We start from the raw sequence: 144179 nt of genomic DNA, 5'->3' as shown, positions 1-144179 counted from the left end.
GCAGCTAAATCAAAACATGGACTGATTTGGCCCATTTACAATACCAACCGACCTACACTATTAAAAAACATTTGTGCAAAATTTCAAGCGGCTAGCTTTAGTCCTTCGACAGTTAGGGTGCTTTTAACAGACAGACGGACGGACATGGCTAGATCGACTTAAAATGACATGACGATCAAGAATATATATATTGGGTTGCCCAAAAAGTAATTGCGGATTTTTTAAAAGAAAGTAAATGCATTTTTAATAAAACTTAGAATGAACTTTAATCAAATATACTTATTTTACACTTTTTTCTAAAGCAAGCTAAAAATAACAGCTGATAACTGACAGAAGAAAGAATGCAATTACAGAGTCACAAGCTGTGAAAAAATTTGTCAACGCCAACTATATGAAAAATCCGCAATTACTTTTTGGGCAACCCAATACTTTATGGGGTCTCAGACGCATATTTCGAGGTGTTACAAACAGAATGGCGAAATTAGTATGCCCCCATCCTATGGTGGAGGGTATAATAAAATTGCAAACTTGAGCCAACTTTGTAGTGTGTACATTTCTATCAAATCTAATAATTCTGCTCCTCGGCCTGAATCCGAGGATACTTACGCCTTACGTCTCAGTAGTTTTGTGGACTGCTATGGAGAAAAAGTGCAACACAAGGACCATACAATAGGTTCAGTGAATATGAGCTGTCTTGGCATAGGCGGAGCGATGAGGACCACGCCCACTAGGGCACTGGAGACTATTCTAGATATCCGAGCCATTGACATACAGATTAAGTGTGAGGCAGCCACTGCGGCTATGAGACTTAAGGCGATGGGGGAATGGATTGAGGATAGGAGCAGCTCATACTATCGCGGTATAATCGAGGCGACGTTAGGAAACCTGGAAGGAAGGGAAGAGGTTTCCGATCGAATAACTGAGATGAACCTTGAAGTCGAGTGCGAGGCACTGCTGCCATCGGCACATTCTTGGATTGACGGAACCCTAGTATTGCCATCTGGAAGATCATGTTACACGGATGGATCAAAGCTAGAGGACAGAATGGGCCTAGGGGTATACATTGAGAACCCAGGGACTGAGATCTGTTTTAGACTGCCTGACCATAATACGGTCCTGCAGGCTGAGATCCGGTCGATCACGGAATGCGTGAAGTGGTGTGGTGTGTCTTGCAGTGTAAGAAGGAGTTTAATGCCTTCTCTGAGGATGGCAAAATCCGCATCGTTTGGGTGCCAGGCCATAACGGAGCAAGGGGATATGAAAGGGCAGACGATTTAGCGGTGAAGGCCAGAGGACGGCCGTCAATAATCTTGGTTAACCCGAAGCCTTTCGGGTTGACGCAGTCCGAGTTAAGGGAGTGAACGACAAATGCGCATGCAACATTGTGAAAAATCCTATGGGGGGATCCAGATCTTGAGAAGACGAGGATATTACTGAAAGGAAGTAAGGAGGAGGTCAGTATAGCTATTGGTATTGGACGTCGAGTGTAACATCTTTACCGACACTAAAATTGCCATAAGGGCAATAACAACCAGGACGGTAAGGTCACGAACGGTCTTGCAGTGTAAAAAGGAGATTAACGCCTTCTCTGAGGATGTCAAAATCCACATCGTTTGGGTGCCGGGTCATAACGGAGTAAGGGGAAATGAAAGGGCAGACGATTTGGCGGTGAAGGCCAGAGGACTGCCGTCAATAAACTTGGTTGACCCGAAGCCTTTCGGGTCGACGCAGTCCGAGTTAAGGTAGTGGGCGACGAATGCGCATGCAACATTGTGGAGCAGCGAAACGGTCGGTAGGACGGCGAAAATCCTATGGGGGGGATCCAGATCGTGAGAAGACGAGGCTATTACTGAAAGGAGACAAGAAGGAGGTCAGTATAGCTATTGGTATCCTAAGGGGACACATAGGACTACGAGCTCACTTATGTAAAATCGGTGCGGCAAGTGATAGCATGTGTAAGGCATGCGGGGAAGATGATGAGACGTTGGAGCATTTCCTTTGTCATTGCCCGGCTTTCGCGTCCAACAGATACCGGCACTTAGGAGGAGACACAATACCAGACATGAACCAACTTAGGGAAGTGGTATTGAAAACAATTAAGGATTTTGTAAATAGTTTCTAAAGCGCACAACAAACCGATCACTGGCTTAGGTGTATGTCCATAGTGCGGATTAATATCTGCACCCTCTTTTCAACCTAACCTAACCTAGTGAGTGTCTATGATGCTCGATATGACAAGGCGAGTTGTTGATGCCTTTAAATAATCAATGGCCACCCTGTTTCCGCGGCAATCGGTTTTTTAAACCGAAAAGAGCTACTCACCCGCAGGTGCATGACGAGGATCGCCATCTGTGTAGAAGCGTAGCTGGGTCCACCGGCTGCAGACAGTGGAATGCTTCATACGGAGTAGCTGAAACGGCTGCCGCAGACAAACAGTGGTATCGAGCAGAGAGTCTCAGTGAGAAGGCGGCACCGGGTAAAAACTGAGTGCCTATGATGATGAAGGCGAGTTTTTGACGCCTTTAAATAACCAATGGCCACCCTGTTTCCGCGACAATCGGTCTTTTAAACCGAAAGGGGCTTACTCACCTACAGGTGCATGAAGAGGATCACCACCTTCACATATAAATTTGGCTACAACAACAACGCTTAACTTAAAATTATGGATAAGTAAGTAAGCTGAAACGGCTGCCGCAGACAAACAGTGGGATCGAGCAGAGAGTCTCAGTGAGAAGGAGGCACCGGCTCTTGCATAAAAACTGAGTGCCCATAATGCTTAAGGCGAGTTATTGACGCCTTTAAATAACCAAGGGTCACCCTGTTTCCGCGGTAATCGATCCTTTGGACCGGAACGAGCTTACTCACCTACGTTTTGTGTGTTGATTTTCTATGACTTACCATGATCTTATGTACCCATTGCATGTGATAGCGCAATTGTCCAAAACCTCCATAGTGTCTATCACATATTTCACATACCACGATATTTGCTTTGGCTTCCATTTCAGATTTCGTAGTATCGCTAGACGATGGCCCTTCAACAATGTTTGAAAGCACAGGAGCTGCTCGCAACTGGGCACTGATTGCTGGTTGCATGTTTTTGCTTTCGTTATCCTTGTTCTTTTTGTTATACTCCATAGCTATTCCCACCAGGTTAAGTCTGGGTCTAAAACTAGAAATTTTTGCCGGGGCTTCCCAATCATTGGGAGGTGCCAAATTGGTTTCAAGTTTGAAAGATCCAGCACACCGAACTTTGTGGTGCAAAATTTTTCCCCTGTCCCTAGTTTCAAAACAACAATTGGAACATTGGTGTACTTGCAAAGGCTTAATCTCGTTAAGCGAAATTTTCCTATTATGAGCCACAAGCATATGGGAAGTAATTTCTGCATTTTTTCTAGTCCCAAAGGTGCACAAACTACATTTGTACCAGAAACCTTTTACATGGGGTGTATCAAGGTGCTTGGCCATTACAAGACCAGATTCTGTATGGAAATTGCAAACTTGGCAACTCTTGGTGTTCTTGGTGAAAGAATTATTTGTATGCACGATATTGTATTCATTTCGCAAATATTCCTCAACTAGTTCAATTCCCATGTGCGTAAAGAATTTACCCAGGGGACTTTCGAAATACTTAACCTCGTCGTCTTTATCGCTTGTTGCAGAGTTGGAAGGTGCTGCCAATTCCGAAAACCATTTTGAATATGGCAACATTTCGTTTAGACCTTTGTTTGGGCTGGTTTCATCTGCCAAGTTTTCTTGGGATAAAGCAAATTGGGTTTCCAATGCTTTTAGGACATCCTTTATTTGGACTGCTGGAGGTTTCTCATAAATGAATGGGACTGCAAATGAAGGTTCTTCTCTAATGAACATATCGTCTGTTAGGCCACTGAAAATATTTGACTTAACTTCAAAGGCCGAGAAAGACCCATTCAAAACGTTTGTGGAGGCTGAAAGTGGCACATCTGTAGAAGCTATTGGATTTGGCAAGACATCGTACAGACTCGATGTACAAATCTGGCCTATTGTATTGTTATTCGCAACTGTACTCCGAGATGGAGCTGGAGTAGTAGCAAAATATGTAGGAATATTGGTAGATGTCACTCTTTTGGAATGTTTTTGTGTGGCGCCATTTTTTACATCTGCCTTATTGGTTGTTGGCCCTTCAGATAAAGAATTTTTAATGCTCATCTTCGCTCGTGCCGATGTCAGAGTGCTGCGTTTGCGTTTGCCTCCAAATTTCTCCTGCAAAGCAACAGCTGATGTATTTGGAATAACCGTGAAAATATTACCAAATGTTTCACTCTCTACATCATCATCGGAATCAATGTCAATAACATCTTCAGGACCTTGATCGGTGGCAGCCATATTCATTCGGTTTTGCTTTATTTAAGAAATACGGTCCGTAGTTGCCGTCAGTTCTAGGAAAGCTGCAAGAGTGAAAGAGAAGATATCTTATATAGTTGCAAGAACAGTAAGGGATGGGGGGATCTATGGGTTGCCCAAAAAGTAATTGCGGATTTTTCATATAGTCGGCGTTGACAAATTTTTTCAACGGCTTGTGACTCTGTAATTGCTTTCTTTCTTCTGTCAGTTATCAGCTGTTACTTTTAGCTTGCTTTGGAAAAAAAAGTGTAAAAAAAAGTATATTTGATTAAAGTTCATTCTAAGTTTTATTAAAAATGCATTTACTTTCTTTTAAAAAATCCGCAATTACTTTTTGGGCAACCAATATTTGTGAATACCTAAAGTTTTTCAGAAGAATAGGTAATAATGGCAGTGTGACCCGTTTAAGCAATTTTTGTTCACATTAGCGACAGACCATAGCATCTATCAATGCAAGATCCCAAACTGTGCGTTCGCTTCAGAGATTCATGGGCGGTAAGACGTCTGGCCAGGTACTGAATTCGAAATGGATTTCAGATACGTACCCAAATGCCTTTAATTTAATTACCATATTTTCATTTTCGGCCTGCATGTCGGCCATATGCCACTCTCAAATGCCTCTTATTTGAACCCCTTATTGTTACTTTTGATCTTCATGCTGGTTTTGGGCGATGAGGCTCACTCCTAGGCCGCAAAATTGGGTGGCTTTCTTCTGAGCCGCACATTGGATGGTAAATATGTATTTCGTGTATAGGGGGCGTTTTGAGATTGGGGCCGCCCCAAGACACTTGGCGCTGTAAATGGATATCGGATTCCAAACCTAAATTTGTTTGCAAATTCGTATTTTTGGGTCAACAACGGTACAAAAAATTGCTTAAATAGCTTGACGCATCTCCTTGACATGACGTTTTTAAAAACTAGGGCAAGGGTGAGGGACCGCCCCTGCCATTCAAGTGGAAAAAACTGAAGAAACCTTTTTCAAAGTGGGGTCCATTCTACAGTATCTGTTAAAATTGAGTCATAATTGTGAACCATATTGAGTCATAAATGTGGACAAAAAAAGACGTATACCTATATCCAAATCTGGACCGATTTGGGCCAAACTGAAGAAGAATGTAGAAGAGCCCAATACAAATCACTGTCCCAAATTTCGACATTGGGCAATAAATGCGCTTTTTATTCGCCCAAAGCCTTAAATCGAGAGATCGGTCTATATGACAGCTATATTTAAATCTGGACCGATCTGAGCCAAATTGAAGAAGGGCCCAACACAACTCAATGTCCCAAATTTCGGTGACATCGGACAATAAATGGGCTTTTTATTGGCCAAAACCTTAAATCGAGAGATCGGTCTATATGGCAGCTATATCCAAATCTGGACTGATCTGAGCCAAATTGACGAAGGATGTCGAAGGGCTTAACTTAACTCACTATCCCAAATTTGGGCGACATGGGACAATAAATGCGTATTTTATGGGCCCAAAACCTCAAATGGAAAGATCGGTCCATATAGCAGCTATATCCAAATCTGGACCTATCTGAGCCAAATTGAAGAAGAATGTCGAAGAGCCTAACACAACTCACTGTCCCAAATTTCGGCGACATCGGGCAATAAATGCGCCTTTTATTCGCCCAAAACCTAAAATCGACGGATCGGTTTATAAGACAGCTATTTCCAAATCTGGACCGATCTGGGCCAAATAGAAGAAGAATGTCGAAGAGCCTAACACAACTCACTGTCCCAAATTTCAGGAATATCGGATAATAAATGTGGCTTTTATGGGTCTAAGAACCTAAATCGGAGGATCGATCTATATGGCAGCTACATCCAAATCTGGACCGATCTGGCCCAAATTAAAAAAGGATTTGGAAGGGCCTAAACCAACTCACTGTCCCAAATTTCAGTAGAATCGGACAATAAATGCGCTTTTTATGGGCCCAAAACCTTAAATCGAGAGGTCGGTCTATATGGCAGCTATATCCAAATTTCGACCGATCCATGCCATATTGTAGAAGTATGTCAAGGGGCTTAACTTAACTCACTGTCCCAAAATTTCGGCCACATCGGACAATAAATGCGCCTTTTATGCCGCAAGACCAAAATTCAAAAAGTTTTATGTCGGCTGATCATTTTACGCTACCTTCTCATGGCGAAACAATTAAAGGTGGTCTCATTTGTACAACATCCACAAATCTTGTCATCAAGCTGATCAACGTTTTGCCAACACACCCAAAGACATTTGTGTGTGTATGTGTATGTATACGTGTGCGTACATGAGCCTAGAATATCCGAGAAAGAATATAACAAGAAAGAGAATGCAAACAAAAATTTGTCATCTTAATACCGTTAAACCTGGCCGGCTGTTAAAAGCTTTTCGCGTGAGACCTTATTAAATCCGTCTTGCTACCTTCTGTTAAAGCCTCAATAGAATGAAGAGCGAACATTATGAGCGCGTTGAGCTTTGTTTTTTAAGCGTCGCTTTTCAAAAAATAAACTCTGCTTTCTCTTTGTTCTTATCTTCTTTCTCTAATATTCTATGTTCATGTACGCACACTTTTGCACACGAAAGGCAAATTTCTTTGTGTGTGTTGGCAATACGTCGATCAGATAGATGACGAGATGGCGATTTTACCATGTGGTTTTTATGTTGCTATATAAATGAGACAATTTTTAAATAATTTTGCCATGGCGACGTCCCTCAACGCGCCCATTATGTTAAAGCCAAAACAGAAAGAGCGCGTTGAGCTTTGTGTTTGGACGTTGCCTTGAAATATGCAACTCTGCAACCAAGTTCCACAAAAGTAACGCGCAAAATTTAAACAATTTTTAACTTTGACGCCTAAAAACTCTTTACGAATGTCCACATAGAATGACTCTCGATTTTAGTCGTCAAAGTTGAAAATTCTTTAACTTTTGCGTGTTGCTTTTATGGCACTTGTTTGCAGAGTTGCATTTTTCAACGCAATCCTGAAAAGCAAAGTTCAATGCGCTCATTATGTTTTCGCCTTTAAGGCCTAGAGCATGGTGGAATTAAGAAGGTTAAGTCACTTGTCCAACAACAACCATACAATCCTGTCGGGATGGTAGCGCAAATTCCCACTAGGCTGTCCACTTTCTGAACACATTTTTAAACGACTCTCTAGTTTTTATTTCCATTATCATGTGTAGCAGCCTCAACATCAACAGATTTATGTTTATAAACGTGTAAATTATAAATTCAAACAATTAGAATGTGAAAAAGGAACAGAATTTGGAAAAATTCTAAAAACCAAACCAGGATCCTCTATAGAAAGTAAGGTCACTAGCGAAAACATAAAGTGGATAGGACCCATGAACATCATTAAGGATGTCAAATCTGCCGATTGAAAATGTCATCAAATAATAGAACACGTAAACAAGGAATGAATGTAAGAACAGAACAGGTTGACATCCTCAAAGCGAAGTACTAAAAAAAATTAAAAAAAAAAATTGTATGTCGGCTGATCGCTTTGCCTAACCTTTTCCAGTGAATTCTGTGGCAATACCATGGTGAAACAATTAAAGGTGGTCTCATTTGTACAACCACCACAAATCATATGGTGCTATCCACCATCTTGCCATCCAGATGTTATTTCAACCAAAGGAACGAGCACTCGTGTGTATACGTGTACAGGTAAAATGAGAGAAAGAAAATCACAAACAACTAGAACGTGCAAAAAAACGGTGTGGTTTTGCTGCTTACATTCCCACGGAAGTAACATCTTAATACCGCCAAACAGCCCGGCTGTTTTCAGCTGTTCGCGCGAGATCACCTTTATCAATCCACCTTGTGACAATACAAAGACTTTCGGCAACTATTACAATTTGTAGGACAAATATTCATTGCGTGCGAACGACCCATAACAAAGACTAAAGCATCATCAGCTGACTGCGAACAAACACTAGTGGTGAGTTTCTGCCAACTCTGAAGAGTATGTTGAGTTCATAACCAACTGTTTTTGACGTTTTCTCCTACACCAACATCTAGAACTACAGCAAATGCAACTCTGTTGCGAATGAAGACAACGAAAAGTAAATGCCAAACTTTTTCGCAAACTGAAGAAAAATAAACAAGCCCAAAAACGTGTTGTGTGAATTTTTCCGGTATTTTGTTTTTATGGAGTACTTTTGTGGATTCTACCGTGTGTTTGTTCTGTTAAACTATGTCTAAGCGTAATATCGCCTATATTAAGCCACAAGATCCATCCTTTTTAGCAAAATTGAAGCAAGAAATAGGATACAAAGAGGGCCCAAGTGTCGAAACCAAAGTAGGTGGTGGTGATTTATTGTTTGTGTTCGTTTATATAGCTGATGATCATGTTGCAATACATGAGGTGATTTAAAGAGCTTTAAAACTGGTGCTAATAGTTGAACATATTTTTCAATAATAGCGACAAAAAATAGAAGATTTGGATGATAACTTCTCCGACAGTGAAGAGCCGGAACGCGAAGACGAAAAACCCCTGGTGGTGGTGCTAAAATCCGGTGATCTTACCGAAGAGGAAGCCAAGGCCGAAGAAAAACGCTTGGCCAAAGGTAATTGAAAATTGTAAACAAAGAAATCAGCATCCATCCTAGAACTACACTACAAATTGCAATTAGAAGAGATGCGCCCCATCCAAACAAGATACGCCATTAAAGCACACGCCATTCGTATTGCTCCGATGTGCGCGATTTAGACCAAAAGATAAGGTGTACTCTATTCCACCCGTCCGTCCGTTCACAGTGTGTCTGTCCGTCCGTGGCTTTCTTTGTGCTTGTTTTGTGTTGCTATTCGTTTTGTTTTGTGGCGAAGAGTGTGAGTGCGAGTGTGTTCTGTCAGTTAGCTGTCATTTTGGGTTTAGTTGAGTCAGAGTCGAGCGTTGTGTCTGTCGCTAGTTATTTTTTGATTTCGTCGTTTCCACGCTCCTCTTTTTCTACAAAATTTTTCCAACAAAAAATATTTTTTGCAAAACAGCAAAAATTTACTTGTGACCGCATAGTGGCTGAGTGCATGTAAAAACCTAAACGAGAAGCAAAATAGCAAGTGAAAAGTGAAAAAAAACTGTTTTCCCCATTGAAAAACCATACAACATTTCTAAAAATCGTCTAACGACGGTGTGAAAAATTTGTTAAAAATCACACACACGCACACTCACAAATCTCAAAAAGGTATGGAAAAATCACTGGACTAGGGAAAATAAAGCCTTGTGCCTTCTTTTCCATATGAAAACATAAATCTGAACGGTGTTTCTGTGTTTTTTGTGCATAATCTTTGGCTTCTCGAGAATTTTTAGCTCTAAATGCAGTTTTTTTAAGTCCTTAAGAAAAAGAATTTCATAACCTCAAATTTTGTTGCTTGACAAAAAAAAAAATGCCTTCAAAAGCGGATAGACTCCTGGCCATCCATCGGAACTGTGTACTTAGAGTGAGGGACTTTTGCTGGGAGGCACGTTAGTTCTTCCGAATGTGGACATTGACCATTTCCAGAATTGCTAGGAACTTTTTTGCCAGCGGAGCAGCACCCTCAATTAATCTGCATGAACGAGTGAAAAAATGAAGTCGATTCTATGTGACACTCATGCACACTCACACAGTCATTCGGCCAGCCAGCCAGCCAGCCAACCAACCAACCAACTGGGGCTCCGCTAAAGCAAATGCGATGATAAAAGTGAACATTAAAACGGAATGGGCCAACAACAACCAAAACGGCGGCGGAGGCAACAGCAAACAGCAGCAGCTGTCGTCAGACGATGCTAAGACAGCCCGCGCAATAAACCAACCAACCAACCATCCATTCAACGAAACAACCGACAGTAGGTTAGAGACACGGCTACAACAACACCAACAGCCAGAAGAGCTGGGAGCAACAACAACAACAACAATAATTGCAGGCTATCAGCAGGGAGACGCAAGGAAAGAGTACATTCGGACGGACAGACTTGCAGAGTTAACGACAGAAAAAGGGCAAATCTATTCCAAAAAAAAAAACAAGACCCATCCATTGGGTCGTTGGTCTAGCGCCTTTTTGGGGGAATCATTTCTTGTTGCTCCTCTGCTAATTTTTGATGTTGTTGACACCAATATCGATGACGGTTGCTTCTAAAACACAATATTGGAAATGGATAAATTGACGAAAAGTCAGCTCCAACGACGACCATAGATTAGATAGCAGTTGCTTAGCAGGCAATTTGGACACACGGACGGACGTAGGAAAAAGCTGAACAGCAAACAGTATTTGTCCAACGAACAAATGTTGAAAAGCAAATCAAAAATAAAAGAATGCCCAAAGAAGAATAAAGACACAAAAGCAAAGACAAAAAGCAACCATCGACGAATGGGGAAGCAAAGGAAAGGACGACAATGCATGATGTAAAGCGTAAAGCATGATAAATTATCGAATGAAAAACAATAGGTATGAGAACAAAATGGATGGTTGGATGGATGGATGGTCGGTCGGTCGGTCTCACATCCAATAACTGCGTGTTCTGTATTTCGCTTTTACAACAACAACAACAACCACAATAGCAGTTGAGCCAGCTGCTGCTTCTTCCTGTTTCACAGCGACCCCCATCTGACCACGTTCTCGGGGGGCTGGCTAGCGGGGTCTGTCGCTTACAAATAATCATGCGGAGGACATGAACTGTAGCACTTTCATGAGGCGGTGAGATTTTTGTATGTGGGGGCTTTACAGAAAAACGTAACGCATTACACCGCCAACGCCAACGAATCCTCCGCATCTCATCCTCAGCTCATGCATAGGGTCAGCAATTTTGTTGTTGCTGCTCTTTGATGATGATACCATTTTCCCCTTAATCCGGGTATGAGTTGACACAAGTAGGAAACTACTGCCACCTTTCCACAGAACACTCCTCATTTATTTGCACAAAAAAAAACCTTTTTGAAAATATGTTTTATCTATAACAAAAATTTGTATGCCAATTACTTGAAACTTGGAAATAGACCAGCCATCAATGTTGTTCTCTTTACCAGGAATTCGGAATGACACTAATATTTATAGTGTCATGCGATGCATTGTTTTTTTGGAATCTGTAGTTACTTTTGTAGTTTTCGTATAAACTCCCCATATACCACATGTAGTGCAAAATATCATAACTCCTAAGATATGAAGCCTGCTATCACTTTTAATCAATCAATGTGAAAAATTTTAATTTGTCAGAAAATTAAGGAGAAATAATCATCCAATTTGAAATTGAGATTTCCTCATGCAGAAAATCCATCTGCAGATTATGGTATGACTGTACCACATAGGATGCCGCCGCCTATAGCGACAGTGCAAAATCATTTCTAGTAAAGGAATGTATATCCAATCCATAAAAACGTGTCTATTGGATAACCGTTTAGTTTATTTCCGACTTATACGAATATTGAAGGCCACCAGATTTCATGGGATTGCCTGTCTGTCTATGGAGGTTGGAATCCTGGTGAGAACATAAAAGTCAGACAATTCGTTAATTGCATGCATAAGAGTTCTCTTTTTTGAGAAAATCTGACTTACCCTTGACAATAAAAAAAAAAATAAATGTACAAGGTAGCATTTGTTGAAAGTAATCGCACAATTTCTTAAAAAAGGGGCACATTTCATGGTCGCTGACACGAAGCGTCATCAATTCAGACGACAACACAAGATAACGTTGAACTGTGATCTATGTGTTGTTTATCCTTATCACACAGGTTACGGATAGTTCAACGATCTGTAGGAAGTAGCTGCAACTGAAGTCACGGACCATCAGCGGTATCGCGCGGAGAATCTCATTGAGATTGGCCAAAATGCTTGTTGTTGTTGTAGCAGTGTGTTACACACTGAGGCGGCAGCCCTTGCCGATGAAAAACTCCATCGGGTCAATCCGGTACGTATAACCGGCTGCCATGGGATTGTTGTTGTTGTTGTTGTAGCAGTGTGTTGTACACCGAGACGGCAGCCCTTGCCGATGGAGGATTCCATCGGGTCAATCCGGTACGTATAACCGGCTGCCATGGGATTGGGATTGTTGTTGTTGTAGTAGTATGTTATACACCGAGGCGGCAGACTTTGCCGATGAAGAATTTCATCGGGTCAATCCGGTACGTACAACCAGCTGTCATGGGATATGATGACAAGGCGAGTTATTGGCGACTTTATATAAACAAGACGCTCCTGCGGCAATCGATTCTATGGACTGCAAGGTGCTTGCTCACCTCTAGAATCTTGATGAGGATCGCTACCTCCACCTTCACAAGTAAATATGTGGCTAGCAAACAACAACCACATGCAAATTGCAATTTTTGCCCATGAACATTCCACTTCTCACATATCAATGAGTGCAGTCAGATTCAAGTTTAAGCTTAATGATAAGGGGCCTCCCTTTTATAGCCGAGTGCGAACGGCGTGCCGCAGTGCGACACCTCTTTGGAGAGAAGTTTTACATGGCATAGTACCTCACAAATGTTGCCAGCATTAGGAGGGGAAAACCACTTCTGAAATTTTTTTTGTGATGGTCTCGCCAGGATTCAAACTCAGGCGTTCAGCGTCATAGGCGGACATGCTGACCTCTGCGCTACGGTGGCCTCCAAGTAATGGAATGTACACAACAACCACCACCAACCAACCACATCTAAATCTGGGCCGATTTCTATGAAATTCACCAGTAATATTGGGGGTCATAAGAAAATCCTTCCTGCAAAATTTCGACAGAATCAGATAACAAATGATCACTTTTTTTTGCAATTTTTCTCAAAATCGGACGAACAAATATATGAAGGCTATATCCAAATCTGAACCGATTTCGAGCCAACTCCTCAGATACTGTGGCAGGCGTCGAGGAAAGCGTTTTGCAAAATGTCGGCAAGATGGATCAATAAATGCGCTTGCTGTGACTCTAGAATTTAAAATCGGGCGATATATATATGAGAGCTATATCTAAATCTGAAGCGATTTCCATGAAATTCGCCAGTAATATTGAGAGTCAAGAGAAAATCCCTTCTGCCGAATTTCGGGAGCTATATATAAATCTGAACCGATTTTGACCAAACTCGACGTATATTGTGGTAGTCATCAAGGAAACCGTTGTGCAATATTTTGGCAAGATTGGTCAATAAACTGATCAATTAGTCAATAAATGTGCTTGCTACTACAACTACCAATCCCATGGCAGCCGGTTGTATGTACCGGATTGACCCGATGAATTCCTTCATCGGCAAGGGCTGCCGCCTCAGTGTACCACACACTGCTACTAAAGGGTGATTTTTTTGAGGTTAGGATTTTCATGCATTAGTATTTGACAGATCACGTGGGATTTCAGACATGGTGTCAAAGAGAAAGATGCTCAGTATGCTTTGACATTTCATCATGAATAGACTTACTAACGAGCAACGCTTGCAAATCATTGAATTTTATTACCAAAATCAGTGTTCGGTTCGAAATGTGTTCAAATTGGAATGGCTACGTAAATAAGCAAAATTGCCGCATTTGGAGTGAAGAGCAACCAGAAGCCGTTCAAGAACTGCCCATGCATCCCGAAAAATGCACTGTTTGGTGTGGTTTGTACGCTGGTGGAATCATTGGACCGTATTTTTTCAAAGATGCTGTTGGACGCAACGTTACGGTGAATGAACACATTTCGAACCGAACACTGATTTTGGTAATAAAATTCAATGATTTGCAAGCGTTGCTCGTTAGTAAGTCTATTCATGATGAAATGTCAAAGCATACTGAGCATCTTTCTCTTTGACACCATGTCTGAAATCCCACGTGATCTGTCAAATACTAATGCATGAAAATCCTAACCTCAAAAAAATCACCCTTTACAACAACATAAATGTGCTTGCAGTGGCTCTAGGAGTGAAAATCGGGCGATATATACATATGAGAGCTATATCTAAATCTGAACCGACTACCATGAAGTTCACCAGTAATGTCGACAGTCGAAAAAATCCTTCCTGCCAAATTTCGTGAGAATCGGTTAACAAATTACCATTTTATTGCATTATTACTAAAAATCGGACGAACATATATATGGGAGCTATATCTAGATCTGAACCGATTTTTTTCCAATTTCAATAGGCTTCGTCTCATGCCTGTACCAAATTTGAAGACGAAAACTGCGACCTGTACTGCACTTTTTATAACTTTGTAAAAGAATAAAATATTTCGTAGATCAATAAAACGGCAAAAAGAAGTTCCCAAAAAGGTTTCGACATACCCTGAAATGTGGTCACGAACACGTACATTATATACAAACCTAGCTACTGTATTCATCACCCGTTTCAGGTTTGGAAGATTATAGTCAAACGTTCCTGACGTTATCTTCAAGCCATATAAAAGTTGAAGCATTAACAGAGCGTGAGCAAATCTGATTTTCACCCACGAAGGGAAATAAATCCCTGCCGAATACAACCGACGCAAAATACCATAAAAACGAGAATGGAGAGAGTCAATATGACAACCGAAATTAAGGTCTTCATTAATTACTATCCCCAAACATTTAATCCTGTCAACAATGTTTACTCTAAGATTCCCCACAAAAATATCAAATCCAGGCTGGGTCTGGGATCCAAACTGTAATGCCTTAGTTTTTGAAGGGTTGATAGAAAGCGAGTTAAGACTAGACCATAACAAGATTCGTCCTTTAGAAGCATTAATATTCGTCTCCAAAATATTGCTAAAACCACGATCCACACTAAAAAGAAGATATATATCGTCTGCAAAAAGAAAGGTCTTACACAAGTTAGGCCCAAGGTATTCAGAAAAATCATTAATTTAGAGTATAAACAGGAGAGGTCCTAAAACCGATCCCTGCGGCACACCAGAAGGGAGGGGAAAAATGCTAAATCGAGCTCCATTAAAATCAACAAATTGTGATCTACCACATATACGACATAACGAGCCTAGAAAAGTTAATGTTATCCCTTAATTTCTCAAGCATAGTACCAAAGCAAATAGAATTTAATGCCTAGGTCAAGTCAAGAGACAAAAGGACACAATCTTTTCCATTATTCAACCCATTCCGTATTGACTCAGTAAGATGAAGCAGCACGTAGATTTCGTGCTGTGACCTGATCGAAACGCATATTGAAAATCAACAATTTTATGCCCAGCTCCCAACATTATCTATTGAGCCTTTACAAGGCGCAATAAACATTCGATTTGAATGGACGTGGCATTTTTTTATAACTTCCAATAGTGATGACAAATACAGTCTATATCCTATTTATTTCATAAAACCATTCAAATGCGATCCATGGTGGAGGGTATATAAGTTTTGGACTAACCGAGCTCTACTCGCTTTTTCTGGTTATTGTTTCAAATGAAGGAAATGTGCGGAGGCAATCAAAATTTCGGAATCCAGTCATTCTTACTCCAATACTTGCCACGATGCATTGCTTTCTCACACCACTTTGGGGAGAAGTTTTTTCAAAGCTGCCACACCACTACCAACCGTATTGATCCGATGGAATCTTTCATCAGCAAGGGCTGCCGCCTCGGTGTACAACACAATGCTACAACAACAACCAAATGGTACATGACTGCTTCTTCCGGTCTATGCGACCAATAGCCGCGGTTACATTATGGCCATTGGTTATTTAAAGGCGCCAATATTTCACCTTGTCGTATCAAGCATTCAAAACAGTTTCGGAATACAGTGTGTTTTCCAAAGACGGACAGAATGCGAAAAAATGTTATAACTATATTAAATTTTAAGTGACCCGAATTTCATATTCGCTACGCCCTTGCGTAGCGAATGCTTTTGGTTAATATTCCAAAATCGACAATTCTGCTTATTTACGTACCCATTGAGCCAAAAACGAGCTTCGTCCCTCAATGGAAGAAGCGCGCGATGAACTTTCTTAACAGAGCACGCCTTTTGATAGCAATATTCAATAATTTGCAAGTTTTGTTCGTTTGTAAGACGATTCATGGTTAAATTATAGACCAAACTAAAGACGTTTCACAGTGAAACAAATCACGAAACGTGTGTGAGCTTTTAAACCAGTGTTTTCAAAAAGATAATAGCTAAAAGAATCACCCTATTTGCTGCGGCCGTTTGCAGCGGAATGTGTAGTATTCTATTTTGTGACATAACCCCAAAGTGTGCACTAAAGGCCAAAACAGAATGAGCGCGTTGAGGAGCGTCGTATTGAAAAATGCAACTCTGCACACAAATGCGAAAAAATCAGCACGCAAAATTTAAACAGTTTTTAATTTTAACAATTACAACAACGCCATCTACATGTGGCAGCACTGAATGACGCCCACTTTCAAGCGTCAAAGTCGAAAATGTTTTCACTTTACCGCCATGGCGAAACAATTAAAGGTGGTCTCATTTGTACAACAACCACAAATCATATAAAGCTGATCGTGGTTTTGTCACACACAAAGAAATTTTCGTGTGGATTCGTGTGTGTATACATACGTGTGCGTACATGAGCAGAGAATATGGGAGAACGGAGATAACAACAAAGAGAAAGCAAACAAAAATTTAACATTTTAATACTTCAAACTTGGACGGCTGTTTACAGCTGTTCACGTGAGACCACCTTGCATGATTGTTGCATTTCTGTAACGTGACACTCAAAAACAAAGATCAATCCCATGGCAGCCGGTTGTATGTACCGGATTGACCCGATGAATTCCTTCATCGGCAAGGGCTGCCGCCTCAGTGTACCACACACTGCTACTACAACAACAACAACAAAGATCAGCGCTCATTCTGTTCACTGTACTTTTTGGTACCAAATAGTACTTTGTGGTACCAAAAAGTCCAAGTACCTGGGGAGCCGGACCAGCCCCAAAACCCATTAAAATAGATTTATTTGACGATTATGAAAATATGGGACTCACATGAAAGGTATTTGGGAGAAGATTACGAATATGGTCAGGAAGTAGGAATAGGTTTTATAATTTATTGATAACGGACTGGGGCGGACCCTCCACCATTACCCCAAAAACACCACCCAAAATCAAAAGTGGACCGATAAGCACAATATTGGTATCAAATGAAAAGTATGCGGGAGTAGATAACGAATCTGGCATACAAAATCATGTCGAAGTATAGGGAGTCACCCCACCCCCACAAAAAACGCCAAAAATGGGCACATTAGCCAATCACGGATACATGGGACTCGGTTTGTTTGTTCTGTATAGATGGAAAAACGGCAGAACCGATTCTCTCGAATTTTTCGCATATTGTGTAGGTTGGTCTGGAAGGAAACATCGGCTATATAATTTTTCGGTATCGGAAGGGGGACGGACCCTCCGCCTTATGCCAAAAACACAACCTAAAATCAAAAGTGGTCCGATGGGCACAACTGAAAGGTATTGAAGACCAGAAAACGAATATGGTATTAAATTTTGGGTCCAAGTACCCAGCGGGCAAGACAGCAACACTTAATTTTTACTAAAAAAATTTTGCCATCGTAACGCAGAGGTTAGCATGTCCGCCTATGACGCTGAACGCTTGGGTTCGTATCCTGGCGAGAACATAAGAAACAATTTTCAGCAGTGGTTATCCCCTGCCAATGCTGTAAGGTACATTTGTAAGGTACTATGCCATGTAAAAGCTTCTCTCCAAAAGAGGTGTCGTACTGCGGCATGCCGTTCGAACTCGGCAATAAAAAGGAGGCCCCTTATCGTTTAGCTTAAACTTTAGTTGGACAGCACTCAGTGATATGCGAAAAGTTTAACCCTGCTCCTTAATGGAATGTTCATGGGCGAATATTAAATTTTTTTATAATTAATGATTGTTTTGGGAGATTGAACATTGTTTTTAAATCATTTGCTTTTGTCAGGTTGCTAGAAGTTTTCTCAAAATTTAATCTAAGCTTATTCTATTATTATATTTGTGAGTGTTACTATGTTAGTCTCTCAATTTTCATTGCAGAAGCCGCTGAAGCTCCAGCCGATTTAAATCAACCCATCGTTTTTCGTAAACGACACAAACCATCAGAGGCTTCCGAAGCTGCTCTAAAAACTTCATCATCATCATCATCAAACTCGAATAAAGCAGCCAAGTCGAATAAGGAGGATAAACGTAAAAAGGCAGACATCAAAAATACTGCAAAATTATCCTTTAACGCCGACGAAGAAGACGAGGAGGACGAGTAGAAAGAAATAGGAGCCAGAGTTCAGCAAACAGTTGTCACAAAAAATCGATCAATAAATTGGGAAGTTTTCACGTAACAATCATCATATTTGGAATTGGAGTTCGAGTAGGGGATATTTACAGACATACATATTTATAAATGTTGAACAGGTATGTATGTATGTATACCCAGTATATATGTATGTTTGTCCATACGTATAAAATCACTTTTAGGTTTTCACATATATAGAGAGAGAAGATACAAACGTATGTATGTATATGTACTTGCCTAGGTGTATGTATGTATCACATTAGTGTTCTTATATACTAGCATTTGGTGTACATAAGTATGCATGTTTGTATGTGTGTGCGAATGGCTAGGTACGTATGTATGCATTTATATCATGTCATTCTTATACATACTAAATGACTTTTGAGTAGTTCGTGGTCTTATATACTAAATTTTTTTTTTTTTTTTCATTTTAATGCTGAACTAATTTTAATGTTACAGTCAGCATATTATTTTGAAATTTGTTTTTCATTGCATTCAAAAGCACCTACAATTTTAAGTAATTCTACAAATGTGTGTATGGAATGAAATCGATATGGAGAACCGATTAAATTTAGTTGAAGTTGTTCATGTAAATATGTTTATAGTTCACAGAGGCTACCGTAGCTCAAAGGTTAGAGTGTCTACTGACAATGACACTGAAGAGTTGGAATCCTGGCGAGAACACCAGAAAAAATGTCAATGGGGTTTATCCCCTCCTATCTTGTTTAAACCGTTGAGTGGAGCGTACGTTTTGTTGTTTAGCTTCGCAAAAATATTCTAAATGCTAATTTTGCGTATGAACATTCCACTAAGGAACAGGGCAAACTTCTGACATATCAATGAGTGCATTCCGATTCAAGTTTAAGCTCATTGATAAGAGGCCTCCTTTTTATAGCCGAGTCCGAACGGCGTGCCGCAGTGCAACACCTCTTTGGAGAGAAGTTTTACATGGCATAGCATGGCCGGTAGCATGTTGTCTGCTACTGGGACCTCGACTGGTGGAGCGGCTGCGTCAGGCTCCAACTAGACGACAAACCGCTAATATGCAGCGGCTTTTGACGAAGACATCTGACGGGAGTCTTGATCTTCCCATGCCTATAATTTGCCTAGGCCATCGGCCTTCTCTGGCCAACCAATACGTTCTTTGGGATTTTTTAATAATAAAAGGCGAATCGCTCTCAGATTTATCGAGAGGCTTGATGCGAATGATCCTAAAACTCTTACTGATAAGGAGAGAGACTGCCTTAATTGGGCTCAGGGATTCGCTGTGCAGGCTACTCTAATGATTACACGTCTATATTCGGAAACGGCACCGCAGTCAGCTAAAAGGCTGCGGTTACCTGGAGGGCATTCCATATGGGAACCTTTGCTAATGTCGCTGAGGACAGCTTGGTGATGGTAGTTGTCAACAAGAAGAACATGGCTGCATACCTAGGAACAATTGGAATGGGATAGCCAATGGACTGTCATCTGTATACTCCGATATCCTTGCGGAATTGCCTGGGTCTCCTCCATCGGGGCCGATACAAAATAATTGCTTTCGGACATCAACACACTAAAAACAGATTGGCCTTCTCGACCAATGGCACACGCGTGGATGCCAAGGATTCCCTCAAATCCTGAATCCATATTTGGCAGACTTAGGAACAGTAATCCCAATCTCTCAACCACCGACTGGAAAATTGGTAGAATGGATAAGGCTGATAAGGAGGATAAGGATAAGGCATGGAGGGAGCAAAAAGGTATTACGGATTTGTAATTCGACACGGGATAACTATGAGCACCACACAGGCTGGAACTTTGAGCTCCGATCTGTGTGGAGTTCATTGTAGTAATCACGACAATCTTAGCTGCGAGCAACCGGGCGCGTCCACAGGTTGCGGATAGTGCAATGCCTCATACGGAGTAGCTGCAATTGCAGTCACGGAAAACCATCGGTATGAAGCGGAGAGTCTCAGTGAGAGGCCGGGCGACACCGGCTTAGATACTGGGTACCTAAGATGCTCGATATGGCAAGGCGAGTTATTGGCGCATTTAAATAGCCAATGGCCATTATTTTCCCGGGGCGATCGGTCCTTCGGGCCTGAACGAGCTAGACAAGGATCGCCACCTCCACATATAGAAATTTGGCTACAACAACAACGGATTTCTAAAAGCTTTAAATTAAGGCTGGTACTATCTATGTTCACTTGATTACTTTTTTTAGATAATAGATTTTGAAACAAAATCTATTCTTTATCATTCAGAAGGATGAATGTCAGTAGGGCATTCCCCCATAGCTTTTGAGACAATATTAATAAAATTAATGTTATCTTTCAGATTTCTGTAGTATTTCAAAAAAAAATCGCGGAAAACATGTGTTTTCAACTGTAGTACCGTAGCAGCAGCCATTACAGAGAAACTTTCACAAAGGTGGAACCGCAAATACAAATAAATTTGAGCTAAACGATAAAGACCATGCTTTTTATCGACATAATCAAAGGGTATGCTGTATTTTTTACACTTGTTAGTGCGAATACTCACTCTTAGTACTGCCCTACAATAAAAAACACTGATCGTAAGGAAAAAAAGACATTAACGACGAAGAGTCGCTTGCATTTGGAGAGGGATAACAAATTATGCTCATGTTCTCCATAGGATTCGAACCTGGGTGTTCATCAGTACTAGGCTATAAGAAGAAAGGAATTATGCCATTGGAAGCATTTAGCTGGCCAGGATCAGTCCGCCCATGGGTTGGAGTCTTGACAGGAACATCAGAAAAATGTTCGTTATTCTGGCGTTATTTGTGAGGTACTATGCAATGAATCGGACAGCACTCGTTGATATGTAAGAATCATGACCCTTGTTTCTTAATTCAATGTTCGTCGGCATATTTGGAATTTTCCAAGTCAGGGATGCAAGAATCCGAATACAACAATCAACAACATAGAGAGATTTCATTTAAATGAATATGGGTGATAAAAATACGAACGAAAGGGCAGAACCATACACGAGCGAGCTTGTATCCAAATTAGAGATTGATTAAATGGATTCCGATTATATATAAGATAATTTATTATACATACCAGGTATTCAAATTATTTGTTTAAATGAAAGCGAATTTCACGTGGAGCAATGGAAATGGAATAAACTATCCAATATTCGAAAAACACATATATCAATGTGTTTCCAAGTTTCATACAAACTAAGAAAATAAATTTAAAATGCGCCAAAGCAAGTTTGACACAAACCTTCTACAGAATTTTAATTCACAATAAGCCTCATATTGTGAGCTAATATCACATTCTAATCAGTGGCAGCGTAAAAACGTGACGTTGTGACGCAACGATTAGGTGTAAAATTAATCTGATTGAATAACCAGGGACCGAATTATTGCATGCGTGAATGGGAAAAATCCTTCGAAATTTCTCTATTGTGAATTATGTATCTCTTTGTTGAACGGAAATTTTTTGAAATTTAAGAACGCAAATGTCTAAATCGAATATTATTTATAAAAACTTGGACATAAAAATGTATATGCAAGTGGTATACCACCTATTAAATACGAGATGAAATTTCATTCGATACGAAATCGCACTCATCAGGTATGCGGCAATTCGGCCCCAGGTTCAGGAAGATTCATTGTAATGGTACTAAAAACTTCCTTTATGAGTCGAAAGAGTACTTTATAACATTTTGACGACGCTCCTCAACGCCTTTATGAACAAAAATCTAGTTTTGTAATTTCAAACTACTACCGACTTGATGTATCACGTAAAATTCCATACAAATAGTGTTAAACTTCAACTATTGTGAATGGAATAAATTGGAAATCCATTATTCTCAATAATTGGAGTAGACTACACAATTTTCAAGTTTACACCAGGGTACTCTTTTCAGCTCTTAACGCGGAATGCTGTGAAGCTACATATAAAAAAAAAAACATACTTATAGGGTTGTACTCTATTTGGATTTTCACGTGAGCAATTCTGCATCTAAAAAATTTAAATTTAAAATGTGTGAGAAATTAAAATGTTTTTTTTTAGGCTCATGGTACTATGTTCGTTTTTCACCGGTTAAAACACATGTTTTTCACGGCTACTTTTTGAAACACCAAAAAAATCTCAATGATGACATATTGCTTCTGTGAACATTTTTTCATCAGTAATGAGGCAATGTCCTACTGAATGAAATCAACAAGTTATTTTGCTTTAAAGTCTATTATCTAAAAAAATGTAGGATTTTTCGATTTGAATGCGAACAGTTACTGCAAGTTTTTCACCATTTTTATAGTGAATTTTAACATTTTCAATGCGTTGTAAAAGCGTGTATCGTTCCATTTTTAATAAGGGCGTAGTTCCTGCTTCAAGAGAGACGGGTGCCAAAAAGTCGGGTGATTCAAAATATCACCTCTTGTTGGAAAGAACTTTATCTCCACTTTATGAAAATGGAAAGAAATGATAATGCTTTGATGGGCAAAGTTTACGAAAAATTAAAAAATGTTGCAAGTTATTTACGAAAAAGAAATCATTGAAAATGATGTCATTTTTAAACCGACCGAAGGTATTTAACGTAAAAGTTAACAATAATTAAAAGGAATAATACAATTTATGTACAATAGGTACGTAAGATCTTACATCAATTTAAGGCGAGTAGTCTTTACGGTCATAGGGCCCAAAATCCCGTTTGGTGGCTGTAACCGACCAATAATTGGACACTAAGACCTCAAACGGCTACAAATTTGGGTAACTTGAAATTGTAGAACGATTATTCTTAATTTTTTTTGGAAAAATATTTAATATATAAAGAATGCTTATGTTTTTGTTTCAGACTATGCCTGTTACTTATGTAGGTTTTAAACTGGTTTTATAGATTTTTATCACCCACCTACAAATATTGTTCTACGACATTTACCAGCGTTATTGTACATTTCTGTGAAAAAAGCTAACTCTTCCCTCGTAACCCCCGTGGCTCTATATTGATATATACGTACTATGTACATATTTCTTATATTTTTACCCAAATCTGTTTTATAACATTTTCATCGACTGCTGCTGCTTTGTTGTCAATATTTTTTTTTCTTCTTCAACTGTTTTATCCAATTCCCCTTTGGCTTGCTATTCGCGCCGTAGACCGCTGTTTTAGTAAAACATCGGGGCCATTTCAAAAATTGAATTTCAAACATAATGGCAACACTTGTAAAAACCAAAGTTGCGGGGAATTTTCATGCATTGTTTTACAGTTTGCTTTCCCATTTTTAATACATTTTTTTGCGGGAAATTTCCTTAATTTAAAACCATCTTCACGGTTTTTTTTACCCAAAGTGCTAAGTCTTCCATCTTATGCTGTAGTTTTACATGAAGTCGAAAAAGCGGCATTGAATCATTTTGGGTATGTGTGTGTGTGTGTGTGTATTTTTCGTTTTCGTTAAACATTTTATTGGTTTTGTTTTGTTTCACCTATTCGTAGCAATTTTGTGCATGGAATGAATGTGTGGTGTATTAAGCATTGTGTGCGGTGCATGCCATTTGAAAGAGAACTTACATGTTTGACTATAAATTGAGTGAATATGTTGTTAAACAACAGACAAAAATTGTTGAATATTTTCCACTTAAATTTCTAGTGACATTTCATGTTCACTGAGATGTGGCTCTCAAACATTACGTTTTTTGTCGTTTTTAAGAGAGACATGTGTGGCTCTTTTTGCTGGGCAAATTCACTCTCTCTGTGTGTGCCTCTTAATTAAAAAAAAATAATCAACCCTCTGTGGTGAATGTAGTAGAGATTGTTTTCTGGCAGACACCATTGATGCAGTGTTGCTACCACATATGTACAGTTTTGTATCCAAGAGATAAGATTCGGTAAATTCGTATGTACGGCATTAACCCTTCCCTTACAATAATTTAATTCATGCTTAGTAAGTTATTTACTAAAACTGTTACTTAAAACTGTTAAAAAAAAGTATTTAATATACGTATGTACTATACGGATCTAGACTTCTACTATTTTTTATGTTAGAACTTCCGACTTTAAGATACTTTCCGCAGGGTTACCTAGCTTAAGGTTAATGTTCCGTTTTTTGTAATATCCAATTGTTTTACTAATAGGGAGATTTCATTTTCTTTAACAATTTAACGAGATTGTTCCAATTTTAACGGATTTTTATTTGCGTTTTTACATCCAAAAACTAAAAAATTTATTTAAAACTATTTTCCAAGCTATTCAAAAAAAAGGTTCAAGTTTATTGAACGTTTATTGAAGGTAAAAGTCAACCTGCATTCCCCCTATTTCAGTTTCTGAGACAAAATTGTCGACCGCTAAGACATGACAAAATTTTCTATGAGTTTTTCTCTCTTGTTTGTAAATTGGGAGAACCCCGTAGCGTAGAGGTTAGTATGTCCGCCTACTACGCTGAACGTCTGGCTTTGAATCCTCGTAAATGTTCATGAGCATATTTGCAGTTTATAAGTAGTATATTGTGTATATGTTAGTAATGGGTTTCTTATATTAAAATTAAATTTTGACAAAAAGCGGATTCGTTAGCTTATGAACAAATAAAACGCTCTTCCTGCTAAATGTTTATATTTTAACGGTGATCAACAATAGCGCTCGTCTAGAGAAATCAACACAACAAAAAAATAAGCAAATTTATTTATTTATTTGTAAATATTTCTTTATATATCTCGGAGTTGTCATTTGTTATTTTTTATTATTTTATTATCATTTTTTTTATTATCATTCAATAAATATGTTGCATTATTCCTCTTTTAGTATTGTCATTCCGATTGAATGATGACACGTTTTCTATTTTATACGCTCATTAATAAGCAAAATTTTTCTCAATTAAAAATAAGCGTGAAAATCTGCTTAGGGGTTAAACAAAACAACGCTAATTCTAAATTGTGCAAATATCCATCAAATTAAAATTTTCGGCAATAGACGGCAACTCTGTCCGTGGTTAATTTCATGAAATGAAACAACCAGCTATCCAAATACAACACTTGTGGCCACACAAAAGTACTAATAGGAAGATACGCAAGATACTCTCGCTCGCATACTCTCATTCGCTGGCACCAACAGAGATTGGATGGCGTTCGCCGTCGCTCTTTGCTCTTCAATAATTCAATAATTTGGCAACCTTTAGTTGTTTGTTGGTTCTTGAGAGTATTGTGTGTTGTTTTGATATCGCGGAATCTTGTCTCTGTTCAGTGCTGTTGTTGTTGTATGTGTGTGTGTATGTCGGTTACCGTTAGCCGGTCAAAACTTTGTTGTAATTAGTTTGCTGTTACGCCTCCCCCGAAACCATCAAACGCTTCCAACGCATATTGTCATCATAATAATCGTGTTGCCACCACCTTGCTTCAACTTTCGGCGATGATGACTGCCCCACTCCAGGACCAACAGAGCTATTGAGGTGGTTCACATCATTCCTGATTCCAGCCTTAAGACAATTGCAGCAAAAAGCCAATGTTTTTGCTGTTGCTGCAAGTGCTCATGGTATGCACACCATTCATCTCCCTAACACACATTGAGACCACGTTGATTTTTGGTTTGGATTAGTTGTTGTTGTAGGGCTAGCAGCAGAAGCTGAAGCTGCAGAAATTGAAACTCATACTCGATATGATTTCTTCCCCACCGTCATCCATGGCAAAGCCTTCCGTTCTTCTGCTTCTTCTTGTTCTTTTGTACTACTCCAATCTACACTGTTTCGGACTTATTCGCTATAGCGAGACCAACAAACTACTAAATTCGTTTTGTTGTTCAGTGTGTGTGTGTGTGTATGTGTGTGCTTTTTAGCTTCTCCTCAGCGTTAGTCGTGTATTTTTTGTCGTCGCTTGCCTAACAGAGTTCGTCTGTCCGCCAGTCTGTCGGGCCCTGTTGTGAGGTCGGTCCGTCTGGCTGTCACTTCCACCATTGAATCGTCAGAATGTCAGTTCAAGCACGCTTGTTGTTCAAAAAGTCGTCCGGTGTGTGTGTATGTAGATATGTTTATAAAATTTTATATATTCACTTTGCCGCTAACTTACAAACTGACGACTGACTAGTGAGTGTTGTTATATACTCCAATGCCATAAAGCAGACATACATACTTACATATATAAATACATACGCATTTAGTTAATATATATATATATTAATAGAGATAACTTTCACATGTACATAACGGGGATTAAACCATGAAAAGGGATAAAAGTTATTAATCTTCCATACTTTTCTTTGACATCCTTTATTTGGGGCACGCACAAAAATCACCTGCCAATTTCTTGTACTTGTAGTATTTATTTAGTTAGAAATCTCCGCCAAAAATGTCTTGAGTTTACAAATTAAAAAGCTGCTTTCTGGCGACCGGTATTGTAAATCCATATGACCTGTCACCTAATCCATATAAAATTCCATACATATGTTTTGGAAATACAGTGACATGTAATTTACATATGCGAGGTGAAATGCAGAAACTTATGTTGTCGGCCTCGGTAGCGATCTCCGAATACCAGTTCAAGGGACAGTCGTTATTTTAAAATAATTCTGTCTTAACTATCGTTTCCAGGTGTAGAAGTTGCAAAAACTATTACGATTTGAATCATACTTAGCACAGTTCTTGAAAGTCATAACAAAAAACGTCATGCAAAATTTCAGCCAAATCGGATAATAATTGTGCCCTCTAGTGGCTCAAAAAGTCAATACCCCAGATCGGTATATATGGCAGCTATGCCGGGATATAGACAGATTTAAACCATACTTAGCACGTCAGTTGAAAGTCATAACAAAACACCTCATTCTAAATTTCAGCCAATTGGATGAGAATTGCGCCCTCTAGTGGCTCAATAAGTCAAGACCCCAGATAGGTTTATATGACAGCTATATCACAACGTGGACCGATATAGCCCATTTACAATCCCCACCGACCTACACAAATAAGGGGCTTAGACGAATATTTCGAGGAGTTACAAACAGAATGACGAAATTAGTATACGCCCATCCTATGGTGGAGGGTATAAAAGTAAATAATTTGGTTTGTCAAGTATAAATTTTCAAACACATGTAATTTACATATGCGATCAATGAGTTCTGTCCGATTCAAGTTTTAGAATTAATGATAAGCATCCTCCTTTTTTATATAGCCGAGTCCGAACGGCGCACAGTTTTGGCTCTTCATAGATTCGTTGGACAAAAATAGTTAGAGTTAACATAGAGCTCTAAAATTTTTCACAGATATATGTTTGAGTGTAATATAGAAAAAAGTGAAGTATGGACCAAATTGGTCTATATCCTGATATAGCTATCGTATAAACCGATCTCCCGATTTGACTCTTGAGCTCGTGGAGGTCGCAATTTCTATCCGATTTGGCTGAAATTTTGCATGATGATCTCTGTTACGAGGCTCAACAACTACCACATGTATGGCCTAATTGTTCTATAACCTGATAAAACTCCCATATAAACCGATCTAGTAATTTAATTTTTTAGCCTCCAGAGAGAGGGTACAATTATTATCTTATTTGGCTAAAATTTTGCACAATGACTTCTGCTAAGACTCACTTAGACAATTTTGAGTCCATTGTGATATCACTGTAGCGACAGACCAAGGCTTCCGGCGGGAATCGAACTCACGAGCCCTGCACTGGTAATCCAAGCACGCTACCAAATCGGCTACCGGGTCTCCCCAAATGTAACGATACTAACCATATATATGTTCATGTCTGTGACCACCTTTCGCTTCTTTGGGAAGAAGTTTTTACATGACAGCCATACCACTTTCTCAAATGCCACAAATGTCGTCAGCATTAGGGAAAAAAATATTTCTCAGATGTTCTTGCCAAGATTCAAACCCAGGCGTACGGCCTCACTGCCGAATATACTAACCTCTGCGTCACACTTATGGTTTTTAATTCAATTAGGGTCATAAAATACATAGCCCTCATTGAACTTCTTCAGCCTCTTTTTTTGCCCTAAAATACAATTTTAGTAAAATTTTTACTTGTTTTATTTAGGTCTAGGTTTCATTAAACTGATTTGTATAGATGTGAAGTTCAGTTACCTTTGTATTTGTCGTTAAGGATATGAACTTTTGTACTTACATATATATATATAATATTTTAAACAAATTTCCTCTTGATGTCTTTGCAGTTTTACTAAAATTGATCGCTGAACATAGAACAGACTTGTCGTCATATACCCAGGCAAGATAACTTGCAACATAATACAATAATATGACTGAAGTTGATGTTTCCATACCGGAAGGTACAACTTTGTCGGCCAATATACAAAATTCCGAAGCAGCATCATCAGCGGTGGCCGGGCATCAGAATGGAAATTCCAATAGCAACAACAACACATCCAAAATCAGTAACAGCAGTAAAGATGAAAGCATGGAGGTAGATGGTGCTGATACCGAAGAAGACGATTCACAAATAACATCATCCACCGAAACAGGTGGGGGTGGTGGTGGTGGTGGTGGGGAGCCAGGTGCAGGTGGCGACGCCAGAGATCGCGATGAGAACAGCAACAGTAAAACAGACAAACCTCTAAAAACAGCGGGCAATATGCACGAAGATTCCTCAAACGCCTGCGAAAGTATATCACAGAACTGTGATAGTGTAAATAGCTCTGAGGGAAAGCCCCCATCAAATCATACTCGGGATTCGGACAACGATGATACAAACACCAACGACAGTCATGTGGTATCCAAGTCGCATCAAGAGGATAATGAGGAGGGAGCTATTAGTGGGGACGGTTCAACGAATCACGTCGACGAAGCTTCCAATGACAATTCAAACCATACAAATCCTGATCCTTTGGCTGTGCCAAAATCAAAGAATAATCAAAATGGTACTGCCTCGGCGGAGGAAAAACAGTCAGACGGTGTGGTAGATTTGGGCGATGATTCCGACATTGAAATGTCGGAAGCGCCGAATGAAAACGCCGCTCATACCACCACTACGGCTAAAGCTAGTACGCAAGATCGAGACTCTGATGGTGCGGTGGTAATAGGTTCCGATTCTGAGAATGAAAATGAAAGTGTGGGTGCAAAACCTGCTAACGTATCCATGCCGACTCCACCTCCAACCAATCCAGTTTCTGTTCCTTCAAAACCACCCCAAGTTGTAGAGGACGATGACGACGATGATGATTGTGTGGTTATAGAGGATGATAGTCCGGCACCAAATGATCTCTCGAAGCGTAAAATCGATGCAGCAGGCGGTCAGGAAGATTTATCACAGCCCCCAAGCAAGCGTCAACGTAATAGTCTGCCTCCTACACAAGGCCAGTTGAGTATTAAAGATGCCCGAACTTTGATGCCTCCAGTCCCAGATACAACAATTAAAAATGCTATTGTATATCCTGTAAATATAACACCCGCCTCGCCAGTGCCCGGGCCTCCTAAACTAGTGCCCGTAGGTTCGCCAATTACTGCATCTGCTGCTGCGGCTTCGTCCTTAGCTGGTTTGCCGGGCATGAACACCACTACTAACCCAAATTGTTTGCCCGGTCTAACAGACGATATGTTTGTTCTCGAAGCACCTTCATTTATTGTTCCATACATCTATGAAAAACCTCCTTCGGATCAAATTAAGGATGTTGTCAAATCGCTGGAAACCAAATTTGCCTTTACAAAAGAGGATTTGGCAGTGGTGGATAAGACGGATGAATTCGACATGATGACCGAACAAAATAAAGAAGATCGTGAGGAGAAGCCTCCCAAAAAGAAGAAAAGGGGTGCCCCAGAAAATGACGATTCATGGTCCGAGGAGGAGGCCGATTCAGACGACGACGACGATGATTCCGAATCAGGAATGCGTACAAAAGTTCTCATAAAGGAGGCTTCCGACGACATTTCGGCCTTAAAAGGAGCTATTAAACCTGCATCAGCGGTTGCAGCACCTGGCAATGCAGCAGTGACTGCTAAACCTGGCCAAGAGAATTACTTCGAAAGCCCTCTGGGAAAATTTTTCATGGACATAGGCGTTGGTTTAGTCCAGGAATATGTACAAAATGATTTAATACGCCTGCAGAAACGAAAAATGCGGAAAAGTTTGGGACGCAATACGGCTGAGTTTGAGCAAGCCATTGCCGCTCTCACAGCCAATATGGAAGCTTCAAAGAAAAAGAACACACCCTTCAAATTCAATATGAAACGCTGTGAATTTTGCAACTTTAAATCAGAATCTGCTCTTGCCATGGCGAATCACTATGAAACTCCTCATATGAACGGACAATTGTATAAATGCAATTTCTGCATCTTCGAAATACGAAATGCTACCGAAATCGTTTACCATATGGAAGCAGTGCACAACATCAAGGCACGTCTCATCAAGCCTTTGCCTTATCACCAATGCCCCAATTGTGGCTTCGAAGATAATGGCAAGGCCAAATTGGCACGCCATCAACCGGTGTGTGCTAAAAAATTCCGACCTGAAATCAACTTGGCTCCACCCAATGATTGGGAAGCTCCAGCCAAAATTCCCCGCATCAAACCCCGTCATGGCTTGGTAGGAACTGCTACAGCCTATCAGGCTATGGCAGCTCAGGCCGCTGCACAAAAGGCAGCTTTGGCTTCTATCCAACAGCAGCAGCAGGCTAGAAATCTGCAGGCAGCTGCATTGGCCGCACAAAATGCCGCCAACAAAATGAGAACACGGGCACCACCCATTCCTATTGGCAATAAAAATGTGCAACAACAAGTGCCCGGTCCAATGATACGAGCGACGAATCAAGTTAGAAATCCTGCAGCTACAAATGTTGTTCTGCCCAATAATTATCAGTTGGGTGTTGGCGGACAAATTCTACCCGGCAATGCGGCAACCAAAAAGTTAACGACAGGACAACCTAGTATCTCGATAACACCGCTACCTCGGCAAGCAGCAGCGCCCGGTGCTGCAGTTGGACAAGCGCCATCGACCAGTAAAGTACCACCACCTGGTATGAAGCCGGGTCAAAATCCTGCCGGAGGCAAAGCTCAATTTGTCATATGTGAGATTTGTGATGGTTATATCAAGGATTTGGAGCAACTGCGCAACCACATGCAATGGATGCACAAAGTCAAGGTAACTATAAATTGATTTAAAAAAAAATTAATAGGAGTGAGTTACCAACATCAAATCAAATACCCGTGCTCTTCTAACTGGGGTGAAGATTTTGCCCCCCAGCCGGCCTTTCCTACCATGGCCAACCGTTGAAACTAGGGAATTTCATTCAACATCAGAACACGCACATAGTTTCATCGCCATAGGAACAGAAGCAGGAAGCCTTATAGATCCTTAATTTCTAGCAGCCATATCGCTTTTAAAAGCCTTATAATGTTCACAATTCCTAAGTTCACACAAGTAAAATCCCACTGATTGCCCTTGCTGGACATGCAATTTGGGAGAACAGCTCGTATGATTTAGATAGTCGCGCCACGATATAATCTGCTAATATAAGAGGTTAGGAAAGAGGGCAGTCCTTTATAGACTCACTTAGACAATTTTAAGTCCATTGTGATGCCACAGTAGCGACAGACCTAAGCTTCTGGCGGGAATCGAACCCTCGACCCCTGCCCTGGTAATTAATATGTCCAAATCTTCATTTTGAAGAATACTTGAGCTATGTCAGATTTAGGAAAGCTCAGATCGTGCTGGATATTATCAGCTTATATATGGACAGAGGAGTATGTGAGCCGGGGTAAAAATTCAAATTTGCCCATGAACATTCCATTAAGGAACAGGGACAAACATTTGCTATATCAATGAGTGCTGTCCGATTCAAGTTTAAGCTTATTGATAAGGGACCTTTTTTTATAGCCGAGCCCGAACGGCGTGCCGCAATGCGACACCTCTTTGGGGAGAAGTTTTTACATGGCTGCTACAGCATTTTTTCAAATGGTACAGTACCTCACAAATGTCGCCAGCATTAGGGGGGGATAACCACCGCTGAAAATTTATTCTGATGTCGCACCCAGGCGTTCAGCGTCATTGTAGCAATAATAACAAGTAAAAAGGCATTAAGTTCGGCCGGGCCGAACTTTGGATACCCACCACCTCGGGATATGTAAATCCCATTTCGTCAAAATTGTATAACTTAACCACCCAAATTCGGCACGGACATTGAGTGGTCTAATATATATGTTACTATTCAATTTTGTAGAACAAAATATTGGTCTCTTTGGCAGATATATCCAATTATAAACCGATCTGAACCATATTAAGATCGGATATCGTGAGGCTCAGAAAAACTCACTGTCTCAAACTACAGCGAAATCGGTTAAAAAATAAAGCTTTTATGGGCGACAGATAGGTCTATATGACAGCTGTGTCTAAATATAGTCCGATCTGTACCGTATTTTTGTCGGATGTTGGGAGGCTTAAAACTGCGGACTATTCCAAATTTCAGCGAAATCGGATAAAAAATAAAGCTTTTATGGCCTTCAGACCCTCTATCGAGAGATCGGTCTAAATGGTAGCTATATTTAAATATAGTCCGATCTGAACCATATTTGAGTCAGTTGTCGGGAGGCTTAAAATAACCCACTGTTGCAAATTTCAGCGAAATCGGGTAATAAATAAAGCTACAACGGGCTTCAGACCCTTTATCGGCAGATCGGTCTATATGGCAGCTATATCTAAATATAGTCCGATCTGAACCATATTTAGATCAGATGTCGGGAGGCTTAAAATAACCCAGCGAAATCGGGTAATAAATAAAGCCTTTATGGATTTCAGACCCTCTATCGGGAGATCGGTCTATATGGTAGCTTTAACTAAATATAGTCCGATCTGAACCATATTGGGGTCAGTTGTCGGGAATCCTTAAACTGCTCACGGTTTCAAATTTCAGCAAAATCGGATAAAAAATAAAGTTTTATGGGCATTAGACCCTTTATCGGAAAATCGGTCTATATAGCAGCTATATCCAAATATGGACCGATTTGGCTAGTTTAAGAACTTAACCAGCGTGCATTAAAAAGACACATCTTTGCCAAATTTCAGCTCAATATCTCAATTTTTGAAGGCTCTAGAGTGATCAGAACAGACGGACGGACAGACACACGGACATCGTTAAATCGTCTTAGAATTTTACGACGATCCGAAATATATATACTTTGTAGGGTCGGAAATTAATGTTTCGATGTGTTGCAAACTTCTCACATACCAATGAGTGCTGTCTGATTGAAGTTCAAGGGATATGGGGCCTCCTTTTTATAGCCGAGTTCGAACGGCGTGTCGCTATGCGACACCTCTTTGAGGAGAAGTTTTTACATGGCATAGTGTCACACAAATGTTGCCAGCATAAGGAGAGAATAGCCACCGCTAAAATTTTTTTTTATGTTCACGCCAAGAATCGAATTCAGGCGTTCAGATATTCTAACGTCTGCGCTATGGTGGCTTCCATATTTGGATATCCCAAATATTTATACCGATCAACCAATATGCACCCCTAAACGGTGCAATTATCTGATTTGGTTGATATTCTGTTGTCACTTTGAATATACATGCAAAGTTTGGTCAATTTTTTCTATAACCCAATATAACTTTCGTATTAACCGATCTCCGGATTTGACTTCTTGAAACCTAAGAGGGCGCAATTATTATCCGATTTGGCTTAAATTTGGTTGAGTTGATGACTACATACATACATGCCAACTTTGGTTTAAATCTAATAACCTAGTTAAGCAACTGCATTGATTTTCCAACCGTTGGTCGCTGAGGTCCATTATAAAATACATGGCTAATTCATGGCTACACTAACCTTAAGCTTGACCTTTAATTTTTTTGCAAAAATCACCGTTCATATATTGGCAATTACTCCAATTAAATTTAAGGAAAACGAAAATATGATGTTTTGCGATAACGTCACATAAAATAAAATTTAAACGGTTTAAACATTTGTTCTGCTATCCACCGTTGATATGAAAGCATAAGAACCGCACCGTTAATGAAAAAAAATGACACTTGGAGTTTCCAGCTCCATAAAATGGAAGTTGTTTTTACATTATAGTAGGCAACCTCAATACGAAGAAATACTACCATTGCATACTCCTCGAAAATTTGGGTGGGGTATATTTATTTTGTCATTCCATTTGCAACACATCGAAATATCCATTTCCGACCCTATAAAGAGTATTTATTGTTAATCGTCGTAAAAATCTACGACGATTTAGCCATGTTCGTCCGTTTATCCATCTGTGTGTTGAAATCACGGGTCACAAAAAATTTGCCCCTGTTCCTTTGCGGAATGTTCGTGGGCAAAATTTGCAGTGTGTTGAAATCACGCTACAGGCTTTAAAAGTGGACACAGATTTTTGTTCCATAGCCAGGTTCGAAGATGGGTTATATTGGACTATATCTTGATATAGCTGCCAAAAAGACCGATTCTCCGATTTAAGGTTTTAGATCCATTTAAGTCACATTTATTATCCGATTTAGCTGAAATTGGACATAATGTTTTGCGTTAGGCTCCTCGACATTCGTAGTGAGTATGGTCAAGATCGAGCTATATTTGGATATAGCTGCCATGTGGAGTCATCTCCCGATTTAAGGTCTCGGGCCCATTAAAGGCGCATTTATTACCCGATTTCGCTGAAATTTGGCACAAAGATCTATGTTAGGCTTTCCGACATTGGTTCCCTATATGGTTAAGATATGTCTATATTTGGATATAGCTGCCATATATACCGATCTCCCGATTTAAGGTCTTGGGCCTATAAAAGGAGCATTCGTTACTCGATGTCGTTGAAATTTTGCACAGTAGGCTGTTAGACCCTTCAACATCCGTGTTCAATAAGACCCCCATGTAGACCGATCTCCCGATCTAAGGTCTTGAGCCCATAAAAGGTACATTTATAATTCGATTTTGCTGAAATTTGGCATAGTGTCCTATGTTAGGCTTTTCAACATCCGTACTCTTTATGGTTCAGATCGGTCTTTATTTGGATATAGTTGCCATATAGACCGATCTCCCGGTTTAGGGTCTTGGGCCCATAAAAGGCGCATTTTTTACCCGATTTCGCTGAAATTTGGTACAAGCACATATGTGAGGCTTTCTGACATCCGCTCCCTATATAGTACAGATCGGTCTATAGTTGGGTATAGCTACCATAAATACCAATCTCCCGATTTTAGTCCTTGTATTAAGCCCTGCTGTGAGCTGTATTAGGCCCTGCGACGTTCACATTCAATACGGCCACCATCGGTCTATATTTGAATATAGCTGCCATGGGACCTTGGGCCCATAAAAGGCGCTCTCATCCGATTTGACAGAAAATTGGCATAGTGACCTATGTAAAGGTTTTGCTTTGTAAATTCTTTGAGAATTTTGTTCCTTATTAATTTATGTTAATTTATATCTGTTAATACTCAGTCGCTTTAATCTTCACATTTATTTTCTTTACTTAGATACACCCCAAAATGATTTACAATCGACCACCATTGAATTGTCAAAAATGTCAGTTTAGATTCTTTACGGATCAAGGCTTGGAACGTCATTTATTGGGCTCTCATGGTTTGGTGACAAGCTCTATGCAAGAAGCTGCTAACAAAGGCAAAGATGCTGGCAGATGTCCAGTGTGTGGCAGGGTAAGTTATATTCGTTTATTGATATGGCAAACGACAGAACCTTTGTTATATAAACTATAAAATTCCACCTTTCCCCAGATGTATCAATGGAAACTGCTTAACCATGTGTCACGAGATCATCATATGACTTTGAAACCAGCACATTTGTCCTATAAATGCACTGTTTGCACAGCCACCTTTGGTATGTACAAGCAATTCGAGACTCATGTCTACACAGCCCACAGTACAGTGGCCAAAAAGGCTATGGATGGCAAAAAGAATTCTCCAGCATCGAATTCAGCAGCTGGAAGTAGTGGGCGCAATAGTTTATCAGCAGCGAATGACTCACTCTTGAAGCCATTGAAAATAAATGATGAAATCACTATTATACCACAACCTGCATCAAAATCACGCATTTCAAACATGGATACTCATGTTATTGGTAAGACCAATCTCCCTGCCGAAAAATATATCCAAAATCCGATTGATTTAACCCTCTTGTTTACTGTTTTACAGATTAAGTTCTTGTTTAAGAAGATATGGCCGAGAAAATAATGAATAGACCCTCCTTTCGCCAAGTGCAGATGTGCCAGGGTTTCACTTCATGTTAACAGCTTGAGCATTAAGCTTGTTAGCTTAGCATTGGGACGACAGCAAGATATGCTCCAAAAATACAAGAATCACCCTAAAATCTTTTTTTTTTTTTTTTGAATACATTTAATAAAGTTGAAAGTTGATTTTCCATAGTCCATTACTTGGATAAATAGAAGGAAAGGAGACAAACAAAAGAAAAACCGAAAGGCTGCTGTGTAAAATATATATAGAAAAAAAAACAAAAACAAAACATTGAATTTTCCTCGCCAACAATAAGTAAGAATTAACACTTGAGAAAGAAAACAAAACAAAAATCTCATATGCATCCATCCATCCATGAATCCCACTCAAAAAAACATTGTCACCAAAAACTACCCAAATACCTCTCTCCCCGCGTCGTTTAAATTATTTATCGTCCTAGAAAGTCCCATGTATGTATCATTGTTATTGATAAGCTATGGCCAATTCTCCTTGCTCGGAACTTTCGTTTTAGCATAACTTTCCATTTTAATTTAGACCTATTTTAAGCATAAACAAACAACAAACACCGTGAATAATGAATTTCGTTTTCGAAACAAATGCAAAACACAAGTTTTTCTATTTTTGAGGAATACATACACACACACACACACACAAACCCACGTACACGCATACAATATTCAAAACTACGAAAAGAGGAAGCAACTACAACAACATTATTAGAACATAATTACAAAAAACAAAAAAGGAAAAAGCGACAACAAAGTGAAGTTACAAAAACCGCAAGTAGTGTTGTTCGTTGGTATCTGTACATTAGTTAAATACATAATAAGAGTAGCGTACGATAGAGTAACTTAAACAAAAACAGAAAAGCAAATGATGGCAAATAAAGCAACAAAATCATACATACATACATATATTATAGATATTGAAGATAACACAACACAACAAGAAAGATTTGATCAGTGTGCATATGTTAACAAAAAAAAAAGCCTACTACACACACACACAAATAGTAAGAATTCCTCTCTACCTTTGCCTCTCTCCCTACCCGCCCTTCACCACCACTATGACATCTTCTCTGTTGTGCATAATGAAATGATATTCTGTTAATATATGCAGGTGTCCTTTTAAACTTTCAATACCTATTACTAACATTCACTCAAGCCCACATACATACACACACACACACACGTATATATAAATAGTAATTGAATAAGATGCAAAAGCGTATACATATGATCGATAAGGCACTACAATTAAAAATTTAAAATGTGAAGCGAAAATAAACATCTTTAGATTAAAAGATACAAAAATAAAAACAAAACAAAACAAAAGTAAAAGTGAAATAAGAAATTATAAAGTATACATACTAAAGGTAACATTTATAATTATTACATAATTTATATTATTTTTAATTTTCAGTAAAATAAAAATCTTATTATTAATACAACAAATAATATTATTAATAATAATACCTATATAAAATAAATGCAAACAACATTTTAAACATATTCTGTTTGAAATCAAGAGCTTTTATTTCATTAACTTGGGAGAGAGTACACCAATCGCCACTTCAATGAACTGACCGACACCTCCTCGAGAGAGGAAATTCCGAATACTCCAAGTGAGGCCCAATTTCCCGGCGCAGACAGTGTTGTTGTTGTTGTTGTTGTTGTTGATGATGTTGTAGCAGTGTGTTGTTGTAGTAGTTTGTTGTGATCTATCTTTCGTCTGCTTGATACTGTTGAGTGTCAAGAACCAGGAACTTTGCGACTAAGATGGGGTGCGTCCACAGGGATCTGGGTCTAAGTCGAGTGGATCTGGCTGGGCAGTTAAACAAGTGACGTGCATCGTGTGGTCCCTGGTCACAATCGGGACATACATCTTGCATGTCAGTATCAAACCTTGCTCTGTAGGAGTTGAGGCGGCTTTCGCACGGTATCGAGCCAAAAGCCTCAGTAAGAGGCCGCGCTGTACCGGCTCCTGCATAAATACTGAGTGCTCATGATGCTCTATATGACAAGGCGAGTTATTGACGCGTTTAAATTAACAATGGCCACCATGTTCCCGCGGCGATCGGGCAAACTTCTCAGACGTCAACGAGTGCTACCCGATGCAAGTTAAAGCTCAATGATTAGCACATGGGGTGGCAGATCAATATTTCGAGGTGTTATAAACAGAATGGCTGGTTTCAGTATGCCCCAATCCTATGTTGGTGAGTATAGAAAAAAATGTAGTCAATTAAAAAATAAAATTGTTTCAATAATTTTTAATTGAATCTTAAATTATTTTTTATTAAAAATTAAAACAATTTCATTGACAATTTTACATTTTTATAAATGAGTATAACTTTTAATAATTAAAACTAAGGGGTCGAATATGGATTGTCGCGCAAATATAGTTGCGTTGCCAGGAGATTAAACCACGAATTTAAATTTGTACAAACTCAGAAATTTTTCTCGCTACTAAGTACATTGGCAGTTAGCAACTCAACCGAAATTGGGTTGCAATCCATAATCGACCTATAAGAATATAATAACAAGTCATACCTTAAATGTATTCTTTCTACCTTGAAATATTTATCAAAAAATATTTCTATTTTAACAGATCATCGTAAAAATCTAAATCTAATCTAATCTACGATCTAGCCATGTCCGTCTTTCTGTTGAGGATACGCTACAGTCTTTAAAAATAGAGATATTAAGCTGAAACTTTGCACGGATTCTGGTCTATATCGGACTATATCTTAATATAGCCCCCATATAGACGAATCCGCTGATTTAAGGTCTTAGGCCCATAAAAACCACATTTATTATCCGATTTTGCTGAAATTTGGTACAATGAGTTGTGTTCGGCCCTTCGGCATCCTTCTTCAATTTGGACCCAGATCGGTCCAGATTTGGATATAGCTGTCATATGGACCGATCTTCGATGTAAAGTTTTGGGCCTATAAAATGCACATTTATTGTCCGATTTCGCTGAAATTTGAAATAGCGTTTTGAGTTAGACTCCTCGACATTTCTTATCTATCCAGATTTGGATATAGCTGTCATATAAACCGATCTCCCGATTTAAGGTTCAAAGCCCATAAAATTTGAATTTATTAACTAAAACTATATTCAAACGAAATTTAGTTGAAGGGCATAATTTTATTGTACATACCAAACATCTGTCAAACCATCAAAAATTAAAACTTCTAGAAACCAAATGAGGATAATCGAGAGACCGGTTTATATGGGAGCTATATCAGGTTATAGTCTGATTTGGACCGTACTTGCCACAGATGTTGGAAGTCGTAACAAAACAGTGCATGCAAAATGCCAAATCGGACAAAAAGTTGCGGCTTGTATGGCCTCAAGAAGTCAAATCGGGAGATCGGTTTATATGGGTGCTATATCAGGTTATAGACCGATTTGAACCGTACTTGGCACAGTTGTTGGAAGTTATAACAGAACATTATGTGCAAAATTTCAGCTAAATGAGATAAAACGTAGCTGTGCAAAATTTCAAGCGGCTAGCTTTACGTCAACGCGTTCGCGTTACATCTTTTATACCCACCATCATAGGAAGGGGGTATTCTAATCTAGTCATTCCGTTTGTAACATCTCGAAATATTGAGAATATGTATACTTTATGCGACCCCATAAAGTATACATATTCTGGATCGTCTCGACATTCTGAGTCGATCTACCCAAGTCCGTCCATCTGTCGAAATCACGATAGCGGCCGAACGCGTAAAGCTAGCCGCTTGAAATTTTGCTCAGTTACATAGTATTGATATAAGTCGTTGGGGATTGCAAATGCGCCATATCGGCTCAGATATAAATATAGCTCCCATATAAACCGATCTTTAGACTTGATTTCTTAAGCACGTGGAAACCGGAATTTTTGTCCGATTTGGCTGAAATTTTGCCTGTAGGGTTCTGTTATGACTTCCAACTACTGTGCCAAGTACGGTCCAAATCGGTCCATAACCTGATATAGCTCTCATATAAACCGATATCTCAATTTTATTTCTTGAGCTCCTATAGAGCGTTATCCTTTCCGATTTGGCTGAAATTTCGCACAATGACTTCTACTATGGTTTCCAACAACCAAATTAAGTATGCCCCGAATTGGTCCATAACCTGGTATAACTCTAATAGCATACCAATTATTATCCATTATTCTTTGTTTGCTTATAAAGAGATACCGGGCAAAGAACTTGACAAATGCGATCCATGGTGGAGGTTATAAAAGTTTCGGCCCGCCTGAATTTAACACGCTTTTACTTGTTTTTATACCCTTTACCATAGCATGGGGGTATACTAATTTTGTCATTCTGTTTGTAACTCCTCGAAATATTCGTCTAAGATCCCATAAAGTGTATATATTCTTGATCGTCATGTCATTTTAAGTCGAGTCTGTTGAAATCACGCCACAGTCTTTAAAAAGAGAGATATTGAGCTGAAACTTTGCACAGATTCTTTTTTTGTACATAAGCAGGTTAAGTTCGAAGATGGGCTATATATGATATAGCCCCCATATATCAAGATATAGTCCACATATAGCCCCGATCTGGCGATTTAGGGCCTTAGGCCCATAAAAGCCACATTTATTATTCGATTTTGATGAAATTTGGGACAGTGAGTTGTGTTAGGCCCTTCGACATCCGTCGTTAATTTGACCCAGATCGGTCCAGATTTGGTTATAGCTGCCATATAGACCGATTCTTCGTATTAGGGTCTTAGGCCCATAAAAACCACATTTATTATCCGATTTTGATGAAATTTGGGACAGTGAGTTGTGTTAGGCCCTTCGACATCTTTCTTTAATTTGGCCCGATTGGTTCAGAAATTTGAGACAGTGAGTTTAGTTAAGCCCCTCGACATACTTTTGCAATATGGCAAATATCGGTCCAGATTTGGATATAGTTGCCATATAGACCGATCTCCCGATTTAAGGTTTCGGGCCGATAAAAGGCGTATTTATTGTCCGATGTCGCCGAAATTTGGGACTGAGTACAGTTAAGCCCCTTGACATACTTCTGCAATATGGCACAGATTGGTCCATATTTGGATATAGCTGCCATATAAACCGATCTCTCTAACGTTTCGGGCCCATAAAAGGCGCATTTATTGTCCGATCGGTCCAGATTTGAATATAGCTGCCATATAGACCGATCTCTCTATTAGCTTCCATGGGAATACTTGATCTACGATCGCAAGTATTAAGCTGCTAAGGAATCTCGCCAAATCAATGGCTTCTATACAAACGAATGACGGTCTGAAAGCGGAACTTCCAATCTGGTATAGATATTTTTGTCGATTGTTGCTATTGCTTTTTTGGTTCTGCCAACTACTGGCAGTGGAAAAGCAATGTCAAACAGCACAAATACGGAAACATGCCTGTATATAGCCGTTTTTAACGTTCCGCAGAACATAGAATTTGTATGTGGATTCTCTTTAATCTTTTTGTGTTTGTTTTCCTTCGCTTTCTATAAATCTGTAAATTTGCAACGCAAAAAGAAAGTCAGAGGATTACACACACATTTACCCATGGTGCGACGCGTTTCACCAGTACCTGTAATATCAGGCAATATCTGGCCTATCAATTAGATCAAAACACACACATAAATATGAGTCACATATATTTTTTGTTGTTTGTTTTGTTTTTTAGTGTAAAAATTTTAAATAGTGTGCATGATTATTGATCAACAATACTCACACATACACGGCTATAGCTATGGTGTAAAAGTATAATACAAATAAAATATGAATGTATAGCACTGCTAAAACATTCCACGTTTTCGTCTTCTCTGTTATTTTGTTTTTTTTTTTTTTTTTTTAAATTACAATTGTTACCGAATTTGACAGTCTTTTCCTAAACTCTAACTTCTATGTTAATCTAAAATCTTGGAAATTCTTTTAGTTGCCTTCGACCGTATTTATCGAATCTGCTGCCTCATTATGGCCTATGGGAGGCAGGCCCGCCGAAGGAAATAGCGAAGCCACCTTTGACAGATTATTGACTTGATCGGGGTCTATTACTTTGGGCTTTTCATCATCTGTAATATTGGATTTGGTGAGTTGATAGTACGCCGTGTCGCTGTGGGTAATATTGACAATGCTGCCGGTGAGGGGTAGAGATTCCAGCAATTGCGATGGACTGCTAAATGCGCCAATATTGAAGGGGGCAATGCCAGTCAGAACCTGGCCCGAAACGTTGGTCTGAATGGGCAGCGGTATGTTGCCCAAATCGATGAAGCTATTGTTGGTGTGTGCATCGAAGAAGGTTAGGTCGACACGCTCCTGTGACTCAAAACTGGTATCATTTTCTCCCACTTCGGTTAGGATGCCGATTTCATAGACCACAGCCTTAACCACATATCTAAAAAAAACGCAAACGATTAAATGACGAAAACTCTGAAGCTAGAGGGCTAGACAAAGCACTTACAGGTTTTTGGGAGTGTCGTTCAAACTGGCCTTCAATTCTTCTATGGTGTCATTATCAATACCGGAACTGGAGTCCAACACTGGCAATGACCAACAAATAGATCCCAATGTGGCTAAGCAGTACCAAGCTGCAATGGCAATGACGGTCTTCATTATGTCTGGTATAGTCTATCCAACGCCAACGATATTCCTTTGTGTGGGAGAGAGAGACTAACTTCCTTGAGATGAGTCAAGATATCCGTGAATCGTCTCGAAAACCACCAAACCAAGCCAAGAAACGCAATGCTTTAAACTCAATCATATAATGGAACAATCTTTTATAGGATCTGTATTTAACGCCCCATAAAATAACGATATGAGCATATCGCCATGTATGTGTGTGAGTATAGCCCGTCGGCCCGTCCAGCGTGCGGACAATTAACATCACCGCTGTTAATTGCTAATCTTGCTGCGAAATGTGAAAAAGTGCTAGAATTTGATGAAGAGCTGGTTTTTTAGCGGGGGGATTTTTCCACCGAGAGACTAATAACTGAGGGCGGCGACGATGATGGTGCATTAATGATGAGACGCTTGCTGTTTACTTTGCCTAAAGGTGTTAATTAATTGTGCTCGATTGGGAGCGTGTTTCCTGGCGAAAAAGAGATGGCAAACTCTGAGGTGTCGTATGTGTCTCCTTGCCCTTGTGACTCCAAGGTATGTAAAATGTATTACATTTCGATACATTTACTGAGTGCAAAATATAAACAAACACTTTTGACTGTTATTCTCAACAACAATAGTCGGTTTTTTCATATGATCTTTCTGAGAATCGGCAATTATTAGGAATTAATTGATATATTGCTGGATGATCGGAGTCACAAATGTCACAAGACAGGGCACCTTTCATGGTAACACACATTTTTGCTGTGTGCTATTGGGCGTATGAGTTATGTGGTGTTCATAATTACATATACGACATGTGTACAAATTTTGTACTAGGAAAATTAGTATATGAATTTTTAGTTTTATTTTTTCTAAAGTAGAAAAAGAATAAGGAATCTAAATTAATTGAAGGGCATAAAAACACAAGTGAAAGCAATATTTATTGTTGGAATCCAACTCAAGATCCAAAGTTCATTATGTATTATTCATTTAATGTGGGGTTTGGTCTTTCGCTGCTGTCCCACCACAATGTACTAAATTTGCCTGAGTCTGTTAAAGAAAACTACCACTCTAACCTATCGGCTTATTTAAGGCTATTTTTATTGTCGGGGACATTGTCCGTAATAGTTAAAGCTAATATTGTAAATTTATATCCCTATTTAAAATGTAGAGATTCCATTGCAGGATATTGTCCGACTTTAGACCCTTGTCTAATGCTTTCTATTAAAAGAATAGTATAGCAAAAAACATTCAAAAGTCAGAAAAAGAGTGTTTTATTTGCTTTACAATCTACTCCGGTTGGGATGGTTGTAAAGCACCATGATCCAGCGCCGTTCTAATCTCTACACAGAAAAAAAAATACAAATCGATTTCAATCAAGAAATTAATTGATCCAATTAATTTTTTTAATGAAACTGCTTCAATCACGAAAATGTTAATATCAATCACAGTTTTTGAAAAAGGTGAGTGAAACAAGTTTCAATTAAAAATATTGCATATTCAATAAAAAAAAATTATTGAACATTTTTGAAATTTTCGAAATATTCAATTAATTTTTTAATTGGATTGATTCAAAATTTAATTAAAAATATTCAAATGTTATATCAAAATTTGTGCGAAAAAAAGCTCTGTATAGGGCGAACCCTCAATTTCGATGAAACATAGTTCACATATGTAAAACTCCTGAAACACGAATTTGAGAATTATATTTGCGTCCATGATCACTCCTTAGAAACAAAACACATGCCGGGGGTTTTTCCAAAAATGAAACGGAAAATATTGTTTTCCGTATTATAAAGGAAAGAGTAGCGAGGCAGTAACTTCATGAATTACATGCATTCGGGAAGAAAACCCAAAAATGGACAGTCTTAACATTCCATTCCATTAAAAAAACAGTAAGGAAAGGCAAAAGTCGGGCGGAGCCGACTATATAATACCCTACGCCACCGAGTCTACGTAATACTATTAATATAAAGCACTTATGTCAAAATTTAGTCAGATTTTAATTTTGCATGCCTATTGAAATATCGAATAGAACCTTCTATGATTTTCCTACGATGGTACGAAAATTGTGGAAGAATACACAGCCTTTGAAGTCAAAATACATAAAAGATATATATGGGAGTTTTATCTAAATCTGATTAGATTTTGATGAAATTTCGCACACGTATTGGGATGTCAATTAAAACATCCCAAGAAAAATTTTGTAGGGATCGGACCAAAATTTCAGCTACTACAGCCTTTATAGTCGAAATGATTAAAAGATATATATGGGAACTTTACCTAAATCTGGTTCGATTTTGATGACATTTTTTTGCATGTAGTGCGAAGTCAAATAAAACATCTCCTGAAAAATTTTGTAAAGATGGGACCAAAATTGTGGCTACTACAATTTTAAAAGGGCATATCGGATGAAAGATATATATGGGAGCTATATCCATACATACTAGGAACTTAAAAAAAGCACTTCGTGCCAAATATGGTATAGATCGGACCAAAATTGTGCCTTCTACAACCTTAAAAGACCACATTGGATGAAAGATGTAGATGGGAGCTGTATATAAATCGGATCCGATTGTGATGAAATTTTGCACACATAGTGGGACGTCACAAAAATCACTTCGAACCAAATTAAGTAAAGATCGGAACAAAATTATGCCTTCTACTGCTTCAATAGGTCATATCGGATTAAAGTTATATATGGGAGCTATATCAAAATCTGAATCGATTTAGATGAAATTTTGCACACGTATTAAGACGTCACACGAAACATATTATGCCTAATTAAGTAAATATCGGACCAAAATTGTGGCTCCTACAGCTTTAAAAGGGTATATCGGATGAAAGATATATATGGGAGCTATATATAAATTTGGACCAATTTCTATGAAATTTTTCACACATATTGGGACCGCAAAAAAACAATTTGTGACAAATTCTGTAAGGATCGGACCAAAATTGTGGCTTCTACAGCTTTAAAAGGGCGCATCGGATGAAAGATATTTATGGGAGCTATATCTAATTCTGGACGTATTGTTTTCAAAATCTATAGCGTTCGTCCTTGGACCAAAAAAAGAGACTTATGCAAAATTTTGTGAAAATCGAACAACAAATGCGACCTGTATCTTGATCACAAGAATACATAGACAGACACACAGACGGACATGGCTAAATCGAATCAGGAAGTGATTCTAAGCCGATCCCTATACTTATCGATGGGTCTAGCTTTTCTCCTTCTTAGCGTTGCAAACAAATGCACAAATCTATAATACCCTGTACCACAGTGGTGGTGTAGGGTATAATGATTGGAAGAGCTTGGACCACTAACATTTTTTTGCTTTTTGTCACTCGATTCGTTCCCCAATTCAATGAAAACAGCTGTTTTCCCTCTATAAAGTCAGCTGTTTTGGAATTAATTGGCGAACGAATTGAGTGACAACAAGAAAAAAGTTAGTGGTCTAGCCCGTTATTGTTTAAGTGAAAAAGATAAAATTTTCAATCATATTTTATACAGAAAATTTTTTAACAATCAATTGAAAAAATGATTGAATCAATTAAATATTTAATTGAAAATTTCAAAGCCGTTCGTTATTGAAATATAAGATCGGATTCAATTAACAAAATGATAGAATCAATTAATTTTTAATTGAAAATTACAAAAATTTCAATCATGATTGTAATTGCAAAAAGTTCAGATTCAATTAAAAAAATTATTGAATCAATAATTTTTTTTATTAAAAATTGCCAAAATTTCAATAATTATTGTTTTTTAATTGAAAAGACATTTATTTTCAATAAAACTTTCTTTTTTTCTTGATAGTTTTTTTTTTGTCTAGCCACGCCACTTTGTGTCTGTATATGATAAAATCGAGACATATACTTGACTCATTCCCACTTCTTTTCGCATTATCTATGTGCGAAAGGGAAATAAGAATTTAATTCGGACAATTAAAAATATATTCAACACATGCCTTGTTTACCAATCACTTGCCGTGATACAAAAGAAAATCGAATTTCTAAGAAAAAAACTATTCAAGCAATTAACACCTTGTTTGAAAACTTTTTTATAAGTAAATACCAAATATAGATCTATATTTTTTCTATGAAGTGAATGCATCTTTTTATTTTTGAGCCCATAATACAAATATAAAATACATAAGCTGGTTAGGAACCATTTTTCTTCATACAAAATCCGCTTAGGGGGTGAATTAATCAACCCTTTTGTTAACTTATAAAATTTATTTGAACTCTAGTAAAAGGTATACGGCCTAATTCACAAAACTTTATGAACCCTTAAAATAGAACTATTTGACAGTTCTATAAAGGAGATATGTCAAATAAGCCTATTTCATAACCAGGCCTTAAGTTTTGTGTATAAGGCCGATAAACTTTATATAAGCGTTTATCGGTTCCTACTTTTCTCCTTTCGTTGTTGACGTTGTTTTGAGTTCAATTGAAACTTTAAAAAACAAATGCTATAAAAATCACAAGACTTTTGTTATTGCCTTTTTTTTTTTTAAATGGCAACTACGTCAAAGTACCTTATTCAACGCGAAGAAGACCAATATTGGGTTACTCATGACAACTGCTGCTGCTATGCGCCTGTGTGTGTGCGTGTGTGTATGTTTACAATATGACGTATGGGCAATAATTAACGGGTAAATAAAAAATCTGGCAACATGATTGTCTTAATCGAGATGTCAAAAGCTGAAATGTAATTCAATGCGAGCAGATAGAAGAGATTATCATCTCAATTTACAATATTGTCAATTATTTGAGTAATTATTGATGAGAAAATATTGAAAAATCTTATTGACTTAATGATCGATCCTATTGTGACCATTACCCATAGGCATGGTTAAATGTCCGCCGTTGTATTATGGGGTACTTCCAAGAATTTATTTGTTTTTATTGAGCTTCTTTTTAACAATGGAAATTTCCCGAAATGGGATATTAAATTTACACATTTAGCATGTGTGTTTGTTTGCATGTCTGTCAGTGCGTGTGTGTGTGTGTATATCTATGTTTGTACAAATGATCTTGTTTTTATTTGGTTTGATTCACAAAAACTAACTGAAACTGCTTCCTAAACAGTTATTAGTAAACAAAACCAATTCACTCCTTAGATCCAGTTTATACCAAGAAAATGGAGTGCGCCTTGTGTGCTTAGAAACAAATTAGTTTTACGGTCTTATTCACAAAACTTAACGTAGACTTGAACGGTTACCAAATTAACATTTTATTCCATTATTGCAGCAAATCGGACGAACATATATATGGGACCTATATCTAAATCTGAAACGATTTCGAACAAACTTTTCAGATATTGTGGTAGTCGTCGACGAAGGCGTTATACAAAGATTTGGGAAGATTAGTTAATAAATGCGCTTCCTATGGCTCTAGAAGTGAAAATCGGCCGATATATATCTATGAGAGCTATATTTAAATCTGAATTGATTTCTACGAAATTTACCAATAAAGTCAAGAGTCATAAGAAAATCCCTCCTGCCAAATTTCGAGAAAATCGGTTAACAAATGACCATTTTATTGCATTATTACGGCAAATCGGACGAACATATATATGGAAGCTTTATCTAAATCTGAACCGATTTCAAGCAAACTTCTCAGATATTGTGGTAGTCGTCAAGGAAGGCGGTGTACAAATTTTTGGGAATATTGGTCAATAAATGCGCTTGCAATGGCTTTAGGAGTGAAAATCGGACGATATTTATATATATGAGAGCTATACCTAAATCTGAACCAATTTCTATGAAATTCGCCAGTAATGTCGAGAGTCACAAGAAAGTCCTCCCTGCCAAAAGAAAATCGGTTAACAAATGATTATTTTATTGCATTATTACGGCAAATCGGACGAACATATATATGCAAGCTATATCTAAATCTGAACCGATTTTTTCCAATTTCAATAGACTTTGTCTCTAGGCCGAAAAACATACCTGTACCAAATTTGAAGACGATCGGATGATCAGTACTCTTATCAATCTAGTCTATCTCTCTTCCTTTAAGGTGTTACAAACAAATTCACTAACTTAATAATACCCTTAATAATACCTAATACCCTGTACCACAGTAGTAGTGAAGGTTATAAAAAAATGTAATATGACAAAATATTATAGTTCCCAACTAGAAAATAAGAAAAGAGATTGAGAAAGAAAAACAAGTTTGGATACCCACCACCTCGGGTATATATGTAAACCCCCTTTCGTCACAATCCGGTGAAAATTGGATAACTTAAGTACCCAAATTCGGCACGGACATTGATTGGTCTAATATATATGACATTATTAAATTTTTTAGAACAAAATATTGGTCTTTTTGGCAGATATATCCAATTATAAACTGATCTGAACCATATTAATGTCAGATATCGGAAGGCTCAGAAAAACTCACTGTTTCAAATTTCAGCGAAATCGGGTAATCAATAAAGCTTTTATGGGCTTCAGACACTTTATCGGGAGATCGGCGTCTATATCTAAATATAGTGCGATCAGAACCATATTTAGGTCGTATATTGGGAGGCCTTACCCTACTCACAGTTCCAAATTTCAGCGAAATCGGGTAATAAATAAAGCTTTTATGGGCTTTAGTCCCCCTATCGGCAGATCGGTCTATATGGCAGCTATATAGAAATATAATCCGATCAAAATTATATTAAGGTCGAATGTTGGGAGGCCTTAACCTACTCACTATTTCAAATTTCAACCTAATCGGATAATAAATGTGGCTGTTATGGGCCTGAGACCCTAAATCGGCGGATCGGTATATATGGGGGCTATATCAAGATATAGTCCGATATAGCCCATCTTCGAACTTAACCTGCTTATGGGCAAAAAAAAGAATCTGTGCAAAGTTTCAGCTCAATATCTCTATTTTTGAAGACTGTAGCGTGATTTCAACAGACAGACGGACGGACATGGCTAGATCGTCTTAGATTTTTAGGCTGATCAAGAATATATTGGGTTGCCCAAAAAGTAATTGCGGATTTTTCATATTGTCAGCATTGACAAATTTTTTCACAGCTTGTGACTCTGTAATTGCATTCTTTCTTCTGTCATTTATCAGCTGTTACTTTTAGCTTGCTTTAGAAAAAAAGTGTAAAAAAAGTATATTTGATTAAAGTTCATTCTAAGTTTTATTAAAAATGCATTTACTTTCTTTTAAAAAATCCGCAATTACTTTTTGGGCAACCCAATAGTAAGATTTCTGTCCACTAAGATTTTCGTAATGGGCGCTGTGGCTTGTAAACATAGTCTCGTTGGCGGCTGATCTTGGTTAATAACCAAAAAAAAAGAAGTTTCGTTGTAGCAATTCGTCGAAACGGCCACCTTAATACGCCTTGACCCGAAGTGCTTCAAAACTCTACTGCTGCGCGGGATACACTTATAAAGGTTAGATCCCAATGAACATCAAAAATTTCAAAATGTGCAGATTTAAATTCTCACAAATAAGAATAAAACATAAACGGAGATTTTAAACAAGGGACTAGCTTATATCGTATCCTCAATGATGAATACTGTCTAAAATGTCGATTGATTGTTTCCCACAACCTTATGAGGAGAATCCTGACTTCTGTCTTAAAAAATCTTAACGAAATTTTTTTATGATTTTTTTTTTTAATTTTTAACAAAACCTTTAATGGATAAAAAGAATATTAAAATAAGGATTTCTTGAAAATAACAGACATCATATGTTTTTCCCACAGAAGTTGTAAAATTTTTTTTCTGACAAAGTTTAACGTATTTAGATATCTATTGTGTCGAAGAATCCAAACAATAACAATGATGTTGTTTGTATTTTGACTCTGCTGTTTCTTAAAACTAAATACGTAGTCTACTTTATTTAATTAATCGGCCATCAAGGTAGAAAAAATTACGCTGACTACTACTGACCAAAATTGGATTTTTTCCCCCCTTAGATCAACATCAAATTGTCTCTTGAATAAAGCAGAAAATTCGCACCTTTACAATTTTTAACGCATCAAAACATAACAGAAAAAAGTACAACGCCACAGCAAGCAAAGCTTTTCTCCAAACCCCTTTGCGGCGGCCATCATGGCAAAGCTTTAAAAACCAAACGCCCAAAACACGGAAAGTCATTCCTCAAGTCATCGTTGAAGCAACACCTTCAATTCGAGCAGTGAAAATTTTGGTTTTGAAAAATTACCGCCAAAAATGAACTCCATCTACAAAGTGTTGCTTATGCTGGGCTTGCTGGTGGCCCAGGTTCATTTATTGCCTGTGGCCCAGCCGCAAACTGGCAGTGAGTTTTTAAACGAGCTCGTAGGCAACATACCGCTGGGGACGGCCTTCAAAGAAAGTGATCTGGTAAAGAGGCGAGTCTACGACGTCAACCCCGACAGGCCTGAGAGAGAGCTGAAACAAATTTCTCTGCAATCATTGATAGGTGACTTGGAGCAGAGCCTGTTTGCCTCGGCATTGAGTGTGCACGATGTGGCCCGAGACAAGACAGCCGTTGTGCCTGAAATAAAGCCAAACCATAAAGAAGATTTGCCAAATGAGCAGCATCAGGTCACTAAACGCCATCTGGATGACAATGGCAGTAGCACCACAGAAAGCCACAAGGAGTCGGCAACCACAAAATCGCCTCAGGTTGCGGGCAAATCCGGAGATGAGCACCTAGTGATTTTGCAAACCACAGAAAAGGTGCCTGAAACTGCGGGAGTTCCTGCCCACATTATTATCGATCGCATAGCCATACAGCCGCATAGCGGTGGCAGTGTTGCTTTGGTGCCTACATTTGAGATTAAACGCACCCACAATGGAAACGGCGATAAGCCATCGGAAATTACAAAAATTAGCATTTCCAAAACGGAAATCTCATCTGTGCCCAATATACCGGCTCCAGCAACGAGCACAACAGCATCGTCTACTGATGCTCCAACAACAACAACAACAACCACAAGTGCCCCGTCTTCAATTGCTGCCTCGACAACAGCAAACCCTACCACCGTTGCTGCTGCCAGTGTTTCCACCGAATCAACCACAGTCAAGAACATTGAACAGCTCAAAGAAGCCGAATTGGAGCTGAAAGAAAAAGTGGCCGAAATAGAAGCAGAACCTGTTATCCTGTCGGCTCGAGTTTGAGTTTGCGTTTGACTTTCTCTGCCACTGCATTGCATCTCATTGTAAACCATCTCTCCCACACAGGAAAGCTCATTTAGGACCTCCATGTAAATTTGATTAAATTATTTTCCATTCGTTTAAAAAGATTAACTGCACCCAAATTATCATCGTTCGCATTTATTCATCTACCCAGCCTAAGCTGGTTTGCTGGCTGTCTCCGGCTGTTTCGTTGGCCGCTAATTGTGCGCTAAGCGACCAATTTTTGAGGAATCATGTGATGTGGAATTCTCAGTATTACCACCTATCTACCGCCTATCTGCATCATTTAACTGATATTTAGACTTGAGTTTTTATTGTTGTATTTTCTACATTGACAAACATATTGACACACACACACACACACAAAGATGTTGTATGTGGGTCTGTATTGTTTTGTTATTAGCATATAAGTGAATATTTTCGACTTTTTCGCGAAATTTTTTAAACAAATAAATCGCTTGGCGTTTTGTAAATTGTCCCCTCTGGAAATAATGACTCCAAGTTATTTGTATGTAAATTAGGCTCAAATTGGAGATTTTTTCCATTTTGATAATCGCATTTTAAGTTGCGGAGACTTCCAGATCTGGGGGAAATGTATCCGCATGGGGAAAAAACATAACAAACATCCATGGGAAAATGTTAACAAATTCAGTCATTGACTTTTTTTCTTGGCTGAAACGAAGTCTACGCTAAAATAGCGCTTTAAAAAGCTTTTGTGATATCATGCTACGAAAATAGTATATCGCTTGACTAACAGTTTAACAATATAGGTGCCTTTATCTGAATCCCATATGAGCTTTATTGGTCTACGAATTTTAGTTTGGATGTAAGGTGTACTCCATTCTTAAAATACTTCATTTCAGCCCGATATTCTCATGATGCCTGATTTAGTGGTGTTTTAGGCGGAGAGGTGGTCCCCAGATACTTGACCCTGAAAAAAATATCACCATCGTGCTCTTCTCTCAAGCACCATTTATTTAAACCCCATATTGCCATTAGCTTAAGAGGAGTTTACAGGATGAGGCGTCCCCCAATCACATGGCTCCAAAATAGGTTATAAAATTCGTTTTCTAATCTTAAATACCACATATTGGCATGGTCGAAAAATTTTTTCCCTTTGGGGGTGTTTTGGGAAAGGGTGATGCCCTAAATACATGGTCCTACATTTGAATATCAAATTCATATTCTACTCCCAAATACCTTTATTTGAGCCCCCCCATATTGCGATGGTCACTAAAAAATTGCTGTTTGTGGGGTATTTTGGGAAAGGGGTAGACCCCCAGAAAATTGGTACCGAAAATGGGTATCAATTCTTGCTCTACCCCCCAATAGCTTTCATTTAAACCCCACATTGTCATGGTCAGTAAATATGCCCGATTTAGAGGGCTTTTGCGGAGTGGAGGGGTCCCCCAAACACTAAGCCCAGAAAATATATCAGCAACGTGTTCTATTCTCATATATCTATTGGTTGCCCAAAAAGTAATTGCGGATTTTTCATATAGTCGGCGTTGACAAATTTTTTCACAGCTTGTAACTCTGTAATTGCATTCTTTCTTCTGTCAGTTATCAGCTGTTACTTTTAGCTTGCTTTAGAAAAAAAGTGTAAACAAAGTAAATTTGATTAAAGTTCATTCTAAGTTTTATTAAAAATGCATTTACTTTCTTTTAAAAAATCCGCAATTACTTTTGGGGCAACCCAATATATATCATTACCCTCCATATTGGATATCAAATTCGATTTCTAATCTCATTTAAACTCCTTATTGCAAAAGTCAGCAAATATGTCCGGTTTGGGGTATTGGCCCTAAAAACTATAAATATTTAGTTCCACTCTCTTTAAGACCCAAATTGTCTTGGTGAGCAAATACGTCCTACTGGGGGGTTGTTATGGTGGTGGGACGTCCCCTAGACAATTGCTCCCTAATGTTGATATCAGATACGTGGTCTACTCTCACATACCTTTAATTTGAACCCCATATTTCCACAGTCGGCAAACATGACCGGCTTGGGGGGTGTTTTGTGGGACGGGCGGCCACTCAGGGAGTTGGCCTTGAAAACATATATTGGATTCGTGTTCCGCTTTAAAAACCCTCTTATTTAAGCCTCATATTGCAATAGTCAGAAAATACTTCCTATTTGAGTGGTGTTGTGGGGGTGGGGTGGCCCCATAGACACTTTTCCCGAATGTTGCTTTCAAAGTCGTAATTTACTCCCAAAGACATTTAATTTAAGCCCCATATTGCTATGACCGTAAATTTATCCCCTTTGGGGGATGTTTTTGGTGAGCGGCGGCCCCCCCAAACACTTGATTCCATATTTGGATATCAGATTCGTATTCCGCATTCATATACCTTTTATTTTAGCCCCATATTCCCATGGTCAGTAAAAATAAGTCCTCTTTGGGGGGTGTTTTGGGAAGGGGGTGGACCCCCAGAAAAGTGGTCCCACATTTGGATATCAGATTCGTATTTTACTCGCAAATACCTTTCATTTAAGTCCCATATTGCCATGGTCGGTAAATATGTCCGATTTAGGGGTGTTTTGGGGCTTGCGGTGGTCCCCCTAGCACTTGGTCCCACAATTGGATATCAGATACGTTTTCTTATCCAAAATATCTTTCATTTGAGTCCCATATTGTTGTGATTGGCCTAAATATATGTTTGGTAGGTTTTATGGTGGGGCAGCCCCCCTAGGTACCCCATCCAAAATTTGGATACCAAATTTATATTTTTAGGGTACTATATGAGAGCACACACAATTTCGCTTAAATCGCACCATCCATCTACGAGATCTGGGGTTTCTGAAAATTAGAGTAAGGGGGAGGGTCCGCCCCCCTATCAAATATCAAAATATGTAGTACCCTATTTTCACCACGGGGTCATTATGCACCATCTGTGAAAATTTCAAGAAAATCGGTTCAGCCTTTCTGAGTCTATAAGGAACACACAAACAAACAAACAAACAAATCTACAAAGAAACACAAATTGATTTTTATATATAAGATATTGCACCAATTTATAATTGTAGGGTAGGTGTAGGGTATTATATAGGGTCACCTCCGCCCGACTTTTGCCTTTCCTTACTGGTTTTTTGTCACCATGTGTTTGCTCACGAAAATTTCGTTATTTCGTTTCTGTCGGCCTCGAAATATGCTTCTCAGACCCCATAAAGTATATATATTTTTGATCGTCATGTCATTTTAAGTCGATCTAGCTATGTCCGTCCGTCCGTCTGTCTGTCGAAAGTACGCTAACTTTCGAAGGAGTAAAGGTAGCCGATGGGAATTTTGGACAAATACTTTTTATTAGTGTAGGTCGATTGGGATTGTAAATGGGCCAAATCGGTCCATGTTTTAATATAGCTGCCATATAACTCGATATTGGGTCTTGACTTCTTGAGCCTCTAGAGGGCGCAATTCTCATCCGATTTGACTAAAATTTTGCACTTAGTGTTTTGGTATCACTTTAAACAACTGTGTTAAGTATGATTCAAATCGGTTCATAATCTGGTATAGCTGTCATATAAACCGATCTTGGGTCTTGACTTCTTGAGCCTTTAGAGGGCGCAATTCTCATCCGATTTGACTGAAATTTTGCATGAGGTGTTTTGTTATGTCTTCCACTAACTGTGCTAAGTACGGTGCAAATCGGTATATAACCTGATATAGCTGGCATATAAATCGATCTGGGATCTTGACTTCTTGAGCCTCTAGAGGGCGCAATTCTTATACAACGGCTTCTCTCATGACTTTCAACATACGTGTCTAATATGGTCTGAATCGATCCAATAGCTTGATACAGCATCCATAAAAACCTATCTCCCGATGTTGCTTCTTGAGCCCCTACAAGACGCAATTCTTATCCGAATGAACTGAAATATTACACAATGGCTTCTAAAATGTTCAGCATTCATTTATGGTCCGAATTGGACTATAACTTGATATAGCTCCAATAGCATAACAGTTCTTATTCAATATTCTTGGTTTGCCTAAAAAGAGATATCGCGCATAGAACTAAACAAATGCGATCCTTGGTGGAGGGTATATATTGGGTTGCCCAAAAAGTAATTGCGGATTTTTTAAAAGAAAGTAAATGCATTTTTAATAAAACTTAGAATGAACTTTAATCAAATATACTTTTTTTACACTTTTTTTCTAAAGCAAGCTAAAAGTAACAGCTGAGAACTGACAGAAGAAAAAATGCAATTACAGAGTCACAAGCTGTGAAAAAATTTGTCAACGCTGACTATATGAAAAATCCGCAATTACTTTTTGAGCAACCCAATAAGATTCGGCCCGGCCGAACTTAGCACGCTCTTACTTGTTTTTCAACTGCTCAGTTTGGTTATTTCGATAATGTTCGCTTAGCTTTGAGAATATCTCCATTGAAGCGTTACAATGCCATTAAACATTTTGCAAAGTTTTAAACTGGAAACGGAACGTGATCGAGCATTCATTTGAAATGCAATTGAAACACAACGTTGATCTCATGATTGCACACAACTCTCTCTGCTGAATTCTCTCACTTTTTTGTGTGTTTCAAACATGCAAGGGGTGTTGTGACTACAGTTGTTACCTTCTTTCAGTAGCTGCGATGAATGTTTTCCGAATTGTTTATTACAAAATTTTCGTGTTTGTACCTATTTTTTTTATCGGAAATAGTTGGAATTTTCATTAGTCCATTTTAGAGAGACTCAAAAGAGTGTGTAAGTGTGATGTCATATGACAAACATTTCTGAGGGGTGTTGTTACGATGTATTCTATTACATGTATATAAGGTAGTACAGATAAGTTGAAAAAAAAAAAAATAAACGGATACCACTCCCAATAGATATGGGGGCTCAATCTGTTTATTTTAAGTTAAAGGTCATGTTTGATCAAATTCGAAATAAAAAATGCGTTATATGATTTATATTAGCATGCAAGATGGTCGGTGTAGTTTTTGAAAGGAAATTGGGGGTGCTGTTAATATGGTACCATACACCTATATAATATACACTATATATACCTATAACTGTAAATAGGGCGATACCTATTTTTTTTATCGGAAATAGTTGGAATTTTCATTAGTCCATTTTAGAGAGACTCAAAAGAGTGTGTAAGTGTGATGTCATATGACAAACATTTCTGAGGGGTGTTGTTACGATGTATTCTATTACATGTATATAAGGTAGTACAGATAAGTTGAAAAAAAAAAAAATAAACGGATACCACTCCCAATAGATATGGGGGCTCAATCTGTTTATTTTAAGTTAAAGGTCATGTTTGATCAAATTCGAAATAAAAAATGCGTTATATGATTTATAGTAGCATGCAAAATGGTCGGTGTAGTTTTTGAAAGGAAATTGGGGGTGCTGTTAATATGGTACCATACACCTATATAATATACACTATATATACCTATAACTGTAAATAGGGCGATATCATTAAATGAATGAATTCTAGGAACATTGTTTTTCCTTTTGGGGGTTACAAACAAATCCACTAAGTTATTATACCAAAAGTCAATGAGATAAAGGGGCCCTATAAATGTGGTTTTAGACTTGGTAAATCCACCCTAGACCAGATATTCACACTGTTCCAAATCCTGGAAAAACCCCGAGAAGGACAAATCAACACCTGCCATCTCTTTGTTGACTACAAAGACGCTTTCGATACCCTTTTACGTTCAAAGGTATTTCAAGTCATGTCTGCGTTTGGTATCCCTGCAATATTAACAAGACTCTGCAGGATGACACTTGCTGATACGCGTTCCTCAGTAAAAATAGGAAAGAATCCCTCCAAACCATTTAATACCAAACGAGGTTTCAGACAAGAAAGTCAGCCTATGTTGTGAGCTCTCTAATATTATATGAGATGCAGATGTGAAAAGATATGACACACTAATCACATCATAGGTCTGTCACCGCAAGTAGTAACTGCAGCCCTTGAAAGAATTGAAAGAGAGTCCGTGAAAATGGGTCTGGCTGTAAATGGAGTTAAAACGAAATGGATGGTTTTAACTCCCAAAACGCCTTGTACAACCGAGCAGATAAAGAACAAGTAAAAAGTAAAAGCCAGGCCGATACCCACCACCTCGGGTATATAAGTAAACCACCTTTCGTCAAAATCGGGTGAAAAGTGCTTACCTTATGCCCCATAGCAGCTTTATCGAAATATGTTCCGATTTGGACCAAATACTAATAAGTACAAGTCATTGTTCAATTGTGTATAACAAAATGTTGGGCTTTTTAGTAGCTATATCTAAAAATAAACCGATCTGAACCATATACGACACGGATGTCGAAAAGCCTAACATAAGTCACTGTGTAAAATTTCAGTGAAATCGGATTATAAATGCGTCTTTTAAGAGGCTAAGACTTTAAATCGAGATATCGGTCTATATGGCAGCTATATCCAAATCTGGAGCGATTTGGGCCAAGTTGCAAAAAAAATTTCGAGGAGCCTAACACAACTCAGTGACCCAAATTTCGGCGAAATCGGATAATAAATGCGCCTTTTATGGGCCTAAGACCTTACATCGAGAGATCGGCTTATATGGCAGATATATCCAAGTCTAGACAGATCTAGGCCATATTGCAGAAGTATGTCAAGGGGCTTAAATAAACTCACTGTCCCAAATTTCGGCGACATCGGACAATTAATACCCCCTTTATGGGCCCAAGACCTTCAATCGAGAGATCGGTCTATACGGCAGCTGCTCAAAATCTGAACCGATCTGGGCCAAAGTGCAGAAAGTTTTCGAAGAGCTTAACGCAACTCACTGTCCCGAATTTTTGGCGAAATCTGATAATAATTGCGCCTTTTATGGGCCCAAAACCTTAAATCGAGAGATCGGTCTATATGGCAGCTATATCCCAATCTGAACCGATCTGTGCCATATTGCAGAAAGATGTCGAGGGGCCTAACACAACTCACTGTCCCAAATTTCGGCGACATCGGACAGTAAATTCGCCTCTTAAGGGCCCAAAACCTTAAATCGAGCGAGGAAGGATGTCGACGGGCCTTACACAACTCATTGTCCCAAATTTCAGCAAAATCGGATAATAAATGTGGCTTTTATGGGCCTAAGACCTTAAATCGGCGGATCGGTCTATATGGGGGCTATATCAAGATATAGTCCGACATAGCCCATTTTCGAACTTTACCTGTTTATGGACAAAAAAGAATCTGTTCAAAGTTTCAGCTCAATATTTCTATTTTTGAAGACTGTAGCGTGATTTCAACAGTCAGACAGACGGACATGTCTAGTTCGTCTTAGATTTTTACGCTGATCAAGAATATATATACTTTATGGGGTCGGAAATGGATATTTCGATGTGCTGCAAACGGACCGACAAAATGTGTATACCCTCATCCTTCGGTGGTAGGCATAAAAATTTACTTTCGTAAATACTTTTGATCACCTCTGTATCAGGCAAATCCTCTTGATGTATACAAATTATTTAATTTAATTTGAGAATGACGCCAAGATACTCTGTGCCGCCAACTGCCAATTTAGTTTGCAATTGTGAACCGCTTTCAATCTTATCATCGAACCGAATTTGGCCATTGATAAAGTACATGTAAGCAAATTTAGGAAATATCTAGGTATAAAGTACATCTTTTGATAACACTTACCTACGATACGTATATGTGTACACACATGCATGGAGATTCATGTATCATATGACAAACCATATAAATATGCGCGTACCTACAGAATTGCACCAAACTATTCGGACAAAATAAAATTATAAGTAATAACAAATAAAAGCGTGTTTAGTTCAACAGAGTTGAATCTTATATACTCTCCAACTTCTTTGAATGGATTTTTCAAATAAGAAGATCGCTTTATAGAGAAGCTATGTCATGTTATCGTAATTGTCACAACTGTTAGTGTTAAAAGTCATAACAAAATATCATACGCAAAATATCAGTCCAATCGGAAAGTAACTGCGCTTTAAGGCCAAATCTAACTATCCGTTATTAAACAAGATAGTTTAATAAAGATGGTCTCGCGCCAACAGCTGAAAACAGCCGGCCACGGTCAGTTTGACGGTATTAATATGTCAGTTCTGTGCTTACATTCACAGCAAATTACCCCATTTTTCGCACGTTCTCTTTGTTTGTATGTCTTTTTCTCTCATTTTACCTGCCCACGTACACACACGAGCGCAAGATTTCTCTGATTTTACCTGTACACGTACACACAGAAGCGCAAATTTCTTTGGTTGCGTTGAGAATAATGCCATTTTTGAAATTACATATTGATGGAGAGATGGTTGAGGACACCCTAACGCAGAGATTAGCATGTCCGCCTTTGACGCTGAACGCCTGGGCTCGAATCCTGGCGAGAACATCAGAAAAAAATTTCATCGTGAGGTTGCCTGCTAATGTTAGCAACATTTGTGAGGTACTATGCCCTGCGGCACGCCGTTCGGACTCGGCCAGAAAATGGAAGCCCCTTATCATTGAGCTTAAACTTGAATCGGACTGCACTCATTGATATGTGAGAAGTTTGTACCTTAGTGGAATGTTCATGGGCTAAATTTGCAATTTTTTTTGGAGAGATATCAGGGTATTCAGGTATCAGGTATTGTGCCATGCATAAGCCATGTAAAAGCTTCTCCTCAAAGAGGTGTCGCTCTGCGGGGCCCCTATTTCTCATTGATATGTGAGCAATTTGCCCTTGTTCCTTAATGGAATGTTCATAGAAAAATTTGCATTTCATGAACTTTGGAAGCAGTGTCACGATTTCGATTCCTACCAAATTTGGGTAGGTTTTTCGTTTAACAGGAAAATATAAAATTTATTTTCCAAATTGGTTTGGCTTGGCTTGGCTTCATATTTGTAAACACTTGCCATATTTGTTGTGCCTCAAATTAATAATTTTGTCTGCATAATTTTTCAATACACTGTATATTGGCTGACATATATATAATGTTCAGAATATTTTATATTATCTTATCAAAAATGATTTGTAATGTGATTTTTTTGACTTTTTATCAGTATTTGTGGGATAGGTGAGGATATAGAGCGGCGGCAGCAGAAGCAGCAGTAACATACAGCGCCCACCAGCAGTAATGTTGAAGCTTCTGAATTCCCCACCATCATAATAATACTGCGCGTCGTCGTATAAGCTGCGCAAACAACACAAGCTTAGGGAACCAGGCAGGCAGACAGACAAGACAGGGCAGGGCAACTCAGCCTTTTATAATTCGAGAGTGTACTTGCAATCAGTATCTAACCAAGTGTTTAACAGAGTAGGTACTAACTGCGAGAGCATACCCACTTAATAACGACGTAATTCTACATAGAACCAATCGATTTCTAATAACAACACCAAATAAATAAACAAACTAGCTAACTGGCGAACAACAAGGCAATGACAAAAAAAAGATAAATAAATATTCGACAACCATACCAACGGTCGATCGTAACCCAAAAAAATCGAAAAATGTTAAATTAAAGAACAGTGCTAAAAATACATGTGAATTAAAATTTCCCATCTCTCACTTCGCCCATCCTCCCACACACACACAACCGATAACAGGCTTGGCAGATGTGCTGCACAGATCGTATGGCAAATCTTTATCGCCGGGAGTGAGAATAAAAGAGACACAAGTGTGCTGATTAAAAAGAAAAACAAAATTCAAAATTTCTCCCCTTCACGTTTCAATGAGTCACGGTTGCTGAGCGGGTTGTGTTTTAGTCTTTGTTATTAAAAAAAATTAAGAACAAAACAAATTCAACGATGATCGAATAACACCTCTTTACGCGTTGCCCAAGAATTGCGGGTGTAGTGCAGTGTAGTTTACTCACATCGATGTAATGTAAACACAAACAACTCCAAGCATCTCAACAGTAGTATGACATATGCACACACACACACACACATTCAAGATGTATTCTAACAAAGGGAGACACTTGAATGTAATCAGATAAACAAAACACATTTTAATCTCACCATCTCGCAAAGGTTTCGACAAGCGTTAGTTATCTCTGTAATTGTCTGCTTCCCTGCACAAAATACGGCTTTTGGTATCTCTTGTCAACAAAGCCTCTGTACCGACGTTGCAATATGAGATGACACATTTTATCAAACAAATTAATTAATTGTCTCATATACATACGTACATATACAACTATCGAAAGTGCATGTAAATAACTAAAAGTGTGTTGCTAGAGTTTTATACGAAAGAAGTGAATGAATTTTTATCGTTTTATTACAACGATAAAATATTGATCAATAAATGTGGCGTTAATATAAATTACACAGGCTTACAAAAAACGAAAGAAAATAAAACAGAACCTAAAGCACAATAATAATTTTGAAAATGTATATAAAGAAATAATTATTTACAGTAAGATTGCATGGATTTGATTAAAAAATTGTTAATTAATAAAAAAAAACAAATGAGTTCAAACAAGTTGGATGAAGTAAATTAAAATGTGTTAAACTTGATCGAGATGAACTTTGGATACCAACCATCAGTTATATATAACTAATCCTTTATAAACTATCAACTAAGCTCACAATATGCACACAGTTGCGAGGTAAAAATATGTGAAAATAGAGAGAAAATGAATCTCCTTTTTCATGCTGGTGACTTTAATGCGGTATTATGCCATCTAAATATTGGTTGCCTAAAAAGTAATTGCGGATTTCTCATATAGTCGGCGTTGACAAATTTTTTCACAGCTTCTGACTCTGTAATTAAATAGTATATCAGCCATGTAAAATCTTCAATGCTCTGCGGCAAGCCGTTCAGACTCGTCTATGAGAAGCAGGACCCTTATCATTGAGCTTAAACTTGTATCGAACTGCACTCGTTAATAGTTCCAATATAAACCTTCCTGGGCTTTTTAGACGCCTAGAATATCTTAATTATCGGTTCATAGCCTGCCATTGATGGCAAAGAAGCCGAACTTCCCATTTGAGTTGCTGTTAGTATCGGGTGAAATTTAGCATAAGAGTTTCTGTTTTGCATCCCAAATAAATATCAAGTACGGTTTACATGACTACATACAAAAAGAAATCGTTCGAAAAGTAACTTGTCAATTTTTCCTCATATGGACCGATTTTCGGATCTTAGATCTTGAACTCCTAAAAGATAAGATTTTGCCTAATTTTAGGTATTCGGATGTAGCTATTACTTGGACCTATCTATGCAATTTTACCCCAACTTGGTTGAAATTGTGCGAGAACTTGTCAAACTCGACCCTTGTTAAAGAATGTATAAAATTCTGTCTAATTGAAATGAACTGAACGTTTTTACTTCTTTATACCCACCACCGAAGGATTGGGGTATATTCATTTTGTCAATTTGTTTGCAACACATCGAAATACCCTTTCCGACCCTATAAACTATATATATTATTGATCAGCGTAAAAATCTAAGACGATCTAGCCATGTCCGTCCATCTGTCTGTTAAAATCAAGCTACAGTCTTTAAAAATAGAGATATTGAGTTGAAATTTTGCACAGATTATTTTTTTGTCCATAAGCAGTTTAAGTTCGAAGATGGGCTATATGGGACTATATTTTGATAAAGCCCCCACGTAGACCGATCCTCCGATTTAGGGTCTTAGGCCTCTAAAAGCCACATTTATTATTGGGGCAGTGAGTTGTATTAGGCCCTTCAGCATTATTTTTCAATTTGGCACAGATCGATCAAGATTTGCATATAGCTGCCATATAGACCGATCGCTCGATTTAAAGTCTAGGGCCCATAAAAGGCGCATTTATTGTCCGATTTTGCCAAAATTTGGGACAGTGAGTTGTGTTAGGTGCTTCAACATTCGTCTTCAATTTGGCTCAGATCGGTCCAGATTTGGATATAACTGTCATATAGACCAATCTCTAGATTTCAGGTCTTGGGCCCATAAAAGGCGCTTTTATTGTCCGATTTTGCCAAAATTTGGGACAGTGAGTTGCATTAGGCCCTTCGAGAAATTTCTTCAATTTGGCCCAGATCGGTCCAGATGTGAATATAGCTGTCATATACACCGATCTCTTGATTTAAGGTTTTGGCCCCATAAAAGACGCATTTATTGTCTGATTTCGCCGATATTTGGGACAGTGAGTTGTGTTGGGGCCTTTGATATCCTTCTTTAATTTGGCCAAGATCTGTTCAGATTTGGATATAGCTGCCATATATACCGATCTCTTAATTTGTGTTCTTGGCCCCAGAAAAGGCACATTTGTAAACCGCTTTTGCTAAAATTTGACACTGTGGCTTATGTTAGGCTTTTCGAAATCCGTGTTGTATATGGTTCATATCGGTCTATATTAGAATAGGGATACCAAAAAGACCAATATTTTGTTCTGCAAAATTAAACAATGACTTGTACTTATAAGACCAATATCCTTGTCGAATTTGGTCTAAATCGGACCATATTTCGATTAAGCTGCTATGGGGGCATAAATTATGCATTTTTCACCGGATTATGACGAAAGGTGGTTTACATATATATCCCGAGGTGGTTTACATATATGCCCAAAGTTCGGTCCGGCCGAACTAAACGCCATTTTACTTGTTTTTAATTCAAATGCTTAGAGGTTATCGTAGCGCAGAGGTCAGCATGTCCGCCTATGACGCCGAACGCTTGGGTTTGAATTCTGGCGAGACCATTAGAAAACAATTTCAGCGTGGTTTTCCCCTCCTAATGCTGGCAAGATTTGTGAGGTACTATGCCTTGTAAAACATCTCTCCAATGAGGTGTCGCGGTACGCAGTTCGGACTCGGTTATAAAAAGGAGGCCCCTTAACATTGAGCTTAAACTTGAATCGGACTGCACTCATTGATATGTGAGAAGTTTGCCCATGTTCCTTAGTGGAATGTTCATGGGCAAAATATGCCTATGCATGCTTATTAAAATTTCAGGCCATGTCCGCTGCATGTTTGGACTATTCTGAGCAGTAGCGATAAGAACTAATTTCCACTATATCATTGCAGTATATTAAATTTCTTCCTGTAATTGTGTTCTGAGACGAGAGAGAAAACATTTTTTGAACAGAAAGAAGAGATGGATATCGTAACTCTCCAAATTTACCTTGGTCATTTTATTTCATATTTTTACACTTTCTCATTTTTTTCTTGTTACCGTGCACGACTTTTCTTGGCGAATGCGTACATCATGATTATGCGAAACGGGAATGATTTACATGCTTTCAGCTGTTACCTGTGTGTGTTGCTGACGCCTTTTTCCTGTGGTATCACAATGGACGAAAACGTCTAAGTGAGTCTGATGGCAGACTGTCACTTAAACCTAACCTAACCTTTGCGCACAATTTTTCTGAGTGTCGTTAAGAAGTATGTATTTGTGAAGCTATCTTAACTGATTTCGACAGACGGCCAGACATGGCTTCGACAAAATTAATGGCGATCAAGAAAATATATACTTTATGGGGTCTGATTCAATACATTCAATACACCCCTAACCCCTGGTGGAGGGTATAAAAAGATTCAAAAAGGGGTATTCCCCTTCTTATCTATTGTAAATTAAATCAAAATAAACCTCGGCTAAAATGATAACTTGTACACAACTATCTAATCAAATTATTTGAAATTTTCCAACCCGAACGCGAACGAACTTTAATTGTTCTTTCTTTCGAAATGTGAAATGAATGTATTTTCCAAGCCAACCCAAGAAGAGGAAGAAGAACTCATAAATAATAAATTTTCGCCAAAAAAACGTTATAATGAAATGAAACAACAACAAAAAATCCAAATCGAAACTCATTACGGGCCTGTTGATAAGATATCGTGTGCCTAGTAAAATTTACCTATGCGGTCTCAGTATGGGTTTATTATCGTTTCTAATCAGTGGCAACAACAACAACAACAAGACCAACATCGTCGTTATTATGGGAAACTAAAGCTCTATTTGCTTGATCACTCGAAGTTGAAAGAAGACGATTTGCGCTGGCATTATTATTTGATTTTTTGTATTTCTTTTATCATTCAAAGGTCTGACAAGGGCCCCATTGTTTAGTCAGTCGTATTTGATTATGGTTGGGTGCCACAAGTGCCCACAAAAAGACGCGAATACCAAGGATTTTTTGAAATATTAATTACGCATAGCTAACACGAGCGAAACGGATAAAAGAAACCAATTGCACCTGCCTCTAAACAACATACAAACACAATGGGAAATTCTGGCGTCAATAGCGGCTTTGCCAAATGTTTTATACTATTTATGGCACTAATTATATTGGTAAGTAAACCATCGCTTAATCCTATAAAAGTATTTATTTAAAAGCATTTAATTCAATTCAATATTTGTACAAAAAGTGCAGTGTTTTTATACCCTCCACCATAGGATGGGGGTATACTAATTTCGTCATTCCGCTTGTAATACCTCGAAATATGCGTCTGAGACGCGATAAAGTATATATATTCTTGATGGTCTGTCTGTCCGTCCGTCCGCCTGTCTGTCGAAAGCACGCTAACTTTCGAAGGATCCGCTTGAAATTTTGCACAAATACTTTTTATTGGTGTAGGTCGGTTGGGATTGTAAATGGGCCAAATCGGTCTACGTTTTCATATAGCTGCCATATAAACCGATCTTGGGTCTTGACTCATTGAGCCTCTAGAGGGCGCAACTCTCGTCCGATTCGACTGAAATTTTGCACGTGGTGTTTTGATACCACTTCTAACAACTGCACTAAGTATGGATCAAATCGGTCTATGTTTTGATATAGCTGCCATATAAAGCGATCTTGGGTCTTGACTTCTTGAGCCTCTAGAGGGCGTAATTCTCATACGATTTGACTGAAATTTTGCACGTGGTGTTTTGATATCACTTCTAACAACTGTGTTAAGTATGATAGAAATCGGTTCATAATCTGGTATAGCTGTCATATAAACCGATCTGGGATCTTGACTTCTTGAGCCAATAGAGCGCGAAATTCTCATCCGATTTGGCTGAAATTTTGCATGAGCTGTTTTGTTATGTTTTCCAATAACCGTGCAAAGGATGGCGCAAATCGGGACATAACCTGATACAGCTGCTATATTAACCGATCTGGGATCTTGAATTCTTGAGCCTCTAGAGGGCGCAATTCTCGTCCGATTTGACTGAAATTTTGCACGTAGTGTTTTGCTATCACTTCCAACAACTGTGTTAAGCATGATTCAAATCGGTTCATAATCTGGTATAGCTATCATATAAACCGATCTTGGATCTTGACTTCTTGAGCCTCTAGAGGGCACAATTCTCATCCGATTTGACAGAAATTTTGTACAACGGCTTCTCTCATGACATTCAACATACGTCTCTAAAATGATCTGAATCGATCAATAGCTTGATACAGCTCCCACATAAACCGATCTCCCGATTTTGCTTCTTTAGCCCCTACAAGGCGCAATTTTTATCCGAATATAACACAATGACATCTATTGTACAATGTTCAACATGTATTTATGGTCCGAATCGGACTATAACATGATATAGCTCCAATGGCATAACTGTTCTTATTCATTATTCTTTGTTTGCCTAAAAAGAGATACCGCGCATAGAACTCGATAAAGATTCGGCCCGGCACGCTCTTCCTTGTTCAAGCCATTTTAAGTCAAATCGTATAAGAATTACTGTCTTTTGAGGCTCGAAAATAAAATCAAGAAATTGGAGTTTTATCACGGTGTAGAATGATTCCTACCATACAGGGTATAGATGTTGGGAGGAAGGCCGTACATGCAAAATATCAATCATAACGGATATCGGAGGAGTAAAATTGCGAGGTCGGCTTATATGGGAGCTATATCCGAAAATTACCCAATCTACATCTACATCGATAGAAAGTGGAGAGCAAAATATCATGCGAAGGGCTTTACTCCTTTAGACTCTATCATGATTTCCACAGACAGACAGCCATAGCCAGCCATCAATGTGACTAGACTAGATTCGTAAATCCCTTTCTCATGGTGGAGGGTATAAAAATACAACTTTGCATTTCTTCAAAATATCAGTCCAATTGTACTTGCTATTTGCGGCAAAGCATTAAGTCAAATGATATCAAGTGACAATGAAAAAGCTATTTGTGATTAATTAAATCGTGGTTCAATTTATTTAAATACCTAAAGTTATAGCAAAATGACTCTCACCTTTTCCCTTCTCATTCATATTTCTTCACTGATTCATGATATACGTCCCAAATCGTTCTGGCTAGGGAAAGTCCGGGATATTTACCTGCAGCATTTTAAATAATATGATTCGAAAATGAATCATCACTGACTATTTTGTTGCTGAAAACAATGTGACACTTTTACCATATCGAAAGAAATTTATTGGATTTTTTAAGCCAATAAATCATATGCGCATATCTTTGGGAAAAGCGAATATTATGCGAAAAGTAATGAGGTTCAATATTTGAATAAAATACATGGTAGGTTTTAATTGAATATGGTATAGTAGTATAACCTGAATAAAAAATGGGGTTTCAAACTATCTGTAATGGAAAACAGATAATAATTGCGACTCAGTGGTAGGCAAGCATGTGGCAGTGTTGGAGATGAAAGTATAATTCAGATATATATGATACACTGAACAAATTCTTGTCCCTATTTTAAAGATTTGAGCCAATGGTAGGCACACTTAAATAAAAGATGATCAATTTTTCAACTATTTAATGAAGCATTCACTTTGGTGAAAATTATTTTCCTTATACTCGTATTAAGGATTTTTCATTTTAAATCGTAGGTTAATAAATTCCTAACTTTGCGACTTGTTTTTAAGGACATAAATCTAAAGTGAAAGTCAAAATATGCTTAAAAGTTAGGAAATTGACCTTGAACCAAGACAACAGTGAACCGAGTCTTTAAATGTTTAATTTTTTTCAGATTAAGATGCTAAGTTTAGAAAAATAATTGTCAAACAAGTAAAAAAAATGTTAAGTTCGGCCGGGACGAACTTTGGATACCTTCCACCTCGGGTATATATGTAAGCCACCTTCCATCAAAATCCGGTGATGATTGCATACCTTTGGTCCCTATATCTAAAAATAAACCGATCTGAACCATATACGACACGGATGTCGAAAAGCCTAACAAAAAGCACTGTCCCAAATTTCGGCCAGATCGGACAATAAATGCGCCTTTTATGGCCCCAAAACCGAGAAAACCGAGAGATCGGTCTATATGGCAGCTATATCCTAGTCTGAACCGATCTGTGCCATATTGCAGAAGTATGTCAAGGGGCTTAACTTAACTCACTGTTCAAAATTTCGGAGACATCGGACAATAAATACGCCTTTTATGGGGCCAAAACCTTAAATCGAGATATGAGTCTATATGACAGCTATATCCAATCCAAATCGAAGGGCCTAACACAACTCACTGTCCCAAATTTCAAATCGGATAATAAATGTAGCTTTTATGGGCCTAAGACCCTAAATCGAAGGATCGGTCTATATGGGGGCTATACCAAGATATAGTCCGATATAACCCATCTTTGAACTTAACCTGCTTATGGACAAAAAAAAGAATCTGTGCAAGGTTTCAGCTCAATATCTCTATTTTTGAAGACTGTAGCATGATTTCAACAGACAGACAGACTGACGGACGGACATGTCTAGATCGTCTTAGATTTCTACGCTGATCAAGAATATATATACTTTATAGGGTCGGAAATAGATATTTCGATGTGTTGCACACGGAATGACAAAATGAATATACCCCCATCCTTCAGTTGTGGGTATAAAAATAACAAGTAAAAGCGTACTAAGTTCGACCGCTCCGAATCTTATATACCCTCCACCATGGATCGCATTTGTCGAGTTCTATGTGCGATATCTCTTTTTAGGCAAACCAAGAATATTGAATAAGAACTGTTATGCTATTGGAGCTTTATCAAGTTATAGTCCGATTCGGACCATAAATGAATGCTGTACATTGGGGAAGTCATTGTGTAATGTTTCAGTTCATTCGGATAAGAATTGCGCCTTGTAGGGGCTCAAGAAGCAAAATCGGGAGATCGGTTTATATGGGAGCTGTATCAAGCTATTGATGGATTCAGACCATATTAGACATGTATGTTGAAGGTCGAGAGAGAAGCCGTTATACAAAATTTCTGCCAAATCGGATGAGAATTGTGCCCTCTAAAGGCTCAAGAAGTCAAGATCCCAGATCGGTTTATATGGCAGCTATATCAGGTTATGAAACGAATTGAACCATACTTGGCACAGTTGTTGGAAGTAATGACGAACCACGTCGTGCAAAATTTCAGTCAAATCGGATAGGAATTGCTCTTTCTAGAGGCTCAAGAAGTCAAGACCGCAGATCGGTTTATATGACAGCTATATCAGGTTATGGACCAATATCAACCATACTTAGCACAGTTGTTGGAAATCGTAACAAAACACCTCATGCTAAATTTCAGCTAAGTTGGATAAAAATTGCGCCCTGTAGTGGGTCAAGAAGTCAAGATCCAAGATCAGTTTGCATGGCAGCTATATCAAAACATGGACCGATTGGGCCCATTTACTATCCCAACCGACCTACACTAATAAAAAGTATTTTTGCAAAATTTGAAGCGGCTAGCTTTACTCCTTGCAAAATTAGAGTGCTTTCGACAGACAGACAGACGGACGGACGGACAGGTAGACAAAGGGACGGACATGGCTAGATCGACATAAAATGTCATGATGATCAAGAATATATATACTTAATCCAATTAAATGTCGATAGCTCTACCCTGGAAGCCTCAATTTTCATGCGATTTGGCTGAAATTGCACATGGTGTTCCCTTATGACCTTTAACAATTGTGTCAAGTAAGGTCCAAACCGGTCTATAACCTGATATAGCTCCCATATTAACCGGTCTCACGATTTCCTTCGGTTCGGTTTCTAGAAGTTTTAATTTTGCTGGTTTGACAGAAGTTTGGTTTGTAGAACAAAATTAAGCCCGTCATTAAAACTTATTTTGTATAAATGTTTATTAGAATCCATGGTGGTGGTTTCCCAAGATTTGGCCGTGCCGAACTTAGCACGTTTTTACTTAAATTATCAAATTCAACCACTAAAAGGCACACTCGCGTTAAGGTTTATTGATGCCTTTTACAAAAATGGACATTTAAATCAAAATACAATTGGTGCAGTTCGCGATTTTATGCCCAGTAAATCGATGAAATATGCCACACTCGGGGGTTTTTAATCGCAAGTTTCAAATAAAATCGTTATCTGATTTGCATGAAATTTGGCACACACACACACGTTGTAGATAAATATGCCTCCCAACAATGCCATCATAAACGGAGCAACATACATTTTCGAAAGCTGATTTATTGCTGAAATAGCAGCAAACTTAAGTAAGAATAGTTAGCGGACAGTGTTTGCTATTATCAGCAGACCTTTTTTGCTATGAGTGTAGTTTACTAAAAAGATTAGGTTTTTTGCACATATTTTGCCTAGCTGATTAAAATGACTGGTCTGATATGCGCGTGGCAACCTTTTTAAAATTATATATGACGTTTTAGTGATTACAAAAACCATGAATAAAATTTTTAAATTTAAAATATTTTTTACCAGTCATTTGGACTGGTCTGGAATATCTAGTGTTGAGAATCCTATCACAAATGGAGCATCAGACATGTTCAGTAAACAAAAGACTTTTCAGCAGTCAGCCTGCTATTCTAAAATAGCAAGCATTTTGCTAAAACACCAGCAAAATAAACTACAACAGGCTTTTTCTGTGAGCGTAAGGTTTTTTCCATAAATTAAAAATTTTTATTTTGAAATCAGCAAACCGTATTTGCTGATATTCGCAAACTTATCTCGCAGGGTTTAGAAAAGTCATGTCAATTTTGCAGAGATTCAAAACTCAGACATGGCTTGGAATACCTTTGTGCATAAAGGGTTGTCGAAATCGGATTTGTAGTCGACATAAAGATGGTAAGTGACGATGTACATGCCCGGTGTCTTTTTTAAGATTTGGCGTAGTGTGTGATTATGCCGCTCTATGAAAAAGCCCAACAGTACACCTTCTCTGAAGAAAGTTCGGACATTGGAGGCTCTTTATTCGTTTGCCGGGATCGTCAACATAAGAGTCGATTTTCCGATTCTTTGGGGACACAACGAGGAGTTCAGTGGCTGCAATTGAGACAAAGGAGGAATCAACATAAGAGTCGATTTTCCGATTCTTTGGGGACACAACGAGGAGTTCAGTGGCTGCAATTGAGACAAAGGAGGAATCATTTTTGTATCCATAATCCCCTGGAAAATTCATACCGTTCATGACCTATGCTATTGATTTTCGATAAAATAGGTTCAGACTTAAATACAGCTACCATATATTTGTATTTAACCCAATATGCGCTTTACTTAATCATAATAGTTGTTTTTGTTCTGCTTATATAAGATACCTCAGACAGATACACACAACATATATAAATAAAATTTAAGAATTTTTTCCTTGAACGAAGGATTTTAGTTATGAACGAAGGATTTTACCAGTTCATAACCTGATAAAGCTGCCATATAAACCGATTCTGGATCTTGACTTCTTCAGCTTTTAAAGGGCGCAATTCTTATCCGATTTGGCTGTAATTTTGCACGTGGTGTTTTGGTATTACTTCCAACAACTATGTCAAGTATTGCCCAAATCGGTACATAACCTGATATAGCTGCCATATAAACTGATCTGGGATCTTGATTTCTTGAGCCTCTAGAGGGCGCAATTCTCATCTGATTTGAATGAAATTTTGCATGACGTGTTTTGTTATAACTTCCAAGAACTGTGCTCAGTATGGAACAAATCGGAACATAACCTGGTATAGCTGCCATATAAACCGATCTGGGATCTTGTCTTCTTGAGCCTCTAGAGGGCGCAATTCTCATCCAATTTAAATGAAATTTTGCATGAGGTGTTTTGTTATGAGTTCCAACAACTGTGCTCAGTATGGCACAAATCGGTACATAACCTGATATAGCTGCCATAAAAACTGATCTGGGATTTTGTCTTCTTGAGCCTCTAGAGGGCGCAATTCTCATCCGTTTTGGCTAAAATTTTGCATTGGGTGTTTTGTTAGGACTTCCAAAAACTGTGCTCAGTATGGCACAAATCGGTACATAACCTGATATAGCTGCCATATAAACCGATCTGGGATTTTGTCTTCTTGAGCCTCTAGAGGGCGCAATTCTCATCCAATTTGAATGAAATTTTGCATGAGGTGTTTTGTTATGAGTTCCAACAACTGTGCTCAGTATGGCACAAATCGGTATATAACCTGATATAGCTGCCATATAAACCGATCTGGGATTTTGTCTTCTTGAGCCGCTAGAGGGCGCAATTCTCATCCGTTCTGGCTAAAATTTTGCATTGGGTGTTTTGTTAGGACTTCCAACAACTGTGCTCAGTATGGCACAAATCGGTATATAACCTGATATAGCTGCCATAAAAACCGATCTGCGATCTTGTCATCTTGAGCCTCTAGAGGGCGCACTTCTCATCCGATTTGGCTGAAATTTTGTACAACGGCTTCTGTCATGACCATCAACATATGTGTCCAATATGATCTGAATCGAACTATAGCTTGATACAGCTCCCATATAAACCAATCTCCCGATTTTGCATCTTGTGCCCCTACAAGGCGCAATTCTTATCCGAATGAACTGAAATATTACACAATGACTTCTACAATGGTCCGATTCGGACCATAACTTGATATAGCTCAAATGGCATAACAGTTCTTATTTGTTATTCTTTGTTTGCCTGAAAATAGAAACCGCGCAAAGAACTCGACAAATGCTATTTATGGTGGAGGGTATATAACATTCGGCCCGGACGATCTTGGCACGCTCTTATTTGTTTTTTAGTTCAAATTTTTAAAGTTGGGACAAACTTTTTTTTTGTATACAAAACGTTTAAGCATTACATTAAAGAACAAATATTTAATAATGTAATTTTGTGTGTCTTTACAGCTTCAAGGATGTGTGTACTTGGGACTCTCTATATGGGGTATAGCATTTAGAGAATGTTCAAAATCTACCACAGATCTCTCCCAGGAGTCATTCAAGTTTGCCACCTATTTAATTTATTTCTTGAGTAAGTCAGTCATGGAGCTTAATTTAATTTTTTTTTTTTTTTTTTTTGGCAAATTATTCATTCCTCATTTCTTTCTAGCCGAAGACTGTGGATATCCCGAGGTAACAAATCCCCTGTTAAATGATCCCTCGGTCATACACGTCAATTGGGAAGATTCCGAAGTAGTAACCAATCGTGAGTTTATATTCATGATTGTATATGCAGCAATTAGTGCCCTATGGATAGTTACCTCACTACTTGTCATCACTACAATATGTGGACCAGTGACAAAAATTGTCAGGGGTTTGTGCTTTTGGCCTTGGTTTTTGGTAATTATCGCAGGCAGTATTTTGGATGTTGTTGCTACGGGATTCCACATTCATGATATCGTACATACCACTGTAAGCATTTAAAAGCCTATCTCTTTAGTCTCTGTTCTAACATTTTCTATTCTTATATGCGATTTAGTCTGTCGAAAACACATTTGAGTATTTGGGTCTTTCGGCGGCACCTGGCATCATGGATATGTTAGAAAATTTCGATGCCTACTTTGTAACACCTGCTGTGGTAATGACCTGCATTAGTTCGCGCATTGTCTTGATTTGGCTACTGAATATTTTTGGATCAAGTTTTTGCCTATCTCTATCAAGTGCTCTCGCCAAAAGGGTAAGTAGACGTATAAAAGAGGAGGAAAAGAAAAAACAAAAGATAAGTATCATCGTTACCGTTGAAAAGTTTTAGAGAGCGGCAAAAATAGTTTTTTTTTTTGAAATTATAGTCACATAATATTGGGTTGCCCAAAAAGTAATTGCGAATTTTTCATATAGTCGGCGTTGACAAATTTTGTCACAGCTTATGACTCTGTAATTGCATTCTTTCTTCTGTCAGTTATCAGCTGTTACTTTTAGCTTGCTTTAGAAAAAAAGTGTAAAAAAAGTATATTTGATTAAAGTTTATTCTAAGTTTTATTAAAAATGCATTTACTTTCTTTTAAAAAATCCGCAATTACTTTTTAGGCAACCAAATATATATTAATAACATTAAATGTTGAAAAAAAATCTGTAGAAAAATTTTCTGCGACAATTATGTTAAGACATACTTTAAAAATTTTGATTAAAAAAATTTTATATAATTTTATGTAGAAAAACGTAGACCAATTGTCTATTTGGAATAGGTAAAAAAGAACCTCATTTTTATAAAGTAAGACAAAATGCATTGGCAGTAGAGATTACGACCAGTAGACTAATGATGATAGCTTGGCTGGTATCGACAAGTTATCATAAAGAATATCAGAAGTCCACGTTTAGGGTCCAGTGGAAGAGGAAAATCCTTAAAGTTCGTAGTACCAAAGGTGTACAATACGTCAAGATGCAGCATTTGAAAAAGTCGAGTAGGAGTAATTCACACATATTCTACATAAAGTTCATATATACTAGTCCAGTACATGTGCGGATTAATTTAATCGATAAATATATTTATCCAAGAGCGCACTGATGCAAAATGGCACTTTAAATATTCAATTTTAGGAAAATCGCTAAAAAAAAGATTGGGTCCCTTTTGAATCAAGATCACTATATGTAACTAAAATATAACTGAAAGATGGGGCCCAGTTTTACTAACGGCATCTGGCATCCAAAAGGCGCATTTAATATCTTTACATATTGTAGGTCATTGGTAGCACCAATGATTTGGCGAAAACCTCTGAAGCTGAACCAAACTATTAAAAATAATTTATTTATTAAATTTGTTGGACATGGGTACGTATGAATACTTTTTGGCAATCATGCCCACATATGCCAGGGGAAACGTCCGATGCAGTCCGATTCAAGTTTTAAGCTCAATGATAAGGGGCCTCCTTTTTATAGCCGAGTCCGAGCGGCGTGGCGCATTGCGACACCTTTTTGGAGAGAAGTTTTACATGGCAAAGTAACTCACAAATGTTGCCAGCATTAGGAGGGGAAAACCATCGCTAAAAATTTTTTCTGATGGTCTCGCCAGGATTCGAGCGGACATGCTAACCTCTGCGCTACGGTGGCCTCCACGGACTGTATTGTATTTATTTTTCCACTAGGACATAACATGCATTTTTGGCATACCATACGAGGAACCCATGTCTTGTCCTGAAGACATATTTCATAAGCTTAACGTACGGCTAATATGGACAATTTTCATATATATTTACCAAAGATATATTAAATACCTTATATTAAAAAACTTAAGAGAATTTTTACTGAAAAAAAAAAATAATTTTTTTTTGTTTTTAAAAGCAATGAAATCGTAAATTATGGATCAATGCTATATCTCAAAACTGTTGTCGGATTTAGAAATAACGAGAAAGAAACATTAAAAACCCCAGAGGAAACAGTCAAACGTATTTTATTTCCCAGTGTAGTCAATGACTTCATGAAAGATATTTGGCCTTTGCACATTCATACCAACAAGTCTAATATTCTTCTGTTTTTATTTTGTAGAACACTTCGACTAAGAGCAGTGTGACCAGCGCAAATACAACAAGCACGGCTCCAGTTACTATTCAACAAGAACAGCCCACTCGAGAAGTCCAAGTTATGGCGGTGGCTGCGGAAATCCAAAGTCAACAAAGATCTGTCAGTCCAGAGCCACGAGACTCGCAACTAATTCGACCCAAGCCACTGATAATACAAAACCCATCAACAACTAGCATTAACAGACAATCATCAATGATGACGCCCCAAAACAATAGACCTTATGAGTTGCAATCGCCTACGGCTCCACCACCCACCGTGTATACGCCAACAAATGAACCAGTGACATATCGCAACACAGAATCGCACCCTGACCGACTGAATTATCCCACACAGCAACAGCCAAAGACACAATTATATCCCACACCACAATTGCCAAAGACACCTGTCTACCACGAGGAGTTGTCGACGATTTCACCCTTGAATAGTCGCTATGCAAATTCTGAGAGTTTCTCACCACAACCTCAGCAAAACCAAAGAATCAGTGAGGAACTGCGAGGCCAATTGCCCTGGTCCTATACCAGCATTCCGCCGCCAACGCCAAAGAAACCACAAATGCATGTTTATCCCGAAATACCAGAGCCCGATTATGGCCATTAAAAACAGCTAATATCCGAAGCCTTTGCTGGCCTAAAAGTTGCATGGGTGAAGTGTGATAAAAATATTAACTGAATTAATTGTATTTGTTGTTTTTGGTTTGTTTTTTTGTTTTCTGTTATTCTAATCTTATAAGCGTCATTATAGCACATTACCAAACATCATTTATTATCAGTACTTTGGAAATAAATCAAAAAAAAAAAAGAAATAGTTGTTCAAGTTAAGTTATAGTTGAATTAGATTTGTTTTTTGTTGAAGATATTCTCTTATTTCCAATAAAGATGAATTCAAATCAAGATCCATTGGTTTGCCATTGATGTGAATTTCTATTTTAGGCACTTCTTCGCAGGATTTGGAGCCAATCACAATTATTAAAGGATAGCCCATTCTAAATAAAACAAATATAGAAAATTAGCATTTTCCAAGTGTTAAAGGGCTTAAAAATCATACCTTTTGGCTTCCATAAGTCTCTTGCCTATGGTTAAATACTTGCGGTCATCATGCAGCACATCTTTGCCACATAATATATCCAGCTCATGCAACATTTGTTGTTCAATCTTTTCACCTTGAGCGGCTTCTTTGCTTCCCTGTTTGGGTCCAATGACACAAGCGTCATACGGAGCCAAAATGGTGGGCCATTTTAATTCTTGCTCGTTAGACAATACCTCCAGTGATGCTGCCAATATACGACTGATGCCAATACCATAGCAACCCATTATTAGCGTTTTAGGTTTCCCATCCGTATCCAAATAAGTGGCATTGAACACTTTTGAATATCGATCACCCAATAGAAAAGTGTGGGCCACCTCCATTCCCTTAACTTGCCTAACATTCGAGCTTTGACATTTTACGCAAGTGACTTTGGTTTTCACTTGAGAAACTTCCTCGTTAAATGCATAATTACAATCTTGACAATGCAACAAATTATCTTCGCCCGCTGGCGAGATATAGTGATATTCGTGAGATAGTTTTCCTCCCATCATGCCAGTGCAAGCTTCGACTAAAAACAAATGAGATTTCAATATAAATTCTATTGTATTTAAAAGAGATATATTTTACTGTGTATAGAGAAAAAATAGGTTAAAAGTATGTGGTCAAAATGGAAAAAACAGTTCAGGGTAAGTTTTAAATCAATTAAAACAATTCGATCATCAACGAATAACATTGCACTATTTTACATGCTGAGGGGCTCTGCAGTTTAATGAGAGCTTGTTTTGTCCAAAATATGTATAAAATTTAAGGTAACTCCACTCTCAGTTGGCCCATCTCCACCTAGGTAATACCCCACATATGGAAAATGGTCTCTGTTATAAAGCAGAGTAAATCCACAGAATTATATGAGTCGTTTTATCTTTTATCCTTGAAGCGCTACTTCTGCTCTTTCCGAACCATTCAGATGTCGTAGCCTGAAAATCGGTCCTACGAAATCTTCACGACATGGTTTACGATCTGGCCATCAGCACTTGGGCGATTGGCCGACCTGCCTCAGTTTTGGCAGCAGGAGTGAGCGAAACGCAGTAGAGAAGCCATCCGACCTTCCAAAACACTGCAATACCAACCATCACGAACTGCCACTATCTTAAGCGTTAAGAAGCATGGTCAATTTCCATCTAAAAAAAATGTCCTAAATGTCCATGCGAGGAATCGCCCGAATTTCAAACTTTTCAATCTGGCACCCTCTCCTAGGACCGGGCAGAATATTGGGGACCGACCACCATGGATTCTGTTAAGAATGTACACATTTGAATTTAGTTGTGTGTTGTACACTGAGGCGGCAGCCCTTGCGGATGAAGGACTTCATCGGGTCAATCCGGTACGTACAACCGGCTGCCAGTGTAGTTATAATGTACATCGTCGTATAAATACACGTATAAAATAAACAGTTGGTGAGTGCAGTTGGTGGACAAAACGCAATGACTAGACACCGAACTTCGAAGCATAGAGTTCTGAATGCAAAGTGCACACGACACCCTATGGCTCAGAATAAAACAATCCCATGGCAGCCGGTTGTACGTAACAGGCTGGCGCCGCAGTGTACAACACACTGCTACAACAACAATTCAGAATAAAACAATCTGTAACTTTTTACGGCGATCGTGGCTACAACAACGACAAATACATATACAATACATTATGTACATAAAATAAACGGAGCCATAATTTCTCAAGACAAATGAACAAAAAAATAATTTTTCAAAAATTTTATGTTTGGACAAAAGCTGGCACGTTTTGTAAAGAAACTCTGAAGGTTTTTCTTAACGGTAATCCAAACTAATTTCATAGCATTTTGCTTAAGCCGAAAAAATTTAAAATTGAATTCAACTAAGACTTTCTTGTCTATTATTACTAACATTATATTACCTTTTTCAAATGGTACCTCCAACTGCTTGAACAGTCTTAGATATGATTCATTCACCAATTCGTATGTTTCTCTGGCCTCCAAATCATTTCGATCAAATGAGTACATGTCTTTCATAAGAAACTCCTTAGCCCTCATTAATCCAAAGCGTGCCTTTAACTCATCTCGAAACTTGGGACCGATTTGATATAATCGTAAAGGTAATTGTTTGTGTGAAATAGGTGCTGTAGCCGCCAACATTGATGTTATGGCCTCCTCGTGAGTCTAAAATTAACTTAGAAATAATAAAACGGTTACTTAAATTACACCTACTTACCGGACTCAATAGAAAGGATTTGTCATGGCGATCACGTAACATAAAAAACTCTGTGATATCTCCCTGCAGCCTGCCAGATTTCTTCCATAGAGTTGTTGAAGTTAATATGGGAAGTGACATTTTTTGTCCTTCTACGCGAAACATTGCCTCATTCACTAGGTGACAAAGTTTGTCCAATGAACGTTGACCTATGGGCATGATTTGAAATGTGCCATTAGATGCCGGTTTCAATAGACCCAACTCAGTCATCAACTGAAAAAGGAGTTTCGCTGAAACTTTGTTTTTCTTTTAAATAATCGGTAATACCTTTTGGCTTTTGGATAAAGCCTCCACAGGTTTGGTAACAGCATTTTTGGGAGTCACCAGCACCGGCCAATACAAACGGGACAACTTCTGCATGTTTTCATTCCAATGGTTGTTTTATTGCCAATCAGCTGTTATATTTAACTTTAGGACTATGTACCGTTCACACATAGAGTTATTGTGATTTGACGATGTTCGGTTGAGAACCAAAGCTTTTTCAAAAGCTGCCAACAATTCAATAAGTGGTCACAACAACCATAATTTAGCTTACCAATTAGCAAATTTGCTGATTTTATTCAGTAGGGCATTCCCCCATAAAGGGTGGTATTATATTCGCTTTTAGCAACATTTTTTCATGATTATACTACTGATACTACTTTTTTTTGGGAAAAAATTTCCCAAATTCGTTTTTTCAGTGGTTTGACAAGGTTGCCACATTTAATTTTTTTGTGCTTCTTTGGCCAAAATGTTGCCAATTACCTATTAAATTTAATATGGCACCAATCAATTTATAAGCTGCTTACGTACATGTGTACACACAAATGTGAGTGTGTGGACCGTTCTTAAATTCATATATGTTGCTGTAATTTCAACCAAAACCCACCCCTTCGAAATTTATATATAATGAAACACAAGACTATTAAACTATTTGTTAATATAAATAATTTTGTAGTATTTTCATTGGTATAAGTTAAATAAGCACAACTTTCCAAAAGCCTTTGCCAGCATCTTCCACTTGTTTCAAAATATTGTTGTTGTAATTGCAAAAGCATATGAGCAAGATCACTAACACTAACAAACACATAGTTGCAATTAGAAGTTTGGCGACCGCGTTTAGTTTACTTAAGAAATCGACTTGTTGCGCAGCAACTGTGATTGTGCTCTTTTTTGGGGTCGTGAAATGTAAATTTTCCCTAGATGAAAAAACTAATTAAAGCGAAGCGACCACTTTTTATCACTATTTTCTGCTTATTTTGTTTTTATATGGAATTTCACCATAAAAACCGAATATAGTACCAACCTATAGTACGAAAAAAATTGATAGTTTCATTCAGTGGGGTAAAATTTTAATAAAATTCTTATTTTATCATTGTGATTTGTGTAGTGTTTCAGAAAAGTTATCGTGAAAAACATGGGCTTTCAACCAGACATTAGCTTAAAAAAGGTTTTCATATATTTCACGTTTTTAGTTTATACGTTTTTTAAGCTGAGTATTCTGTTCAGCTTTTCAGGCGGAATGCTGTCAAACTCCATATAAACAACGTGAAAAAGTAGTACTCTGTTTATAGTGAGAAAAATGGACAAAAGAAATTTTGGTTGCAACGCTTGACATCATTGTCGGCATAATTTTTGTTTTATTGGTTTCAATGGCTCGATTTTTTTTTTTACTTGTGAAAATAATAATTAAACCATAAGTTTTTGGTACGAAAAAAAAAATCTAAACATAACTGTCAAACGCAGCTCGCGGAACATTTAAAGATTTGCCCGACTATTCCGAAATTTCAGAATAGAAAATTAACCCTTATATGGGATTTGACAATTGTTCACGTGAAAAGCCAAATACCATAACCAACCCTTAAGGCTGGTATTGTGTTCGCTTTCCGCAATATTTTCGACGCTTATTTTTATAATAGATTTTAAAGCAAAAAACATGCTGTTATCATTCAGAAGCACATTGTCTTATTAATATTGGTAAAAATTTAATAAAATTGTTATATTATCATTGAGTAATTGCGAAACACATGGGCTTCAAGGGTGAAAAACGAATTTAGTACCAGCCAATAATGGGTGAATGAGGGACCATTTTTTGCTGTGGTTGGAAATTGTTATTGATTTCTCTCCAATGTAGATTTTACATTACTCAAATTCACAATACGTGATTACGACTTTACTAATTGTGGTGCTATACTCACATCAGTTAGTAACCGGTATTTCACAATGACAATCACATGAAATCAGCTGTTTTTAATTGTTTCCACACCGGGGACGCATATTTTGACCCAAACTATTTGTTTGTATTTCTTTGACAAAGGTGTTCCTAGAACAATCCTGATATCGGACGATGCATAGGGAATTGTACAAGCAAAATATCAGCAGTAGTGAACGACAGGAGCTTCGTCGTCAAAAGCTATTGCAAGAGCAAAGGAACAGACGTCTGGAACAGCAGGACGAACTGCGTGAGCTGCCTTTGTTACAAAGGAAGGAAAGCAATGGGCGTAGTAAATATAAGAAGCATAATTTCCAAGATTTGTATGGCACCGAAATATCTCTTCAGTTTTCGGAATGGATGAAGGAGAAGCCAGAGAATTTGGCCGAATGGTTTTTGGTGCCCTGCCCCAAGGGTCAAAGGTGTTTGGTAGTTTCGGCGAGGGGACGCACGAAAATGTTTAGTAAAAACGGTCGTCACCGAATGTCCTTTAAATCCATTCTTCCCGGCGGTGGGGCTTCTGTCAGAAGTGCTGGAGGATTTTCCATTTTGGACTGTGTCTACAACGAAGATATGGGTGCATTTTATGTCCTGGATGTCTTGTGGTATGGCAAACAAAGTTTCCTTGATTGTGAAGCTCAATTCCGCTTCTTTTGGCTCAAGTCTAAATTTGAAGAGCTGCAGGAGGAGGAGGAGTATAATACAAAGAATATTGAAAATATTAAGCAATTTTTTCTATTGGAAAGCTGCGATATGTGCAACGATGAGTCGATTGCGCGGGCTCTACAATGCTATCCACTGTGGGCGGAAAACCAACCACAATTGGATGGTTTTCTGTTCTATCATAAAGAGTCCAGTTACACCTGCGGCTCCACACCACTTGTATGCTGGCTTTTCCCCTTTATGGTGAATGATGTTTTGCAAATGTCGGTTAGCAACCAATACGAGATACCACCTAACTACTCCACCCCTTTGTTCTATATGGAGGAGTTTGACAGAGAAATGGCGCGTAAACGGCAAAAGTGGCAGTCAAAGAAAATGGATTGCAGCAATGACACAGATTCCTTGAACTCTTCGATATGTTCGAATTCTCAGACCAACACAGGTGGTATGGATTATCTGAAAGAAGAGTTGGGCGAAAGAGCGGAGCAGCAAAACACGACAGAGGACATGATGATGGGAGGCAAGCAAGTTGACTCTTTGCAACACATAATGAATGCGGAGCGCCTGTTAGAATTGGAGGGAATTGCAGAGCTATGAATGAATTTCTACCTTTGGGGGGAGATTTTGCTCGGACTTGCGCACTAGAGTTTGCAAGTTAGGACATGTATGCACACGAGCATTGTCTGGGCACTGAAACTGTAAAGAAGCTTAACAGTGCAGAAGAAAATGAAGAGTCGCTTGCAAAACCAAAGAAAATAATAAATTGTGAGAAATAAAAACCTTAATTGAATTTGTTTTAATAATTACCATGGTCATCCAACGCGGTTGGAAAATATTGAGTGATGCTGGTTCTACTTCCGCTTCTTCTACCGAAGCAAATAGATCTCCCACAGGTTTAAACTCCTCGTCTGATGATTCAAATTGCTCCAATCAAACTACTCATTCCATGGTCACTAGTGCCAGTCCTGTAGCGAGTCACCATAAATTAGAGTCCATCATTAACAGTAACGAGTCCTGCACCAATACTGGCAACATCATGGTAAGTAACAGCTATCCCTATACCAGAACCACATTTTATGCCTAAGATTTGGGTTATTTTGTCCCTTCCAGAAGTTCGTTACAACTCCACAAATGGCAGAAATGACGCTACAAAAGCTACGCCAACGCTTCTCCAATACAACACCAATGAGCAGTTCATCAGCAGAGTCTGGCATGCGTTCACTGGAATTGGTTCGTATTGCTGTGCAAACTGCTTTCGACAAGGAAATAGATGAACTGGTGAAACAGTACATCGAGGTAAGTGATTTTGTCAGTGTGTGCCCTTAATTAAAGTTCTTGCACTTGCAGACGTACTTTAAGCCAGCCTTTAACAACATCAAAGAAAATTTGGGTCAAGGTGCTGTCAACGAAGACGCGGTAAGTGAAAAATACTACAAACCGAGATTTCAAATGGAATCATTTCTTTTTTGTACCACTTGCCATTTAGCTTCAGAAAATGTCCTGTGCTCTGCTAGAAAACGCCAAGTCACAGTATAAAATATTGCGCTTTAAGCCTCAATCCTCGGCTCCAATAAACAGCAACTTGGCAACAGCAATTTCTGGTGTCCAAGATAATAATTCAATACGAATGGCTTTAAAGAGACCAGCACCCAATAAGCCCTCGGCTACAGTCATAGAGATACAGAAACGATTCTTTCCAGACAACATGATAATTAAAACCACATCCACCGCAGCAGTTGCACAGCAGCTAAATCCCCCACAAATAATACCTGTGGTGGGCACTCTGGTCCAAAGCCAGTCGACGACGACTTCCTTTGTGCAGCAACAACAGCATTCTAGCCAACAAAAAATACAAGCAAACGTTGTGGTGCCACAACCACCCAGAAGACAAATATTCTGGAACACCGCCCACATATCGACCAGCACCAAATTTGTTTTAGATGTTCAAGCCAACCAGGCCTTTGGCTTTGGCGCCGAAAAAGAGCGCCGCTTGGCAAGCAAACATCCTGAGCTAATCCGCTACTTGCCAGATAACGAAGACCGCGATTGGTTGGTCTCGCAACAGATAATACCGCAACCGAATCGAAATTCACGTTTTCTCTTCTTGATCTACGATGAAGTGTGTCGCCTGTATCAAACCCATGAAGCGTACAAATCTAAATCCTCCATAGATTTGTCAGTAATGATGACTTTTACCGTACCGGACTTTATGATACAAAAGATGAAAATCTTCTTTGTGGATTTAAATATAAAGAGCCGAGGGCTAATAACCAACTCGTATTCGATAGGAGGTGGCGTACCTCCATCTGTGGCACAAAGCAACAGTCATTTGCGCAATGCTTTGCTATTGGGTACAACCACCACCACCACTACCACTCAGACGTCAGTAGCCGGAGCGGGAGTAGCATCACCATCTTCTTCAGCAACATCTTCAAATGTCGCCGGTGGAACCATGACGACAGAAACAGTTTCAACCGGTAATTTGTCTTCAACACCAGCGACATCATCGAATATACCGACATCATCATCATCGTCGTCATCCACGTCATCGGCTTCTTCATCAAACATAACCTCTACCGACGGTTTGTTGCCACAGAAAAGCAAATCAAGCAATTTGAGTTCTTCCCATGCAACCTTGACAGCGCTCTTAAACAATTCCACACCAGCAACAAATGAAAAGTCCAACAATACATCGGCATCCACCACTTCCAATTTAGCTTCATCCACTCCAACTTTGTTAAATAAATTAAGAAAATAAAGGGAACAGAAAAACTTGCAATTGGAAAAAGTTGATAATGGAAAGTGTCGTTAATGTTGGGCGAATTGGGTTCACCATTATTCACAATTGACTCCTACAATGAGCTTTTTTTACCTTTAACATAATTATTAACGGAAAAGCATACTTTTTTTGAGATGAGAGTCTTGACATACGAAGTGGAATCGTTGTGGTGAAGGAGTTTTCTTACCTCCAAATATTACATGGCTCAAATATTACACGACTTTTTATTTTACCCTCCACCATAGGATGGGCAGCTATACCTAAATATAGTCAGATCTGAACCATATTTGGAACGGATATCGGGGGACATAAAACTACCCACTGTTTCAAATTTCAGCGAAATCGGGTAATGAAAACTTTTTTTATGGGCTTCAGACCCTTTATCGGCAGATCGGTCTATATGACAGCTATATCTAAATTCAGTCCGATCTGAACCATATTTAGGTCAGATATCAGGAGGCGTAAAGCTACTCACTATTTAAAATCTCAGCAAAATAGGATGAAAAATAAAGTATTTATGGGCGTTAGACCCTTTAACGGAAAATCGGTCTATATAGCAGCTATATCCAAATGTGGTCCGATTTGGCCCGTTCAAGTACTTTACCAGCGTGCTTCAAAAAGACGTATCTGAGCCAAATTTCAGCTTAATATATCAATTTTTGAAGGCCGTAGAATGATTACAACAGACGGACGGACAGGTGGATAGACGGACAGATATACGGACATCGTTAAATCGCCTTAGAATTTTACGACGATCCGAAATATATACACTTTGTAGGGTCGGAAATTGATATTTCGATGTGTTGCAAACGGAATGACTAAATAAATGTAAGCCCTATCCTACGGTGGTGGGTATGAAAATATTGTAAATTATGGTCCTAGGCTATATCTCAACAAGTAAAGGCGTGCTAAGTTCAGACAGTGCCGAATCTTATATACCCTCCACCATGAATCGCATTTGTCGAGTTCTTTTCCCGGCATCTCTTCTTAGGCAAAAGAGGATATAAGGAAAGATTTGCTCTGCTATTAGAGCGATATCAAGATATGGTCCGGTTTGGACCACAATTAAAGTATATGTTGGAGACCTGTGTAATATGTCAGCTAATTCGAAATAGAAATGCGCCCTTTGGGGGCTCAAGAAGTAAAATATTGGGTTGCCCAAAAAGTAATTGCGGATTTTTTAAAAGAAAGTAAATGCATTTTTAATAAAACTTAGAATGAACTTTAATCAAATATACTTTTTTTACACTTTTTTTCTAAAGCAAGCTAAAAGTAACAGCTGATAACTGACAGAAGAAAGAATGCAATCACGGAGTCACAAGCTGTGAAAAAATTTGTCAACGCCGACTGTATGAAAAATCCGCAATTACTTTTTGCGCAAACCAATAGGAAACTCCGATATATATGGGAGCGGTATCAGGTTCTAGACCGATTCAGACCATAAAAAACACGTATGTTGCTGGTCATGAGATGATCCGTCGTACAAAATTTCAGGCAAATCGAATAATAATTGCGATCTCTAGAGGCTCAAGAAATCAAGATCCCAGATCGGTTTACATGGCAGTTATATCAGGTTATGAACCGATTCGGACCTTATTTGACACAGTTGTTGAAAGTACGAATAAAATACGGCATGCAAAATTTCAGCCAAATCGGATGCGAATTGCGCCCTCTATTGGCTCAAGAAGTCAAGTCCCCAGATCTGTTTATATGACAGCTATATCAGATTATAAACCGATTTGAACCATACTTGGCACAGTCGTTAGATATCAAAACAAAACACGTCGTGGCAAAATTTTATTCCAATCGGATAAGAATTGCGCCCTCTAGAGGCTAAAGAAGTCAAGACCCAAGATCGGTTTATATGCCAGCTATATCAGGTTATGGACCGATTTGGACCAAACTTGGCACAGTTGTTGGAAGTCATATTAAAATACTTTATACTAAATTTCAGCCAAATCGAATGAGAATTGCGCCCTCTAGAGGCTCAAGGAGTCAATATCCCAGATCGGTTCATATGGCAGCTATATCAGGTTATGTACCGATTTGCGCCATACTTAGCACAGTTATTGGGAGTCATAATAAAATACCTCATCAAAATTTCAGCCAAATTGGATGAGAATTGCGCCCTCTAGAGCCTCAAGGAGTCAATATCCCAGATCGGTTTATATAGCAGCTATATCAGGTTACGAGCCGATTTGCGCCATACTTAGCTCAGTTATTGGAAGTCATAATAAAACACCTCATGCTAAATTTCAGCCAAATCGGATGAGAATTGCGCCCTCTATTGGCTTAAGAAGTCAAGATCCCAGATCGGTTTATATGACAGCTATATCAGGTTACGAAACGATTTGCAACATACTTAGCACAGTTATTGGAAGTCATAATAAAACACCGCATGCTAAATTTCAGCCAAATCGGATAAGAATTGCGCCCTCTAGAGGCTCACGAAGTCAAGACCCAAGTTCGGTTTATATGACAGCTATATTTGGTTATGGACCGATTTGAACCTGAATGCTTGGCACAGTTGTTGGAAGTCGTAACAAAATACCTCATACATAATTTCAGCCAAATCGGATGAGAATTGCGCCCTCTAGAGGCTCAAGAAGTCAATATCCCAGATCGGTTTATAAGGCAGCTATATCAAAACATGGACCGATATGGCCCATTTACAATCCCAACCGACCTAGAAGTATTTGTGCAAAGTTTTAAGCGGCTAGCTTTACTCCTTCGAAAGTTAGCGTGCTTTCACCAGACAGTCGGACGGACGGACATGGCTAGATCGACATAAAATGTCACGACGATCAAGAGTATATATATTTTATGGGATTTCAGACGAATATTTCGAGTAGTTACAAACAGAATGACGAATTTAGTATACCCCCATCCTATGGTGGAGGGTATAAAAACAAGAGCTGTTGGTGCTGTTGGATTTGGAAAAATACACGACACAGAAAAAAAGAAACACACCGAGAAAGCGTACAACTGTTTCATTTTGTTGACTAGTGTAATTATTTGCTTTAATCTAGAAAAATAAAAAAAAAATATTTAAAGTGCGGCTTGGCCCTTCAATACCCATGCCAAATAGTTCAAAATCATTAAGTCAAAAGACAGTTATGGTTTCTATATAAACTGATCCACTAAACTGACTTCTTAAGCCCCTGGAAACCTAAAAATTTGCAATAGAAGTATCAAGTTGGGTCCTTATATATGTAAGGACCTAATGGGAAATAGGAAAACGGATATGAAGTTTTGAGCCGCTATTAGGGCAAGTATTATTTGTATAACCCTTGACCTTTAAACCAAGGCTTAAAAACACCCATGTATACATAAATGAAAACCTTATGTTATCCATGGTGGAGGAAAGAACATTTTGATTTAATTTGCAAATTTAAGACAACATCTGAGTTCCTAATCAAGAAGTTCTTGTTAATGAGAATGTTTCAATGACTTGAAAATTATGACTTGGAAATCTTTTGTAGTGTATTGTTATGAAGAAAACAACAAAATAACTTTGATATACGGCAATATTTTCCATAACCAGTTTGCGGCGAAATATTTCATTCTACTGAAACAATAAATATGTAAATTATTCAATAGTTATTGCCAGTTAAGCCTGACAATGTGTACGAAAGTGAAAATAAACCCTCAAAAGGTTTTGGCCAATTCTGTATTGATAAAACGTGACCATCTTTTGTCCACATTGTTTGGATGATAACATAGCTATCGGCTAAATTTGTGTAGCATATTTAAGCAAATTAGTTTAGTAATCATTAAAGTTTTACGCTTGTTATGTTGAACTAACACAATAAGTAATGTATTTGTGTTAAGAAAGAAATTTATGTTACGAGGGCAGCTCCATAAGTTTCTGGCCGAGACAACTCTAGGTGTTGCCAAGACCATTGCGAAGTTTGACATTTTCTACCATAATCTTACTCAGAACGTGTTGAGGTACGACCATCATTTGTGTTGTTTACAGTTACTTGAAAAAATTAATCTGACAAACCAGTAAGGAAAGGCAGAAGAACTATTTAATCCCCTACACCTACCCTATAAGTACAAAGTGGGAGCTATGTCTAATACCCGACCCATTTTGATGGACCTCGTGGGATGTTTTCGGATGGGTTAAAAGCTACATTTATTATCAGATTTTGCTGAAATTTGGGACAGTGAGTTGTGTAAGACCTTTCGACATCCTTCGTTAATTTGGCCCAGATCGGTCCAGATTTGGATATAGCTGCCATATAGACCGATCCTCCGATTTAGTGTCTGAGGCCCATAAAAGCCACATTTATTATCCGATTTTATTGAAATTTGGGGCAGTTAGTTGTCAATTTGACCTTGATCGGTTCAGATTTGGATATAGCTGCCATATAGAGCGATCTCCCGACTTAAGGCTTTGGACCCATAAAAGGCGCATTTATTGTCTGATGTCGCCGAAATTTGGGACAGTGAGTTAAGTTAAGTCCCTTGACATACTTCTGCAATATGGCTCAGATCGGTTCAGATTTGGATATAGCTGCCATATAGATCGATCCTCCGATTTAGGGTCTTAGGCCCATAAAATTTAGGCCCAATACATTTATTATCCGATTTTGCTGAAATTTGGGACAGTCAGTTGTCTATGGCCCTTCGATATATTTCTTCAATTTGACCTTGATCGGTTCTGATTTGGATATAGCTCCCATATAGACCGATCTCTCGACTTAAGATTTTGGACCCATAAAAGGCGCATTTATTGTCCGATGCCGCCGAAATTTGGGACGTTGAGTTAAGTTAAGTTCCTTGACATACTTCTGCAATATGGCACAGATCGGTACAGATTTGGATATAGCTGCCATATAGACCGATCCTCCGAATTAGGGTCATAGGCCCATAAAAGCCGCATTTACTATCCGATTTTCCTGAAATTGGGACAGTAAGTTATCTTAAGCCCCTCGATACCTTTCTTCAATTTGGCCCCGATCGGTTCAGATTTGGATGTAGCTGCCATATAGACCGATCTCTCGATTTAAGGTTTTGGACCCATAAAAGGCGCATTTATTGTCCGATATCGCCGAAATTTGAGACAGTGAGTTGTGTAAGGCTCTTTGACATTTTTCTGCAACTTGGCCCAAATCGGTCCAGATTTGCATATAGCTGCCATGTTGACCGATATCTCGATTTAAAGATTTGTTCCCATAATAGACGCATTTATAATCCGATTTCACTGAAATTTGACACAGTGACTTATGTTAGGCTTCTCGACATCCGTGTCGTATATGGTTCAGATCGGTTTATTTTTAGACATAGCTACTTAAAAGACCAATATTTTGTTATACACAATTGAACATTGACTTGTACTTATTAGTATTTGGTCCAAATCGGAACATATTTCTATATGACTGCTACGGGACATAAGGTATGCAATTTTCGCCGGATTTTGATGACAGGTGGTTCAAATATATACCCGAGGTGGTGGGTATCCAACGCCTTTTTACTTGTTTAAAGACAAGATTTTCTGTTGACAAAATTTAAATAAAAAATTGTTTATACGTCAATAAAATTTTTTCTTAACTCAAAATGCCAATGAAATTTGTAATGTATAAAGACAAAACCACGGCGTATTTAATGAGGCGCATCGGCTTTAATTTGGTCCAGATCGGTCCAGATTTGGTTATAGGTGCTATATAGTACGATCTCTCGATTTAAAATCTTGAAATTTCGTTGAATTTGATCAGATCCAATATTTTATTCTACAAAATCCAGATCACATCCAATATTTTATTCTACAAAAATGAACAGTGAGTTCTATTTATTTGACCACTTAATGTCTGTGCCAATTTTGAGTGCATAAGTTATTCAGTTTTCACCGTATTGTGACTAAAGGTGGTTTACATATACACCCTAGGTGGTGGGTATCCAAAGTTCGGCCCGGCCGAGCTTAATGCCTTTTTACTTGTTTGGATCTTCAAATAAGGTACAAAGGCAACTGCCTAACTTTCAAAGATATTTTGACCTGCATTTTAGATTTTTGTCTTTAATAACAAGACGCAAAGTTAATCAACTGCTAAACCACTATTTAAAATAAAAAAAATCTTAATATCAAGAAAAATATATTTCACCAAAGGAAATGTTTCCTTATAAAGTTTGAAAATTCGTCATCTTTAATTTACTTATCTTTGGCACGAAACTTTAATATACGGCAAACATGTTTTCAGTGCAGCATAAAGCCGCTAACAAGTTTTCTGTTATCTGCCTTCTTATGACATTTATATATTTTTTTTTAATTATTTTAAACCTTTAAAGGTGTCTCTAAGCAAACCCTAAATATATGCCTCTGCTAACCTGGTTCATGTGAGCTGTTTTATTTTTTTTTTGCTCAAATATTGAAAATGAAATATTCGAATAAGATATGAGTGTTTCGCTTAGGGCAGCTTGATAAGCAATAATATATAATTAATAATATTTGATATGAACCTTTGTGCCGCATGACAATGAAAAATATCTATTTCCACCCAATAATGTTATTTAAATAATATTTATTTATGGTTTTTGTTCAATATTTGCAGATATAGGGGGAGACATGCAGTTCCGACATTATTCTCTAAATATGACAATGCAAATGAAGTCGCTACCTGTCCCAGTTGGTGGATTAAAAAATAGCTCGGTGCTCATTAAGCCGTCTCTCCCAGCGCATCAGAAATGACATTGACTTTTGGGAATCGAATGGGCGAAATACATGTTTACGAATAACAATAATGAAATTATTAATAGCACAAAATGAATATTTATATAAAAACACCCATACCACCTCCTCATCTGGATTCGTTGAAACATCTAAAAAAAGCAAATGACTATTCCGTTATTGCTATCAATTTGATATTCTGCAAAAAGTCAAACAATTTGCAATGAGAAGTTACTTTCGATTAGCGCTGACAAACCCCTCTTTTGGAAATTACCTATTACTAATTATCATATTTATGCCGGAGACACTTTTAATTTTAATTTGAGCAAATTGCGAGCGAATTTAATTGCGTTATATAATGGAATTTCTAATTGAACTTTAATGTATTTCAACTCAAACAAGTTAACTAGTTTATAAATGTCAACTTACTTACTAACACCCGTTTAGCTGGTAGCCTACTAACGTTTTTAATGATGTCTTAATGACACCATAATGAGATGTTAATACTTCACGAAACTCGATCAAACTAGGATTGATGAATATCAAAAACAGTTTGAAATAGTAACAACTAAAAAGGAGTTAAATGCGACCAGGTCAAACTTTGGATATATGGTAGCTATATCCAAATCTGCACCAAATTGAAGAAGGATGTCTTACACAACTCACTGTTCCAAATTTTGGCAAAATCGGACAATAAATGTGCCTTTTATGGGCGCAAGACCTTAAATCAAGAGATCGGTCTATATGGCAGCTATACCCAAATCTGGACCGAACAAGGCCAAACTGAAGAAAGATGTCAAAGGGCCTAACACAACTCACTGTCCCAAATTTTAGCAAAATCGGATAATAAATGTGGCTTTTATGGGCCCAAAACCGCAAATCGAGAGATCGGTTTATATGGCAGCTGTATCCAAATCTGGACCGATCTGTGCCATATTACAGAAATATGGCGAGGGGGTTAAACTAACTCACTGTCCCAAATTTTAGCAAAATCGGATAATAAATGTGGCTTTTATAGGCCTAAAACCCAAAATCGGCGGATCGGTCTATATGGCAGATATATCCAAATCTAGACCGATCTGGGCCAAGTAGATGAAGGATGTTGAAGGGCCTAACACAACTCACTGACCCAAATTTTGGCGAGATCGTATAATAAATGCGCCTTTTATGGGCCTAAAACCTTAAATCGAGAGATCGGTCTATATGGCAGCTATATTAAAATTTGAACCGATCTGGGCCAAATTGAAGAAGGAAGTCTAATGGCCTAACAAAACTTATTGCCCAAAATTTCAGCAAAATCGGATAATAAATGTGGCTTTTATAGGCCTAAGACCCTAAATCGACGGATCGGTCTATATGGCAGTTATATCCAAATCTGGACCGATCTGAGAGAAATTGCCGAATTATGTCGAAGGGGCTAACACAACTCATTGTCCCAAATTTCATCAAAATCGGATAATAAATGTGGCTTTTATGGGCCTAAGACCCTATATCGGAGGATCGGTCTATATGGTAGCTATATCCAAATATGGACCGATCTAGGACAAATTGACGAAGGATGTCGAAGGGCCTAACACAACTCACTGTCCAAAATTTCGGAGAAATCGGGCAATAAACACGCCTTCTACGATCTAGGCCAAATTGAAGAAAGATGTCAAAGGGCCTAACACAACTCACTGTTCCAAATTTTAGCAAGATCGGTCTATATGGCAGCTATATCCAAATCTGAACCGATCTGGGGCAAATTAAAGAAGGATGTTGAAGAGCCTAACACAACTAACTGTCCCAAATTTCAGTAAAATCGGATAAAAAATGTGGCTTTTATGGGCCTAAGACCCTAAATCGGCGGATCGGTCTATATGGGGGCTATATCAAGATATAGTCCAATATAGCCCATCTTCGAACTTAACCTGCTTATGGACAAAACAAGTAAAAGCGTGCTAAGTTCGGCCGAATCTTATATACCCTCCACCATGGATCGCATTTGTCGAGCTCTTGCCACGGTATCTCTTTTTAGGCAAACAAAGGATAAAAGAAAGGAATTGCTATATGTTATTGGAACAATATCAAGTTATGGTACATTTCGGACCATAATTGAACTGAATATTGGACACCATAGTAGAAGTCATTGTGTAAAATTTCAGCCAAATCTAGTAAGAATTGCGTATTTTAGGGGCTGAAGAAGTAAAATAGGGAGATCGGTTTATAGGGGAGCTGTATTAGGCTATAAACCGATTCATGCCGTATTCGAAACGTATGTTAAAGGTCATGAGAGAAGCCGTTCAGCCAAATCGGATAATACTTGCGCCCTTTAGAGGCTCAAGAAGTCAAGATTCCATATCGGTTTATATGGCAGCTATATCAGGTTATGGACCGATTTGAACTATTCTTGACACAGTTGTTGAAAGTCATAACAAAACACCTCATGGAAAATTTCAGCCAAATCAGATAATAGTTGCGTCCTCTAGTGGCTCAAAAAGTCAAGACACCAGATCGGTTTATATGGCAGCTATATCAGGTTATGGACCTATTTGAACCATTCTTAATACTGTTGTTGGAAGTCATAACAAAACACGTCATGTAATATTTCAGCTAAATCGGATAGGAATTGCTCCCTGTAGAGGCTCAAGAAGTCAAGACCCCACATCAGTTTATATGGCAGCTATATCAGGTTAAGGACCGATTTGAACTATTCTTAACACAGTTGAGTCTATATGGGGGTTATATCAAGATATAGTCCAATATAGCCCATCTTCGAACTTAACCTGCTTATGGACAAAAAAAGAATCTGTGCAAAGTTTCATATAGACCGATATCTCGGTTTTAGGTTTTGGGGCCATAAAAGGCGCATTTATTGTCCAATGTCGCTAAAATTTGAGACAGTGAGTTTAGTTAGGATCTTCGACGTCCTTCTCCAATTTGGCGCAGATTGGTCCAGATTTGAATATAGCTGCCATATAGACCGATAGCTTAACGCACTTGATAGAATACAAACCCAACTGTTATGGGTGCAAAACGGTGGCTGCTGTTTAGAAGTTTTAGGAAAAAAAGTCTTATGACTTGACTAAAAAATGAGCAAATTAAATTTAAATTGAAGAAAAAACACCCGATAATGGTAATTTTCACATTCCGGAGAAATTTCAAACTTTCTTTCAAATCATTTGATGTACCCTAGAAATTATGATGTCTAATCCAAATGGTTGCAATGTTATTTTCGTATAAGCAAATACACACACACACACATTTGTCTGATTTAATTTTTTATATTTTGTTGATTTAATTGATTTAAATTATAATCGAATTCGGTGATTTGCATGCATTACCATGGGGACATACTGGCCCACGAAATATTTGTGTAAACTGGTTTATATTTCAACTACTGATGTCTTGTTTGAGTAAATGCGAAGATGATTGAGAAAAAAATTAAATATTTGAATAGCCTAAGCTGGTGTTTTGTCAAAATATATTTTAAAGTTTAGTCTCTTTTGAGATACAACCTTTTCGGAAGACACATCTATCGGAGTTCGCGCGTGCTAGTTAACATGGTCAAGATATAAACGCGGTCAACAAACGCAAGCGTTGAGAATATACAAGAAAAAAAACCTAAACAACATATTGTGATAAAAACATAATAAAATGTTCCATTGTTGTCAAAAGCATGTCTTAGAATATCGGGCATATAATAGATTATTATAAAAGAGTTAAAAACAAACAAAATAATTGTTCTGTGTTGTGATTAATAGCAAATTCATATGCATATGCTTATAAGCAAGCAGGCAGTTATGCATGCCCAACAATACGTTAATGAATGTGTGTGGTTTGGCAATTTCCTTTTCCCATAAGAATTCAAACGATTTTCATTGATGTGAGTTCTAGTTCGTGTGTGTGTATGAGTATGCCAAGATGTATGTGCTTGCAGGCCTTAACGGAAACAGTAAAGAAAGCTTTTCCCCTGATTTAATATTTGCTCCTAAAAGTATATGTGTGCCGTGTTAAGAATTCAAATTACTCTAGGCTTTGAAGATTTTAGCAGAAACATTTAAAGTGTTAATAACAATAAATCAAAAAGAACAAAAACCTAAATTTAAGTTTAATTTAAAAAAAAAAAATAAATAAACATACTAAAATAAAAACGCTAGCTTTTTTCAAATCTTAATTAGAATCAACCATTAAAGTGTTAAAAAATAAAATTGTGTTAGCATTAAAATTCATGAGCAAAGGCATTGCATAGTTTTAACACCTTGATTCGAGTGACATTAATCATTATCTCGGTCAGAGCAGGTTTTAGTGACATATGTGGTTTGTTTTATTTTTATTTAGTTCTCAGTGAAATCCAAAATGGCAGATGCCGGTTGAATTTAATTTTCTGTTTGAAAAAAAAAGTATCGAAAAAATAAAATTCTGCAATTTTTTTTTTTGAAAAAAAAAAAAATGAAATCCGTTATAATTTCGTTAGTTTGGCCGGGGGTGGGTCATATGCTCGTTATTGAGTGGTTTTAGCATGTCGTGAGATAAAAGAGTCTAAGTGAATTTTATATGGCACTAGCTAGACAGGGCCCTCTCCGTTGCGCCTTTTTTACTTTATGTAGAACAAAAGGTTTCTTTGAATATTTATTTTCCACAATGTAAGAGCTTTTAGTGAATGTAAGATGCTACGAAAATAGTATATCGCCTGACTAACAGTCTGAATCCCATATCTTTATTGGTCTACGAATTTAAGTTTGGATGTAAGGTGGACTCCATTCTTAAAATACTTTATTTCAGTCCGATATTCTCATGATATCTGATTTATGGGTGTTTTCGGGGGAGAGCTGGTCCCCCAGAAACTTGGCCCTGAAAAATATCCGCATCGTGGTCTTCCCTCAAATACCATTAATTTAAATCCCATATTGCCATTGGTTTTGAGGGGAGTTTACAGGACGAGGCGATTGGTTATAAAATTCGTTTTCTAATCTCAAATACCTTTCATTTGAGCCACAAATTGGCATGGTCGAAAAATTTTTACCCTTTGGGGGGTGTTTTGGAGAAGGGGTGATGCCCTAAATACATGGTCCTACATTGGGATATCAAATTCGTACTCTACTCCCAAATACCTTTATTTGAGCCCCATATTGCGATGGTCAGTAAAAAATTGGTGTTTGTGGGGTATTTTGGAAAAGAGGTAGACCCCTAGAAATTTAGTCCCAAAATGTGGGTATCAATTCTTGCTCTACCCCCCAATTCATTTCATTTAAGCCCCAAATTGACATGGCCGGTATATATGCTGGATTTAGGGGTGTTTGGGGAGTGGGGTGCCCGGAAAATATATCAGCAACGTGCTCTATTCTCATATATTTGAATCCCATATTGCCATTGGCCTCAAAATTGGATATCAAATTCGTTTCCTAATCTCATTTAAACTTCTTATTGCAAAAGTCAGCAAATATGTCCGGTTTGGGGCATTGGCCCTAAAAACTATAAATATTGGGTTGCCCAAAAAGTAATTGCGGATTTTTCATATAGCCGGCGTTGACAAATTTTTTCATAGCTTGGGACTCTGTAATTGCATTCCTTCTTCTGTCAGTTATCAGCTGTTACTTTTAGCTTGCTTTAGAAAAAAAGTGTAAAAAAGTATATTTGATTAAAGTTCATTCTAAGTTTTATTAAAAATGCATTTACTTTCTTTTAAAAAATCCGCATTTACTTTTTGGGCAACCCAATATTTAGTTCCACTCGCTTTAAGACCCAAATTGTCTTGGTGAGCAAATACGTCCTACTGGGGGGTTGTTATGGTGGTGGGACGTCCACTAGACAGTTGGTTCCTATTGTTGATATCAGATACGTGGTCTACTCCCACATACCTTTAATTTGAGCCCCATATTTCCATAGTCGGCAAACATGACCGGCTTAGGGGGTGTTTTGGGGGATGGGCGGTGAGTTGGCCTTAAAAATATATATCGGATTCGTGTCCTACTCTAAAAACCCTCTTATTTGAGCCTCATATTTCTTCTTCCTATTTAGGTGGTGTTGTGGGGGTGGGGTGGTCCCATAGACACTTTTCCCGAATATTGATATCAGATTCGTGCTTTACTCCCAAAGACCTTTCATTTGAGCCCCATATTGCTATATTCGTAAATTTGTCCCCTTTGGTGGATGTTTTTGGGGAGAGGCGGCCCCCCAAACACTTGGTCCCATATTTGGATATCAGATTCGAATTCTACACTCAAATACCTTTTATTTAAGCCCCATATTCCCATGGTCAGTAAATAAGTCCTGTTTGGGGAAGGGTGGACCCCCAGAAACGTGGTCCTACATTTGGATATCAGATTCGTATTCTACTCGCAAATACCTTTCATTTGAGTCGCATATTGCCATGGTCGGTAAATATGTCCGATTTAGGGGTGGTTGGGGGGTTGGGGTGGACCCCTTAACACTTGGTCCGACAATTGGATATCAGATACGTTTTCTTATCCTAAATACCTTTCATTTGAGTCCCATATTGCCGTGATTGGTCTATACATATGTTTGGTAGGTTTTAGGGTGGGGCGGCCCCCCTAGGTACTCCATCCGAAATTTGGATACCAAATTTATATTTTTAGGGTACTATATGAGAGCACACAAAATTTCGCTTAAATCGGACCACCCATCTCCGAGATCTGGCGTTTCTGAAAATTAGGGCAATTTTTTCGCTCCGCTCCCATCGCAGAAGGATGGGGGTATATTCATTTGGTCATTCCGTTTGCAACACATCGAAATATCCATTTCCGACCCTATAAAGTATATATATGATCAGCGTAAAAATCTAAGACGATATAGCCATGTTTGTCTGTCTGTCCGTCTGTTGAAATCACGCAACAGTCTTTAAAAGTAGAGATATTGAGCTGAAACTTTGCACAATTTTTTTTTTGTCCATAAGCAGGTTAAGTTCGAAGATGCGTTATATCGGACTATATTTTGATATAGCCCCCATATAGACCGATCCTTTGATTTAGGGTCTTAGGCCCATAAAAGCCACATTTATTATCCGATTTTGTTGAAATTTGGAACAGTGAGTTATGTCAGGCCCTTCGACATTTTTCTTCAATTTGGCCCTGATCAGTTCAGATTTGGATATAGCTGCCATATAAACCGATCCTTTGATTTAGGGTCTTAGGCCCATAAATGCCACATTTATTATCCGATTTTTATGAAATTTGGGACAGTGAATTGTGTTAGGCCAGTCAACATACTTCTTCAATTTGGCTCAGATTGGTAAAGATTAAGATATAGCTGCTATATTGATCGATCCGCCGATTTAAGGTTTTGGGCCCAAAAAAAGGCGCATTTATTCTCCGATATCACCAAAATTTGGGACAGTGAGTTGTGTTAGGCTCTTCGACATTCTTCTTCAATTTGGCTTAGATCGGTTCATATTTGGATATAGCTGCCATATAGACCGATCTCTCGATTTAAGGTCTTGTACCCATAAAACACACATTTATTATCCAATTTTGTCAAAATTCAGGACAGTGAGTTGTGTTAGGACCATCGACATTCTTCTTCAATTTGGCACAGATCGGTTTAGATTTGGATATAGCTGTCGTATAGACGGATTTCTCGATTTAAGGCTTTGGGACCATAAAAGGCGGATTTATTGTCGAATTTTTCCAAAATTCGGCATAGTGAGTTGTGTTAGGCCCTTCGATATTCTTCTTTAATTTCGCCCCGATCGGTCCAGATTTGGATATAGCTGCCATATAGACCGATCTCTCGATTAAAGGCCTTGGGCCCAAAAAGGCGCATTTATTGTCCGATGTCGCCGAAATTTGGGACAATGAGTTGTGTTATGACCATCGACATCCTTCTTTAGTTTGGACCAGATCGGTTCAGATTTGGATATAGCTGCCATATAGACCGATCTCTCGTTTTAAGGTATTGTGCCCATAAAACGCACATTTATTATCCAATTTTGCCAAAATTCAGGACAGTGAGTTGTGTTAGGACCATCGACATTCTTCTTCAATTTGGCATAGATCGATTCAGATTTGGATATAGCTGCCATATAGACCGATCTCTCGATTTAAGGCTTTGGGCCCATAAAAGGCGCATTTATTGTCCGTTAAAATAAATGATATTTGAGAGAAGAGCACGATGCGGATTTTTTTTCAGGGCCAAGTGTCTGGGGTGGTCCTCACCCCGAAAACAACCATAAACTCACCAACCGCCACCCTGGGAGCCTTCTTACTCCCATAATCGCCATGAGCATATCGGGCTCAAATAAAATCTCTTAAGAATGGAGTACATCTAGCATCCAAACTCAAATGACCCTAAACCCGTTGAGCGAATTCATAAATCAGTAAAGGGATTCAGATAAAGGCATTTAAATTGTTTAACTGTTAACCAAATACTATTTTCTCAGCATGGTATTTCACTAAAAGCTCTTTAATTGTCGAAAATAAATATTTAAAGGATAATTTTGTTCCATATAAAGTAAAAGAAAGCAAAGCGGAGCGGGCCCGGTTCAGCTAGTTTCGATATTTTATCGACATCTAGAAGAATATAAGCAATTTTGCTTTACTTCTATGCATACGATATCAGTTAATTTTTTTTTTTTTTAATTTACACCGAAACGGCAGGAGATTGAAGACAATATGCAAAATCGTTTTAAAACTTTAAATGACATTTGTTGTGGCTAAGCGTGAAATATGTTAAACGCGTATTGCAGTTATGCGTTTTCGACAGTACAGCAATAATGCTGAGTGCACCGTGATAAAATTCCAGTATGACAGTATGAAACAGCATAGAAAGATCGCAGATCGTTCACAACTGGTAGTGAGAGTGTTTATAGCGCTTCTGTTGGTGACCCTTTTGACAGTGTACAACAATGAGACCTATAATATATTTGCCAATGTACGATGGCAACACTTGAAGCCCATAACAAAGTTGATCGACAGTGAATTAGCAAATACAACGATAACTACAACAAAAATAGCAACAATCGCCACAACTACGCGGCCAGAAGGATATTTGGTGTGGAATGAAAATTGTCATATGCCTTCGTTCGATCCTTACGAACGCAAATACATAGAGGCTGAGGAAGATACCCGTTACATGAACCCCATACCAAATTGTACGGAAAAGCAGCCATTAGTCAGTAAATCCTACAACACAACACTGCAAGCCTATGTTCTGCACATCCATACGGAACTAAAAGATGAATATTTGAAGGGATCAAATGACACTGATTATTACTATGCCTATGGCAATGATGGCGAGGAGGAGGAGGAGGACATTAATTGCTGTTATACCCCAATTTTTCGGGATACTGATAAAGGCTACGCGTAGGTGTCTCACCAGTTTGGCTATTATATGTAAAATTTTACTTATTTCTTTATTTCCTCTCAGATGGAGTATATGCACCCAGTTTGAGCAGGATTTTGTGGTTCCCATTGATACGAATTATATTCTTATCGAGTGCAATGGAACTGTGAATGCTTCCACCTTTTACAAAGATGGTATGCATTTTTTCCAGGATCGTGAGGAAATCAAGGAACGCATCCACAATAACACTGGCACTGCCAGACCATTTGGCATACTGATGTTCGGCATAGATACCGTCTCGCAATTTAATTTCCGCCGTGTTATGCCCTCAACCTTTGAGTACGTACGAAATGACAGTTGGTTTGAATTATCTGGCTATAATAAGGTAAAATGGCATACAAAATTAGCACCAATAAAATGTCCATTATCATGCATACATTACCATAATAACATGACCACATACCACATTAATTTTCTAACTTATCGTTATAGCATTGATTGACATATCTATGCCATAATTCCATAGTACATACAAATTAACCGTATAAACTTCTCAGAAAAAAGAAATTTTTATTCAAAGCTCTAATCATATGTTTTGTGCACTGATACGTATACATCCGAACTGTTCGAAAGTAGATAAGAGGTACAGTGAAGAGCAAAATTGTTCCGCCATCAAAAATGAATTAAATAATTTGGAGTGATGAAGTAATGCTCACAGAAGTAGACAATAATTAATTTTTTGCGTTAATTATTCCTAACCCATTGTAGACCACTGCCCCTTCTTGTATTGCAACCGTTTTGAAACTTTACTTAAGATTTATTTATTTGTTTCATCTACCGAGCTATGCTCTTACAGATTTCAATATACTAGAATTATAAATTACAACATTGCCACGAACTATACAAACTAACATAGTTATGTATTATCATTATCGAGCAAAATTCTAAGCATTCTCTTGAAATGTGTCGTTCTATGTGATAGTTCATTTGGTTTGCAATGGAGTTAAATAAGCAGAGGCATCGCCTTAAGGGTTCATTCATCCCGTAGGTGGTTCTATGGAAAGGAATGGCAAACAAATGATGTTCTCAAGGCGTATTTATGAGGTGGCCGCATGAACCCAGCTGAGAGAATTTGATATGTCAACTCATTTTTGAATTCGCCGTACAAAAATATAAACTTCAAAATAAATAAATTATAAATTGTGCTTTCTGCTGTTATAGCAACCTCATTCAGTTTCACTCAGGGAGCATAGGTCTATTGTGTCGTCCCCGAAAGATTCAAAAAGCGCAGAAGAACACGGATACAATTTGCGTCAGTTTAATGCCCGACATTAAAATGAAGAAGGAGTCCACCGTAGCGCAGAGGTTAGCATGTCCGCCTAAGACGCTGAACACCTGGGTTCGAATCCTGGCGAGACCATCAGAACAAATTTTCAGCGGTTGTTTTCCCCTCCTTAATGCTGGCAACATTTGTGAGGTAGTATGCCATGTAAAACTTCTCTCCAAAGAGGTGTCGCATTGCGGCACGCCGTTCGGACTCGGCTATAAAAAGGAGGCCCCTTATCATTGAACTTAAATCGGACTGCACTCATTGATATGTCAGAAGTTTGCTCGTATTCCTTAATGAAATGTTCATGGGCAAAATTTGCTATAATCCCCGACATTAAAATGAAGAAGACTAGGAGCCATCATGCATGACAAAACGGCCAGGAGGTCTGGAGATGCTCCCTTAAATATGCAATTTAAATCGATAGTATTCAAGAATGACGAAAGGACTTTTGCACGAAGATAATTTAGAGAGGAAAACGGATTTTATGTAGCTATAATCCTGTAGCTACACTCGCAATTTCAGGGCAATCTCCAAATAGGTGCTCAACCGTCTGTGACTCCTCCTCATCCCCACAAATAAAGCTTAAGTCCGCCCTGTTACCAGCGCAAGATCAAAGGCCGGACATTGCAAAGGCTTTTTAGGACATTCAATAGTGAGAGCAGCAGCTCTATCACAGGAAAAAATCCGACAGATATCCAAGAGCCAAAAGGGAGTACACAACCCCTCCATGTGGTGATTGAGCTCTAATCATAATCTTCCTATTTGAGCTATTTGTTAGCATTCACTTGGTAGCTATCTACGGCTACAATAACCTTATGAAAATATTTAAGCCCGCCATCCTGGTGGTTTTGTGGGTTGTTGTTGTAGTCACATTTTCATGTGGAGGTGGCGAGGTGCCCATCATCGGCACTCAATATTTGCGCAAGAAGCGATGCCTCCTGGCCTCTCACTGAGATTCTCCACTCGATACCGCTGATTGTTCACGACTGCCGTTGCAGCTACTACGTATGGAGCATTCCGCTATTCGTAACCTGTGGACGCGCTCGGTAGCTCGCAGCTAAGCTTCTTGTGACAGCAATGAACACCACACAGATCGGACCTCAATGTTCCAGTCAGTTTTGTGGGTAAAGCCTCTGGAGCTAATTGGTATTTTGAACATTTTTAAATATCAACTTCAATCAACTTCTTTCTTCTTGCTCTGATTGGTCGAAACCAATTTGCCGAAAATTTTAAATGGCGAATCGAATTTTCTTCGATAAGAAGAAGTTAATCACCAATTAGAATCAAGGTTGGCACGTATGGCATAACAAAATATTGGATTTAAAATTTGAATAATTTAATGCACTCCTTAACTCCCCAAGAAGTCAAACCGGGAGATCACTTTGTGACTAAATATGGGGCTATGTAGCCAGTTTACAATACTAACTGATCTACATCAAAGTGGAACGCATGGCTTTATTCGTTTTGAAGTTAACATGTTTTACATACATTAATGTACTAACGAAAGGACAGCGCTTGATTACTTAAAATGTCATAGGGACCAAGAGTTTAAATACATTATAGTACGAGTATCTTTGAAAATGTGTCGAAGATGTTTTACAAACAGAATGAAAAAGTTGTTGTTGTTCCGCGACGGAACCTTATAGTGTGTGTCACTAGGAGAACAGTATTCAAGTCACTAGAAGAACAGTATATACATCATTAAATTTTCCTAAAAATATAGAACAAAACATTATTCTCCAAAAAACATCAAGGAATAAATCTTTCAATAGTAACCTTTTTCTAATAATCAGCTTCTCTTCTAACTATAATACATGCCTCATAGCTTTACACATTGCCGACAATAGAATGTCCTAACATTCCTCTTTCCTAAATTTCAGATCGAAGACAACACATTTCCCAATATAATGGCCATATTGTCCGGTTTGGATTTGCAAAAGGCCGAAGAGCTGTGCAACTACCATGATGAAGGTGGTATGGACAATTGCACCACCTTTCTTTTTAACCTGTTGCGGCAACAGGGATTCATAACCGCCTACTCAGAAGATTTGATTGATATTAGTACGTTCAACTATCTAAAACCGGGGTTTAAAAACCCTCCCACGGATTATTACCATCGACCTCTGCTTGTAGCCATGGAAGAGCTACTGCCCATCAAAAAAATGTCTGATGAAGCCTACTGCATTGGTCCCCGAAGATATGCTGAAGTTATATACGACTTTGCTGTTGAATTTGCAGAACGGTTTTTGGGTCAATCGATTTTCGGACTATTTTGGACCAACAGTTTCAGTCACAACAATTGGGCCGATCCTGCCACCATGGATAATCGTATGGTTCAGTATTTTCGACATATGGATGAGTCTGGAATTTTGGACAACAATGTGGTGATATTGTTCAGTGATCATGGTGCTCGTTGGGGTTTTCTACGAAGCCAAAAGGAAGGCTATATCGAGGAGCGACTGCCCATGTTTTTTATGAGGTTACCGCAATGGCTAAAAGATGAAAATCCGGAGTTTGTAAAGGCTCTAACCTTGAATCAAAATCGCCTCACCAGTCCCTATGATGTGCATGTAACATTAAAACATTTGGCTATGATGTCCTTGGGGAAAAATGAATCCATTGATTTACCCCTCAGTTGTTCGACATGTCAAACTCTGCTCGCAACAGTGTTGGAGGATCGCACTTGCTCCATGGCTGGCATTGAAGATCATTGGTGTACATGTACACCTTTCGAGACATTGGACAAGGACTCCGAGGAAATGGCAAATATCACTCAACTAGTCATTGACGAAATGAATAATTACTTAAATCGGAGTGTTTATGCTGATCAGTGTGTGCCTTTGCTATTGAAACGTGTTGTGGAAGCCAATTTAAGATTAGATTTGCACCAGGACGTTCACTATCTCCCATTGCAGGAGTATCGCATGAATTTCGAAACCAGCCCCAATGACGCCCTATTCGATGCGTCATTTCAGCATGATAAAGAACAGAATACTATTACAATAGATGTAACCGAAATCAGCCGTCTTAATCGGTACGCTGAAGACTCAAAGTGTGTAGATGATAACATAGTTAAAAAATATTGCATTTGTAAGGATAGTGTTAAGGATGATAGTTAATAATATTTATATTAAAAAAAGAAAACAAAAACTGAAATTAAATTGTTATATTGAAAATTTGCCCATGAACATTGCATTAAAGAACACTGTGGATACTTCTATCATAACAGTGAGTGTTGTCTGATGTAATACTAAAGGTAAATACCTCACCAATGTGGCCAACACAAGTAGGGGAATCGGATTATAAATGCGCCATTTATGGGACCAAGACTTTGAATCGAGATTTCGGTCTATATGGCAGCTATATGTAAATCTGGATCGATTTAAGCCAAATTGCAGAAAAATGTCGAAGGGCCCAACACAACTCACTGTCCCAAATTTCGGCGACATCGGACAATAAATGCGCCTTTTATGGCCCCAAAACCATAAATCGGGAGATCGGTCTATATGGCAGATATATCTAAAACTGGAGCTATCTGGGCCAAATTGAAGAAGAATGTCGAATGGCCTAACGCAACTCATTGTCCCAAATTTCGGCGATATTCGAAAATAAATGCACCTTTTATGGGCTTAAAACCTTAAATCGAGATATCGGTCTATATGGCAGCTATATCCAAATCTGAAAAATTTCTGCAAAATCTGAAAGTAAATGCGCCTTTCATGGGCTCAAAACCTTAAATCAAGGGATCGGTCTATATGGCAGATATGTCCAAATCTTAACCGATCTGGGCCAAATTGCAGAAGTATGTCGAGGGGCTCAACTTGACTCACTGTCCCAAATTTCGGCGACATTGGAAGAAGGATGTCGAAGGACCTATCACAACTCACTGTCCCAAATTTCAGCAAAATCGGATAATAAATGTGGCTTTTATGGGCCTAAGACCATAAATCGGCGGATCGGTCTATATGCGGACTATATCAAGATATAGTCCGATGTAGCCCATCTTCGAACTTAACCTGCTTATGGACAAAAAAAAAAAAGATTCTGTGCAAAGTTTCAGCTCAATATTTCTATTTATATCCAACACCACCACTGTGGTACAGGGTATTATAGATTTGTGCATTTGTTTACAACGCTAAGGAGGAGAAGAGCTAGACCCATTGATAAGCATACCGATCGACTCAGAATCACTTTCTGATTCGATTTAGCCATGTCCGTCGGTGAGTTCATGTATTCTTGTTTTCAAAGTGCAGGTCGTATTTGTTGTCCAATCATCACGAAATTTTGCACAAATCACTTTTTTGGCCCAAGGACGAAAGCTATTGATGCTGATAAAAATCGGTCCAGATTTAGATATAGCTTCCATATATATGTATCGCCTCATTTGCACTTCAATGGCCGTAGTAAGGACAATTTTCAACCGATCTGTACAAAATTTGGCACAGATTGTTTCGTTACTGATTTCAACATATTTGCAAAATTTTATCAAAATCGGTTTAGATTTAGATATAGCTCCCATATATATGTATCGACCGATTTGCACTTTAATGGCCGTAGTAAGGACAATTTTCAACCGATCTGTAAAAAATTTGGCACGGATTGTTTCGTTACTGATTTCAACACATTTGCCAAATTTCGTCAAAATCGGTTAAGATATATATATAGAGCTCCCATATATATGTATCGCCCGATTTGCACTTAAATGGCCGTAGTAGCTACAATTTTCAACCGATCTGCACAAAATTTGGCACGGATTGTTTCGTTACTGATTTCAACATATTTGCAAAATTTTATCAAAATCGGTTTAGGTTTGGATATAGCTCCCATATATAAGTATCGCCTGATTTGCACTTCAATGGCCGTAGTAGCTAAAATTTTCAAACGGATCTACATAAAATTTGGCATGGATTGTTTCATTACTGATTTCAACATATTTGCAAAATTTTGTCAAAATCGGTTCAGATTTAGATATAGCTCCCATATATATGTATCGACCGATTTGCATTTAAATGGCCGTAGCAGCTAAAATTTTCAACCGATCTGCACAAAATTTGGCATGGATTGTTTTGTTACCGATTTTAACATATCTGCAAAATATCATCAAAATCGGATCAGGTCTAGATATGGCTCCCATATATATGTATCGCTTCATTTGCACTTCAATGGCCGTAGTAAGGACAATTATCAACCGATCTGTGCAAAATTTGGCACGGAATGTTTCGTTACTGATTTCCAAATGTTCATCAAAATCGGATCAGATCTAGATATAGCTCCCATATATATGTATCGACCGATTTGCACTTAAATGGCCGTAGTAAGGACAATTTTCAACCGATCTCCACAAAATTTGGCACGGATTGTTATGTTACTGATTTTAACATATCTGTTAGATTTCATCAAAATCGGTTCAGATTTAGATATAGCTTCCATATATATGTATCGCCTGATCTGCACTTATATGACCGTAATAACAAAAATTTTCAAACTATCTGTTTTAAAGTTGGTTCAGATTAAGATAAAGCTCCCGTATACCTATATATTGCCCGAATTTATAATTGTAGGATAGGTGTAGGGTATTATATAGTCGCCTCCGCCCGACTTTTGCCTTTCCATACTGGTTTTCTTTGCCTTTATACACCTATGGTTTTTCGATACAAAAGGCTTCTAAAATACAAAGTATGAACTTTTGCCCGCAGGTTTAGTAGCTGCACCCTTACAGACAACCTATCGATCTATTGAAAATTCATACTTTTTTTTGCAAGTGTATGCAAAAAGACACAAAAAGTGAAACTAATTGAAGTGCATTCCGACAGACAGACTGGCAGGCACATTTTCTATTTACACGGATGTGCTCTTGCCCAACATTTAAGTTCATTTCATTTCAAGCAAGAACGATTAACAAACGAATAATGAAATTGAAATATTCATAATTGTTGAGTTTCGGTCGTGTGCGATTGCTGTTTGCTTTCTCAATTTGTTATATCGCACATTAATATATTCTCATGAATGTATTTATATTGAAGACATACTCGTACATACATATATTAAATATTTTTTATTTTTATCCAAAAGAAGAAAAATTCAAGCCGACTAAAGCCTATAATTGCAATGTTCTCTGTCGTACTGTGCCAATTTCCACGCGCACGGACAGACGGACGGGCGGGACATGAATACAAAAACAAACAGTTCAACGACTAGAAAGCAACCAGTAACACACAAAAAAAAAACACAATGTGTGAAATGGTTTGCAAACGGCTTTGAAATATTGTGATTTCGATACTGGTGGCGTTGCTATTGCCTCTTCTTACTCTTCTTTTGTAGCTCCCTCTCTCTACACCACCAAACATCCTCGGCCCCGCGACTTAAGGAGGCTAGACGAGAATCTTTTTTGTGATGATGAAGATTCGCAGGAATGGAACGAAGCGCCGCACTTGAGGCAGTGGCACATGAAAATTTCTATAAACATTTGCAAACCACTATAGAGAGAGAGAGAACGAGACTAAAACACCAACCAAACCGTCCGACTGTTTGGCTGCATGCAGCATTTTCCGAGTTTTTACAGTAATTTTCGACAGAAAAAAACAATAAAATCAAAATCAAAAATGGAACATTCTTTTTGGCCTACATGGATGGCTGGCTATTATCAGCGGCAACAGCAAGCAGTGGTGGTGCTAGTGGCATCCAAAACAATTTAAAAACATCTACAATGACTACACTTGTAATAATGCTTACATCTAGCAATGCAGAAATATGGTAGTATCCAACATTTTGGGATATCCAATATGAATATCTGTAAAAACTTCAAGCCTCAAATATCGTCAGCATAAGAGAGCGCATAACCACAGCTGACACAGTTTTTTGATGTTCTCGCCCAGTTTTGCGTTCAGTGTCATAGGCGGAAATGCTAACTTCTGTGCTATGGTGGCTTTCCTTATTTCAGCACAATCGAATAAAATATTGACGCTTTCAGGAGTTTAAAATGGCTGTATCACTCCTAAACTATGCGTCCTACAAGAAATGGACGCTAATTCGTGACTCAATAGAAACAATTCGAAACCTCATTGAAAATCCATTAGAAATCGAAATTTCAGTTGGGAAACATAAAATGGCTGTATCACCTAAACTATGCGTCCTAGAGGGAAATGGGCCTTAATTCGTTACTCCATCAAAAGATTCAACATTTCATTGCAAATCCATTAGAAATCGAAAAAAATTCAAAACTTCATTGAAGATCCATACGAAATCGAAGTTTCAGTAGAAAAACTTCGAAACTTCACTGAAAATCCATTAGAAATCGAAATTCCAGTTGGGAAAAATAAAATGGCTGTATCTCCTAAACTATGCGTCCTAGAGGGAAATGGGCCTTAATTCGTTACTCCATCAAAAGATTCAACATTTCATTGAAAATCGGCTAAAAATCGTAATTTCTGTTGGAAAACTTAAAATGGCAGTATCTCCTAAACCATATGCCATAGAGGGAAATGGGCCTTAACTCGTGACTCCATCAACAAATTCAAAATTTCGTTGAAAATCTACTAAAGATGAAAGTTTGAATATTTAAAATCGCTGTATCTCCGTCCTAGAGGGAAATGAGCCTTAATTCGTGACTCCATCAAAAAATTAAAAATCTCATTGAAAATCCATAAGAAATCGAAATTTCAGTTGGAAAACTTAAAATGATTGTATCTCCTATACTATGCGTAGGAGGAAATGGGCCCTAATTCGTGACTCCATCAAAAACTTAAAAATGTCACTGACAACCCATTAAAACTCGAAAATTCACTTGGAAAACTTAAAATGACTGTATCTCCTAAACTATGTGTAGAGGGAAATGGGCCTTGACTCGTGACTCCATAAAAAAATTAAAAATGTCATTAAAAATCCATAAGAAATCGAAATTTCAGTTTGAAGACATAAAATGGCTGTACCTCTTAAACTATGCGTCATAGAGGGAAATGGGTCTAATTCGTAACTCCATAAAAAAATTCAAAATTTCATTGAAAATCCATTAGAAGTCGAAATTTCAGTTGGAAAACTTAGAACGGCTGTATCTCCTAATCTTTGCGTTTTAGCGGGAAATGGACCTTAATTCGTGACTCCATAAAAAAATTAAAAACTTCATTGAAACCCCATTAAAACTCGAAAATTCACTTGGAAAACTTAAAATGGCTGTATCTCCTAAACTACGCTTCCTAGAGGGAAATGGGCCTTAATTCCTGACTACATCAAAAAATTAAAAAATTTCATTGAAACCCCATTAAAACTGGAAAATTCACTTCGAAAACTTAAAATGGCTAAAATTTCGTTGAAAATCCATTAGAAATTGAGATTTCAGTTGGAAAACATAAAATGGCTGTATCTCCTAAACTATGCGTCCTAGAGAAAAATGGGCCATAATTCGTGACTCCATCAAAAAATTAGAAATTTCATTGAAAACTTATTAGAAATCGAAATTTCAGTTGGAAAACCAAAAATGGCTGCATCTCCTAAACTATGCGTCCTGGAGGGAATTGGTCCTAAATTCGTAATTCCATCAAAAAATTCAAAATATCATTAGAAAACTTAAAATGGCTCTATCTCCTAAGTTATGCGTCCTAGAGGAAAATTAACCCTAATTTGTAAGTACAAGTCATTGTTCAATAGTGTATAATAAAATATTGGTCTTTTTAGTAGCTATATCTAAAAATAAACCGATCTGAACCATATAGAAAACGGATGTCAAAAAGCCTAACATAAGTCACTGTGTCAAATTTCAGTGAAATGGGATTACAAATGCGCCTTTTATGGGGCCAAGACTTTAAATCGTGATATCGGTCTATATGGCAGCTATATCCAAATCTGGACCGATTTGGGCCAAGTTGCAGAAAAAAGTCGAAAAGCCTAACAAAACTCACTGTCCCAAATTTCGACAAAATCGGATAATAAATGGGCGTTTTTGGGCCCAAAACCTTAAATCGAGAGATCGTTGTTTATGACAGCTATACCCAAATCTGGACCGATCTGGGCCAAATTGAAGAAGAATGTCGAAGGGCCTTACTTAACTCACTGTCCCTAATTTCGGCGACATCGGACAATAAATGCACCTTTTATGGGTCCATAACCTTAAATCGAGAGATCGGTCTATATGGCAGCTATATCCAAATCTGGACCGATCTGTACCAAATTGCAGAAGTATATCGGGGGACTAACTTAACTCACTGTCCCGAATTTCGCCGACATCGGACGAAATGCCCCTTTTATGGGGCCAAGACTTTAAATCCAGAGATCGGTCTATATTGCAGCTCTATCCAAATCTGGACCGATCTGAGCCAAATTGAAGAAGGATTTCAAAGGGCCCAACATAACTCTCTGCTTCAAATTTCAGCAAAATCGGATAATAAAAGTGGCTTTTATTTTTAGTTTAAGCTCAATATCTCTATTTTTAAAAACTATATCGTGATTTCAACAGACAGACGGACGGACATGGCTAGATCGTCTTAGATTTTTACGCTGATCAAGAATAAATATTCTTTATAGGGTCAGAAATGGATATTTCGATGTGTTGCAAACGGAATGACCAAATGAATATACCCCCATCCTTTGGTGGTGGGTATAAAAATACAAGTGGATGAATTGGTTGACTGTATCGATAAAAAAATCCAAAGTACGATTTTCAAACTATTCAAAGTTAAAAGAAAATATTGATTTTCAACTCTTTGGATTTTTAAGGAATATAGCAATGTACAATGCTTGTCTTCAGACATAAAGACATCATAAAAATTTTGAGTTATTGGCCTTTTTATAATTTCTGGTAACCGGATTTATCTACATTACCAATTCATTTTGTTGGATTCTCTTGCAAACTGGATTAAACACATAAAAACCAAAAATAAAATGATTTTTAAATTATTCCCACCAATCAATTATGATTTCTATGGTATTTCTCTTATTAGCATAATAATTCAATTTAAAAAAATGTCAAACGACTACTTGATTATCGAAATACTTGCTACTTGTATAACATCTGGCATAAAATTCATATATTCTGCAAAAAAAAAAAAAATCCGAATCATATATATCAAGATATTTTTTAACTTCCAGACTGAAAGTGCCTTTACCTATTACTTCAAAACGACATATGTTTTACGGAAAAGGGAGAATTCTAATGGCATCTACCTAGGCAATTTTACTGAAAGAATAGCAGAGGAGCAGACTTCCCACGATCCATATATATATAGAACCCCATGAGTCAAAAAATGGTCAGGACTGCAGTACCTGGAATAAGGACCAACAAGCAAAAGCCGAAAGCTGTTAACCCAGCTAAGGCGAGCTGTGGAATGATATGCAGCTGCTAGAAGAACGTAATCCCGACGATTGAACCGCAGCATACTACAGGGTAGCTGACACGAAATGTTACCAACTTCACACTGGTATATAAAACTAGAAATGCCAGTTGCATGATATTTGTTTTATTGATGACTGTTATAGAAATTTGTAGCCTAATAATGAAAATGCAAATTTTTGTTATCCCCCTTGAATGATTAACGAAAGAAACAAGTAAAAAAGCGTTAAGATCGGCCGGGCCGGACTTTGGATACCGACCACCCACCACATACGTAAACCACCTTTCGTCAAAATCCCGTGAAAAATGCATACCTTATGCCCCATAGCAGCTATATCGAAATATGTTTCGATTTGGACCAAATACTAATAAGTACAAGTTATTGCTCAATTGCGTATAAAAAAATAATGATCTCTTTAGTAGATATAAAATAAACCGATCTGAACCATATACGACAAGGATGTCGAAAAGCCTAACACAACTCACTGTCCCAAATTTCGGCGAACACGGCTATATCCAAATCTGGACCTATCTGGGCCAAATTGAAGAAGGATGTTGAAGGTTCCTACACAACTCACTGTCCCAAATTTCGGCGACATCGGACAATATATGTGGCCTTTATAGGTTTAAGACCCTAAATCGAGATATCGGTCTATATGAAAGCTGTATTCAAATCTGGACATATCTGGGCCAAATTGAAGAAGGATGTCGAAGGTCCTTACACAACTCACTGTCCCAAATTTCGGCGAACTCGGACAATAAACACGGACACTAATTGCGCCTTTTATGGCCCCAAAACCTTAAATCGAGAAATCGGTCTATATGACAGTTGTATCCAAATCTGGACCGATCTGTGCCATATTGCAGAAATATGTCGAGGGGCTTTACTTAACTCACTGTCCCAAATATCGGCGACATTGGACAATAAATCCGCATTTTATGTGCCCAAAGCCTTAAATGCGTCTTTAATGGGCCCAAAACCTTATATCGAGAGATCGGTCTATATGGCAGCTATATCTAAATCTGGACCGATCTGGGCCAAATTAAGGAAGGATGGAATGACAAAATGAATATACTCCCATCCTTTGGTGGTGGGTATAAAAATAGTTTTATTGCTCCTGGCACGAACATTAGAAAAATTTTTAACGGTGGTTATCCCCTTCAAATGGTGGTGACATTTGTGAGGTACTGTACCAATTGGTATGGCAGCCATGTTAAAACTTCTCCACAAGGAGGTCTCGCACTGCGACATGTTGTTCGTACTCGGACTCGGCCTCAGTTCTTGAACGGACCAAATCGGACCATATTTGGATATAGCTGCTATATAGACCGATTTTCCGATAAAGGGTCTAATCACCTTAAATGCTTAATTTTTCATTCGATTTTGCTGAAATTTGAAACAGTGAGTAGTTTTAGGCCTCCCGACATCTGACCCAAATACGGCTCTGATCGCGTTATATTTAGATATAGCTGCCATATAGACCGATCTCCCGATAAAGGGTCTGAAGACCACAATAGCTTTATTTATTACCCGATTTCGCTGATATTTGAAACGGTGCGTTATTTTAAGCCTCCCGACATCTGACCCAAATATGGTTCTGATCGGACTATATTTAGATATAGCTGCCATATAGACCGATCTGCCGATAAAGGGTCTGAAGCCCATAAAAGCTTTAATTATTACCCGATTTCGCTGATATATCAAACAGTGGGTTATTTTAAGTCTCCCGACATCTGACCTTAGTATGGTTCAGATCGGACTATATTTAGATATAGCTGCCATATAGACCGATCTCCCGATAAAGGGTCTGAAGGCCATGAAAGCTTTATTTTTTAACCGATTTCCCTGAAATTTAAAACAGTGAATAGTTTCAGGCCTCTCAACTTCGAACCTTAATATGGTTCAGATCGGACTATATTTAGATACAGCTGTCATATAGGCCGATCTGCCGATAAAGGGTCTGAAGTCCATAAAGGCCCTATTTATTACCCAATTTCGCTGAAATTTGATACAGTGAGTAGTTTTAGGTCTCCCGACATCCGCCCCAAATGTGGTTTGGATTGGACTATATTTACATATAGCTGCCATATAGACCGATCTCCCGAAAAGGGTCTGAAGCCTATAGAATCATTATTTTTTATCCAATTTCACTGAAATTTGAAACAGTGAGTAGTTTTAGGCCACCCGCCATCCGACCGAAATATGGTAAAAATAGGACTGTATTTATATAAAGCTGTCATATGGACCGATATACCGGTTAAGGGGGTGAAGCTTTATTACGCGATTTAGGTGAAATTTGAAATGCAAAATTCAACAGTGACTTATATTTATTAGACCACTCAATGTCTGTGCCAAATTTGGGTGCATAAGTTATCCAATTTTCACCGGATTGTGACGAAAGGGGGTTTACATATATACTAAAAAATCAAATATTTAGGAAAATGCTTAACTTGGGTTAATGTTTACCCTGTGTCTACAACTTCTATGTTCAGTCTTGATGGGTGTAACATAGTCTTCATTACATATGTCTTCTAGAGATTTCAATTAGCAATGCAATGTGCAGCATTTCATGTAATTATTTTTTTAACTGTAGGCTTTTGTGGCAAAAGGCTATGAAAAATTCTATGGATATTGATGATGCTGATATGGACAACAGCTAGAAGAGATGCTGTTAGGTGTTGGCTGGCTGCTGAACGAGTTTATTACTGTGCAATGTGTGGGACGAAGTCGCCACAGACGCAGCCATATGTACATTGGCAAATGGTATGTTTTAGACGGACACATATAGAGTAACAACCCCAGGCGTCGACGTCGTCGATCTGCAACGCTATAACATGGCTGGTAAAATTTTGGAAGTATTGTTGTTCAAAATCAACAACAGTCGAAGCAAGAACGCAGACCGGAAAGGACGTTCGCTTAAAATCATCTAAATTTTTGTTCGTTAACTTTTAGAAACAATAATTTGACAAAATGAGCAGCGTTGTAAGTAAAATATAAGAAAAAGCTTAAACATGCAAGTGGATTAAAGTGAAAATGTGAAAATGAGTTGGGCAAACATTGGTTTGGTAGTTATCCCTGTGGTAAATACCAACTAAAAACGCACATAGAAAAAGCGAACCATGAAAAAAAACAGAACATTAAAAAAATTTTTTTTTCTTTATTTCCTGCCTTTAGGATGAAGATCTTACACCCGAGCAAATTGCCGGTAGGTTCAAATGCGATAAGAAAACTGTTAATTTTTTTTTTTTGACTAATTTCTTGGTTTTCTCTTTTGGATATAGTTTTGCAAAAGGCTTTCAACAGCTTTGACAGCCAAAAGACCGGCAGCATATCCACCGACCTGGTAGCTGATATCTTGCGTCTGATGGGTCAACCCTTCGACAAGAAGATCCTTGATGAACTCATTGATGAAGTTGATGAAGATAGTAAGTAGTCTTGTGAAACCTCTTTCAATGGGAGCATTTTTCAAAAAGTTGACTTCTTTTAGAATCCGGTCGCTTGGAATTTGAGGAATTCGTACAGTTGGCTGCCAAGTTCATTGTTGAGGAAGATGCTGAAGCCATGCAAAAGGAATTGCGTGAAGCCTTCCGTCTGTATGACAAACAAGGCAATGGTTACATTCCCACCTCATGTCTTAGAGAAATTCTCAAGGAATTGGATGATGCTTTGACCGAACAAGAATTGGACATCATGATTGAAGAAATTGATTCTGATCGTTCCGGCACCGTAGATTTCGATGGTAAGTTGGACCTTAAATATTTTCAAATGAATTGAATTGTAGCAAACAAATATAGAAGGGTTTCATGCAGATAATATTATTTCGCGCTAGTTGAGTTAGAAAGTTCTTTCGACTTCAGATTTGCTCTTACAGATACAAAGATTTTTGAATTAATTGAATTGTGCAAAACTTAAGCAGTATTGTTTTTATAGTCGCCGTCTAAAAAGAATGAAAAATAGTGTCCCAGTCTTTCCAATGGGGCTTCTGAAAGTCCTTAAGTCCATATATAGGCTCTCTATCGACCTACATTGCCGTTTTGGGGGTGGGGCGGCCCCCTGACACTTAGTCCTCAATGTTAACCCGGATCGCTTTTGTGTTGCCACATGGAATCGCAACAAATTAAACTAGGTTATCTATAAAATTGCTACGGGGTTGGGATTATGATATAAAGCTGCGTTTTTAAACAAGTGGCCATTTGTCATTTTTGGAATAGTTTATGTCCAAAAATATGTAAAACAAGTAGGAGCGTGATAAGTTCAGCAGGGCCAAATCTTATATACCCTCCACCATGGATCGCATTTGTCGAGTTCTTTGCGCAGTATCTCTTTTTAGGCACACAAAGAACAATGAATAATGACTGTTATGCTATTGGAGCTATATAAAGTATAGTCTGATTCGGACCATAAATGAATTGAATCCAGAACATGTAATATTTCAGTCCATTCGGATAAGAATTGCGCCTTGTAGGGGCGCAAGGAGGAAAATCCAGAGATCGGTTTATATTGGAGCTATATCCGCTTATGAACCGATTTTGACCATAAGTTGTTGGAAGTGATGTCAAAACACTACTTGCAAGATTTCAGTCAAATCGGATGAGAATTGCGCCCTCTAGAGGCTCAAGAAGTCAAGACCTAATATCGGTTTATATGGCAGCTATATCAGAACATGGACCGATTTGGCCCATTTACAATCCCAACCGACCTACACCTATAAGAAGTATTTGTGCAAAATTTCAAGCGGCTAGCTTCACTCCTTCAAAAGTTAGTGTGCTTTCGACAGACAGACGGACGGACGAACGGACGGACATGGCTAGTTCGACATGCGGGCCCGGGCCCGCTTCGCTGCGCCTTCTTTAACTCTCAAACTTTTTCGAGTTGGGACACTTCGCCTTGAATGTGTATATCGAATTCGTGCCACTGTAGTTTATGTCCGCCTGTAACGCGGAACGCCTGCGTACAAATCCTGGCGATAACATCGGACAAAATTTAAAGCGGTGGTGATTCCTTCTTAAATGCTGGCGACATTTGCCATGTATGGTCATGTAAAAAATTTTCCTTAAAGAGATGTCGCACTGCGTCACGCCATTCGGACTCGGCTATAAAAAAGTCCCCTTATCATTGAGTTTAAACTTGAATCCAAATACTTGAATACTTTAATACCATATTCGTTTTCTGGTCTCCAATACCTTTCATTTGATACCCTTATTGTGCCCATCGGACCACTTTCGGATATGGGTGGCGTTTTTGGTGTAGGGGAAGGGTCCGCCTCCATCCGATATCTAAAAATTATATAGCCTATGTGTCCTTCTAGACAAACTTACACAATCTGTGAACATTTTAATAAAATCGGTTCAGCCAACTATCATATAGTCATAATGGGTCTAATGGCTTTTTTGTGGTGTGGCGTGACCCCCTATACTTCGATCTGATTTTGTATGCCAGATTCGAAATCTACTCCGGAATACCTTTCATATGAGCCCCATATTGAAATGAATGTCCAATAAGTCTATTTGGGGGAGTTTTGGGGTTGGGGCGGCCCGATGGGTACTAAGACTCAACTTTTAATATCATATTCGTATTCTTCTCTTCAATCCCTTTCATTTGATACCTATATTGTCCCGATCGGTCCAAATTTTTTTCTTACAATATTATTTCGCGCTAGTTGAGTTAGAAAGTTCTTTCGACTTCAGATTTGCTCTTACAGATACAAAGATTTTTGAATTAATTGAATTGTGCAAAACTTAAGCAGTATTGTTTTTATAGTCGCCGTCTAAAAAGAATGAAAAATAGTGTCCCAGTCTTTCCAATGGGGCTTCTGAAAGTCCTTAAGTCCATATATAGGCTCTCTATCGACCTACATTGCCGTTTTGGGGGTGGGGCGGCCCCCTGACACTTAGTCCTCAATGTTAACCCGGATCGCTTTTGTGTTGCCACATGGAATCGCAACAAATTAAACTAGGTTATCTATAAAATTGCTACGGGGTTGGGATTATGATATAAAGCTGCGTTTTTAAACAAGTGGCCATTTGTCATTTTTGGAATAGTTTATGTCCAAAAATATGTAAAACAAGTAGGAGCGTGATAAGTTCAGCAGGGCCAAATCTTATATACCCTCCACCATGGATCGCATTTGTCGAGTTCTTTGCGCAGTATCTCTTTTTAGGCACACAAAGAACAATGAATAATGACTGTTATGCTATTGGAGCTATATAAAGTATAGTCTGATTCGGACCATAAATGAATTGAATCCAGAACATGTAATATTTCAGTCCATTCGGATAAGAATTGCGCCTTGTAGGGGCGCAAGGAGGAAAATCCAGAGATCGGTTTATATTGGAGCTATATCCGCTTATGAACCGATTTTGACCATAAGTTGTTGGAAGTGATGTCAAAACACTACTTGCAAGATTTCAGTCAAATCGGATGAGAATTGCGCCCTCTAGAGGCTCAAGAAGTCAAGACCTAATATCGGTTTATATGGCAGCTATATCAGAACATGGACCGATTTGGCCCATTTACAATCCCAACCGACCTACACCTATAAGAAGTATTTGTGCAAAATTTCAAGCGGCTAGCTTCACTCCTTCAAAAGTTAGTGTGCTTTCGACAGACAGACGGACGGACGAACGGACGGACATGGCTAGTTCGACATGCGGGCCCGGGCCCGCTTCGCTGCGCCTTCTTTAACTCTCAAACTTTTTCGAGTTGGGACACTTCGCCTTGAATGTGTATATCGAATTCGTGCCACTGTAGTTTATGTCCGCCTGTAACGCGGAACGCCTGCGTACAAATCCTGGCGATAACATCGGACAAAATTTAAAGCGGTGGTGATTCCTTCTTAAATGCTGGCGACATTTGCCATGTATGGTCATGTAAAAAATTTTCCTTAAAGAGATGTCGCACTGCGTCACGCCATTCGGACTCGGCTATAAAAAAGTCCCCTTATCATTGAGTTTAAACTTGAATCCAAATACTTGAATACTTTAATACCATATTCGTTTTCTGGTCTCCAATACCTTTCATTTGATACCCTTATTGTGCCCATCGGACCACTTTCGGATATGGGTGGCGTTTTTGGTGTAGGGGAAGGGTCCGCCTCCATCCGATATCTAAAAATTATATAGCCTATGTGTCCTTCTAGACAAACTTACACAATCTGTGAACATTTTAATAAAATCGGTTCAGCCAACTATCATATAGTCATAATGGGTCTAATGGCTTTTTTGTGGTGTGGCGTGACCCCCTATACTTCGATCTGATTTTGTATGCCAGATTCGAAATCTACTCCGGAATACCTTTCATATGAGCCCCATATTGAAATGAATGTCCAATAAGTCTATTTGGGGGAGTTTTGGGGTTGGGGCGGCCCGATGGGTACTAAGACTCAACTTTTAATATCATATTCGTATTCTTCTCTTCAATCCCTTTCATTTGATACCTATATTGTCCCGATCGGTCCAAATTTTTTTCTTACAATATTATTTCGCGCTAGTTGAGTTAGAAAGTTCTTTCGACTTCAGATTTGCTCTTACAGATACAAAGATTTTTGAATTAATTGAATTGTGCAAAACTTAAGCAGTATTGTTTTTATAGTCGCCGTCTAAAAAGAATGAAAAATAGTGTCCCAGTCTTTCCAATGGGGCTTCTGAAAGTCCTTAAGTCCATATATAGGCTCTCTATCGACCTACATTGCCGTTTTGGGGGTGGGGCGGCCCCCTGACACTTAGTCCTCAATGTTAACCCGGATCGCTTTTGTGTTGCCACATGGAATCGCAACAAATTAAACTAGGTTATCTATAAAATTGCTACGGGGTTGGGATTATGATATAAAGCTGCGTTTTTAAACAAGTGGCCATTTGTCATTTTTGGAATAGTTTATGTCCAAAAATATGTAAAACAAGTAGGAGCGTGATAAGTTCAGCAGGGCCAAATCTTATATACCCTCCACCATGGATCGCATTTGTCGAGTTCTTTGCGCAGTATCTCTTTTTAGGCACACAAAGAACAATGAATAATGACTGTTATGCTATTGGAGCTATATAAAGTATAGTCTGATTCGGACCATAAATGAATTGAATCCAGAACATGTAATATTTCAGTCCATTCGGATAAGAATTGCGCCTTGTAGGGGCGCAAGGAGGAAAATCCAGAGATCGGTTTATATTGGAGCTATATCCGCTTATGAACCGATTTTGACCATAAGTTGTTGGAAGTGATGTCAAAACACTACTTGCAAGATTTCAGTCAAATCGGATGAGAATTGCGCCCTCTAGAGGCTCAAGAAGTCAAGACCTAATATCGGTTTATATGGCAGCTATATCAGAACATGGACCGATTTGGCCCATTTACAATCCCAACCGACCTACACCTATAAGAAGTATTTGTGCAAAATTTCAAGCGGCTAGCTTCACTCCTTCAAAAGTTAGTGTGCTTTCGACAGACAGACGGACGGACGAACGGACGGACATGGCTAGTTCGACATGCGGGCCCGGGCCCGCTTCGCTGCGCCTTCTTTAACTCTCAAACTTTTTCGAGTTGGGACACTTCGCCTTGAATGTGTATATCGAATTCGTGCCACTGTAGTTTATGTCCGCCTGTAACGCGGAACGCCTGCGTACAAATCCTGGCGATAACATCGGACAAAATTTAAAGCGGTGGTGATTCCTTCTTAAATGCTGGCGACATTTGCCATGTATGGTCATGTAAAAAATTTTCCTTAAAGAGATGTCGCACTGCGTCACGCCATTCGGACTCGGCTATAAAAAAGTCCCCTTATCATTGAGTTTAAACTTGAATCCAAATACTTGAATACTTTAATACCATATTCGTTTTCTGGTCTCCAATACCTTTCATTTGATACCCTTATTGTGCCCATCGGACCACTTTCGGATATGGGTGGCGTTTTTGGTGTAGGGGAAGGGTCCGCCTCCATCCGATATCTAAAAATTATATAGCCTATGTGTCCTTCTAGACAAACTTACACAATCTGTGAACATTTTAATAAAATCGGTTCAGCCAACTATCATATAGTCATAATGGGTCTAATGGCTTTTTTGTGGTGTGGCGTGACCCCCTATACTTCGATCTGATTTTGTATGCCAGATTCGAAATCTACTCCGGAATACCTTTCATATGAGCCCCATATTGAAATGAATGTCCAATAAGTCTATTTGGGGGAGTTTTGGGGTTGGGGCGGCCCGATGGGTACTAAGACTCAACTTTTAATATCATATTCGTATTCTTCTCTTCAATCCCTTTCATTTGATACCTATATTGTCCCGATCGGTCCAAATTTTTTTCTTACAATATTATTTCGCGCTAGTTGAGTTAGAAAGTTCTTTCGACTTCAGATTTGCTCTTACAGATACAAAGATTTTTGAATTAATTGAATTGTGCAAAACTTAAGCAGTATTGTTTTTATAGTCGCCGTCTAAAAAGAATGAAAAATAGTGTCCCAGTCTTTCCAATGGGGCTTCTGAAAGTCCTTAAGTCCATATATAGGCTCTCTATCGACCTACATTGCCGTTTTGGGGGTGGGGCGGCCCCCTGACACTTAGTCCTCAATGTTAACCCGGATCGCTTTTGTGTTGCCACATGGAATCGCAACAAATTAAACTAGGTTATCTATAAAATTGCTACGGGGTTGGGATTATGATATAAAGCTGCGTTTTTAAACAAGTGGCCATTTGTCATTTTTGGAATAGTTTATGTCCAAAAATATGTAAAACAAGTAGGAGCGTGATAAGTTCAGCAGGGCCAAATCTTATATACCCTCCACCATGGATCGCATTTGTCGAGTTCTTTGCGCAGTATCTCTTTTTAGGCACACAAAGAACAATGAATAATGACTGTTATGCTATTGGAGCTATATAAAGTATAGTCTGATTCGGACCATAAATGAATTGAATCCAGAACATGTAATATTTCAGTCCATTCGGATAAGAATTGCGCCTTGTAGGGGCGCAAGGAGGAAAATCCAGAGATCGGTTTATATTGGAGCTATATCCGCTTATGAACCGATTTTGACCATAAGTTGTTGGAAGTGATGTCAAAACACTACTTGCAAGATTTCAGTCAAATCGGATGAGAATTGCGCCCTCTAGAGGCTCAAGAAGTCAAGACCTAATATCGGTTTATATGGCAGCTATATCAGAACATGGACCGATTTGGCCCATTTACAATCCCAACCGACCTACACCTATAAGAAGTATTTGTGCAAAATTTCAAGCGGCTAGCTTCACTCCTTCAAAAGTTAGTGTGCTTTCGACAGACAGACGGACGGACGAACGGACGGACATGGCTAGTTCGACATGCGGGCCCGGGCCCGCTTCGCTGCGCCTTCTTTAACTCTCAAACTTTTTCGAGTTGGGACACTTCGCCTTGAATGTGTATATCGAATTCGTGCCACTGTAGTTTATGTCCGCCTGTAACGCGGAACGCCTGCGTACAAATCCTGGCGATAACATCGGACAAAATTTAAAGCGGTGGTGATTCCTTCTTAAATGCTGGCGACATTTGCCATGTATGGTCATGTAAAAAATTTTCCTTAAAGAGATGTCGCACTGCGTCACGCCATTCGGACTCGGCTATAAAAAAGTCCCCTTATCATTGAGTTTAAACTTGAATCCAAATACTTGAATACTTTAATACCATATTCGTTTTCTGGTCTCCAATACCTTTCATTTGATACCCTTATTGTGCCCATCGGACCACTTTCGGATATGGGTGGCGTTTTTGGTGTAGGGGAAGGGTCCGCCTCCATCCGATATCTAAAAATTATATAGCCTATGTGTCCTTCTAGACAAACTTACACAATCTGTGAACATTTTAATAAAATCGGTTCAGCCAACTATCATATAGTCATAATGGGTCTAATGGCTTTTTTGTGGTGTGGCGTGACCCCCTATACTTCGATCTGATTTTGTATGCCAGATTCGAAATCTACTCCGGAATACCTTTCATATGAGCCCCATATTGAAATGAATGTCCAATAAGTCTATTTGGGGGAGTTTTGGGGTTGGGGCGGCCCGATGGGTACTAAGACTCAACTTTTAATATCATATTCGTATTCTTCTCTTCAATCCCTTTCATTTGATACCTATATTGTCCCGATCGGTCCAAATTTTTTTCTTACAATTTTTGCCCATGAACTTCTCATATATCAGGGGCCTCCTTTTTTTAGCCGAGTCCGAACGGCATGACGCAGTGCGACACCTTTTTGGAGAGAAGTTTTACATGACATAGTAACTCAAAAATGTTGCCAGCATTAGGAGGGGAAAACCACCGCTGAAAATTTATCTCGTGGTCTCGCCAGGATTCGAACCCAGACGTTCAGCGTTATAGGCGGACATGTTAACCTCTGCGCTACGGTGGCCTCCGTCCCAAACGGTCCACTTTTGATTTTGGGTTGTGTGTTTTGGCATTAAGGGGAGGTTCCGTCCCCCTTCCCATACCGAAAAATTATATAGCCTATGTTTCCTTCCAGACCAACCTACACAATATGGGAAAATTTTGAGAAAAATCGGTTCTGCCGTTTTTCAGTCTATACGGAACAAACAAACCGAGTTCCATATATCCGTGATTGGCTAATGTGCCCATTTTGGGCGTTTTTTTGGGGGTGGGGTTACCCCCTATACTTCGACATGAATTTGTATGCCCGATTCGTTATCTACTCCCGCATACTTTTTGATACCCATATTGTCCTTATCGGTCCACTTTTGATTTTGGGTGGTGTTTTTGGGTTAACGGTTGAGGGTCCGCCCCCTTCCGTTATCAGTAAATTATAAAGCCTATTCCTACTTCGTGACCATATTCATAATCTACTTCCGTATACCTTTCATTTGAGTCCCATATTGTCATGATAGTCCAAAACACCTATTTTAGGGGTTTTTGGGGTTGGGGCGGCCCCCAGTTACTTGGACCCAAATTTTATTATAAAATTCGTACTCTACTCCTGAATACCTTTCATTTGAGTCCCAAATTGTCCCGATCGGTCCACTTTTATTTTTGGGAAGTACTCTTGGGGTAAGGGGGAGGGTCCGCCCCCCCCTTCCGATATCAAAAATTATATAGCCTATGTTTCCTTCCAGACCAACCTACACAAAATGTTCTTCTAAATCTTAATATTTCCAAAGCTGTTTATTGCTTCCAATAAAAATTTTAAAACAACCATGCTGCGATTATCATTTTCCTGTCAGAGAACTGCCAATACCTTGCTGTGATTTAGTGTCTTTCATTTGTCGAGACGGCCAAAAGGTAGAGCATTAGGAAAACAATTGATATGTATGGAGATTTTATTTTTAATTATTTTGTAGCCGATTCTCATGGAAAAGTAAATAAAATCACAGTGAATATATAAACAAATCAGATGATGGTATTTTTACTCTACACAATATAAACACAATCTGCTAGAATCGACCCGATGCTGCTGCTGCTGCTATGGTATTATCAAACAGCAAACAAATGAAATCGAACAAACACAGAAAGGCAATCATGGGACATGTTAATGGTCCTTGTGACAGATGTTGTGGCATCGTGCATAGGTGGGAAGCTTTCCTTGGAATATATAAAACACAAATCTTTGATCTTTGTTTCGATAAGGGCGAGAGGGTGGTCCTCCCACCTCAATGTTTATGGTTTATTTTGATGATGTCGTTATTTCGTTTTATGATTATTTTTTCTTTTAGTTGTCACTAATAAATGTCTCATTAAAAAAATATTTATATTTGGCCATTTCACTAATCATATACTATGATCTCTTTCTTGTCGTGGTTCTAATTTCAGAATTCATGGAGATGATGACTGGCGAATAGAAGATGCACCCACCAGCCCCAAAAACTAGTCATAAGCCCATAAAACGCACTCACATCTTTCACATACAACACCTGTATGATGTCCACTGGGCGAATGTTGATGGCACACATCAATCACACAGTCGTCCGCCATCTGCTTGAATGGATGGATGCTGTCTCTCCCATCATCGACAACATTCTTCTTTTATGTGTCTAATTATTTAAATAAGTGTTAAACATTTTGCAAATTAGCAAACAGCAAAAAAAAAAAGTATTTTGTTATTGTAAGCATTTTAATACCAAAGAAACAACACACCATGGAACACAATCCCATGAGTGTATCTTCATCCCGTTTGTGAATCCCCGTCACACAACATCTTAGCTAGAGAGTGAATACATCTGTACAAACCGCACGACCGACCGACCAACCGCCCACCCATCCATCACACACATGCGTCCCCACATACAAGAATGTAGTGATTTCTGAATAAAAACAAAAACAGTTGAAAAAATAAACACAACAACAACAACACCATAGCGCCATGAAGTTTTTTTTATTTATTTATGACAATTAACGCGATTAGTGGAACGGATTATTAAGATCAAAAAGCTCTATGAACACAATATCTAATTTTGGGCAATAGATGATGTGAGACAAAAGATATCTATCAGAAATCAAAAATTACAATACCTCGAGTTACGTCGTGATTGGTTCCGAAAAATCGCGACGCAAATCGAAACGATGTAACGCTAAAAAATCAGTTTTATTGGTTGAGTTCAACTATACATATAAATATATGTATAAATCCAAATAACTAACGGAAGATATTCTTTGCAAATACAATACTTTACATTGCTCTAAAGCAGTGACGGGCAAAAACACTCACACTATTGCACATATTTGTGTACGTGTGCAAGAGCATAAGCCCATGGGGTTGTAAATATTACGCACACTAGCACATGGGCCCAACGCTACTTTAAAGGTTTCTGAAGCATATACATTAGGGTGATGACGTTTTGACTGTTTATAGCCACCACCGAAGGATGGGGGTATATTCATTTTGTCAATCCGTTTGCAACACATTGAAACATCCATTTCCGACCCTATAAAGTATATATATTCTTGATCAGCAAAAAAATCTAAGACGATCTAGGCATGTCCGTCTGTCTGTTGAAATCACGCTACAGTCTTCAAAAATAGAGATATTGAGCTGAAACTTTGCACAGATTCTTTTTTTGTCTATAAGCAGGTTAAGCTCGAAGATGGGCTATATCGGACTATATATTGATATAGCCCCCATATAGACCGATCCTTTGATTTAGGGTCTTAGGCCCATAACAGCCACATTTAATTATCCGATTTTGCTGAAATTTGGGACAGTGGGTTGTGTTAGGCCTTTAGATATCCTTCGTCAATTTGGCCCAGATCGGTTCAGTTTTGGATATAGCTGCCATATAGACCGATATGGCCACCGTAGCGCAGCGGGTAGCATGTCCGCCTATGACGCTGAACGTCTGGGTTGGAATCCTGGCGAGACCATCAGAAAAAATTTGCAGCTGTGGTTTTCCCCTCCAAACGCTGGCAACATTTGTGAGGTACTATGCCATGTAAAACTTCCCTCTAAAAAGGTGTCGCACTGCGGCACGCTGTTCGGACTCGGCTATAAAAAGGAGGCCCCTTATCATTGAGCTTAAACTTGAATCGGATTTGCATAGACCGAACACTAGATATAAGGTCTTGGGCCCAAAAAAGGCGCATTTATTGTCCGATTTTGCCAAAATTTGGGACAGTGAGTTGTGTTAGGCCCTTAAACATTACCATTCAATTTGGATCAGATCGGTCCAGATTTGGCTATAGCTGCCATATAGACCGATATCTCGATTTAAGGTCTTGGGCCCACAAAAGTCGCATTTATTGTCCGATTTCGCCGAAATTTGGGACAGTGAGTTGTGTTAGGCCCTTCAACATTAGCCTTCAATTTGGATCAGATCGGTCCAGATTTGGCTATAGCTGCCATATAGACCGATATCTCGATTTAAAGTCTTGGGTCCACAAAAGTCGTATTTATTGTCCGATTTCGCCGAAATTTGGGACAGTGAGTTGTAGTAGGCTCATTGACAACTTTCTGCATTTTGACCCAGATCGGTCTAGATTTGGATAAAGCTGCCATATAGACCGATCTCTCGATTAAAGGTTTTAGGCCCATATGGTTCAGATCGGTCTATATTTGGATATGGCTATCAAAAATACCAATATTTTGTTGTGCAGAACAGAAAAATGATTTGTACTTATTAGACCACTCAAGATCCATGTCGAATTCGGTCCAATTCGGACCATATTTCGATAAAGCTGTTATGGGGACATAAATTATGTATTTTTCTTTACCGGATTCTGATGAGAGGTGGTTTATATACATGCCCAAGGTGGTGGGTATCCAAAATTCGGCCCGGCCGAACTTAACGCCTTATCACTTGTATTCTTAAAAATTATTTCCTGTTGCACGGGTTAATGAACTTTTGCCTATTAATGACTAAAATAACATTTATTCCATTTGAATATTAAACAAGTAAAAGCGAGCTAAGTTCGGCCGAGCCGAATCGGTTAACCGATATCTGTTTTTATGTAAACAAAGGATATAAGAAAAGAATTGCTATGCTTTGGAGCTATATCAAGTTATGGAGCCATAGTAGAAGTCATTGTGTGAAATTTCAGCCAATTCGTATAGGAATTGAGCCCTTTAGGGGCTCCAAAAAAATTAGATGATAGGTTTATATGGGAGCTTTAACAGGCTATAAACCGATTCAGACCATATTTGACACGTATGTTGAAGGTCATGCTAAATTGCGCCCTCTAGTGCCCTCTAGAGGCTCAAGAAGTCAAGATCCCAGATCAGTTTACATGGCAGCTTTATCAAATTATGGACCGATTTGAACCATACTTAGCACAGTTGTTGGAAGTCATAAAAGAACACCTCATGCTAAATTTCAGCGACATCGGATAATAATTGCGCCCTCTAGAGGCTCAAGAAGTCAAGATCCCAGATCGGTTTATATGGCAGCTATATTAGGTTATGGACCGATTTAAACCATACTAAGCACAGTTGCTGGAAGTCACAACGAAACACTTCATGCAAAATTTCAGCCAAATCGGATAGGCATTGCGCATAAATTTATGCTGAATTGCAATTTGGGTATTTATACCCACCACCATAGTATGGGGGTATACTAATCTAGGCATTCCTTTTGTAACACCTCGAAATATTCGTTTAAGACCCCATAAAGTATACACATTCTTGATCGTCTTGACGTTCTGAGTCGATCTAGCCATGTCCGTCCGCCTGTCCGTCTATCGAAATCACGAAAGAGGTCGAACGCGTAAGCTAGCCGCTTGAAATTTTGCACAGATACTTAATACCGTCAGATGTAGATATAGCTCCTATATAAACTGATCTCCCGATTTGACTTCTTGAGCCCCTGAAAGCACCAATTTTTGTCAAATTTGGCTGAAATTTTGCGCATAGTGTTTTGTTATAACTTTCAACAACTGTGCCAAGTACGATCCAAATCGGTCAAGAACCTGATGTAGCTCCCATATAAACAGATCTCCCGATTTGACTTCTTGAACCCATGGAAGCCAGAACTTTTGTCCGATTTGGCTGAAATTTTGCACATAGTGTTGTTCCAACAACTGCGCCAAGTACGGTCTAATTCGGTCAAGAACCTGATATAGCTCCCATATAAACCGATCTCCCGATTTGACTTCTTGAGCCCCTGGAAGCCTCAATTTTTATCCGATTTGGCTGAAATTTTGCACCCAGTATTCTGTTATGTCTCCCAACAACCGATTACGGTACAATACGGAGCCGATTACGGTACAAATCGGTGCATATCCTGATATAGCTCCTATATAAACCGATCTCCCGATGGAAGCCTCAAATTTCATACGATTTGGGGAAATTTGGAACTTAGTATTCTGTTATGTCTCCCAACAACGGAGCCGAGTACCATCCAAATCGGTCTATATCATGATATAGCTTCCATATAAACCGATCCCCGGATTTGACCTCTTGAGCTCTTATAAGCCTCAAATTTCATCCGATTTGGCGGAAATTTAGAACAAAGACTTGTGTTATGACTTTTAACATCTGTCCCAAGTATGATCCGAATCGATGTATAAACAAATAAGGCCCCCATATAAACCGATCCCTGGATTTGACTTCTTGAGCCCTTAATTAAGTTTGCTTATCTATGGCTAGAATCTTAAAAATAGCGTTAGTGCTAGAAAGCAAGCGCGGTAACTTTCGAACGAGTAAAGCTAGCCTCTCGAAATTTTGTACAAATACTTCTGACGTAGGTCACCTGGGATTCTAAATAGGAAAAATCGGTCCATGTTTAGATGTAGCCAACGTAATAACGAATCTCCCGATTTAACTTCTTGAGCCTCTTCAAGGCGCAAATCTTAGCAGATTTAATTGCAATTTTTTTTTTTTTTTTTTTTTTTTTATTTTTTACTTATACGTTATAAAACTTACAATTAGTTTTTATGAACGCCTCAGCGCCATTAGGCATAATAGAGGCTAGTTGGCAAAATAACAAAATTCAATTATTTTAATACAATGTTTGATCAGTAATAAATTAAACGATGTTAAAGGTTAATGATCTTTTGATTTTGCACAATGATTTCTGTAAGAAATTGTAATACCATGCAAAGTATGATTCAAATCGGTCTATAACCGGATACAAATCCTGTTTACATCGTTCAGTTTACTCTTATCCGAAATGGTTAAGATTGTATTGGGTTGCCCAAAAAGTAATTGCGGAATTTTTAAAAGAAAGCAAATGCATTTTTAATAAAACTTAGAATGAACTTTAATCAAATATACTTTTTTTACACAAGCTAAAAGTAACAGCTGATAACTGACAGAAGAAAGAATGCAATTACAGAGTCACAAGCTGTGAAAAAATTTGTCAACGCCGACTATATGAAAAATCCGCAATTACTTTTTGGGCAACCCAATAATTTCTGCTTATAAATATAAATCGTTCAAAGAATTTATCAAATGCGGTCGTTGGTGAAGGGCATGTAAGATTCGGTGCAGCCAAACCAAGCGTAATTTTGGTTGTTTTATTTTACATACCGCTCTGTTCACGTTATACGTTCTTAACGCTACATCAATTTGCAGGTACATCTAAGTGTTCCAAGAACCGTCAATTATTGTGTTCCTATTCAAGGAACAATTTAACTTGTCAATCATTTTTATGATGATTATGAATATGTATATTTTTCGATTTTTCATGCTTCCAAGGCGTATATTTTTTTGTTCAATTGGAATTGGATTTGACTCTTTAGTGGCTGTAAATATCTGCAAAAAGACAAAATCATACAAATTTGAATTTTTATAACTATTATGACTTTATACTACACATATCAAGTGCGTTATACAGTGGTGGCCATAATTACACTCAACCAAATGTTTGCTAAAACAGCAGTTTTGTCTGCTCAAAATGGGAAAGCAGACCTTACTGCTGTCTCAGCAAACATAGGGCTGCTGTATTAGCAAACATTTCTTACTGCTATTTCAACTAACAAAATCTGCTGTTTTGAATACAAAAGTCTGCTGAAAATATTCTATGATAGCCTGTTACTTGTTTTAATTACTTTAGGCATTTTTTTTTAGTTTTCTTAGAAATTTTGTATGAAGAGATGATTTTAATATGTGGAATATTATTGTAAAGAAGCTGCTTGATCCATCTATTGGTATACATTTCGAAATGTGACTGAACTAGCTCGAATTTTTGTTATTGCTCTGCTAATCGGAACATGACTGGCATGGTCTTTTGTATCAAAATTTAAAGAAACAAGTAAAAGCGTGCTAAAATCGACCGGGCCGAATATTATATACCCTCCACCATGGATCGCATTTGTCGAGGTTTTTTTTCTTGGCATCTCTTCTTAGGCACAAATAAAAGGATAAAGGAAAAGATTTGCTCTGCCATCATTTAGCGATATCAAGATAAGGTACGGATTTGGACCACAATCGTTTTAAATGGGATCAGTATCAGGTTATAGACCGATTCAGACCATAATAAACACGTATGTTTATGGTCATGAGAGGATCCGTCGTACAAAATTTCATGCAAATCGGATAATAATTGCGCCCCAGATCGGTTTATATGGCAGCTATATCAGGATATGCATCGAATTCACCCATACATGACACAGTTGTTGGAAATCATAACAAAATATCACAAGCAAAATTTCAGCCAAATCGGATAAGAATTGAGTCCTCTAGTGGCTCAAGAAGTCAAGACTCTAGATCGGTTTATATGGCAGCTATATCAGGTTATAGACCGATTTGAACCTAATTTAGCACAGTTGTTGGAAGTCATAGCAAAACACTTCGTGCAAAATTTCATTCCAATCGGATAAGAATTGCGCTCTCTAGAGGCTCAAGAAGTCAAGACCCAAGATCGGTTTGTATGGCAGCTATATCAAAACATGGACCGATATGGCCTATTTACACTCCCAACTGACCTACACTAATAAGAAGTATTTGTGCAAAATTTCGAAAGTTAGCGTGCTTTCGACAGACAGACGGACGGACGGATATGGCTAGATCGACATAAAATGTCACGCCGATCAAGAATATATATACTCTATGGAGTCTCAGACGAATATTTTGAGTAGTTACAAACAGAATGACGAAATTAGTATACCCCCATCCTATGGTGGAGGGTATAAAAACAATATGGAAGGAATACATTCAGTGGTTATTATACACATCCACTGAGACCCATATATTCATTTGTATTTTATTTTTATACCCTCCACCATAAGATGGGGGTATACTAATTTCGTCGTCCGTCCGTCTGTCTGTCGAAAGCAAGCTAACTTTCGAAGGTGTATAGCTAGCCCCTTGAAATTTTGCACAAATACTTTTTATTAGTGTAGGTCGGTTGGGCCAAATAGGTCTATGTTTTGATATAGCTGCCATATAAACCGATCTTGGATCTTGACTTCTTGAGCCTCTAGAGGGCGCAATTCTCATCCGATTTGACTGAAATTTTGCGCGTTGTGTTTTGGTATCACTTCCAACAACTGCGCTAAGTATGGTTTAAATCGGCCCATGTGTTGATATAGCTGCCTTGTAAACCGATCTTGGATCTTGACTTCTTGAGCCTCTAGAGGGCGCAATTCTCATCCGATTTGGCTGAAATTTCGCATTAGGTGTTTTGTTATGAGTTCCAATACCTGTTCTAAGTATGCCCCAAATCGGTACATAACCTGATATAGCTGCCATATAAATCGATCTGGGATCTTGACTTCTTGCGCCTCTAGAGGACACAACTATCATCATGACCTTCAACATACGTGTCTAACATGGTCTGAATCGATCAATAGCTTGATACAGCTCTCATATAAACCGATCTCCCGATGTTGCTTTTTGAGACCCTACAAGGCGCAATTCTTATCTCAATGATCTGAAATATTACAAAAATATTACAATGAATTCTTAATTGTTCTGCATTCATTTATGGTCCGAATCGGACTATAACTTGATATAGCTCCACTAACATAACAGTTCTTATTCAATATTCTTGGTTTGCCTAAAAAGAGATACCGCGCATTGAACTCGACAAATGTGATCCAATGCACGCTTTTACTTGTTCTTCTAACATCCCTTCATAATTAAGCAGCAGTCATTTTCAACAGACAACAGACAAGCCTGCTGCTCTGAAATTGCAGTACTACTGCTGTAATAGCAGAACTATTGCAATACAAGCAGCCAATAAAAGCTTTATTTATTACTCGATTTCGCTGAAATTTGAAACAATGAGTTTTTCTGAGCCTCACGATGTCCGACCTTAATATGGTTCAGATCGGTTGGATATTTCTGCCAAAAAGACCAATATTTTGTTCTACAAAATTGTATAGTGACATATACATTAGACCACTCAATGTCCGTGCCGAATTTGGGTCCTTCAGTTATCCAATTTTCAACGGATTCTGACGAAATGGGGTTCCTTCCTTATCATAACATATAGGATTACCAATGAATAATAATGTTTTATTATTTAATTTCAATAAAAAGTAGATTTTTCAAAACTAAGCACGGTGACCCTAAATATATGACCACCACTGTATATGTATGTAGGTACCTACATGAAGGTCGTTGGGCAAATGGATCGAAACGGCATACATAGGTGTATTCAAATTTATCTCTGGATGAGTTCTTAAATGGATGTGTATTGATGTTTAAAGTAGATTTATAACTTCCGCACCAGCTGAATTGAGTAAAAATCGCCCGATTTAACTTTTTGAGACCGTTGAAGTCTTAATTTTTATTCCTTCACCAAAAACAGATATAGATCGATTTGGTAGTATACATGCGAGAACAATTTTTTCTCTGCTATTATTTCAACATAGAAATATGTGGGTATCACTGTTTGTAACAGCGACTCTCGCTATTGCGTTATTTTCGCAAGCAATCTAACTTTTGATATCAATGACCTTAAAGTGAACAGGCAATAAAGAAATCAGTGCATAGCTAGAATCATCCGGCTTTAGTGGGGCTTCTAGGTTTATTTGGGTTTTCCTTAAATAAAATAATATTTATAATATTTCGTATTATCTTAAACGCAAACGCAAACGTATTCGTTTGATTAGCGTATTAATTTAATTTATTAACACTATCTTCGTAAGTGGCACTTTCACCCAACGTACGCTGAAGAGGATCGTAAAGTTGATGATAACGGACGCTACCACGAAAGGGTGTCGCAATTCAAATTTTGGCATTTTCAAGTAAGATTGCAAAGCCATATAAATTTTGCAAATCTCCACAAAAAAATCAATTGGTAGATAGGCGATACAATTGGCCAAATAATCGTAAATTTCTAGAAGAGCAGTGAGTTAATTTTGGGTTATTTGTGTACTGTTTATTATTAACTGTTATTCGGGGTCACTTTTATCAGGATTAACTGATTAAAATACAACACATATTGTCAAATATCTAATACCAGTATGCGATAGGCTGAATATATTTCATTCATTTCGATTCTGTGGGATAGTTAAACACCGTAATCGGAGATAATTTCACAATGTTAAAGCCATCAGATGTGACTGTGATTATAAATCTCATTTAGATCTACTGATAACTTTAGAAACAGTGTCCGTTTTAATTTGAAGTAATAATTGTCCGTGGCTACATTTTCATAAACCTGTACTTGTGCTACAAAATTTAAGAGTTCGATTACTCTGGTACAATAAGTCTACGACTTTAACCCAAATGAAGATATCCTCATTTAGGTTAAAGTCGTCTTTGAATAAAAACTAAGACTAAAACACGATTTTTTTTTTTAATTTTTGCTTAATCGGGTAATATACTCACATGTATAAAAAGTGACAACTGTTATCCATATCGGATAAAAATTACGCCCACCTGGTTCTGAACAGCAGGATAATTGTATGAGAAATGCTTAATTCGTGTACAAAATTATAGCTAAATCGGATAAGATGTAGGCATTTTAGGGGCTTGAGAAGCAAAATCGGGAGAAGATGGATTTGGCTCATTCCCACAATCCCAACCGACTTGGAAAATAATTTGGAACAGCATTCATGCTAAAATTGGTACTGGACCAATATATCTGGGTATACAAAATGGATAATGGAGTAGGTATGGTTGAGAGTACAACAAGTAAAAAGGCGTTAAGTTCGGCCGGGCCAAACTTTGGACACTCACCACCACCTATGTCACATAGCAGTTTTATCGAAAAAGGATCCGATTTGAACCAAATACTAATAAGTACAAGTCTATTTCATTTGTGTATAACAAAATATTGGTATTTTTAGTAGCTATATCTAAAAATTAACCGATCTGAACAATATACAACATGGATGTCGAAAAGCCTAACCTAAATCACATGATCAAATTTCAGTTAAATCGAAATATAAATTCGCCTTTTTTGGGGCCAAAACTTTAAATCGAGATATCGGTCTGTATGGCAGCTATATGCAAATCTTGATCGATCTAGACCAAATTGCAGAGACATGTGTAGGGGCTTAACTTAACTCTCTGTCCGAAATTTCGGAAACATCGGACAATAAATGCGCCTTTTATGGGCCCAAAACATTAAATCGAGAGATCGGTCTATATGGCAGCTATATCCAAATATGAACCGATCTATGCCATAATGCAGAAGTTTGTCAAGGGGCTTAACTTAACTCACTGTCCCAAATTTCGGCGACATCGGATAATAAATACGCCTTTTATGGGCCCAAAACCTTAAATCAAGGGATCGGTCTATATGGCAGCTATATCCAAATCTGATCCGATCAGAGCCAAATTGAAGAAGGATGTCGAGGGGTCTAAGACAACTCACTTTCCCGGATTTCAGCAAAATCGGGTAATAAATGTGGCTTTTATGGGCCTACGACTCTAAATCGGAGGATCGGTCTATATGGCAGCTATTTCCAAATCTGGACCGATCTGAGCCAAATTGACGAAGGATGTCGAAGGGCCTAACACAACTCACCGTCCCAAATTTCAGCAAAATCGGATGCTAAATATGGCTTTTATGGGCCTAAGACCCGAAACCGGCGGATCGGTCTATATGGGGGCTATATGAAGATATAGTTCGATATAGTCCATCTTCGAACTTAACCTGCTTATGGACAAAAAAAAAGAATCTGTGCAAAGTTTCAGCTCAATATCGTGATTTCAACCGATAGACGGACGGACATGGCTAGATCGTCTTAGATTTTTCCGCTGACCAAGAATGTATACTTTATAGCAAACGGAATGACAAAATGAATATACCCCCGTCCTTCGGTGGTGGGTATAAAAAGTGAGAAATATATGAAAAGAAGACAGTAGTGGGTAAGCGCAAATACATCGCCGTCGTATGTGCTGATCCATTTTAGCAACTGGAGTCTATTCAGGGATTCCACTCACTTCGTCACGCAATTCGACCTCACGGTACTAGAACCCACGGTCTTGAGGGCCCCCATATATACTGATTTCGAAAAATGTAAATATCGTCCCAGAATTTCTTTTGCGTCTTTCGTTGCTGAAATGTTGTGTGTGTCGTGGTATAGCCCCAATCCAGTTCCTGTGTCCATCTAAGAGTCATCTATAATCCACCGACTTTGATAGCGAATCCCGAAATTCCAAGTAGCCTAAAATCTTTCTCAGTCTGCCCACCGCATCCATAGTCTCCAGAAGGGAACTTTGGCCGTATTCTTTCTCCTGCAGCAGGCGAAGTTCCTCAGCCTAAGCGCAACCTTCACCACACAGTTCGGAATATAGACCTTGATATGTTGCATACCTTCTTCTTCTTTAATTGGCTATGACAGAATATTTGTTCCACTAGCCGAGCGTAGAATAGCGTTCCAAGCGCCTCGATCTTCGGCGCTCATTCTAAAATCTCTGACACCTAGTTTCGAGGTGTCTCCCACAACTTGATCTTTCCATCGGACTTTCGGTCTTCGCGGTTTGCGTGTACCACCGTGTTTGCCTTAAAAAAACTTCTTTGCTGGAGCTTCTTCATCCATTCTGACAACATGACCTAGCGTGTAACTATGCTTTCTTCGTCATACAGCTCGTGGTACATACGTCGCCTATATTCTCCATTAACGCAAACTGGTCCATATATTTTACGAAGAATCTTTCTCTCAAATATTCCAAGCACAGCCCCATCTGCTTTCACAAGTACCCATGCTTCAGAACCATATAACAGCACGGGTAGTATCAGTGTCTTGTATAGTGTAATCTTCGTCTGTCGAGAGGTGGCCTTGTTTCTAAACTGCTTACTTAGTCCAAAGTAGCATCTGTTAGCCAGTATTATTCTTCGCTTAATCTCAAAACTGGTGCTAGCATTTCTTCCATTCTCACGTCATCTCTGTTAAGATTCAACAAAAATTTGTTTACCACCAAGCTCCATAGAATTTGCGAAACACCTCTTCCTAAGGCGTTCCCCTTATCACCCGCCTTCTGACTACAATATATCCGAGGTCCGCGTTGATAATACAGTCCCTCCACAGGAAGAAACTCTGTTGGATCCCAGTACGGCTCAGAGCGCTGACTGTAGACCCAGCTCCTCGTTGCTAAATGCCCTCTCAATATTCGGGAAGGCCGCCATAGCGTACGCCTTCAGTTTGAGAGACGTCTTGACTTCTCGTATCACTACGTGGAGGGCCGTCTTCTCCGACTTGCCCTTAAGGTATGCCTGAAGTTCTCCGACGTTTGGTCTGTTAATAAAATTCTTTTTTTTTTTTTTTTTGAAATGTCAAAAGCTGCGTTTTGTAACAAGCATAATTGCCACTTTACATTTACGATGCATTTATTCTACATTCTACGATAGCATAACCAGACCTTTGAACATTCGAGTAGAAAACACTATTGTCTTATTGTAACTTATTTACCTATTATACATACAGCAGCTGTATTATTTCACATTGAAAATAATTTATTTACAATAGCAGTAATAATTGTGTTGAGACAAAAATATTTAACATATGGTAATTTTACATACATCTAAGGTAAGTTATGGTTAAATCAAAGAATGGCGAAGTTCTCACATATAAGCAAGAGCTAACAAATATTCATAAGAAGCGAAAATAGCGTCAAGTTGGTCCGGTCCGAACTTTGTATACCCAGCACAATGAAAATATTCTCTTCACACCGCACACATAAGGTGTTCTTTTAAAGCTAATATATATGGGTTGGATAATTTGAACAATGCAGATCTATGCAGATAAGAAACCGGCACGAGGTGACTATGGGCAACACATGGGTTGTAACTCTGAGCTCCGAGCTCTTAGCTGGGAGGTACGGGGCTCGTTCACAGGTTACAGATGGTGGAATGATTCGTATGTGGAGTAGATGCAATAGCAGTGGCGGACAATCAGCGATATTGAGAAGACCGTCTCATGCTGCGAGGGATGCCTTTTATATTTCGGGATTGGACAACCCTTGTATTGCAATCTGACATACGAGCTCTTTTTGGTTCTTTACAACAACATAAAGGTTCACCTTGCTCAAAAAATGGAATTTAATCGCGAACCGTCTAAAATCAGTTGTTGTTCCAAAAACCATTGATGCTATGCCCCAACTGATATTGCAAGATCGTCATGTGATCTATCATGAGATTGAGACAACCTTAGGCAAATTTTGCTCATGAAAATTATACTTAGGAACAGGGGCAAACTTCTCACATACCAATGAGTGCGGGCCAATTCAAGTTTAAGCTCAATGATAAGGGGGCTCCTTTTTATAGCCGAGTCCGAACGGCGTGCCGCAGTGCGACACCTCTTTGGAGAGAAATTTTATATGGCATAGTACCCCACAAATGTTGCCAGCATTAGGAGGGAAAAACCAGCGATGAAATTGTCAGGCGTTCAGGGTCATAGGCGGACATGCTAACCTTTGAGCTTCGGTGGGACCTTAGTGGGACCAGCGAACATTCAATATTGCATAAACGTTTGATCGTCAAAAAAAATTTGTTCGCGTAGGATCCCACACAATTTGTCAATCGTTAAAAAAAAGGCTCGTGTCGATTGGTCGAAAGAAATGCTCCAAAAATACGATCGCCGTGCTGTCTATGACACCGTGACAGTTGATGAATCGTGGATTTACGCGTATGAGCCGGAAAAATAAACAACAGTCGACTATAAGGGTGTTTCAAGATGAGCCAAATCCAACAAACGATGACCACGCACGAAGCACTTCCAAGCAAATGATTGCCAGTTTTTTCCGGAAAAACTGGACATTTCGCAATCGTACCACTAGAACAACGCATAAAAGTCAATTCTTAGTAGTATACTATCATTTGTTAGCCAGTTGTCTTCCAAGAAATCAGAAAAACCAACTGCTGAAGACAGATCACCCTTCACCACGATAATGTGAGCTCTCACACATCGGCTCAAATAACTGAACCGATTTTGATGATATTTAGCATAGGCTTCCAGATGAAAATTAAGTATAAATTGGGGCGATCAATATATATGGCAGCTATATCTTAATCTGAACAAATTTTCATCAAAATTTAAAGCGGGTGTCTTCGGGATATTTGCAAATTTCTCCACCTTTATTTCAAAAAGAAAAAGGATATGCGGACAGACGGACATGGCTAAGCCGAACCAGGAAGAGTTTATGTGTCAAATTATACATTCTTTCACGGCTATAGTAGTTCTACAAGATACATTTTGTGTTTTTATAATAAATTTTATATATTGCCCAAAAAGGGTTGTGGGTTGCCCAAAAAGTAATTGCGGATTTTTTAAAAGAAAGTAAATGCATTTTTAATAAAACTTAGAATGAACTTTAATCAAATATACTTTTTTAAATTTTTTTTTTCTAAAGCAAGCTAAAAGTAGCAGCTGATAACTGACAGAAGAAAGAATGCAATTACAGAGTCACAAGCTGTGAAAAAATTTGTCAACGCCGACTATATGAAAAATCCGCAATTACTTTTTGGGCAAACCCAATAAATATGTACTAATTTTACTAATTTCATGGAAGCACCCAAAATGCTCAACTGGATTGCTTAGAAACTCCAACATCCAACCTTGGACTTCGTGGTAGCACGGATTATCGTTTACCGATCGACATACAATTTCGTATTTTGCTTATCGGGATCAATAGGCAAAAATGCGGTTTGTTTTTTGGGACACCCTAGTGAAGAGTCTTAGTCTGGGGCCGGATGGCACCAGCTCTGCTTAAATACTGAGAGCCAATGATACTCGATTTGACAAGACGAGTTTTTGGCGACTTTAAATAAACTATGGTCATAACGTTTCCACGGCGATCGCTGCCATGGAGCAGAACGAGCTTGTTCGCCTATGAAGCTTTAAGAGAATCGCTACCTCCACATACAAATGTGATTTCAACAACCAAATGCAGATAAGAACGAAAGTTTCATCCCGAGTGAAACAAAGTTGATATAGTCAGAGCTCCATGTTAAATTGAATCCGAATAATGATTATATATAATTCGTCCTAATTAGATCATATTAGATCTAGTTTGATACAATTAGGTACAAATAGATACAATCTTATCTCATATTTGCCCCGAAACACAAATAAATCAAATTGTTATTGTTTTTTACTTAAGCATCCGTTATTTGTGTGAATGCAAAGCCATAGGTGGGAGTATTGGTGGTGAGAGTGCGGGAGAAAGAGTATGCCAAAAGAGGTCGCTTTTGGGGTGTGCGGTGGTGCGTTGCGTGTGGCTCTATTTGGTGTTCTTTGACATGAAGGTCAGTCAGTAGCTTAAGCTGCGGCTACGGACAATGACGTTTGCAGTTTAATATGTTGGCAACGGTAAAATACAACTTTGCCAACTCACTTATTTAAATATAGAAGAAAACATTAAAAGGAGTCAAAGTAACTAATTGTGTGGCCACAATATGTTTTTAATGAATGAAATAGTTGGCGGAGAGTTAAAACAAGTAATGCTTACATTATGTGATTGGTCCCATATGTATTAAGGTAAAAAATCAATATATGGGGCTCAAATTCAAGGTATTTGAGAATGAAGTAGGAATTGGAAATTTACGGACAACAATCTCAAGGACCTCCAAATATACTTGTAAGGACATGTTGGCAAATTAAAAAAATTTGGGTCTAAATGAAAGGGGTTTGGGAGTATAATACGAAAGTAACATTCAAACATTTAACAAGTGGCTAAGAGTTCGCCATATACCTAAGTTGACATGTAGCCCACTAATGGCAATATGATATTCAAATTAAGGGTATATGGCAATAGGGTAAACATTTATTGTAAAGGCTCTAAAGCTCTGGTAAGCACCTGAAATGGCTATATAAAGTCAAGTTTATAGCGCTCGCTCCTCCTTCAATTTCCACAAATGGACATATACCACCCGATAATAATAATATGGAGCATAAATTAGAGATGAGGGGTTCGAATCCTACAAATATTAAATGAAATAAAAAATACATTCTGGGCTCTGTGCCTGTGCACATCGTCTGCACAATCTTCATTTTTTGAAATATGCATTGCATTCAACCGAAAAGTATTGGCAAGTTGTGTATACCAACAATGTGGAGTACATTTAAAATCAAGATACACCCAGAAGACCTAGAAGTTTAGAAAGCACGATAAGTAAATTTTTATTCTATGTATTGTAGAAGGCACATTGTAGCGTGCATGTTGAACTAGCTTTTATACTCTCCGGCATAGGAGGGGGGTATACTTATTTCCTCATTCCGTTTGTAACACATCGAAATATGCCTCTAAAATCCCATAAAGTATATGTATTCTTGATCGTCATGGCATTTCAAGTCGATCTAGCCATGTCCGTCCGTCCCTCTGTCGGAAGCACGCTAACTTTTGAAGGAGTAAAAGTAGGCACTTAAAATTTTGCACAAATACTTCTTATTAGTATAGGTCGGTTGGGATTGTAAATGGGCCAAATCGTTCCATGTTTTGATATAGCTGCCATATAAGCCGATCTGCCGATTTAAGGTCTTGCCGATCTCTCGATTCAAGGTTTTGAGCCCATAAAAGATGCATTTATTGTCCGATGTCGCCGAAATTCGGTACAGTTAGTTAAGTTAAGCCCCCCAAAATATTTCTGCCATTTGGCCTAGATCGATCAAGATTTGCATATAGCTGCCATATAGACCGATCTCTCGATTTAAGGTTTTGAGCATTTATTGTCCGATGTCGCCGAAATTCGGTACAGTGAGTTTAGATAAGCTAGATTTATTTTTAGATTATATAGACCGATCTCTCGATGTAAGGTTTTGGACCCATAAAAAGAGCATTTCTTGGCCTTTTTGGCATTTTTCACCTGATTTTAACGAAAGGTGGTTTACGTATATACCCGAGGTGGTGGGTATCCAAAGTTCGGCCCTGCCGAACATAACGCCTTTTTACTTGTTTCTGTGTACCAATAACTTATGACCCATAAATTCTGCATACTTTGTTATTGAGGAGGCCATGCTTAAAATCATGTACGTATTAAAAGGCGACATATTAGTAGGAAATTCCGCCTTGTCCCAATTCCATTTTTTTTTGGACAATATACCTTATAGATAAACAATATATATATTTTTCAATAACAAAGAAATTACGAATATAATAAAATTGTCACATTTGCCAAATTATGTGCAAACAAACATATTTGTCGCCTATATCAAAAATGTGAATTAAATGATAATAATCTTCTTCTTATTTCTCACATTGTGTAGCGATAAATATTTGTTCATCTCTTTAACATTGGAACTTTCCGGTGTCCATTGTATGAACGAGATAAGAGAGCGAGTGAGTGAAGAAACTATTGTCATCTTATGGCATAACTGTTCTAATTGTATGGATGACAAATAAGAGTCGATCAACATCTGTCATATTAAGATAAACAAAATTTTCCACTCAAATAATTACCTAAATATGTTGTTTAACCATGAGGCAAGAAAAAGTTATCGTCAATTTCAAAGTATGACTGTCAGCGAATGAAGGTGAACAGAGTTTGAATAAAGTTGGACAATTTAATGAAATCCACAGACAGCTTTAAACCAGGTAGTCTGTTAAGCACATTTATGAATAGATGTTTTCTCTCTAACTCTCAATATTCGGTAGTAGTGGGAATGATAAAACTCCACGATGAAACCCGGATAATTAGTCTGAGTGTGGTATCCCAGCAAAACTGTTTGAACTTTCATAACTATTTTTAAGGTAATTTCCTAAAATTACCTTAAAAATAGTTATAAGCCTCCCCGAATCATTCCGTTGTAGGCACAACGACATGTTGTTGTAGTCACATTCGCTGTAGCCGCTTTAATCGGAGCGGTGCAAAGTAATTCTGCAGACTAGTTGAGTTTTGTCGGGCATATAAATAGGTGATTGGTGTTATTGTTGTAGCAAGTATTGATTCTTCTTCTGCATTTCTAGTTCACTCTACTCTCTCTCTCTCTCTCTCTCTCTGAGATCTTTCTGAACAGTCAACATTCCCCAGATTCAGCTCTAAAAATCTGTCCGCTTTCATTGGATGGGTCCATAGTGCCTC

The 144179-nt window shown here is 38.3% G+C and overlaps 11 protein-coding genes and 1 long non-coding RNA gene across 15 annotated transcripts in view; 8 read left to right on the top strand and 4 right to left on the bottom strand.

The window, feature by feature from the left end:
- The window catches only part of LOC106093818 (uncharacterized), a 25265-nt gene extending 3513 nt beyond the window's left edge, over positions 1-21752 (bottom strand). Inside the window, exons 1-2 of the mRNA XM_013260979.2 lie at positions 21577-21752; positions 2899-4424 (exon numbers count right to left, since the gene is read on the bottom strand). Of these exons, the coding sequence (XP_013116433.2) occupies positions 2899-4368 (1470 nt within the window). The 5' untranslated portion in view covers positions 4369-4424; positions 21577-21752. The remainder of the gene's footprint in view (positions 1-2898; positions 4425-21576) is intronic.
- On the top strand, positions 8451-18486 carry LOC106093819 (uncharacterized protein KIAA1143 homolog). Its single transcript, XM_013260980.2, has 3 exons — positions 8451-8667; positions 8791-8935; positions 18259-18486. The coding sequence occupies exons 1-3, from the start codon at positions 8563-8565 to the stop codon at positions 18480-18482; spliced, it is 474 nt and encodes a 157-aa protein (XP_013116434.2). The 5' UTR covers positions 8451-8562; the 3' UTR covers positions 18483-18486.
- LOC106093817 (uncharacterized) lies at positions 18541-37588 on the top strand. 3 transcript variants are annotated; one of them, XM_013260978.2, is made up of 5 exons: positions 18541-18630; positions 28619-31536; positions 35863-36042; positions 36121-36463; positions 36538-37588. In XM_013260978.2, exons 2-5 carry the CDS (start codon positions 28702-28704, stop codon positions 36540-36542), a joined length of 3363 nt encoding a protein of 1120 aa, XP_013116432.2. In that variant the 5' UTR covers positions 18541-18630; positions 28619-28701; the 3' UTR covers positions 36543-37588. The 3 variants fall into 3 exon arrangements, with proteins under 3 accessions (XP_013116432.2, XP_059226172.1, XP_059226171.1); XM_059370189.1 differs by lacking the exon at positions 18541-18630 and adding an exon at positions 18753-18840; XM_059370188.1 differs by lacking the exon at positions 18541-18630 and adding an exon at positions 25645-25987.
- A 4621-nt stretch (positions 37589-42209) lies between these two features.
- Positions 42210-43486, bottom strand: LOC106093816 (uncharacterized). The gene is made up of 2 exons (XM_013260977.2): positions 43033-43486; positions 42210-42966 (listed from the first exon to the last, which is right to left on the bottom strand). The coding sequence occupies exons 1-2, from the start codon at positions 43182-43184 to the stop codon at positions 42504-42506; spliced, it is 615 nt and encodes a 204-aa protein (XP_013116431.1). The 5' UTR covers positions 43185-43486; the 3' UTR covers positions 42210-42503.
- A 7800-nt stretch (positions 43487-51286) lies between these two features.
- LOC106093815 (uncharacterized) lies at positions 51287-52792 on the top strand. Its single transcript, XM_013260976.2, has one exon. It carries the CDS (start codon positions 51365-51367, stop codon positions 52295-52297), a length of 933 nt encoding a protein of 310 aa, XP_013116430.2. The 5' UTR covers positions 51287-51364; the 3' UTR covers positions 52298-52792.
- Positions 52793-61464: 8672 nt separating this feature from the next.
- On the top strand, positions 61465-77715 carry LOC106092783 (uncharacterized). 2 transcript variants are annotated; one of them, XM_059370887.1, is made up of 6 exons: positions 61465-61558; positions 66269-66515; positions 74216-74339; positions 74418-74719; positions 74787-74984; positions 76790-77715. In XM_059370887.1, exons 2-6 carry the CDS (start codon positions 66447-66449, stop codon positions 77420-77422), a joined length of 1326 nt encoding a protein of 441 aa, XP_059226870.1. In that variant the 5' UTR covers positions 61465-61558; positions 66269-66446; the 3' UTR covers positions 77423-77715. The 2 variants fall into 2 exon arrangements, with proteins under 2 accessions (XP_059226870.1, XP_013115162.1); XM_013259708.2 differs by lacking the exon at positions 61465-61558 and adding an exon at positions 62834-62852.
- Positions 77561-80534, bottom strand: LOC106092784 (probable proline--tRNA ligase, mitochondrial). Its single transcript, XM_013259709.2, has 5 exons — positions 80401-80534; positions 80095-80346; positions 79781-80042; positions 77870-78419; positions 77561-77807 (listed from the first exon to the last, which is right to left on the bottom strand). The coding sequence occupies exons 1-5, from the start codon at positions 80491-80493 to the stop codon at positions 77645-77647; spliced, it is 1320 nt and encodes a 439-aa protein (XP_013115163.1). The 5' UTR covers positions 80494-80534; the 3' UTR covers positions 77561-77644.
- A 1823-nt stretch (positions 80535-82357) lies between these two features.
- Positions 82358-83772, top strand: LOC106092789 (snurportin-1). Its single transcript, XM_013259716.2, has one exon. The coding sequence runs from the start codon at positions 82460-82462 to the stop codon at positions 83582-83584; it is 1125 nt and encodes a 374-aa protein (XP_013115170.2). The 5' UTR covers positions 82358-82459; the 3' UTR covers positions 83585-83772.
- Positions 83773-83791: 19 nt separating this feature from the next.
- Positions 83792-85783, top strand: LOC106092788 (serine-rich adhesin for platelets). Its single transcript, XM_013259714.2, has 4 exons — positions 83792-84026; positions 84098-84283; positions 84335-84403; positions 84474-85783. The coding sequence occupies exons 1-4, from the start codon at positions 83796-83798 to the stop codon at positions 85743-85745; spliced, it is 1758 nt and encodes a 585-aa protein (XP_013115168.2). The 5' UTR covers positions 83792-83795; the 3' UTR covers positions 85746-85783.
- A 6473-nt stretch (positions 85784-92256) lies between these two features.
- Positions 92257-92796, bottom strand: LOC106092782 (uncharacterized). Its single transcript, XR_001222224.2, has 2 exons — positions 92557-92796; positions 92257-92460 (listed from the first exon to the last, which is right to left on the bottom strand). It is a non-coding gene; the product is annotated as an uncharacterized LOC106092782 (long non-coding RNA).
- An 8246-nt stretch (positions 92797-101042) lies between these two features.
- Positions 101043-106161, top strand: LOC106092779 (uncharacterized). Its single transcript, XM_013259704.2, has 3 exons — positions 101043-101732; positions 101797-102097; positions 104923-106161. Exons 1-3 carry the CDS (start codon positions 101119-101121, stop codon positions 106159-106161), a joined length of 2154 nt encoding a protein of 717 aa, XP_013115158.2. The 5' UTR covers positions 101043-101118.
- Positions 106162-116218: 10057 nt separating this feature from the next.
- LOC106092787 (troponin C) lies at positions 116219-126684 on the top strand. The gene is made up of 5 exons (XM_013259713.2): positions 116219-116346; positions 116539-116569; positions 116646-116789; positions 116852-117103; positions 126145-126684. The coding sequence occupies exons 1-5, from the start codon at positions 116335-116337 to the stop codon at positions 126171-126173; spliced, it is 468 nt and encodes a 155-aa protein (XP_013115167.1). The 5' UTR covers positions 116219-116334; the 3' UTR covers positions 126174-126684.
- The last annotated feature ends 17495 nt before the right edge of the window (positions 126685-144179 follow it).

The sequence above is a fragment of the Stomoxys calcitrans genome, chromosome 1 (genome assembly GCF_963082655.1).
Source record: "Stomoxys calcitrans chromosome 1, idStoCalc2.1, whole genome shotgun sequence".
Lineage (NCBI taxonomy): Eukaryota > Metazoa > Arthropoda > Insecta > Diptera > Muscidae > Stomoxys > Stomoxys calcitrans.
The sequence above is the reverse complement of the archived record's forward strand: the minus strand, read 5'-3'. Positions and strand labels throughout refer to the sequence as shown.

Bases quoted from the DNA above. Each gene is read 5' to 3' on its own strand.
- LOC106093819 (XM_013260980.2), top strand. From the start codon at position 8,563: ATGTCTAAGCGTAATATCGCCTATATTAAGCCACAAGATCCATCCTTT. The intron at 8,668-8,790 runs GTAGGTGGTGGT...TTTCAATAATAG, and splicing joins GCCCAAGTGTCGAAACCAAA to CGACAAAAAATAGAAGATTT. The intron at 8,936-18,258 runs GTAATTGAAAAT...TTTTCATTGCAG, and splicing joins AGAAAAACGCTTGGCCAAAG to AAGCCGCTGAAGCTCCAGCC.
- LOC106093817 (XM_013260978.2), top strand. From the start codon at position 28,702: ATGACTGAAGTTGATGTTTCCATACCGGAAGGTACAACTTTGTCGGCC. The intron at 31,537-35,862 runs GTAACTATAAAT...TTCTTTACTTAG, and splicing joins AATGGATGCACAAAGTCAAG to ATACACCCCAAAATGATTTA. The intron at 36,043-36,120 runs GTAAGTTATATT...ACCTTTCCCCAG, and splicing joins GATGTCCAGTGTGTGGCAGG to ATGTATCAATGGAAACTGCT.
- LOC106093816 (XM_013260977.2), bottom strand. From the start codon at position 43,184: ATGAAGACCGTCATTGCCATTGCAGCTTGGTACTGCTTAGCCACATTG. The intron at 42,967-43,032 runs GTAAGTGCTTTG...CGTTTTTTTTAG, and splicing joins AACGACACTCCCAAAAACCT to ATATGTGGTTAAGGCTGTGG.
- LOC106093815 (XM_013260976.2), top strand. From the start codon at position 51,365: ATGAACTCCATCTACAAAGTGTTGCTTATGCTGGGCTTGCTGGTGGCC.
- LOC106092783 (XM_059370887.1), top strand. From the start codon at position 66,447: ATGGGAAATTCTGGCGTCAATAGCGGCTTTGCCAAATGTTTTATACTA. The intron at 66,516-74,215 runs GTAAGTAAACCA...GTGTCTTTACAG, and splicing joins TTATGGCACTAATTATATTG to CTTCAAGGATGTGTGTACTT. The intron at 74,720-74,786 runs GTAAGCATTTAA...TATGCGATTTAG, and splicing joins ATGATATCGTACATACCACT to TCTGTCGAAAACACATTTGA.
- LOC106092784 (XM_013259709.2), bottom strand. From the start codon at position 80,493: ATGCAGAAGTTGTCCCGTTTGTATTGGCCGGTGCTGGTGACTCCCAAA. The intron at 80,043-80,094 runs GTAAGTAGGTGT...AGTTAATTTTAG, and splicing joins AATCCTTTCTATTGAGTCCG to ACTCACGAGGAGGCCATAAC. The intron at 78,420-79,780 runs GTAATATAATGT...ATTTGTTTTTAG, and splicing joins GGAGGTACCATTTGAAAAAG to TCGAAGCTTGCACTGGCATG.
- LOC106092789 (XM_013259716.2), top strand. From the start codon at position 82,460: ATGCATAGGGAATTGTACAAGCAAAATATCAGCAGTAGTGAACGACAG.
- LOC106092788 (XM_013259714.2), top strand. From the start codon at position 83,796: ATGGTCATCCAACGCGGTTGGAAAATATTGAGTGATGCTGGTTCTACT. The intron at 84,284-84,334 runs GTAAGTGATTTT...TTGCACTTGCAG, and splicing joins TGGTGAAACAGTACATCGAG to ACGTACTTTAAGCCAGCCTT. The intron at 84,404-84,473 runs GTAAGTGAAAAA...CTTGCCATTTAG, and splicing joins GTGCTGTCAACGAAGACGCG to CTTCAGAAAATGTCCTGTGC.
- LOC106092779 (XM_013259704.2), top strand. From the start codon at position 101,119: ATGCGTTTTCGACAGTACAGCAATAATGCTGAGTGCACCGTGATAAAA. The intron at 101,733-101,796 runs GTAGGTGTCTCA...ATTTCCTCTCAG, and splicing joins GATACTGATAAAGGCTACGC to ATGGAGTATATGCACCCAGT. The intron at 102,098-104,922 runs GTAAAATGGCAT...CCTAAATTTCAG, and splicing joins AATTATCTGGCTATAATAAG to ATCGAAGACAACACATTTCC.
- LOC106092787 (XM_013259713.2), top strand. The intron at 116,790-116,851 runs GTAAGTAGTCTT...GACTTCTTTTAG, and splicing joins TGATGAAGTTGATGAAGATA to AATCCGGTCGCTTGGAATTT. The intron at 117,104-126,144 runs GTAAGTTGGACC...TTCTAATTTCAG, and splicing joins CGGCACCGTAGATTTCGATG to AATTCATGGAGATGATGACT.